The sequence below is a fragment of the Ranitomeya imitator genome, chromosome 1 (genome assembly GCF_032444005.1).
Source record: "Ranitomeya imitator isolate aRanImi1 chromosome 1, aRanImi1.pri, whole genome shotgun sequence".
Classification (NCBI taxonomy): Eukaryota; Metazoa; Chordata; class Amphibia; order Anura; family Dendrobatidae; genus Ranitomeya; species Ranitomeya imitator.
Window position 1 is genome coordinate 822641749 of NC_091282.1, and position 144179 is coordinate 822785927.

Consider the following 144179-nt stretch of genomic DNA (forward strand, 5'->3'; position numbering starts at 1 on the left):
TGTGTGTCCACCATTCTGTCCCACTGTGTCCAGCATTTCTGCCCCTGTGTGTGTCCAGCATTTCTGTCCCACTGTGTCCAGCATTTCTGCCCCTGTGTGTCCATCATCCTGCCCCCCGGGCCCCCCTAGATCGCAGCTCTCAAAGAAAAAAAAAAAACACAACTTCTTACCTGGCCATGCTCCTGCGCCGGGCAAAGATCCCCCCAGGCTCCACACAGACGCACTCACCGGGCCCGCCGGCGGCTGACAATGACGTCAGACGCCGGCGAGTGCGCACTGCGGCCCTATTCAGCTGCCAGCCTCAGACTGGCTGGCGGCTGTTAACTATTGACGTGCGGGCGCGGGCCCGCACGTCAATAGTGTGCCGCTGCCGCAGCGCCTGCAGGGGGGGCCCGGTGAGCAGATGAGATGGGGCCCTATGCGGGCCCCCTCTGCTCACCGGGCCCCATACGCCAGTCACGGCTGTCATGCCCTGATGGCGGCCCTGTGCTTAGGTGACAAACCGCACAATGCTGAAGAGTTGTGGACAGCTCTGAAAGAGAAGCAAATCTGTGGCTGACACCGCTGAACCTACAGTCAGGCATGGTTGTGTGTGGCAATTGCCAGAACCTGGTGGTGGCTCTGAGGCAAGACGAGCTCACACATGTGCCATGCCTGATCCATGTGCTTAACCTCGTTGTTCAACGGTTTCTCAAAGGCTATAAGGAGCTGCCGGATCTGCTTGTGAAAGTACGCCACCTTTGTGCCCATTTTAGAAAGTCAGCTACAGCTTCAGCCGCCCTTGCTGTATTTCAGCAGCGTTTGCAGCTTCCAGCTCACAAACTGGTTTGTGATGTCCCCACGCATTGGAACTTTACACTGCATATGTTGCAAGGATTTGTGAGCAGAAGAGGACAGTTGTTGACAACCAGCATCAACAAGGCTGTCGTTATTCAGTTCAGGCGCTACACATAAGACCTCAGGAGTGGACATGGATGTCAGACATATGTACCATCCTCCAAAACTTTAAGTACTCCACCATTATGGTGAGCGGCGATGATGCCATAATTGGTCAGTCGTCCTTTTGGCGAGGATACGGAAGTCTTGCCTTTTAGGCTATGTGCACACTTTGCAGATTCCACTGCGGATTTTTCCGCAGAATTCCTAAATCCGCAGTGAAAACCCGTCGCGGTTTTTACTGCGGATTTATCGCGGTTTTTACTGCGGTTTCTTCTGCGGATTTTCATCTGCAGTTTTCTATTGGAGCAGGTGAAAATCCACAGAAAAGAAGTGACATGCTGCGGAATGTAATCCGCAGCGTTTCCGCGCGTTTTTTTCCGCAGCATGTGCACTGCGTTTTTTGTTTCCCGTAGGTTTACATTGTTCTGTAAACTCATGGGAAACTGCTGCGGATCCGCAGCGGTCAAATCCGCTGCGGATCCGCAGCAAAATCCGCAAAGTGTGAATATAGCCTTAGCAGTCTGGCACGCATGGTTGACTTTATGTTGCGCTGCCTTTCTCGTGACCCTCGCATTATCAAAATTTTGGGTGACAGTCATTACTGGTTGGTGACACTTCTAGACCTACGCTACAAGGAGAACTTTCAATCTCTTCTTCCAGAGGCAGATAGGTGTACTAAAATGTTTCAGTACCAGAGGGCACAGTTCGTTGGACAACCAAGGAATACAGGCGAGAGAGACTCAACTCCAATCCAGCAGAGGAACACTGGCAAAGTTCTGGGAGAGTTTTCTCAGACCCTCCCATCGCCCTGGCCCAAAGGCGCAGGGTACTCTCACAAGGAGTGTAAAGTTTGGGAAGATGCTGAGGGAGTACCTTGCTGACCGTACCAACCACCTCCGTGATTCCTCTGTGCCTTTTAATTATTGGGTATCCAAGTTGGACACGTGGCATGAACTGACCTGCCCTGCCGCTAGCGTTTTGTCAGAGCGGGTTTTTAGTGCCGCTGGAGGAATTATAACTCATAAGGGCATCCGCTTGGCAACTGAAAATGCCGACAGGCAGACTCTTATAAAAATGAACAAGGGCTGGATTGGGCTAGACTTCTCTACACCACTGAATGATAACAGTGAAACGTAACCTCCAATACAGTGTCTTTTTGGAATGTGTATTCCCATGCACCTCTTCACAGTCACATGGGTATACACTTCCTGATTTTGGTTATTTGGTGTTATCCTCATCATCGATCACCATGGTGACCGTGGTCCGCGATGCAACAGCCAACTTATTGTGTAAAAGGATGCTTTTGATGCCCTTTAAAAAAAAAAAAAGTTTATACAGTATGTTGAGGTGTATCCCTCCCAGAGGGAAATGTTTGGCAGCCCATATACTTAATGTATGGGCTTTGCAAGTATAGGAGACCCACTCCTCTAAACTGGGAAAACTTTTTTCAGAGGCAATCCTCCACATTTCTTCAGGCCTTGTATTCACTTCATGGGCAAACTTTAGGTGACAAAAAAAAAAAAAAATCAAAATAATGGGAACTTTGGTTTCATGTGGCCATGTAGTACGTGTGTTCAAAAGCTTATTGGGGTGCGTACAACTTTGGGGAAGGGCAGGCCGTGCATTCAATGCATAAGCAAACAGTATGGGAGTACCAAATGAATACTAGGAACTGGTGGCATGTGGTCATCCATGACGTCTGTTGAATGGGTTGTTGGGGTGCGTCCAAATTTTGGGCAGCCCTGCCACTCTCTGCATACGCAATAACCGTATAAGGGACCCACTGTTTAATAATGGGAACAACAAAGCATAGCCGGCTGATGTCTCTCTAAGAAAAATGAGGGCCAACGGCTGGCCCTATAAAAATAGACTTTCAGAGTCCCTCCTTCATAAATGAAACAGGATGTGTCTGATGTGTCACACACTACATGGCCAAATAAGGTTGTAAAATGTTAAAATTATATTTCCCAGTGAATGCATTTGTCTTGGTTGAAAGCAATGAAAAGTTGAAAAACGCATCAAAAACGCTACATGTGAACATAGCCCAAGTGGTGGAGGAACATTTTTGTTTTAGGTTATTTATTTTGCCTTACATACAAATCATTAAAAAAAAAAGTCACTGACTGTGGTGGATAAAACAAGTTTAAATAAATCGTGATTAAATAATTATTAATTATCATGCTTGTGTGCAGTCTGTCCGATAAGACTCCTATTAAAGGACACTAATATAAATAATTGACACTATTTACAGATTCCTAAAAATCCCAAATATCATTTCTCTAAATGATTACCCGAAAGCTGATTCACTAAATCCTTGTGGTAAAATTGTAACACCACATCATTCCTATTCACTAATCAGTCTATTGGCAAACAGACTGTCAGTAGACTAAAGTGCCTATGCATTGCACATTACCCCAGCGAAAGTACCCTTCTCACTCTTACAGTCAAATTATCTACACAAAGGCTCCATTAGATATAATTAAGTGGCATCAAATGTCCAAATTAAATGCACTCATATACCCAGCTCATTGATGTCACTTCTCATATGTTCATATTGTCCCTTCATTTAAAGGGAACCTGTCACCCCGTTTTTTGAGATTGAGATATAAATACTGTTAAATAGGGCCTGCGCTGTGCGTTACTATAGTGTATGTAGTGTACCCTGATTCCCCATGTATGCCGAGAAATACATTACCAAAGTCGGCGTTTTCGCCTGTCAATCAGGCTGGTCTGGTCAGGTGGGCGTGTTCACAGCGTTCTTTTCTTCCCCAGGTTTCCGTTGGTGGCGTAGTGGTGTGCGCATGTCCAAGGTCCGGATTCCCTGTGCCCACGTGAAGACACAGCGCGCGATCTGCGCTGTCATTCCTTTCATCGGTGCGGGCGGCCATCTTCCTGGGGCCGCGCGTGCGCAGATGTAGTGCTCTGCTGCACGGGGCTTCAGGAAAATGGCCGCGGGATGCCGCGCGTGCGCAGAAGAGATCGCGGCGGCCATTTTCCCAAAGCCGAGTTTGCATCTCGGCTTTGGGAAAATGGCCGCCGCGATCTCTTCTGCGCACGCGCGGCATCCCGCGGCCATTTTCCTGAAGCCCCGTGCAGCAGAGCACTACATCTGCGCACGCGCGGCCCCAGGAAGATGGCCGCCCGCACCGATGAAAGGAATGACAGCGCAGATCGCGCGCTGTGTCTTCACGTGGGCACAGGGAATCCGGACCTTGGACATGCGCACACCACTACGCCACCAACGGAAAGCTGGGGAAGAAAAGAGCGCTGTGAACACGCCCACCTGACCAGACCAGCCTGATTGACAGGCGAAAACGCCGACTTTGGTAATGTATTTCTCGGCATACATGGGGAATCAGGGTACACTACATACACCATAGTAACGCACAGCACAGGCCCTATTTAACAGTATTTATATCTCAATCTCAAAAAACGGGGTGACAGGTTCCCTTTAAATGGGAATAGTACTCACAATCTGCTCGAAGTGCTGAGCCGTATTATCAAGGCTCTAACACTACTGCAGCCTAGCTCTATCCCTATATATATTATTACTGAGCTAGCACATTCGTATATTAAGTGAGATGCCAAGCCGTGATATCCAGCTCTGACACCCCTATATTCTCGCCTCAACGCATTTCGCCCTACACTTTTATATTAAGGTACATCAGGAGGCTTAACCCCCATTATTTTATGATCATATGTTTACATCGGAGCTTATTACTCCCGGCCACGATGAGAGCCTCAATCGGCGGCACAAACGCAGAGCTTAAATAACTTTGCACTGCCTCCCAGCGCTGATGCACACTAGCCAACCTAAAACTCTCTAACAGAGAGCCAATAAGAAATGGCCACATGTATTGACGGTACCACTACATCAGCCAGAAGGCCACCGTCGCTTGGTAACATATACAAAAAGAATGATGGAAAAGCTACAAAATGGTAACGCTATATAATCTCATAACAGTGCTACAACCAATATCTTTACCAGAAAGTTAAAAAAAAAAAGTATATACAGCAAAACGGGGAATAATATGCAATATTTATAGCAAGCCAATGATTATTTTCAATTATATACAAATGAGAGATGAGGAAGAGGGTGGCACCTCACTTTATCACGCATACCAACAGTTTATTAAATCCAATCTCCTAACCAAAATTCAATAAATCTATTCTGCAGGTATTGCCAACGGGACCAGCATTAAAGAACTCACACAGGAGATATCCTAATATTACTACACAATCCCTAACTCGCTTTCCCTAATTCTTTTATAATAGCACTCTTAAATCCCCTAACTCACTCTCACCCCAAATAGGACACATAAGCCCTTATATTTATAAATCACCACCTCTATATTGCCACAGATTGCTAATACCCAACTACCCTTTTTGTTTTACTGATCACACAACCACAGTGTCTAGCAGACTAGCTCTATCCCTATATGTCTGATAGGTAGTTTTGATGAGAAGGCCAATGCTGTAATGGATATCTTGAAGACGTACTGGGACATTCTGAAACTTGATCCTGATATTGCACAAAGCATTACGTCGAGACCGTCAGTAACATAGAAGGAGACGGAATCTAAAGGACCGTTCGGTTCATAGTCACCTTGAAGTAGATCGCCCGGATGATATATGGCTGGATAAAACAAACTTTAAAAGGCACATTTACATGTAGATCATGTAAGGCTTGCGACCATGCTGCCAGAGGTACTAGCTTTAGAAGTGATACTACAGGAAAAGTTTATTACAACAGGGAATTTATTAACTGTCGTACTGATGGACATATGTAGGAAAGACCATACGGGAATTTCGGAAGAGAATTTTAGAGCATATAGGAGATATTAGGAGGAAAGAGGATACTCCTATATTGAGACATATATGGGAATTCCATGATGGTTAGGCCGGCGTCACACTAGCAGTATTTTGTCAGTATTTTACATCAGTATTTGTAAGCCAAAACCAGGAGTGGAACAATTAGAGGAAAAGTATAATAGAAACATATGCACCACTTCTGTATTTATCACCCACTCCTGGTTTTGGCTTACAAATACTGATGTAAAATACTGACCAAATACTGATAGTGTGACACCGGCCTAATGCTAAGGAGATTAAATTCATGGTGTGGAAAAAAAAAAAAAAAAAAAAATCAAAGCATCCCAAGAGGGGGTTATTTTGATAAGAGTTTTGAGAAAAGAGGCCCAGTGGATATTTAGGCTAAAGACGGTGAATCCACTTGGTCTACATGAATGTATTTCCTACACCCCTTTTATTTAAATTGACAGCCCTTTATAGACACTGTGGTTGTGTGATCAGTAAAACAAAAAGGGGAGTTGGGTATTAGCAATCTGTGGCAATATAGAGGTGGTGATTTATAAATATAAGGGCTTATGTGTCCTATTTGGGGTGAGAGTGAGTTAGGGGATTTAAGAGTGCTATTATAAAAGAATTAGGGAAAGCGAGTTAGGGATTGTGTAGTAATATTAGAATATCTCCTGTGTGAGTTCTTTAATGCTGGTCCCGTTGGCAATACCTGCAGAATAGATTTATTGAATTTTGGTTAGGAGATTGGATTTAATAAACTGTTGGTATGCGTGATAAAGTGAGGTGCCACCCTCTTCCTCATCTCTCATTTGTATATAATTGAAAATAATCATTGGCTTGCTATAAATATTGCATATTATTCCCCGTTTTGCTGCATATACTTTTTTTTAACTTTCTGGTAAAGATATTGGTTGTAGCACTGCTATGAGATTATATAGCGTTACCATTTTGTAGCTTTTCCATCATTCTTTTTGTATATGTTACCAAGCGACGGTGGCCTTCCGGCTGATGTAGTGGTACCGTCAATACATGTGGCCATTTCTTATTGGCTCTCTGTTAGAGAGTTTTAGGTTGGCTAGTGTGCATCAGCGCTGGGAGGCGGTGCAAAGTTATTTAAGCTCTGCGTTTGTGCCGCCGATTGAGGCTCTCATCGTGGCCGGGAGTAATAAGCTCCGATGTAAACATATGATCATAAAATAATGGGGGTTAAGCCTCCTGATGTACCTTAATATAAAAGTGTAGGGCGAAATGCGTTGAGGCGAGAATATAGGGGTGTCAGAGCTGGATATCACGGCTTGGCATCTCACTTAATATACGAATGTGCTAGCTCAGTAATAATATATATAGGGATAGAGCTAGGCTGCAGTAGTGTGTTAGAGCCTTGATAATACGGCTCAGCACTTCGAGCAGATTGTGAGTACTATTCCCATTTAAATGAAGGGACAATATGAACATATCAATGAGCTGAGTATATGAGTGTATTTAATTTGGACAATTGATGCCACTTGATTATATCTAATGGAGCATTTGTGTAGATAATTTGACACTAAGAGTGAGAAGGGTACTTTCGCTTGGATAATGTGCAATGCATTAGGCACTTGCCTATTGACAGTGTTTCCCAATAGATTAGTGAATCGGAATGATGTGGTGTTACAATTTTACCACAAGGATTTAGTGAATCAGCTTTCGGGTAATCCTTTAGAGAAATGATATTTTGGGATTTTTAGGAATCTGTAAATATAGTGGCAATTATTTATATTAGTGTCCTTTGTGACGTCTTTTAATAGGAGTCTTATATGACAGACTGCACACAAGCATGATGGATTAATAATTCATTATTTAATCACGATTTATGAAAAGTTAAAACTTATGTTTTATCCACCAGAGTCATTGAATTTTTCGTAATTTTGGTGGGATACATATCTGGTCGAGCACCCGAGCATTCCATTTTGCGCGACCCGAGCATTTTAGTACTGGCCCATCACTACTCACTAGTAAATGAGTATGCCACTTATGTCCAGAGATGTTATTTCCCCTATGTGCGGCCAGTGTAGCGTAGTCATGTGGTATTACAACACAGTTTAGTTGCCCTGAATGACAAACCTTACTGACTTTATTCTGTATTTACATTTGACCCCATCCAGTTAAATATTTAGTTCTTTCATAACCAAAAACATTAGAATTGACACTTTGTCTAATTGTATTTTATTGACGACATTTAACAACTCCTACATTTTTTTTTTTTTTTATACAGACATTGTGGCCATGTAACAAAAACATAAGACAAACACTGAACATAATGTGACTATTCTAGCTATAAATGTACATGGGACCTTTAATATATATAAAAAGAAAAAAGAAAAAAAAAAGTACAATGCACCAACTTATCAGCTTTTAAGCTCATCATAGTGAACGGTTTCTGTATAAAATAAAATATTTGGTCGCAGTCATTGCAGTTTTCCCTTGGAATGTTAAGAATGAGAAGTGAAATTGTAAGACTTTAAGGAAGGAATCAAGTGTGCACAACTGTCTTAACTTTGCATTATAAATTGTTGAGTTCTAGTAGTGTTTGGTCCAGAACTTGGTGCATTCCCAGGTTTTCTTCTTTGGCATTTGCCAGTTTGTCTGAAAGAAAAACCATAACAATAAAGCATCTGCGTACTTAAAACAGTTAAAGAGGAATTCGGTTTTCAGCTACGAGTAGGTTCACACAGGGTGGATATATTGCAGATTTTCCTCGCAGATTTGCAGTTGGATAATGCATAGTAGATTGCAAAAGCAGCAAAAAATGGAGAAGATTTCAACAAATCTCATCCATGTGCTGCAAGAAGCTAAATCTATGAAAACATTATCCCAACAGTGTGTGAATTTTTTTCTGGGAACTTTAACCTTTTCTTATGAATTGAATTAAAGAAGTTGTCCCACTACTTGGACAACTACTTCTCATACCCTAAGCTTGTCCCCGATAAAATAAAACCTATACTCTCCTCCCGTGCTGGCGCCATTCCAGCAGTGTTAGCAATCGCTCTTCCTGGGTTTCTCATGTGGTTGTTGCGATACGTGAGCCCAGCATCCAATCAGGGCTGGCACCACGGTTTCAGCCTTCTGACGAATTGAACATGAAGAGGAAGTGAGGGCTGACTTCTTTAATGTTCAATTCGTGTGAAGGTGGACAGGGACGCCAGGTTCATGTGTCACAACAACCGCATGGGAGAACCGGGAACACAAGTGCAGACACCACTGGAATAGCGCCGGCATGGGAGGCGAGTATAAGCTTTTTTATTTTACCGGCACCAAACATTTACATCAAGATGGGGGTTGTCCTAGTAGATACAAGGCAAATTCGCAACAAATTATCTGGTGCAAATGTGCCACATATTCATATTCCAATTGACTGCAAGAGATGAACACTCACAACATAAAAAGAGCCAAGAGAAAAAAAGTATCTGTGCAAGTAACAAGATGGAAAGTCTGTACAAGTCTGTACTCATGGACACTAAACAAAAAGCTTTAATATTTGTGCATTTGGTATCTCAATAGAAGACTACAAGTACTAGAGGAAGCAGATCTTATGTATGGAAAGTAACCTTTTTCATACATGCACCACACACACACAGTAAATACAGAAAGGAAAGTACGAAAAAAATGAAAGGGTGCAGATAGATTTTTATTTCAAGAGAAGGAGAGCAGAAAGTCAGACAAAGAATAGTAGCCAACAGAAAACTTGAGAGCCATGTAACATGGAACCCATAAGTAGTCTACAAGGAGGTCATGTCATTGAGAGCATGGTCTAATTCCTCACTGATAGCCTTGTATTTCAGCTTCTGGGCATACAATTCGTCTATCATAGAGAAGAAGAAGCAGAGATCATTCAGAAGGGCAGGAGGAGAGCCGAGCACAGATGTAGAGTAGTATGAAGGAAGCATGGAAGAGAAAAATCTTGTTACTACACAAATACATTGAAATATAAATGTCCTGTCTATAAAGCAATAACACATTACTCTTAATGCCAAGCAAGAACTTTTATAGGGCTAGAGAAATGTAAATTCAGATGAAAAGGTATTAGTAATTCTACCATACCCTTTCTAATTTTTGGAAAATTTCAGTGCTAAAATATACCCACTTAACACCATTTTGAAAAAACATGGCTGCTTTCCACCAGAATAATAACAAACATGTTCAATTTTGATCCTAGTCATGTATCTAAATAATCCATTCAAGTCTATGGGTCAGTGAAAAACTGCACCAAAGGTTGCATTCTAGTTGCATGGTTTGATAGAAGAAGCTTGTTAAATCTGTATTTTGTTGGCATACTACAGAAAAAAAAAAAAAAGAAAAAAAAACACTTGTGAAAAAACACTAAGGGCTCATACTCCCCTGAGTTTCAAAAATCGGTCCAATGTTGGTCCCAAAATGCTGAACAAGTATCATGTGATTACAATGCGATTTTTCTCACCTAGCATCTGTATGACATGCATATGCATTGCATTTTTAACGTCAACTTTTTACATACAGAAATTGTCATTTCAATCTAGTTTACCATCTAATAAAAATATATTAGACATATATCCATCAGTGCAGGGCTTGTGTAGTTTAATGTACATGTAATTATCTAACAATTCAATAATTTGAAGAAATAAAAATGGCACAGGGTCTCCCTACTTTTCTTAACCAGCTAAGGGAAAGTCGACAGCTGGAATCTGCCGTTTATATAGTCTTGGAAGGGGGTAATAAACATGGAGCTTCCCAGGCTATTAATATCAGCTCACAGCTGTCTACTTAGCCTTTACTGGTTACTAAAATGGGGTGGGGGTGGGGGGACAAAAATAAAGTAATTATGACATGGGGTTTCCCTTACAACCACCAACAAAGCAAAGACCGATAACTGCAGGCTGATTTTAATAGGCTAGAAAGGGGCCATGGATATTGGCTCCCTCCCCAACTAAGATCAGCCACACCAAAAATGATGCATCCATAAGAGCCCGCAGCTGTCTGCCTAGCCTTTGCTGGATATTATTATAGGGAGGACCATGTCATAATTATTGTTTTTTCCCCTCTGGGCTTCTCCATTTTAATAAGCAGTAAAGGCTAAGTAGACAGCTGTGAGCTAATAGCAGCCTGGGAAGCTCCAGGTTTGTTTCCCCCTTCACAGACTATAAACATCAGTCCACAGCTGTCAGCTTTCCCTCAGCTGGTCAATTTATCTTTAATGTTCATGTATTTATCTAATAAGTTAATAAATTAACCTACTCACACTGCATCATTTATCACTGAAATCGTTCTTTCTTTCTATGTATATATTGTGACAGTCACTGGTGAAGTGATGGAGGGGAGATATGCGTCACTGTGCATGATGGTGTCCGTGATGTAAAACTAGTATAGTTACCTCCAGCACACTACGTGCTGAGAGGATTAAATGAGAGTTATGTTTTGGGCTGGTTTTAGTGGACCTCCATAGAACAGGTAGGAGTGGGTACACTGTATCTCCACCTGCAGAGTCCTGACAGGACCTGTTGTGATGTCAGAATCATGTCATCAGTCACATGATGGAGGAGTCACAAGGTCTGGGCTTAAATGGCTGAAGGCCAGAGGGAGCACTCCAGGAAAGGGTGGCTGGGACTTAAACCTGATCAGTGCGTGTTCTGCCAGCCGTGAACTTAATTGTGCATTCGTACTACTGAAATCTATTCTTAGGCCTCAAACAGAAGTCCATTTTTCACAGACAGAAAATACCCATTATAGAACAGTTTCCATCTATTTTTGCAGACCAAAAATAAGTCCCTGAAACAAAATCACCCATAAAAAAAAAAGTGTATTGCTTCATGAAAAGCTTGAAGATATCAGTGTACTCAATGGATAGAAGTAGGGTTGAGCGACCTTGACTTTTTTAGGGTCGAGCCGGGTTTCGCGAAACCCGACTATCTCAAAAGTCGAGTCGAGTGAAATCGGCCGATTATGGCGAAAAGTCGAGGATCGACCGAAACACGAAACCCAATGCAAAGCCAATGGGATCTCTCTCTCTCAAGTGAAAAGCTGGTGTTACACAGTGCAAATCGCTACAGCGCACAAGCGACAACATGGCGATAGGCGTCCACGCCCCTAAGACCTATGTCATCACTCTGCCCACGCCCCTTCATTGGCTGAAAAAAAAATGGCGCCAAGCGCGTCATACGAAACGCGACTTTGGCGCGAAAGTCGCGTACCGCATGGCCGACCCCACACAGGGATCGGGTCGGGTTTCATGAAACCCGACTTTGCCAAAAGTCGGCGACTTTTGAAAATGAACGATCCGTTTCGCTCAACCCTAGATAGAAGCTTTTTTCTATTCCAACCACTTCATGACATTGGGATTTTTAGTTTTTGCGCTCCCCTTCTTCCCAGAGCCATAACTATTTTTCCGTCAATATGGCAGTGTGAGGGCTTGTTTTTTTTGAAGGATGAGTTGTACTTTTGAACACCATTGATGTTACCATGTAGTGTATCGGGGGGGGGGGGGGGGAATAAAATATTTGGTGAAACTGCAAAAAGTACAAATTCCACAATTGTTTTTTGGCGTTTTACCATGTTCACCAAATGTTAAACTGACCGGCCATTATGACTCCCCAGGTCATTACAATTTTGCAGATACTAAACAAGTATAGGTTTTTTTTATTATTATTATTTATTTTTTTTATAAAAAATATTTTCCAAGGCCCGTAGCATCTACATTTTTCAGGAACTGTAGCCGGGCGAGTGCTTATTTTTTTTTTTGTTGCACACAGAGCAGACGTTAATAATATTTTGGGGTAGATACGATGTTCTGATAGCTAGTTATTGCAGTGTGGCAAACCAGTAATTCGCATTTTGATTTTTTTCTCATTACACTGTTTACCGTTTGGATTAATTCTTTTTATGCTTTCATAGATCGGGAGTTTCTGAACCTGGCAAAAGCAAATATGTATTATTTATTGTTTTATTTTGAATAGGGCCAAAGGGAGTTGATTTCTACTTGCATATTTAAAAACATTTTTTTTTAAATTTATAAAAAAAAAGGTTTCAACTTTTCACTTATTTCAATAGTCTCCTTAGGTGACTTGAAGCTCTGATCACTTGTGCTACACGTAGCAGGGCTTCAGCTCTGCTATGTGTAGCAGAATTGATCTGATATGAACGCTGGCCACGGGTTGGCGCTCCTAGCAGATCAGCAGTGACAACCACAGGGATCTCCCGCAGACCTCGGGTTATGCCAACCCATTGGCACCCCACGATCATGTGATAGGCCATCGATAGGCGGAGCTAGTGACACATCCGGTTTGCTGAGTTAAATGCTGCTGTCAAGAGACTGACAGCGGCATTTAACATATTAAGGCCGGTTTCCCACGTCAGTGGCTCCGGTACGTGAGGTGACAGTTTCCTCACGTACCGGAGCCACTGACACACGTAGATACATTCAAATCAATGCATCTGTGCAGATGTCATTTATTTTTTGCGGACCGTGTCTCCGTGTGCCAAACACGGAGACATGTCAGTGTTCGTGGGAGCGCACGTATTACACGGACCCATTAAAGTCAATGGGTCCGTGTAAAGCACGTACCGCACACGGTCGTTGTCCGTGTGCCGTGCAGGAGACAGCGCTACATTAAGCGCTGTCCCGACCACTGGTGCTGAAGCCGCGATTCATTTCTTCCCTGCAGCAGCGTTTGCTGTAGAGAAGATATGAATAAGTGTGTTTAAAATAAAGATCTATGTGAACCCCCCCCCTCCCACCCCCCGTGCGCGAGCCCCCCCCCCCGCTGTTCTGAAAATACTCACCCGGCTCGCTCCCTCGCCGGCGTCGCTTCCTCTCCTGGCCGCATCTTCTCCTGTATGCGGTCACGTGGGGCCGCCGATTACAATTATGAATATGCGGCTCCACCTCCCAAAGGGGTGGAGCCGCATATTCATTACTGTAAATGAGCGGCCCCACGTGACCGCTCATACAGTACAAGGTGCGGCCAGGACAGGGCGCTGCGAGGGATCCAGAAGCTAGGTGAGTATTTTAATCACAGCGGTGGGGGCGCACGGGGGTTGAAGGGGGGTGGGGACCTGGATATTGATTTTACACACTAATATTCATGTCTTCTCTACAGCAAACGCTGCTGCAGGGAAGATATGAATGGGGCTTCAGCACGATGCCGGGGACAGCGCTAAACTTTAGCGCCGTCTCCGGCATGGTGCGTGTGGTACCCAGTGGGCACACGGGCGGCACACGTGTGCCACAGAAACGCACCAGCACACGGACACGGATAATTCCGGTACCGGAAATATCTGGACGTGTGAGACTGCCCTAAGAGCCGCAGGAAGATCGCAATTCCACCTGCAGCAGTTAGAGGCACATGACAGCTGATCGCATCAGCTGTCATGTACCTGGAAACATGCGGCTCAGCGCTGAAGCCAGCATCTAGTGGCAGGACACAGCCTATGACGTATATATGCACGTCGTAAGTAGTGAAGGGGTTAAATCACCAACACATGAATAAGGCCTTGAAGGGTTATTCCCAGAATCACATTATTTTTAACAAAGTACGTTAAAGGGAACCAGTCACCCCAAAAATGGAAGGCGAGCTAAGCCCACCAGCATCAGGGGCATTCTGGAATGCTGTAGATAAGCCCCCGATGTATCCTAAGAGAAGAGAAAAAGAGGTTAGATTATACTCACCTGGGCGGGCGGTCCAATCCGATGGGCGTTCACGATCTGAGGCCTCCCCTCTTCTTACGATGGCAGGCGTACTTTGTCTGTCCTGTTGAGCCCAGAGCAAAGTACTGCAGTGTGCAGACGCTGGGAAAGGTCAGAGAGGCCCCGTGCCTGCGCACTGCAGTACTTTGCTCAGTAGAATAAGTACGCCTGCGCCGGAGCCCCAGCGTGAAGACAAGAAGAGGACGTCATCTGATAAAGATAGGAGGCCCCGGACCGGAACACCCATCGGACCGCACCGGGACCGCCCCTGGGTGAGTATAATCTAACCTCTTTTTCTCATCTTTCAGGATGCATTGGGGGCTTATCTACAGCATTCCAGAATGCTGTAGATAAGCCCCTGATGCTGGTGGGCTTAGCGCACCTTCCATTTTGGGGGTGACAGGTTCCCTTTAAATGCATAACAGTCTAAACCCAATAAAGTTTATTTTACCTTTGTGTCTTCATCTGTCTGCCCCTCTGCATCTAGTTTCACATAGCTATTCTTAACTGCTTAAACTATATTTCCCAGCAGCAATTCCATCTCCCCAGTCTTCTTGACCAGCCCACCACTCGAGTCATCAAGCTAATCTACGTGTAAAATTCAACTTGTACACTCTCTGCTGCTGTACAGTACTTTGCCAGGCCAATTTTGTCTTCTGCCATCTACGTCAGGAAAGCTGCCTGTATTTACATTGTTAGCCAGTTCTAGCAGAGCTCAACTCTCCTGCACCATCTCACAAAAAGCAGTGCTTCTTGCCTGCTGCTGAGATAGGAGTTTAAATGAACCTGCAAATCAATCTGTTGATATATATAGCAGAGGATTATCTTTTGACATATGCATCATTTTTACTTTCTGATTACTGGTCTTCACACCAGGTAAAACACATATCAACTAATCTTAGCCACTATAGACAGCCTCGTCCTGCAGTACGCGCCTCCTTTCAGCCCCTCTACATATAGCTCCATCCAGCAGTACATTTCTCCTCTCTTACCAGCACACCACTACTTTCTAGTATGAGCCCTCTACAGTAATTGAGGATCTGCCCCTTTCCATTACATCTCGTACAGTAGAAGCACTGCGCATGATTGGCCATAAGCACTAAGTACTACAAACTACACGATGGTTCCAATGGCACCTGAATGGTCTGGTGATATAGGATTGTTCAGGTTAGTAGAAACACATACATAATATCAGGATCTGGCCAATGTGACTGCTTATCTTCTCTGTGCAAACTGCATGACCACCATTTTCTTTTTAATACATAGAATACAAAAACGTGATTTAAGTAAGGGGACAATTTCTGATGATCACTTCCCTTTAAGGGGAAACTGGACCAACGATGCCATTTCTAATACGTATATTGCATTTGAAAAAAAAAAATATATATATATATATATATATATCTATATTTTTTTTTTTTTTTAAACCACCTTTACAAAGTTACAAGATATAAAAAAAATGGGCAATTTTTATAATTACAGCTTACCTTCAAGATCATCAATAGTTTTTTCTAATTTGGCAACTGTTCTTTCTGCAAACTCAGCCCGGGTTTCTGCCTGTTAAGGAAGGAGAGGAAAAAAATAGGTGCATATATATATATATAAGCAATTTACTGGCCCAATACAGATTACCGTCATACCCACACATTTTCCAAATCACTACATTGCATTTCTATGTTGCCTCCCATTACAGCCTTGTTACCTCTTTCAGTTTGTCTGTTAAGATCTTTATTTCCTCTTCATATTTATCTTCTTTTTCAGAATACTAGAAGGGAGAAAAAAAAAAAAAAAAAATCATTATCTAATTATTCATTTTCAGGTGTGTACCAGTTAAATTTTAACTTTTCTAGCTTGGATTTCAGTGTTACTCCAAAAGCATGCCCCTTCAACCTCGTGAAGAGTGATAAGCCTGTGGCTCCAGTTCACAGTAAAGTTAGAATAAAATGATTGTTTTTTTTGGTCTAGAAGATTCAGAACTTTTGCCTATACAGCAGTGTACAGCATATAGCACTCTATACAGTGGCATCTGTTAAAAAAAAAAAAAAAACAACTATATGAAGTCTATATATAGTGAAGGCAATAATGGTTTGACCCCTTGTTGATTTTCTAAGTTTGTCCACTGACAGACATGAACAGTCTATAATTTTAAGAGAAGGTTCATTTTAAAACACAGAGATAGAATAGCAAAACTAACATCCAGAAAATTCACATTGTATAAGTTATATAAATGTATTTTGTAGTGAGAAGTAAGTATTTGATCCCCTACTAACCATTAAGAGTTCTGGCTCCTACAGACCAGTTAGACGCTCCTAATCAACTTATTACCTGCACTAAAAAGACAGTTGTCTCACATAGTCACCTTTATAAAAGACTCCTGTCCACAGACTCAATTAGCCAGACTTTAACCTCTACAACATGGGCAAGACCAAAGAGCTTTCTAAGGATGTCCGAGACAAGATCATAGACCTGCACAAAGCTGGAATGGGCTACAAACCCATAAGTAAGATGCTGGGTGAGAAGGAGACAACTGTTGGTGGAATAGTAAGAACATGGAAGAAATACAAAATGACTGTCAATCGACATCGATCTGGGGCACCATGTAAAATCTCACCTCGTGGGGTATCCTTGATCATGAGGAAGGTGAGAGATCAGCCTCAAACTACATGGGGGGGGGGAAATGGGAAGCCTTTTTAGTGATCCCATGGCAGCTGGGACCACAGTCACCAAGAAAACAATTGCTACCAGAACGCCGTTAGGCTGTGCGCACACGTTGCTAATTTTTCGCTACAAAACCGCAAAAAAAAAAAAAAAAAGCATACATTATGCATCCCATCATTTAGAATGAATTCCGCAATTTTTGTGCACATGATGCGTTTTTTTCGCAGCATGTTCATTAATTTTGCGGATTTCCCACTATATAATGCATTGGGAAATGTCCGGAAAAAAAAATGCCAAAAAACGCACCAAAAACGCGGTAAAAACACATGCAGATTTCTTGCAGAAAATTTCAGGTTTTTCCTCAGGAAATCCTGAACGTGTGCACATAGCCTAAAGGTTTCAAATCCTTCAATGTCCGCAAGGTCCCCCTGCTCAAGAAGGCACATGTACAGGTCCATCTGAAGTTTGCCAATGAACACCTGGATGATTCTGTGAGTGATTGGGAGAAGGTGCTGTGGTCAGAGGAGACAAAAATTTAGCTCTTTGGCATTAACTCAACTCGCCGTGTTTGGAGGAAGCAAAATGCTACCTATGACCCAAAGAACACTGCCCCCACTTTCAAGCATGGAGGTGGAAACATTATGTTTTGGCGGTGTTTCTCTGCTAAGGGCACAGGACTGCTTCAGCGCATCAGTGGGAGAATTGATGGAGCCATGCACCGTAAAATCCTGAGTGACAACCACCTTCCCTCTGCCAGGACATTAAAAATGTGTCATGGCTGGGTCTTCCAGCAAGACAATGACCCAAAACATACCACCAAGGCAACAAAAGGAGTGGCACAAAAAGAAGCACATTAAGGCCATGGAGGGGTCTAGCCAGTCTCCAGACCTTAATCCCATAGAAAACTTATGATTAATGATTTAGAGATGATCTGCAAAGAGGAGTGGACCAAAAGTCCTCCTAACATGTACGCAAACCTCATCATCAACTAAAAAAAAAAAAAAAAAAAAAAAAAGAAAAGAAGAAAAAGTCTGACTGCTGTGCTTGCCAACAATGGTTTTGCCACCAAGTATTAAGTCTTGTTTGCCAGAGGGATCAAATACTTATTTCTCACTACAAAATGCAAATATATTAATATAATTTATAGTGTGTGATTTTCTGGATTTTATTTTTAATATTCTATCTCTCAATGTTAAAATAAACCTACCCTTAATATTATAGACTGTTCATGTCTGGGCAAACTTACAAGATCAGCAAGGGTTCAAGTAATTATTTCCTTCACTGTATCACACACTTAACCCCTTCATGACCCAGCCTATTCTGACCTTAAAGACCTTGCCGTTTTTTGCAATTCTGACCAGTGTCCCTTTATGAGGTAATAACTCAGGAACGCTTCAACGGATCCTAGCGGTTCTGAGATTGTTTTTTCGTGACATATTGGGCTTCATGTTAGTGGAAAATTTAGGTCAATAAATTCTGCGTTTATTTGTGATAAAAACGGAAATTTGGCGAAAATTTCACAATTTTCACATTTTGAATTTTTATTCTGTTAAACCAGAGAGTTATGTGACACAAAATAGTTAATAAATAACATTTCCCACATGTTTACTTTACATCAGAACAATTTTGGAAACAAAATTTTTTTTGCTAGGAAGTTATAAGGGTTAAAATTTGACCAGCGATTTCTCATTTTTACAACGAAATTTACAAAACCATTTTTTTTAGGGACCACCTCACATTTGAAGTCACTTTGAGGGGTCTATATGGCTGAAAATACCCAAAAGTGACACCATTCTAAAAACTGCACCCCTCAAGGTACTCAAAACCACATTCAAGAAGTTTATTAACCCTTCAGGTACTTCACAGCAGCAGAAGCAACATGGAAGGAAAAAATGAACATTTAACTTTTTAGTCACAAAAATTATCTTTTAGCAACAATTTTTTTATTTTCCCAATGGTAAAAGGAGAAACTGAACAACGAAGGTTGTTGTCCAATTTGTCCTGAGTACACTGATACCTCATATGTGGGGGTAAACCACTGTTTGGGCGCATGGCAGGGCTTGGAAGGGAAGGAGCGCCATTTGACTTTTTGAATGAAAAATTGGCTCTACTCTTTAGCGGACACCATGTCACATTTGGAGAGCCCCCGTGTGCCTAAAAATTGGAGCTCCCCCACAAGTGACCCCATTTTGGAAACTAGACGCCCCAAGGAACGTATCTAGATGCATAGTGAGCACTTTGAACCCCCAGGTGCTTCACAAATTGATCTGTAAAAATGAAAAAGTACTTTTTTTTTTTCACAAAAAAAATTCTTTTAGCATCAATTTTTTCATTTTCACATGGACAACAGGATAAAATGGATCCTAAAATTTGTTGGGCAATTTCTCCTGAGTACACCAATACCTCACATGTGGGGGTAAACCACTGTTTGGGCACATGGTAAGGCTCGGAAGGGAAGGAGCGCCATTTGACTTTTTGAATGAAAAATTATCTCCATCGTTAGCGGACACCATGTCGCGTTTGGAGAGCCCCTGTGTGCCTAAACATTGGAGCTCCCCGACAAGTGACCCCATTTTGGAAACTAGACCCCCCCAAGGAACTTATCTAGATGCATATTGAGCACTTTAAACCCCCAGGTGCTTCACAGAAGTTTATAACGCAGAGCCATGAAAATAAAAAATAATTTTTCTTTCCTCAAAAATGATTTTTTAGCCTGGAATTTCCTATTTTGCCAAGGGTAATAGGAGAAATTGGACCCCAAATGTTGCAGTCCAGTTTGTCCCGAGTACGCTGATACCCCATATCTGGGGGTAAACCACTGTTTGGGCGCACCGCAGGGCTCGGAAGGGAAGGAACGCCATTTGGCTTTTTAAATGGAAAATTAGCTCCAATCATTAGCGGACACCATGTCACGTTTGGAGAGCCCCTGTATGCCTAAACATTGGAGATCCCCCACAAATGACCCCATTTTGGAAACTAGACCCCCAAAGGAACTAATCTATATGTGTGGTGAGGACTTTGAACCCCCAAGTGCTTCACAGAAGTTTATAACGCAGAGCCATGAAAATAAAATTAAAAAATTATTTTCTCAAAAATGATCTTGTAGCCTGCAATTTTTTATTTTCCCAAGGGTAACAGGAGAAATTTCACCCCAAAAGTTGTTGTCCAGTTTCTCCTGAGTAAGCTGATACCCCATGTGTGGGGGTAAACCACTGTTTGGGCACACGTCGGGGCTCAGAAGGGAAGTAGTGACTTTTGAAATGCAGACTTTGATGGAATGGTCTGCGGGCGTCACGTTGCGTTTGCAGAGCCCCTGGTGTGCCTAAACAGTAGAAACCCCCCACAAGTGACCCCATTTTAGAAACTAGACCCCCCAAGGAACTTATCTAGATGTGTGGTGAGCACTTTGAACCCCCAAGTGCTTCACAGACGTTTACAACGCAGAGCCGTGAAAATAAAACATAATTTTTCTTTCCTCAAAAATGATGTTTTAGCAAGCATTTTTTTATTTTCACAAGGGTAACAGGAGAAATTGGACCTCAGTAATTGTTGCGCAGTTTGTCCTGAGTATGCTGGTACCCCATATGTGGGGGTAAACCACTGTTTGGGCACACGTCGGGGCTCGGAAGTGAGGGAGCACCATTTGACTTTATGAATACAAGATTGGCTGGAATCAATGGTGGCGCCATGTTGCGTTTGGAGACCCCCTGATGTGCCTAAACAGTGGAAACCCCTCAATTCTAACTCCAACACTAATCCCCCACACCCCTAACCCCAATCCCAACTGTAGCCATAACCCTAATTCCAACCCTAACCCTAAGGCTATGTGCCCACGTTGCGGATTCGTGTGAGATTTTTCAGCATCATTTTTGAAAAATCCGCGGGTAAAGGGCACTGCGTTTTACCTGCGGATTTACCGTGGATTTCCAGTGTTTTTTGTGCGGATTTCACCTGCGGATTCCTATTGAGGAACAGGTGTAAAACGCTGCGGAATCCGCACAAAGAATTGACATGCTGCAGAAAATACAACGCAGCATTTCCGCGTGGTATTTTCCGCACCATGGGCACAGCGGATTTGGTTTTCCATAGGTTTACATGGTACTGTAAACCTGATGGAACACTGCTGAGGATCCGCAACGGCCAATCCGCTGCGGATCCGCAACCAAATCCGCACCGTGTGCACATGGCCTAATTCTAAAGGTATGTGCACACGCTGCGGAAAATGCTGCGGATCCGCAGCAGTTTCCCATGAGTTTACAGTTCAATGTAAACCTATGGGAAACAAAAATCGCTGTACACATGCTGCGGAAAAACTGCACGGAAACGCAGCGGTTTACATTCCGCAGCATGTCACTTCTTTCTGCGGATTCCGCAGCGGTTTTACAACTGCTCCAATAGTAAACTGCAGTTGTAAAACCGCAGCGAAATGCGCAGAAAAACCGCGGTAAATCCGTGATAAATCCACAGCGGTTTAGCACTGCGGATTTATCAAATCCGCAGCGGAAAAATCCGCAGAGGAACAGAATACGTGTGCACATACCGAAACCCTAACCCTACCCCTAACCCTACCCCTAGTTCTTACCCCAACCTTAGTGGAAACAAAAATTATTTTTTTTTTTATTGTCCCTACCTATATGGGTGACAAAGGGGGGGGGGCATTTACTATTTTTTTTATTTTGATCACTGAGATATAACCTATCTCAGTGATCAAAACTCACTCTGGAACGAATCTGCCGGCCGGCAGATTCGGCGGGCGCACTGCACATGCGCCCGCCATTTTGGAAGATGGCGGCGCCCAGGAAAGAAGACGGACGGATCCCGGGAGGCCAGGTAAGTATAAGGGGGCGGGGGGGGGCGGGGGCGTCGGAGCACGGGGGGGTGGATCGGAGCATGGGGGGGTGGATTGGAGCACGGGGTGGGGGATCGCTGTGCAGGGGGGGTGGATCGGAGCACGGGGAGGGGGATCGGAGTGCGGGGGGGTTTAACTAGAGCACGGGGGGGTGTGATTGGAGCACGGGGGGGAGCGGACAGGAGGACGGGGGAGCGGAGCACAGGACGGAGGGGAGCGGACCACAGATCGGGGGGCGATCGGTGGGGTGGGGGCACATAAGTGTTTCCAGCCATGGCCGATGATATTGCAGCATCGGCCATGGCTGGATTGTAATATTTCACCAGTTTCACTTTCAACAGCCAATCAGAGCGATCGTAGCCCCCCTGGGCTAAACTACCACTCCCCCTGTCCCTGCAGGCCGGGTGAAATTGGAGTTAACCCTTTCACCCGGCCTGCAGGGACGCGATCTTTCTGTGACACAGCATATGCGTCACAGGTCGGATTGGCACCGACTTTCATGACGCATACGCTGTGTCACAGGTCGGGAAGGGGTTAAAGGGTTATTTAAAGGGTTATTCTCAAATGTCTCGAGCAGCTCAGTGCCATGTAGTCTCCTTACTTGCAGGTTTCTAGCAGGGAGGCACTCCTCCTTGATTGTCAGTTCTTGTGAGACATAGAACTACAAAGCTCAGCACAAGTTCTTCTATAACACTTTCAGCTATCAATGGTTTGTTCGCAAGTCTGTACGGTCATCACTGTACTTCTATAAATAACTGCATTTTAACAAAGCTCCAGACAAAGAGCAACCCCGAGCTGCGCTTAGGAGAGTCGCCCTTAATGCAGACAATTGTGGAGTATAGTGATATTGCAAAACTTAAAACAGCATCTTTTCAGGAGCTGGGACGGAGGAAAGAAGGTCACCGCAGTATAGAAACAATGGGCCAGAGAGTGCTGACTGGTATGTTAGGTGTTAACCAGTTTCCTGGAATGTAACTACTGTGCAGATTCAGGCAGGGTCTGAGCAGGCACTTGTGGCAGATCTCCATGGAAGCCAGCTGTACACTATGAAAGATAAAGCTCTCATTGCAGAAGAATGACAGCAGATAGAAAAAGTCAATTGCCAACTTGCTTTATTTTCATGAGGTCTAATTTAAGGATGTGAAAATACCCCTTTAACATGTACACAATTATAATCCCCTCACCTTTTCAGATTGAGCTTCCAAGGATTTTAAGTTGTTAGTCACATTTTTCAATTCTTCTTCCAGATCACCACATTTTCTTTAAAAAAAAAAAAAGTTAAATAAGCAAAATTAGGGTAACAGCCATGGGAATACTCGGCTATAATCAGAAAACGAACTAATGTATAAAGTGAACCCGTCACCTCAAAACGCCATTTATCTGCAGATATAGGGTTAATACGCAAGTAAATAGAAGCACGATGCTACCCAGCTGCCTATTTCCTTTTGAGAGCCACCGGCTTTCAGTCATGGGGCCGTGCACTGAGCGACTACAGTCACCGCACACTTTAAGCATGTCCTGGCACTTTGTCAGCCTGCAGCGCATCTGTGCAGAATGAGGCGTAAAAATGTCAGACAGGCTTACAGCAGCCTCACATTATAGAGTGGTGCTATGATCATCCAGCAGCTTTCGGGAAGAAATAGGTTCATTTTCTTTCTGTAGCTGCACTTTCAGTAAGGTGGCCGAGCACCATTGCATTGGCATTAACCTACAGATTAACACCATAACTAAAAAGGAAACTGTCAACACAGAAAATGACATTTACCTACAATGAGGACCTTCCACCAAGTCTATAGCAGCCAAATTTTGCTTTATTTTATTTCTGCTGTTCAGAGTTTGTTTTTTGCTCTCCAAATCCAATATACGGTTGCAGAGATTTTTCTTTTGTCTTTGAAGGGAACCTGTCACCCCAAAAATCTTGTTTGAGCTAATCCCACCGGCATCAGGGGCTATCTACAGCATTCTGGTTAGATTATACTCACCCAGGGGCGGTCCAGCTGCGGTCTGGGTCCAATGGGTGTCGCGGCCCGGTCCAGCGCCTCCTAGCCTCATTCGTTGACGTCTTCTTGCAGCGGCTCCGGCGTAGGCGTAATTTGTCTGCCTTGATGAGGGCAAAGCAAAGTACTGCAGTGCGCAGGGAAAGGTCAGAGAGCACTGACGCCTGTGCACAGGGCAGACAAAGTACGCCTGCGCCGGAGCCTGAAGACAAGAAGAGGAGGTCATCGAATGAAGCTAGGAGGCGCTGGACTGTGCCGCAACGCCCATCGGACCGGACCAGCAGTGAGACCGCCCAGGTGAGTATAATCTAACCTTTATTTCTCATCTTTCAGGATACATCGGGGGCTTATCTACAGCATTACAGAATGCTGTAGATAAGCCCGACGGTGGTGTGCTTAGTTAAAGGTACCTTCACACATAACGATATTGTTAACGATATCGTTGCTATTTGTGACGTAGCAACGATATCGTTAATGAAATCGTTATGTGTGACAGCGACCAACGATCAGGCCCCTGCTGGGAGATCGTTGGTCGCTGAATAAAGTCCAGAACTTTATTTCGTCGCTGGACTCCCTGGAGACATCGCTGGATCGGCGTGTGTGACACCGATCCAGCGATGTCTTCACTGGTAACCAGGGTAAACATCGGGTAACTAAGCGCAGGACCGCGCTTAGTAACCCGATGTTTACCCTGGTTACCATGCTAAAAGTGAAAAAAAACCAAACACTAGGTACTTACCTACAGCCGTCCGTCCTCCAGCGCTGTGCTCTGCACTCCTCCTGTACTGGCTGTGAGCCGGAAAGCAGAGCGGTGACGTCACCGCTCTGCTTTCCGGCTCACAGCCAGTACAGGAGGAGTGCAGAGAAGCAGAGCGCAGCGCTGGAGGACAGACGGCTGTAGGTAAGTATCTAGTGTGTTTTTTTTCACTTTTAGCATGGTAACCAGGGTAAACATCGGGTTACTAAGCGCGGCCCTGCGCTTAGTTACCCGATATTTACCCTGGTTACCGGCATCGTTGGTCGCTGGAGAGCGGTCTGTGTGACAGCTCTCCAGCGACCAAACAGCGACGCTGCAGCGATCCGGATCGTTGTCGGTATCGCTGCAGCGTCGCTTAATGTGAAGGGGCCTTTAGATACGATTTTTGGGGTGACAGATTCCCTTTAATCAAAGAGGCATGACAAAGGGCGATTATGTAGAACAGCCTAAAGATATGCCCTAAGGAAATCCCGTTAGCGACATCTCCTTGATAATGACCATAACATTTAGCATAAGCATCAACTGCTCAGGGAAACAGAAGGAATAAGAAAATCCGACCACTTGACAGGCCCTTTTTAAAATCAGGTTTGTGTGCGTGCTAAGTTTTTTTTTCTTCTCCAAATTGGGCATTTTAGGATACAGAAAAAAAAAGCAATCCTGCAGTTTTCACACTTTTTGTGGTTGTTCTTTTGTTTTAATAGACCCATACTTTTCTGCTACCAGTCATTGTGTAACCCTGATTCTGATAAGAAGCCTAGCTGAAAATTCTTCCTGTCCTTTCATGAAGAATTTTCAGATAGGCTTATCAGAAGCAGGATTATAATGTCAGGTAACACCTATGCACAGCTAATAACACAAGATCCACCATTCACAATAAGCGATATCACATCTGACACTGCTCCTCCCCTCACAATGACCTTTGCACAGGCTCACTACATACTTCAATAGAAAAGATAAGGTCGGCGTCTGACCATTGTGGCATGTACATGCATTGTTTCCTGAAACAGGTAAGTTAGTTTGTAAAAAAGCTGCATTGGCCAGTGTGAAAATTGCTATTTATTTTTTCTTTTTTTTCCTTATAAATATTGAAATAGAGAGAGAGACATTTTTTTATTTTTAAACAGTGGGTCATATTTTGATTGCTTATTGCCCTTAACATGAAAAAGATTGTACAACTATGGTGTTGAGGGTAGAACCTAGTCTATGATCAGCAGCAACCTCAGCATTTGGAGCACAAAAATACATATGTGCACAGAAACAGTAGCCACATTGTAAAGCAGTAGTACTGTTCAGTCACTTGTTTTTCCAATATCTATATAAAGCTCTACATTAAGTAATCAAAGTTATGGGCCAACACCTGGGGACAAATTTTAATTTATGTGAAGCACCTGTTGAAGTCACAAGTCAGATCATGAATGGTATCATGACTACCCAGGAATTGTAAATGGGTCATGGATAGTACACTTCGCAAATGTCCTTTTCTTGCCTCCAAACCAGTGAGATGTGGAGTAAAGAAAACATTTTTTTCAGTTTTAAAAACAGAAGCGCCTTCCTGCATTCCATTCACCTATACCCAGTTAACCCAATATAAATGTAGGAAAGTGTGACAATTGCAATAAAACATGGTCCATAAAAAAAAAAAAAAAAAAAAAAGTTAATTCTTACAGTTCAGATACTTCTGCGCGCTCCTCTGCCCTCTCCAACTCCCCTTCAAGGATGACCAATTTACGGGCAACCTAAACAAATCAGAATTAATAAGATACACGTCTCAAAACATAGTGACAATTTGTTTAAAGCTAGTGACATACAATATAGATTTTAAAATAATAAATATTTGCACTGCTATAGTCATGTTGACCTGAGAATCATATTGCATTTTTTTTTTTCATTCATTTAATCATTTCAACTTGTCTGGATTTTTTTCCCCCCTCGAGTCTTTCCCATTTCAGAACACTATATAGTAAATTGAATGTCATCATTAAAAAACTACAACCTGGTCCAAAACGAGCTTTTATATGACTGTCAGTGCAAAAAAAAAAAAAAAAATAGAAGTTATGGCTCTTGAAAGAGAAAAAAAAAAAAAAAAAGATACAATTATCAGGTCTCCAAAGGGTTAGGGAGCATGATTTCTATTTGTTAACGCGCCTTATTGGAATCTGACTGGCAGAGCTGAAAAATAGCGAGACAGGAATTTGCTTTAATATGCGAGGTGACGGTGAGCGAGCTTGTTCCTTACCTCTTCATATTTACGGTCGGCTTCTTCTGCAATGTGTTTGGCTTCCTTAAGCTGCATTTCTTGGATCTCCATTTTTTCCTCATCCTTCATGGCCCTGTTTTCAATTACTTTCATACCTCTGTAAACATAAAATGAAGGTAAATTTTACATGCATATTACATAAAATGTCCAGTTTTGGTTGTGCCACACCAATTAAGATTTCTAATGTGTGCAAGTTGTGACAGAACTATGGAAGAAAATGTCAAGTGCGGTAAAATCGTAACACTCCCCACCACCCCTGCAATGTCAAGTTTTGATTGCATTTTTTTTGTGGGGAGTGAAGAGAGAATACAAATACCTGGTCTTTCGTTTCGACTTGCTTTGCTGTATTTAAAAGAATAGTTTAAATAAATTTACATTCTTGATAGACTGGATTAGATTATTCCTACAAAAATAGGGGTAGGGGAACTTTTATATTTAAAGCTTGGTTTAATCTAGGTTATCCTTCGGGGACGTGAACCAGTGATCACTTGATTGCTTATTACACAGTATATAAATTATGGGTCTCATAGGAAGATCAACATGTCAGCTATGAGGGACTTTAGCAGACCTCTGCCTGCTATGGTAACTCAGCTCACCACGATTGTGTCACAGACAGAAGAGGTGTGGGATGGGAGCTGGTGCAAGCCAACTAAGGCTACTTTCACACTAGCGTCGTACTCGGCCCGTCGCAGTGCGTCGGGCCGACGTACCGACGCATACTGTGGAAGCGCCGCACAACGGGGGCAGTGGATGCATTATTGCAACGCATCCGCTGCCTCATTGTGAGTTGCGGGGCGGAGTTCCAGCCACGCATGCGCGGTCGGAAATGGTGGACAACGCACCAAAAAAACGTTACAAGCAATGTTTTTTGGTGCAGACAGTCCACCACAACACAATTGTCGCACGACGGTTGCGACGTGTGGCAATGCGTTGCTAATGTTAGTCTATGGGGAAAAAACGCATCCTGCAGCCAACTTTGCAGGATGCGTTTTTTCACAAAAACGACGCATTGCAACGTATGCAAAACGACGCTAGTGTGAAAGTAGCCTTAGTCATTTCATTGCAACCATTTGACTGACCGAGGCATTCAAATGTTTAAACTGCAGCAATCAGAGCAATCCCTGGCCACTTCCCCTTGAGGCAGGTACTGCCTGGTGTATGGCTTTGTGTACCGTAGCAATCACATTTTTCATGATATGTCATGAAGTTGTTAAGCTCTGGTTATAACAAAAAAAATAAATAAATGGAGCAAAAAACAATAGCAGCAAATCTGGCAATCTGTGTACTGAAGTGGCAACCGGGAATACAGCTCCTATGGAGACTCTTGCTGTAACTTTGGCAAAATACAAACAGCTGCACAGCAGCCATCTGACCCGACTCTTCAATCTACTTGATCAGTCATGTGTGCCATATCCATAGAGCAAGGCAGAAGAGTCGCTGCTCTGTACCTCAGACGTCGTTTTAACAAAAGAAAGTGTGATAGTACTTCTCCAAAAGGCATCTAAAGGTACCGTCACACTAAGCGACGCTGCAGCGATACCGACAACGATCCGGATCGCTGCAGCGTCGCTGTTTGGTCGCTGGAGAGCTGTCACACAGACCGCTCTCCAGCGACCAACGATGTCGGTAATCAGGGTAAACATCGGGTTACTAAGCGCAGGGCCGCGCTTAGTAACCCGATGTTTACCCTGGTTACCATCGTTAAAGTAAAAAAACAAACACTACATACTTACCTTCCGCTGTCTGTCCTCGGCGCTCTGCTTCTCTGGTCTGGCTGTGAGCGCTGGGCAGCCGGAAAGCACAGTGGTGACGTCACCGCTCTGCTTTCCGGCCGCTGTGCTCACAGCCAGACCAGAGAAGCAGAGCGCCGGGGACAGACAGCGGTAGGTAAGTATGTAGTGGTTGTTTTTTTACTTTAACGATGGTAACCAGGGTAAACATCGGGTTACTAAGCGCGGCCCTGCGCTTAGTAACCCGATGTTTACCCTGGTTACCAGCGAAGACATCGCTGAATCGGTGTCACACACACCGATTCAGCGATGTCAGCGGGAGAGCCAGCGACGAAAAAGTTCTGGACTTTCTTCCCCGACCAGCGACATCACAGCAGGGGCCTGATCGCTGCTGCGTGTCACACTGGACGATATCGCTAGCCAGGACGCTGCAATGTCACGGATCGCTAGCGATATCGTCTAGTGTGACGGTACCTTTAGAAGCCCCAGGTTACATGCAGACCGCAAATTCAAATCCACTCAACTTTAGGAGCTGGATAAATTGTCTCTATTTAGAATAAATTCTGCTAGTTGGATTGGGGCAGATATGATAAGGAAGGAAAGAAGGAAAGAAGGAAAGAAGGAAAGAAGGAAAGAAGGAAAGAAGGAAAGAAGGAAAGAAGGAAAGAAGGAAAGAAGGAAAGAAGGAAAGAAGGAAAGAAGGAAAGAAGGAAAGAAGGAAAGAAGGAAAGAAGGAAAGAAGGAAAGAAGGAAAGAAGGAAAGAAGGAAAGAAGGAAAGAAGGAAAGAAGGAAAGAAGGAAAGAAGGAAAGAAGGAAAGAAGGAAAGAAGGAAAGAAGGAAAGAAGGAAAGAAGGAAAGAAGGAAAGAAGGAAAGAAGGAAAGAAGGAAAGAAGGAAAGAAGGAAAGAAGGAAAGAAGGAAAGAAGGAAAGAAGGAAAGAAGGAAAGAAGGAAAGAAGGAAAGAAGGAAAGAAGGAAAGAAGGAAAGAAGGAAAGAAGGAAAGAAGGAAAGAAGGAAAGAAGGAAAGAAGGAAAGAAGGAAAGAAGGAAAGAAGGAAAGAAGGAAAGAAGGAAAGAAGGAAAGAAGGAAAGAAGGAAAGAAGGAAAGAAGGAAAGAAGGAAAGAAGGAAAGAAGGAAAGAAGGAAAGAAGGAAAGAAGGAAAGAAGGAAAGAAGGAAAGAAGGAAAGAAGGAAAGAAGGAAAGAAGGAAAGAAGGAAAGAAGGAAAGAAGGAAAGAAGGAAAGAAGGAAAGAAGGAAAGAAGGAAAGAAGGAAAGAAGGAAAGAAGGAAAGAAGGAAAGAAGGAAAGAAGGAAAGAAGGAAAGAAGGAAAGAAGGAAAGAAGGAAAGAAGGAAAGAAGGAAAGAAGGAAAGAAGGAAAGAAGGAAAGAAGGAAAGAAGGAAAGAAGGAAAGAAGGAAAGAAGGAAAGAAGGAAAGAAGGAAAGAAGGAAAGAAGGAAAGAAGGAAAGAAGGAAAGAAGGAAAGAAGGAAAGAAGGAAAGAAGGAAAGAAGGAAAGAAGGAAAGAAGGAAAGAAGGAAAGAAGGAAAGAAGGAAAGAAGGAAAGAAGGAAAGAAGGAAAGAAGGAAAGAAGGAAAGAAGGAAAGAAGGAAAGAAGGAAAGAAGGAAAGAAGGAAAGAAGGAAAGAAGGAAAGAAGGAAAGAAGGAAAGAAGGAAAGAAGGAAAGAAGGAAAGAAGGAAAGAAGGAAAGAAGGAAAGAAGGAAAGAAGGAAAGAAGGAAAGAAGGAAAGAAGGAAAGAAGGAAAGAAGGAAAGAAGGAAAGAAGGAAAGAAGGAAAGAAGGAAAGAAGGAAAGAAGGAAAGAAGGAAAGAAGGAAAGAAGGAAAGAAGGAAAGAAGGAAAGAAGGAAAGAAGGAAAGAAGGAAAGAAGGAAAGAAGGAAAGAAGGAAAGAAGGAAAGAAGGAAAGAAGGAAAGAAGGAAAGAAGGAAAGAAGGAAAGAAGGAAAGAAGGAAAGAAGGAAAGAAGGAAAGAAGGAAAGAAGGAAAGAAGGAAAGAAGGAAAGAAGGAAAGAAGGAAAGAAGGAAAGAAGGAAAGAAGGAAAGAAGGAAAGAAGGAAAGAAGGAAAGAAGGAAAGAAGGAAAGAAGGAAAGAAGGAAAGAAGGAAAGAAGGAAAGAAGGAAAGAAGGAAAGAAGGAAAGAAGGAAAGAAGGAAAGAAGGAAAGAAGGAAAGAAGGAAAGAAGGAAAGAAGGAAAGAAGGAAAGAAGGAAAGAAGGAAAGAAGGAAAGAAGGAAAGAAGGAAAGAAGGAAAGAAGGAAAGAAGGAAAGAAGGAAAGAAGGAAAGAAGGAAAGAAGGAAAGAAGGAAAGAAGGAAAGAAGGAAAGAAGGAAAGAAGGAAAGAAGGAAAGAAGGAAAGAAGGAAAGAAGGAAAGAAGGAAAGAAGGAAAGAAGGAAAGAAGGAAAGAAGGAAAGAAGGAAAGAAGGAAAGAAGGAAAGAAGGAAAGAAGGAAAGAAGGAAAGAAGGAAAGAAGGAAAGAAGGAAAGAAGGAAAGAAGGAAAGAAGGAAAGAAGGAAAGAAGGAAAGAAGGAAAGAAGGAAAGAAGGAAAGAAGGAAAGAAGGAAAGAAGGAAAGAAGGAAAGAAGGAAAGAAGGAAAGAAGGAAAGAAGGAAAGAAGGAAAGAAGGAAAGAAGGAAAGAAGGAAAGAAAGAAAGAAAGAAAGAAAGAATATATATATATATATATATATATATATATATATATATACACACACATCTATCTATACATCTATCTATACATCTCTCAACATAATGGTAACACCTGGAGACGTCAACAAAAGTTAGTTTAATATGGTGCAGGTCCACCTTTTGCGGCGATTACAGTCTGAATTCTCCGAGGTATGAATTCATACAAGGTGTGAATGGTTTCCAAAGGAATTTTAGCCAATTCGATGATGGTGGCGGAGATCGACATCCAACTTGAATCTCTAAAATCGACCATAAATGCTCAATAATGTTGAGGTCTGGGGATTGTGGGGGCCAGATTAGATGCTCAACTTCATTAGAATGTTCCTCGTGCCATGCTTTAACGATTCTAGCTGTATGAATTGGTGCATTATCATCCTGAAAGATGGTGTTCCCCTTCGGGAACAGTGCTTGAACCATTGGAAGCACTTGGTCGCCCAAAATACCTAAATAATCTCAGCTGTTAATTCTTCCATGAAGGGATATCATTGGCCCAGCGGATCTCCACGAAATAGCACCCCAGATCATCACAGAACCTCCACCATGTTTTACGGTTTGGAGAAGGCAGTCTGGATGGAATGCTTCTTTCGGCTGTCTCCAAACATACACTCGGCTGGAAGTCAGAAATAGGGTAAACGAGGATTCGTCTGAGAATATCACGTTACCACTGCTCGAGGAACCAACTCTGGAGGTTTCTACATCACTCTAAACGCTTGGAAACATTTGCCATTGAGAGCAGCGGTTTTCTAATTGCAGCTCTTCTGTGAAATCCAGATTTGTGCAGCTCCCGACGAACAGTTTTCGTCGAAACTGGGTTCTGTAGGTGTTCATTGAGCTCAGCAGTGATTTTCAGAGCCGTGGTCTTGCGATCCTCTCTCACAATTCGCTTTAGAGTCAGACAGTCTCTCTCAGTCAACTTTGACTTTCGGCCCGACCTGTGCTTTGTTGCGGACGTTTTTCCTTCGCTTTCAAACGCAGTCATTACTTTGGAGACAGTACATCTTGGCACGCCAAGCATTCAGGCACTTTCTGTTACACTAGCGCCTGCCATACGAGCACCAACAATTTGGCCTCTTTGAAAATCCGAGAGGTCTGCCATTGGTATCAGGTTCTAATCAATGTTCTTACAATTATGCAAAACAAGCAGTTAATTTACATACACATCACACAAATAATCAACTACAAAACATTACGATATGTCATGTTTGCATATTTACCACATGTTCGAAGATTATGATGCCAAAACGTTAGGTGTTTCCATTATTTTGTCCAACCCGTGCGTGTGTACATATCTCTCCCTCTCATGGGTTCAAACAAGGGTTATATATATGAATATTCATAGGTTGAATAACCATATACCTATTATAATGGGGTGTATCCTATAGAATAGAACACAAAGGTCTGATAATTTTTTTTTTTTTTTTTATATAACCTTGCATAGGTGAATACTATGGCTAGGGATATTGTACAAATAACAGCTCATTAAAGCAATTATTCTTGGACTTCTAACCTAAGCAAGTAGGTATATAAATCATCCCATATTCAATCTGCGCCTGAATACACATCAATAGGCTATAACAGGACCCCACTGTAAGTGAATAATTATAGGAAACGTACGTCGGGGTGAGGGGGGACACCCTATCCGTCCACACCATCTGGCTCAGCAACCTATGTGCTCAGGTATTGTGCCCTATATAATAATTATTCATTTACAGTGGGGTCCTGTTATAGCTTATTGATGTGGATTCAGGCACAGATTGAATATAGGATGATTTATAGACCCACTTGTTTAGCTCATTAAAGCCATTATTCCTGGACTTCTAACCTGTTATTTGCACAATATCCCAAGCCATAGTTGTCAGATTTTTTTATTTTCATATATGGTTCTCTTCTTTCAGCTAGTTGCACATAAGTCAGAATCTGGTTAACGCTTGTTGGAAGTGCCATAGTCTGCTTTAAATGGACACCATTAGATAAACATAACTAGACATGAACAATTGCAAAGAACATGCATGACAGAATGTATGTGAGTGACTGAGAAGAGAAAGCACAGAGGACATCTGTATTCTCAATGACAGTCAGCTGAGTATCTGTTAGATCACACACACCATATAAAGGTTTCACAGGAACATATAGAAAGGATTGAGAAAAATGGCCTTGGCTGCCCACAGCTACAGCTTTCAGATTACATTCTGTTAAAATATTTCTTTGATCAATTACTATGAGCAGCAGAGGCAGTTTTTCTTTTGGATCTTCTACATAAGACCGCCTTTCCACTGATATGAGGGCTAGGGTATGTTTCCACGTGCTGGATTACATCAGGATTTGCTGCGGATTGGATGCTGCGTACAGCCGCAGCATCAAGATGTTACAGTATTGTGGAGAGGATTTTATGAAATTCCGCCTCCACTATGTGCGCACGGCCGCATCCGGTGGCCCTGCGTAACCGGACATGCGGCGCGTCTTTCCAGACCGTAGGATGTCTATTTATCTTGCGGTGACGCTCCGTCTCTGCAAGATAAATACCACAGTCAATGAATACAACGCGGTGATTCCGAATGTGCTCAATGAACACATCCGGAATCATCGCGCGTACAATAGGTGTGGCGCTTTGGGAGGAGCAGGGTATCCGCTGCATCCAAAGCGCTGGATTTCCTCAACGTGGAGACATCGCCTTAGGGTATGTATCCACGGGGTATATTGGCAGCTATTTGGACGCAGCGGATACCCCGCTTCGCCCAAAGCGCCGCCCCCTGTTGTACGCACGATGATTCTGGATGTGTTCATTGAACATGTGGAATCACCGCATCTTATAGATAAATAACAGTCTATCTTGTTGAGACGGAGCGTCTCCGCAAGATAAAATAGACATGCTGCAGTCTATAAAGACGCGCTGCATGTCTGGAAACGTAGGGCCGCTGGATGTGGCCATGCGTACATAGTGAAGATGAGATCATAAAATCCCCTCTATGTTGTAAAATCTGGACGCTGCGGATGTATGCAGCATCCAATCCGCAGCAAATCCTGAACGTTTCCTGACCGTGGAAACATAGCCTTACAGTGGCGTGCTCACACTAGCAGATTTGTGACCTGCAGATTAGCATAACGTAACCTGACCTGCTTTAGATTCAAAGTCTGCACCTCATGTCCGTTTACATGTGGTTATTTCTCTGCACTGCTAATAAGATGTGTTGAAATGTCATTCATGCAATTACTAAAATGATGTGAAGATTTTCTGGACACAAATCTGCAACCTGTCCTCCCCATGTGAACACTGCCTGAGGCCGGTTTCACACGTCAGTGGCCCCGGTACGTGTGGTGACAGTTTCCTCACGTACCAGAGACACTGACTCACGTAGACACATTAAAGTAAATGCGTCTCTGCACATGTCAGCGTGTTTTCACGGACAGTGTGTCCGTTTGCAAAGCACGGAGACATGTCAGTGTTCGAGGGAGTGCACGGACCCATTAAAGTCAATGGGTCCGTGTCAACACGTACCGCACATGGATGCTGTCCGTGTGCTTTTTTCCTGTCATAGGGTTAAAATTGAAAAAAAATTGTTGCAATACACGGACCCTAAAAACGTACTCCCGGACATCACACGGATCCCACATGGATGGCCTATGTGAGCACACGGACAACTCCGGTACCGGAATTATCTGGACGTGTGAGACTGGCCTGAGTAAAAGTGCTCAATTCTCTCAATATTCTAATATCAGGAAAGGTGCAATGTTCAGATGAAACCCTACAGCCATAAACCAGGAGCATATTACTTTGTCACGTCACTCCATAAATACCTTTCACTCTCATCAGCCGCCTTTTCGGCTTCTTCCAGTTTCTGTAACGCTGTAGCTAGACGCTCCTGAGCACGATCCAACTCCTCCTCTACAAGCTGGATACGACGGTTTAGTGCAGCGACCTCCCCTTCTGCCTGAAATAAAAAGAAACCTGTATGGATATGGGACATCCTACAGATATTACATACATGCCCTGCAAAGTACGGAGAAATGGGTTCCTATCCAGCACCATGATAGAAAGACTTAGAAGAAAAAAAAAAAAAAAAAAAATCAAGTTTGTGTTAAGACTATGGTTACACTCTACAACATCTTATTGGAGCCTAAAGAAAAAGAATGGATACTGACTGACCCCACCGCCATATTCATCTCCGCGCTCCCATCAGTCTCCTGGCTTCCCCATCTAACACGACGTTACATGACTGCGGCAGTTGGCTGGCAGTAGCTGACCACTTGCACCCATCACACTGCATCCAACAGTGCTTATTCCTGCTCAGTTGGAAAGTAAAACTGCAGGCTGTCAAGTAACGTCCCAGGACAGAAGAAGCCAGCAGTCCACTATTAGACACAGTGCTGAGTATAGAGGTACAGGCCAGTCCGATAATGGAGAACAGGGGGGGGAAGCTAGTGAAGAGTTAGTCTGGCAAAGCGATCTTGAAATTCTGAAACACCCTTCAAGCATCTGAACCAGAATAAGGAATTCTGTCCTTTGAACAATGTGCGTTATGCAATAGGTTAGGTTTCCATTAAATTGTCATCCAGGGAAAAAAAAAATAGAAAATGATCAGAACATAAAGTGCTCCATCATTGCACAAGAGTAGGTTGCTGGAGAAAAGTGAAACCATTCATGGTGGAAACTCCACCTTTCCCTTTATAAAATGGGAAGATTTTCCTTATACGGTAAGGGCCGTTCGGGACGGCCATCTGACAGGAAACCGCCGGCAGGATGCTATCTGTGGGAATAGCTGGAAAATGCTGATCCCTGGAAAGATTGCTAATACTTTACAGATTGGCCAACGTCACGTTCTGGCTCACTTACACTTCCTCCTGGAGCCAAAGCCAGGCAGCAGAGAAGAGGCAACATGTCTAATAAAGAGAAGTCTAGAGTGAGAGTCATAAATAACCTTTTGCTTCATCTCCATATGCCAAACACAATTATTACTGTTCAGTATCATCACTTGGCAGCCGGAAAAACACCCAGGAGATAAACAAGGTACCAGTGGAAACTAATCACATGGAGGTCCCAAAAATCAGCTCTAGAAGAATATTGTTAGAGGCATCTGGTCATCAATGTTTGGTAGCGTTAGGGTCCATTCACACACGTGCATTATGGATCCATGTTACTTACAGTTTTCTTTAATATATTTCATACAGACTGTTGCCAATACTTGTAAAGGGAACCGGATGGTAAGATTTACCCGATTAATAGGCGACAGCGCTGCGTTCATCATAATACCGATTTCTAGCAATCCCACTGATCCCTCTCCAAGGATCTGTTTATACCAAGGAAGGTGACGGGCACAAGGGGGCATTCTCTGCGTCTGGAGGAGAGAAGGTTTTTCCACCAACATAGAAGAGGATTCTTTACTGTTAGGGCAGTGAGAATCTGGAATTCCTTGTCTGAGGAGGTGGTGATGGCGAACTCACTGGAGGGGTTCAAGAGAGGCCTGGATGTCTTCCTGGAGCAAAACAATATTGTATCATACAATTATTAGGTTCTGTAGAAGGACGTAGATCTGGGGATTTATTCTGACGGAATATAGCCTGAACTGGATGGACAAATGTCTTTTTTCGGCCTTGCTACCTATGTTAATGTTAAGGGAAAGTTGCGCGCATAATTGTAAAAATCAGCGTTTTAACCTTGAGGTGCCCCATATTCTTATTAGTCTGAGTGGCATATACATTGGGCTGAGAAGTCCACGTAGGCATGGTTGTAATGGCTGTAGTACCCCAAGTCACTAATGCACAGCGGCACCGTGACCTGCTGTGTCACAGGACAGGAAAGGCAGGACTAGGAGATGAACATTGGAAGTAGGATCTTCTACCAGCACTTCACAGAATCCACATAGGAGAAACTCAAGGTAGAAGATGCTAATGAATATTTTATGAGGATCTTTGCTTAACACAAACTGATCTTGTGGAGGTATGACTGGTACTGTATTATTGCTGATAATGTTATTTATACAGGCCAATTCTATACGAAGAACACATATGGTATATTGCTGAGTCCTATCATTCTGTGTGTTCAGCACACACAAAAGACTAATAGTGGATTGCATTTTGCAGTGTGGTTGTCAAATAACACACATGCAATAAAAATGACATCCTATGGCTTTTTATACCAGTCTGGGACAATTTGTAGTGGCCAGCTGGTAGACATCTAGGGCACCGGGTGTGGAAGGAATGCGAGGTGGAGACAGCACTGTACACAAAACGCACAGCCAGCCTTACAGTCTATACTCCATACAGTAAGGAAAACTGGTCACAGATGACCTACTATATACAGTTACACCAGGAAAGGGTGTGTCTGCAGGATACGGTGTGCTCGGGCGGCTAACAACTCCGCTGATCTCCTTCAGACACTCAAAAGCCTGAAGAAACTCCGGTCAAGAATTGTAGCTAAATACGCAAAACTTAGGAGGTTACCAAAAATTAGAAGCAACAATTTCAAGCATCGTACGCATTTCCATGAACTTTTGTACAATACTAGCAAATTGTGTGCAAGGGGGCTCACTCAGACTGGCCTATAACTTGCACAAGTGATAGCACTTGCTCCAATGTTATACTATGGCCAACTAGTGATTATTTGCTCATGCAGAGGAGTTTTGGGGTGGGGTGACCACACTGCATGCTGTCATCCAGGTGCAGTGCCAACAGCCCAGACACCAGCAATGGCGGAGATTGAGAGATCAGCAGCTCCGTGATCATCTCATGTGAGGATCAGAGCACCGACACTGGGCTCCGAGTGTCATCAGCATCTCACATCGGATACTATACGCTACTGTGACCCCGCTGCAGAGCACCATTGTGGAAATGTGGATGCCAAGCCACACGTCACGCTTTGCATATCAGAAGTGACATTTTACGCTGCAAATAGTCACTGCAGGTGAAAGGGTTATTGTAACAAAAAAAATCCTGCTTTTTTACATTGTTATGAAAATGCCAGAATTTTTCAATGTACACGTTATTTTATATTTTGGTAAATCGGATGTTTACAAAATGTGGCAATACCAAATACTTTTGGGAGCCAATTCCTTAGAGAGGAACATGTGATTGTTCTAGCTACTGTAAAAAGGCTTTGCTCAGAGGAAGTCTGATATACAGCGATGGCAGCCTTTACAGGCCTTCCAGCTGCCAAGACAAGCCACTGGAACCCACTATCACATCACTTGGGGTGGAGCGGCGACTGGGGTGGGGTGGGGAGTGTTGCAGTGGGACAGGATTTACCATAAATTCTGCTGCCAATGATTTAAATGCAGCAATCGGAGCAAGCTCTGGTTGGTCACCATAGGCCTGAACTACCTACTACATGCCAGAATCCCCAGCACCTCTTCTATTATGAACCCTTGGCGCACACATCATAGAACTGCAAATCAGAAGAGGGTCCCAAACTACTGATGTGGCCACCGGACCAGGCTTCTTCGAACCGATTGGCTTATCTGCAAACGCTTTGCAGTAAGGGTTTGTATGTCAATTATTTCTTCCAATCTTCAGTGTGGAGAGGGTGAGGTGGGAGAGGACTATTAACATCTAGCAGGGGTCCATCCAGGGGTGCCTATTAACAGACAACTGACCTTCCCGCCAAGAGTCAGTTAGGACTTCATATTAGCTAATCAGCATGTGCGCTTAAAAGGGATTGTCCTGTTTAACTACTTTTTTCTCCCCAACTTCAAAGCACTTGGAATTTTTTTTCTCCCACTTCTCAATACATCACATGATATGGTGTCATTCAAAAGTACAACTTGTCTCAAAGAAAATCCCTCATACGGTTACCGTATGTGGATGGAAAAATAAACTAATTGCTCTTTGAATAAGAGGAGGAAAAACAACAAAAAAAGGTTTCATCTAAAAAGTACATGCACGAAAGGGAACCTGTCACCCCCAAAATCAAAGGTGAGCTAAGCCCACCAGCATCAAGGACTTATCTACAGCATTCTGGAATGCTGTAGATAAGCCTCCGATGTATCCTGAAAGATGAGAAAAAGAGGTTAGATTATACTCACCCAGGGGCAGTCCGGTACGATGGGCGTCGCGGTCTGGTCCCTCCCATCTTCTTACGATGACGTCCTCTTCTTGTATTCACACTGCGGCTCCGGCACAGGCATACTTTATCTCCCTGTTGAGGGCAGAGCAAAGTACTGCAGTGCGCAGGCACCAGGCCTCTCTAACCTTTCCCGAAGCCTGCGCACTGCAGTACTTTGCTCTGCCCTCAACAGGGTAGACAAAGTACGCCTGCACTGGAGCCGCAGCGTGAATACAAGAAGAGGACATGATCGTAAGAAGATAGGAGGCGCCGGACCGCGACGCCTATCAGACCGGACCGCAGCGGGACCGCCCCTGGGTGAGTATAATCTAACCTGTTTTTCTCATCTTTCAGGATACGTCGGGGGCTTATCTACAGCATTCCAGAATGCTGTAGATAAGCCCGATGCTGGTGGGCTTAGCTCACCTATGATTTTGGGGGGTGATAGGTTCTCTTAAAAAATAAATAATGACAAGTAGATAACCCCCCCTTCCTTTAATAAAGGTTTTGATTGAAGACCCCATCCACTTTTTTAGGCTGTAAACTGCATTAGATTTGCAGTGTGAAGTTAGCACATTTGCAACATCTTTGAATCCGCACCGGATTGTCCAACTTTAGTCTAAATATTCCAAATTGATAAGTCTACATTCATAAAGGCACTTGCTACCACCAAAGGGAGATGTGAATGGTAGATGTGTCTGTGTGATGCAACACAGCCCTGTCCTAAAATGGCATGGAGTAAATGAATCACTTTGTCTGGCTGAGGTCACTCGCCCTAGATTCTCACCTGGCACAGGACGCTGAATCATGTCTGTTAGGAAATCATCAAGAGCTCAGGAATGATTGCACCACTTCTGAATGAGCTCATGGTGATTTATGGAAAGGAATGCACCCCTAAAGCAGGTATGGCCTATCTGCATGGGCAGCAGGGCAGATGTTGGAACATGCCACGTCGATGTTATATCTTGTGCATTTATAGGAGTCATTTCTCGTTGAACAGTGAAGTCATGCATGCACTCACCGGGATGTTAGGATTTGGCTTTTGGCCACACTTTTTTTCCAGGTGAAGCAAATGTTTTCCATCTGTTAAGTGCGGGCAAATTGCATCGCGAACCCATGACTATTCTCATGCAGTGTTTGACTGTGTGGTCAAAAGACTTTAAATACTCCCTTAAAGGGGTTGGCAACATGATCCTGTGTAAGCATTCCAGGTTCTCCTCTGCACTTCTGTTGGAGAATGTGACCAGACCTGTTCATCAGCTTCCTCCAATAGGAAAGCAGCTTTCCCAAGTGCAGTGTTTTTGGAAGTATTGAAAAAAAAAGAAAAAAAAAAGACACTTATTGGAGCTGATGGTCGACTTCTATGTACGGTGTCAGCTGATGTCACCTGCAGATACTAATGTGCACTAGTGGCATCCAGGATGTCAAAGTATTAAGGTACCGTCATACTCAGCAACTTTCCAACGATCACGACCAGCGATACGACCTGGCCGTGATCGTTGGAAAGTCCTTGTGTGGTCGCTGGAGAGTTGTCACACAGACAGCTCTCCAGCGACCAACGATGCCGAGGTCCCCGGGTAACCAGGATAAACATCGGGTTACTAAGCGCAGGGCCGCGCTTAGTAACCCGATGTTTACCCTGGTTACCATTGTAAATGTAAAAAAAAAAAACAAAAAAAACAAAACACATACTCACATTCCGGTGCCTGTCACGTCCCCGGCGTCCGCTTCCCTGCACTCCTCCTGCATCCTGGGTGAGCGCCGGCCGTAAAGCAGAGCGGTGACGTCACCGCTGTGCTCTGCTTTACGGCCGGCCGGCACTGACACAGGATGCAGGAGGAGTGCAGGGAAGCGGACGCCGGGGGACGTGACAGGCACCGGAATGTGAGTATGTGTTTTTTTTTTACATTTACAATGGTAACCAGGGTAAACATTGGGTTACTAAGCGCGGCCCTGCGCTTAGTAACCCGATATTTACCCTGGTTACCAGTGAACACATCGCTGGATCGGCGTCACACACGCTGATTCAGCGATGTCAGCGGGTGATCCAGCGACTAAATAAAGTTCTGCCCTTCTAGCTCCGACCAGCGATGTCACAGCAGGATCCAGATCGCTGCTGCGTGTCAAACACAACAAGATCGCTATCCAGGATGCTGCAACATCACGGATCGCTATCGTTGTAATGTTGTTCAGTGTGATGGTACCCTTACTGAGGCAAGGGGATATTCCCATGGAAGGCTCTGTTCCTATCCATACTGGGGGGAGGAATCTGTTGCAGATGGAGTAAAAAAAAAAAAATGCCAGAAAAGACGCTCCAGATGATGAGCTATTTTGTGCAAAGACTGTAAAGGCAGGCTGTGGGTCGCAGGCCATGATGTGTGGCTGTCTACTAGCTTGGTGCATACAGCTATGGAGAGAAAGTTCCCAAATGATGACATGCTCTGGGTTTTTCTCGGATATGTGATTTTCACAGATGTGTGAATGGACAAGTGACACTAGGGGGTCCAAGTGCCACCTAATCGTAAAAATAATATTGGACAGCAGTCAGATATGTCAATGCACCCCATAACAGAGGAGAACAATGGAAATAAAGAACACAGATTGTGAGCAGGGACTAATAATTGCCTGGAAATGCCACGACACTAATCAGCAGGGGTCCGATCTCAAAAGGTGAGGACAGACTTTCCGTTAAGGCCTTATATAGACCGATATTCATCAGTATTTGGTCAGCATGTCTGTTCTACCATCAGTGATTTTATCCCCAATTCGCAAATCTGTGAATCATTACAATGGCAAATCTGCATGCCATCAGTGACGTTCACAGTTCTATTTGTAATTTTGATCCATGCCTCGGACAAAAGATGGACAGGTCTCAATTTTTTTTGTTGCAAACATATGGTCTGCAAAATAACACAGACTTGTGAATAGCACCACAGGCAATAATGGGTATGGCTTCTATCCATGAGAAAGCAAAGTTCTCCTGCACGGTGGCACTCCAGCAGATGCCATCGGACAACTATGCCAGTCCAGACTACACATTTGTGAATGATAACAGCTACTCACCACAATTGCCAGGGAGCGACTGTGCGGGGGAAAATCCCTTTCGTTCTGAGGTTTCGTTAGAAAGTAGTGGCAAACTGAAATATTGTTGGGTTATTACTGTGCTCTGCCACATTACGGTCTGTGGTCGCAGCAAGGTCGGCTCAGACAGCCATATTTCAGAGGTGTCCTACACAGAACAAGCCACTAGAAGCACAGTGTACAAGAGATTGCTACAAAGGTCAGTCTGGATTCATTTCTACAATGGACCATAATGAACTAGTGTGTGTCATATCTCATGCTGTGAGCAGCTAATTCTTCAGCCTGTGGCCAACGCACCCTGTATTTGGTGCAACATCTTGGAGGGGGTTTATATCAAACCTAGTAGAAACTCAGGTTTCCCAGTCCAAGCTACATACAATAAGTTAGAGCTTGGACACGATAAGGCCGACGTACTTACTTTGAAACAAAATCTTAAACTACTTATAAAATTATTTGAATATTAGTCAGTCTGACAGATTTAAAAGGAAGTACACCAGCCTCATCAGGTCTACGAGATCTACTTAATATGAGCATCTTCTCAGTGATGAATATTGCTAACGCAGTTGTCCAGAATGGATGAAAACCCCCCAGAATAGACCATCAGTACAGATTAGTGGCAGTGCACCCATCAGCAGTCCCTGTGCTGCGCAGTCAGCCGTGTAGTGACCGCAGCGGAGTACGGATACACGCCACCCATTCATATGGGGCAGACGGGCGTTACCCGGTCACTACATGGGTATGCTCTGCACTGGGAACAGCTGATCCGGGTGGTGCCAGGTGATGCGCCCCCACCAATCTGCTACTGATGGACAATACCGCATCAATATACAGCACCGGACAATCTACACAGTGAGATGTCCGATTATAACAAGGTCTTCGATAAAGGGGCTGCCCACTTTGGCTAAGTCTTGGATATGAGCAGGCCCTGGCACCAGGGAAATAAGTCACTAACATGGCCTGCTATGAAAGGAACGGTCCATCCATGTAATAACTGGACCAACATGGCTACTTTGGAAAAGCCTCACCTGTCCACATGTATTACCACTCAGCTCACAAAGCTGCAATACCAGGAACAACCAGCAGGCAGGAGAGGTGCTGTCTCTGGAAAGTAGCAGCTACCTCCCTCCCTCCAACCCTGCAGCAGCTGATAAGCAGGCTCCTCACCTCCACATAGGCAGGCAGGCGAGGAGCAGCAGTGCACTCGCTTTACGGCTCATCCTAGGCAGGCGCCCGGCCGTCTCCATGGTAACCAGGCAGCGTACCATCAGCCACGAGGGTGGGAACAGTCACCATGAGTGACAACCCGTCCACACAATCCCCATTAGCCACACATCTAATCACAGCACCCAGGTGGCACAGGACAAGTGGGCGGAGCAGAAGAGAGCAGTGTGGAGGGAGAGAATGGCCGCCAGGAGGGGCAGCAGAGAGTCAGCAGTGAGAGCAGAGAGGAGACAGGAAGCAGAGGCCGTATAGCTTGGAGTAGCGGCGCCTCACTTTCTCACGCATCTCCCGCTCAGTGTCCAGTTCCCTCTGCAGCCCCTGCGCTCTGTCTTCAGCATCGTCGGCCTGCTGCTGGAGAGCCTGGATCTTCCTCTTCACCGCTTCCAGGGAGTTGAGTCCAGCCATTGTGTCTGCAGGGAGTGGGACCGTGTGGTGACTGGAGTGCGGGCTACAGTTCATAGACCAGGTCTGCAGCCACTCCCGGCACAGCAGCAGCAGCCTGAGGGACTGTGACTGAGGCGAATGTGGCAGCCAGGAATTCTAGGGTGAGGTCATAGCACGGGTGGGCGTGGCTACCTATGGGCGGTGACGTCAGCACGCGCAGGGCGTTTCCCGCCTTAAAAAGGAGCTCGGCTTTTTCGACTTATTTGGGAAAGAAACTGTGGATTTTTCTCGCATTCCCGCCCCTCGCTGAGTGACTAAGGCCTCTGTCTGCTGGAAAGTTCCGGCAGCTCCCAGGACTCGCCTGTCTCCCTGCTGGCACTGAGAGTAATGGCTGGGGGAACTTGGCCTTTGTGCTGGCAGCTGATGCTGCAGGGGTGGGCTTCCGAATGGGGGTGTCCTCCCGCTGGGGCTCAGGTAACCGGAAGGTGTGCTGCATTTGTAATGTGGCGCTAGTAAGCCGCCACACGGTGACAACGCTGTACTATGGAGCCCTATATAGCGGGTCACAGAGGGGACCACATGAGCTAGGGCTGTGCCCACACAGTAACTATGAAGACAACCTGGCACTCGGGTATGAACAGCTCAACATTTATTTGTAGTACCAGTAAACGGTTTGGTCATAAGAGACTTTCTTCAGTGACGTACTGACAGACTTGTAGAGAAATAATGGTGGTTGGTCAGACTCTAGCGTGACCACCTACTCTTCTAAGGCTACTTTCACACTTCTGTCGGTACGGGACCGTAGGCCCGACGGACGTTGTGCTAAATGTAGTACAGCGTGGGCAGCGGATGCAGTTTTACAACGCATCCGCTGCCCGTTGTGATGAGTGGGGAGGAGGGGTGGACTGCCGTGCAGTCGAAAATGGCGGACGTCGCACAAAAAAAGTTACATTGAACTTTTTTTTGTGCGCCGCGTCGGCCAAAACACGACGCATCCATCGCATGACGGATGTGATGTGTGCCCCTTTGTCGCTAATACAAGTCTATGGGCAAAAAACGCATCCTGCAAGCACATTTGCAGGATCCGTTTTTTGCCCATTGCGACGGAGGAAAAAAGACGGAAGTGTGAAAGTAGCCTTACTCATGTTAGGTCATCCATCAAGTGGAGAGGTATATGCTTAGCTCACTGTGGATCATTAAGTGCACTTAATTGACAAGCGGTGGACTCCGTGTCGTATCCAGGATCCACAGTGAGCTAAGCATATACCTCTTCGCTTGATTGATGACCTAACATGGGTAAGAAGAGTAGGTGATCACGGTAGTCTGATCAACCACCATTATTTCTCTACAAGTCTGTCAGTATGTAACTGAAGAAGGTCTCTTATAACCAAAACATTTACTGGTACTACAAATAAATGTTGAGCTGTTTATACTTAAGTTGAGTGCCAGGTTCTCTTTATATTTACGTCACATGGTGTGGGAACCTACCTGTGCACACTTTCAGTAGTGCTCACGTCTTATTTTTTCATGTGCCGACACAGTGACATCGCTGTAATATGGAGCCTGGTACAGAGAGGGAACCACGTGAGCTAGGTCTGTGTCGGCACTGTGACATCGCTGTAATATTGAGCCCTGTGCAGCGGGGCGCAGAGGCCACGTGAGCTAGGTCTGTGTACACGGTGACAACATTGTAGTATTGAACTCTGTAATATGGAGCCCTGTGGAGAGGGGATTACGTGAGCTAGGTCTGACACGGTGACATCACTGTAATATGGAGCCCTGTACAGCTGGGTGCAGAGGCCACGTGAGCTAGGTCTGTGCGGACACGGTGATGACGCTGTAATATAGAGCCCTGTACAGCGGGGGCACAGAGTGGACCACGTAAGCTAGGTCTGTGCTGTCACTATGACAATGCTGTAATATGGAGCCCTGTACAGTGGGGCACATAGAGGCCACATGAGCTAGGTCTGTGCCAACACGGTGACAACTATGGAATATGGAGCCCTGTACAACGGGGAGCAGAGAGGCCACGTGTGCTACGGTGACAACCCTGTAATATGTAGCTCTGTACAGCGAGACACAGAGAGACCACGTGAGCTAGGCCTGTCCCGACACTGTGACAATGCTGTAATTTGGAGCCCTGTACAGTGGGACGTAGAGAGACCACATGAGCTAGGCCTGTCTTAACACGATGACAACGCTGTAATATGGAGCCCGGTACAGAGAGAGGACCACGTGAGCGAAGTCTGTGCCTACACGTTGACAACGCTGTAATGTGGATCCCTGTACAGTGGGGCGCATAGAGGGGACTATGTGAGCTAGGTCTGTGCCAACATGATGACGATGCTGTAATATGGAGCCCTGTACAGTGGGGCGTAGAGGGGACTACGTGAGCTAGGTCTGTGCCACTGTATATGTCATAAAGATGCCCACACATAATATATGAGGAGTAAGCGGGCACTATAATCCTTATGGCATCAGACAGGCAGGGGTCTCTTGCACAAGGTGGTCAGCCATCTTGAACAGCCGAAGGGTCATCCAAGATATGTGAAGTGCTGCACACAGGCACAAAGTAGCGTTAAATCGGTCCTAAGCAAGTCCAGCACTGCATCCCATTTCCTGCTATAAGGTTGGCCACTAAGGCAACGTGGGTGCTTGTAGAAGATATGGGGTAGACAGGCTCACACCTCTGCAGCCAATGTTTAAACTAGACAAGTGGGGACACAGCAATAGGTGTTTTTCATTGCTCTAGCTCTACTGCTACCTGTGAGCAGCATTGCACATATCGGGCAACTAGACCCAGTCCACAGGTCACAACAGTAATCTGTGGCTGCAGGGGAGAACCAATGGGTGCTTCTCGTCTCCTGTCTGATGACTGTAGATTACTGGCATGGCCAATGGACCAGCTTCTCTCAATCGACTCACTCCAACTATATAAGCAACCTCATTAATGTAAGAACCTTAAAGCTGTGGCTACTTGGAAACAGAAATGTGTCCCAATTTTACCACGGATCTGAATTAAGACTGCATCTGCTATGTGCACAGAGGTTATTCAGGTGTTTCTTTGCAGCTGGTCCTCTTTAGAATCCATATTCAAAATTGTACACCAATGAGTTGCAAGTGCAGTGGGTAGGAATTGCACCTCCATCTCTCCTGCTTCTCTCTGTATTCCCTGCCCAGTGGCTGCCTCTTCTTTCTGACTGACAGTTCACTGAAACACAAGTCAGGTAGGGAAAAGGCAGAGAAGCTATAAGTGCAGTCCCTGCCTACTGCACTCACAGCTCATTAACATACAATATCAACTATGGATTTTTCTAAAACAGCAAAATGGATTTCTACGAGGAAGTTAAGGATTCGGCATCAAAGCACCTTTACATACATGCTATTAGGGGTATAAAATCCTGATGACACTTTCTCTTTAACGGGAATCTGTCACCCCAAAAATCGTATATGAGCTAAGGCCACCGGCATCAGGTGCTTATCTACAGTATTCTGTATTGCTGTAGATAAGCCCCCGATGTAACCTGAAAGATAAGAAAAACAGGTTATATTATATTCACCCAGGGGCGGTTCTGGTCCAGCTCCTCCCATCTTCATACGATGACGTCCTCTTCTTTTCTTCCTGCTGCGGCTCCGATGCAGGCGCAGAGCAAAGTACTGCAGTGCGTAGTTGCCGGGAAAGGTCAGAGAGGCCCGGTGCCTGCGCACTGCAGTATTTTGCTCTGCCCTCAACAGGGCAGACAAAGTACGGCAGCGCCGGAGCAGGAAGAGGAGGCGCCAGACACTGACCGCAACGCCCATCAGACACGGACCGCAGCGGGACCACCACAGGGTGAGTATAATATAACCTGTTTTTCTTACCTTTCAGGATACATCGGGGGCTTGTCTACAGCATTACAGAATGCTGTAGATAAGCCCCTGATACCGGTGGCCTTAGCTGATATACAATTTTTGGGGTGACAGATTCCCTTTAAGCCTATAGCATTACATTGTAAAGTCTACATATTCAGCATTTTTTTATGTTTTTGTAACTTTTTGTCAATTTTGGCATTTTATTGTTTTTTTCTAAAAGACTTCAAAATGGTTCAGAAAAAATAACCCACACAATAATGCATGTCTTAAAATGCACAGAAATGGGGGCCTAAACGGCTTCGAGAGAAGGATATAGTTGTCTCACAACAGTATGACACAAAAGCTTCCAGGAGCTCTCAGCTGAGCAGATCAACACTTGCACTGCTAAAATAAACTTGCACCATTTAATATGAAGGTGAAGTGCTTCTAATCAGTGCAGGAGTGTGAGAAATCAAACCCTGTGGTCTTCTGGCTCCGGTCTGTCTCAGTAAACCCATGACAGTACCTCCTCTTCTACAAGGGACCTCCATAACCTCAAGTCTGGCTCCGGTCTGTCTCAGTAAACCCATGACAGTACCTCCTCTTCTACAAGGGACCTCCATAACCTCAAGTCCGGGTTTATCAGGGTGTGCCACATGAAAAGACTGGATCAGCCTGGCCACATGGACGTCAGATGCTTGTTCCCACATACTATCTTCAGGACCATATCCCTTCCAGTGTACCAGATACTGATGTATCAACAATCTTAGTTATTTGAAATTCCAAATATCTCAAGGGTGCAGAGTTGATGGTGATTATAGGTATAGATAAAAAAGGGGAGAAGCCAGCACTGCTTATGGTCAGAACGCAATACATAAAGTTCACATGCACAGATTGATTTCTAACTGTATTTCAAAATGAGACATTTAGCAAAAAGTGATCAATTCTTTGAGCCGCCACGCCAAGGCATTCTCATACCGGGGCAGTCCCACTCTATGTTTTTTATATTCGCTGTGCCATTATGGCTTCCTAAATGTATTAAAAGCAAGACCACATTAATTGCAAACTGTACCTGAAGTGTTGTGAATTCTGTTGTCGAACTCCCTCCTGTGGTCGTGAATGGTACTTCGGCGAGTCCTGTCCATGGACTCCCTCTGGTGGCTATGAGTGAAGCTGCTGCTTCTGAGGTTCCTTACACAGGTGACGTGGTTTATCCTTTGGTTGGCTTCTCTATTTAACTCCACTCAGATCGTTACTCCATGCCAGCTGTCAATGTTTTAGCATTGGTTCAGTTCGCTCCTAGATCTGCCTGGTGACCTGTCTTCTCCTGCAGAAGCTAAGTTCCTTATTGTTATTTTTGCTCATTGTTTCTTTGTCCAGCTGGTTATCCTGATTTTGTCTTGCTAGCTGGAAGCTCTGGGATGCAGAGTGGGCCCCCTCCCCCCTCCCCCCCCCCGCACCGTGAGTCGGTGCGGAGGTCTTTTTTGCACACTCTGCGTGGTCTTTTGTAGGTTTTTGTGCTGACCGCAAAGATTCCTTTCCTATGCTCTGTCTATTTAGTAAGTCTGGCCTCCCTTTGCTGAAGCCTATTTCATTTCTGCGTTTGTGACTTTCATCTTTTCTCACAGTCATATGTGGGGGGCTGCCTATTCCTTTGGGGAATTTCTCTGAGGCAAGGTAGGCTTTATTTTCTATCTCTAGGGCTAGCTAGCTCTGAGGCTGTGACGAGGCGCCTAGGGAGCGTCAGGAGCGCTCCACGGCTATTTTTAGTGTGTGTGATAGGATTAGGGCTTGCGGTCAGCAGAGCTCCCACATCCCAGAGCTCGTCCTGTATGAGTTTAACTATCAGGTCGGGTGCTCCTAACCACCAGGTCATAACAGTACAGCTGGCCCAAAGTATTAATGCATCTCAATAGAGGGATAAGAGGACTTCTGAGACCTTTTTTTTTTTCTTTGCACTGTGTTTTGTCTTTCTTTTCCCCTAGACCTTTGGGTGGTTCAGGACACAGGTGTAGAGATGGACATTCAGGGTCTATCCTCTTGTGTGGATCATCTCACTGCAAGGGTACAAAACATTCAAGATTTTGTGGTTCAGAATCCTATGTTAGAGCCTAGAATTCCTATTCCTGATTTATTTTCTGGGGATAGATCTAGATTCTTGAATTTCAAAAATAATTGTAAACTGTTTCTAGCTTTGAAACCCCGTTCCTCTGGTGACCCCGCTCAACAAGTAAAAATCATTATTTCTTTGTTGCGTGGTGACCCTCAAGACTGGGCATTTTCCCTTGCGCCAGGAGATCCTGCATTGCGTGATGTAGATGCGTTTTTTCTGGCGCTTGGATTGCTTTATGATGAACCAAATTCAGTGGATCAGGCAGAGAAAATCTTGCTGGCTTTGTCAGGGTCAGGATGAAGCAAAGGTGTACTGTCAGAAGTTTAGAAAGTGGTCTGTGCTTACTCAGTGGAATGAATGTGCCCTGGCGGCAATTTTCAGAAAGGGTCTTTCTGAAGCCCTTAAGGATGTCATGGTGGGATTTCCCACGCCTGCTGGTCTGAATGAGTCTGTCCTTGGCCATTCAGATCGATCGGTGCATGCGTGAGCGCAAAGCTGTGCACCATCTGGCGGTATTCTCTGAGCATAGGCCTGAGCCTATGCAATGTGATAGGACTTTGACTAGAGCTGAACGGCAAGAACACAGACATCGGAATGGGCTGTGTTTTTACTGTGGTGAATCCACTCATGCTATCTCCGATTGTCCTAAGCGCACTAAGCAGTTCGCTAGGTCTGCCACCATTGGTACGGTACAGTCTAAATTTCTTTTGTCCGTTACTCTGATTTGCTCTCTGTCGTCCTATTCTGTAATGGCATTTGTGGATTCAGGCGCTGCCCTGAATTTGATGGTCTTGGAGTTTGCCAGGCGCTGTGGTTTTTTTCTTGGAGCCCTTGCAGTATCCTATTCCATTGAGAGGAATTGATGCTACGCCTTTGGCCAAGAATAAGCCTCAGTACTGGACTCAATTGACCATGTGCATGGCTCCTGCACATCAGGAGGATATTCGCTTTTTGGTGTTGCATAATCTGCATGATGTGGTCGTTTTGGGGTTGCCATGGCTACAGGTCCATATAATCCAGTGTTGGATTGGAAATCTATGTCTGTGTCCAGCTGGGGTTGTCAGGGGGTACATGGTGATGTTCCATTGCTGTCAATTTCGCCTTCCACTCCTTCTGAAGTCCCTGAGTTTTTATCAGATTACCAGGATGTATTTGAAGAGCCCAAATCTGGTGCCCTACATCCTCATAGGGATTGCGACTGTGCTATTAATTTGATTCCTGGTAGTAAGTTTCCTAAGGGTCGTCTGTTTAATTTATCTGTGCCAGAGCACGCCGCTATGCGGAGTTATATAAAGGAATCCTTGGAGAAGGGTCATATTCGTCCGTCGTCGTCACCATTGGGAGCAGGGTTCTTTTTTGTGGCCAAGAAGGATGGTTCTTTGAGACCTTGTATTGATTACCGCCTTCTTAATAAGATCACAGTCAAATTTCAGTATCCTTTGCCGCTGCTGTCTGATTTATTTGCTCGGATTAAGGGGGCTAGTTGGTTCACCAAGATAGATCTTCGAGGGGCGTATAATCTTGTGCGAATTAAACAGGGTGATGAATGGAAAACAGCATTTAATACGCCCGAGGGCCATTTTGAGTACCTGGTTATGCCATTCGGGCTTTCTAATGCTCCATCTGTGTTTCAGTCCTTTATGCATGACATCTTCCGAGAGTACCTGGATAGATTTATGATTGTACATTTGGATGACATTTTGGTCTTTTCGGATGATTGGGAGTCTCATGTGAAGCAGGTCAGAATGATGTTCCAGGTCCTTCGTGCGAATTCCTTGTTTGTGAAGGGGTCAAAGTGTCTCTTTGGAGTTCAGAAGGTTTCATTTTTGGGTTTCATTTTTTCCCCTTCTACTATCGAGATGGACCCTGTTAAAGTTCAGGCCATTTACGATTGGACTCAGCCGACATCTGTGAAGAGCTTGCAGAAGTTCCTGGGCTTTGCTAATTTTTATCGTCGCTTCATCGCTAACTTTTCCAGTATTGCTAAACCGTTGACTGATTTGACCAAGAAAGGTGCTGATGTGGTCAATTGGTCCTCTGCGGCTGTAGCGGCTTTTCAGGAGTTGAAGCGTCGTTTTGCTTCTGCCCCTGTGTTGTGTCAGCCAGATGTTTCGCTCCCTTTTCAGGTGGAGGTTGATGCTTCTGAAATTGGAGCAGGGGCTGTTTTGTCGCAAAGAAGTTCTGATGGCTCGGTGATGGAACCCTGTGCCTTCTTTTCTAGAAAATTCTCGCCTGCTGAGCGCAATTATGATGTGGGCAATTGGGAGTTGTTGGCCATGAAGTGGGCATTCGAGGAGTGGCGACATTGGCTTGAAGGAGCTAAACATCGCGTGGTGGTCTTGACGGATCACAAGAATTTGACTTATCTCGAGTCTGCCAAACGGTTGAATCCTAGACAGGCTCAATGGTCGCTCTTTTTCTCCCGTTTTGACTTTGTGGTTTCATACCTTCCGGGATCTAAGAATGTGAAGGCTGATGCCCTGTCAAGGAGTTTTGTGCCTGACTCTCCGGGTGTTCCAGAGCCGGCGGGTATTCTTAAAGAAGGGGTAATTTTGTCTGCCATTTCCCCTGATTTGCGGCATGTGCTGCAAAAGTTTCAGGCTGATAGACCTGAGCGTTGTCCTACGGAGAAACTGTTTGTCCCTGATAGATGGACTGGTAGTTATCTCGGAGATTCATTGTTCAGTATTGGCTGGTCATCCTGGAATCTTTGGTACCAGAGATTTGGTGGCTAGATCTTTTTGGTGGCCTTCTTTGTCACGGGATGTGCGTTCTTTTGTGCAGTCCTGTGGGATTTGTGCTCGGGCTAAGCCCTGCTGTTCTCGTGCCAGTGGGTTGCTTTTGCCCTTGCCGATTCCGAAGAGGCCCTGGACGCATATGTCCATGGATTTTATTTCTGATCTCCCTGTTTCTCAAAAGATGTCGGTCATTTGGGTGGTTTGTGATCGCTTCTCTAAGATGGTCCATTTGGTACCCTTATCTCAACTGCCTTCCTCCTCTGATTTGGTGCCATTGTTTTTCCAGCATGTGGTTCGTTTGCATGGCATTCCGGAGAACATCGTCTCGGACAGAGGTTCCCAGTTTGTTTCGAGGTTTTGGCGGTCCTTTTGCGCTAAGATGGGCATTGATTTGTCTTTTTCTTCGGCTTTCCATCCTCAGACTAATGGCCAAACCGAACGAACTAATCAGACTTTGGAGACATATCTGAGATGCTTTGTGTCTGCTGATCAGGATGATTGGGTGTCCTTCTTGCCTTTGGCTGAGTTCGCCCTTAATAATCGGGCCAGCTCGGCTACTTTAGTTTCTCCTTTTTTCTGCAATTCTGGTTTCCATCCTCGTTTTTCTTCAGGGCAGGTTGAGCCTTCGGACTGTCCTGGTGTGGATGCGGTGGTGGACAGGTTGCAGCAGATTTGGACTCATGTGGTGGACAATTTGACATTGTCCCAGGAGAAGGCTCAACGTTTCGCTAACCGCCGGCGTTGTGTTGGTCCCCGACTTCGTGTTGGGGATTTGGTTTGGTTGTCATCTCGTCACGTTCCTATGAAGGTTTCCTCTCCTAAGTTTAAGCCTTGTTTCATTGGACCATATAAGATTTCTGAGGTTCTTAATCCTGTGTCATTTCGTTTGGACCTTCCAGCTTCTTTTGCCATCCATAATGTGTTCCATAGGTCGTTGTTGCGGAGATACGTGGCGCCTATGGTTCCCTCCGTTGATCCTCCTGCCCCGGTGTTGGTCGAGGGGGAGTTGGAGTATGTGGTGGAGAAGATTTTGGATTCTCGTGTTTCGAGACAGAAACTCCAGTACCTGGTCAAGTGGAAGGGTTATGGTCAAGAAGATAATTCCTGGGTTTTTGCCTCTGATGTTCATGCTGCCGATCTTGTTCGTGCCTTTCATTTGGCTCATCCTGATCGGCCTGGGGGCTCTGGTGAGGTTTCGGTGACCCCTCCTCAAGGGGGGGGTACTGTTGTGAATTCTGTTGTCGAACTCCCTCCTGTGGTCGTGAATGGTACTTCGGCGAGTCCTGTCCATGGACTCCCTCTGGTGGCTATGAGTGAAGCTGCTGCTTCTGAGGTTCCTTACACAGGTGACGTGGTTTATCCTTTGGTTGGCTTCTCTATTTAACTCCACTCAGATCGTTACTCCATGCCAGCTGTCAATGTTTTAGCATTGGTTCAGTTCGCTCCTGGATCTGCCTGGTGACCTGTCTTCTCCTGCAGAAGCTAAGTTCCTTATTGTTATTTTTGCTCATTGTTTCTTTGTCCAGCTGGTTATGCTGATTTTGTCTTGCTAGCTGGAAGCTCTGGGATGCAGAGTGAGTCGGTGCGGAGGTCTTTTTTGCACACTCTGCGTGGTCTTTTGTAGGTTTTTGTGCTGACCGCAAAGATTCCTTTCCTATCCTCTGTCTATTTAGTAAGTCTGGCCTCCCTTTGCTGAAACCTATTTCATTTCTGCGTTTGTGACTTTCATCTTTTCTCACAGGCATATGTGGGGGGCTGCCTATTCCTTTGGGGAATTTCTCTGAGGCAAGGTAGGCTTTATTTTCTATCTCTAGGGCTAGCTAGCTCTGAGGCTGTTACGAGGCGCCTAGGGAGCGTCAGGAGGCTATTTTTAGTGTGTGTGATAGGATTAGGGCTTGCGGTCAGCAGAGCTCCCACATCCCAGAGCTCGTCCTGTATGAGTTTAACTATCAGGTCGGGTGCTCCTAACCACCAGGTCATAACACTGAAGCGTTTCTGAATCACTCCCATGACACCAGAAAGGGCAACTGCAGATAAAGGTTGAACAGGTCCAGACATAGACATTTCAGGTCCAACCTCCACACTGCCTAAACAGGACCACAGATGAAGGGTGAGACCGGATTAGACACAGGTGTACAATCAAACAGAACCCTGCTGTATGTGTGTACAGCAGCCTAGATCAATCACAATGAACACAGAAAGAATGGCGTGCATAACCCAGCGCGCACGGCAACAGTGGTGGTCAGCCACAAACCAATGTCTCACCCTTCATCTGTGGTGCTGGTTTAGGCAGTGTGGAGGTTTATGTCCAGACCTGGTCAACCTTTATCTGCGCTTGCCCTTTCTGGCGCCATGGGAGTGATTCAGAAAAGCTTCAGGTACAGTTTGCATTTAATGTGGCCTTGCTTTTAATACATTTAGGAGGGCGTAATGGCACAGCGAATATTAAAAACGTACATTAGGACTGCCCCATTATGAGAATGCGTGGCGGGGTTGCTCAAAGAATTGATCTATTGTTTGCTAAATGTCTCATTTTGAAATACAGTTAGAAATCAATATGTGCATGTGCACTTTATGTATTGCGTTCTGACCATAAGCAGCGCTGGCTTCTCCCCACCCTGTGGTTGGCGCACATAGCAATGCAGGAACTCGGCTACATAAGAGCGATCTGAGCATCACTTCTGTGTAGCAGAGCCGATCGAGTTGTGCCAGCTTCTAGCCTCCCATGGAGGCTATTGAAGCATGGCAAAAGTTAAAAAAAAAAAAGTTTTAAAAAATATGAAAAAAATATATAAAAGTTTAAAACGCCCCCCTTCTGCCCCATTCAAAATAAAACAAGAAAAAAGATCAAACATATACATCTTTGGTATTGCCGCGTTCAGAATCTCTCGATCTATCAATAAAAAAGAGATTAACCTGATCGCTAAACGGCGTAGCGAGAAAAAAATTCAAAACGCCAGAATTAATTTTTTTTGGTCGCTGCGACATTGCATTAAAATGCAATAACGGGCGATCAAAAGAACGTATCTGCACTAAAATGGAATCATTAAAAACGTCAGCTCGGTGTGCAAAAAATAAGCCCTCACCCGCCCAGAGATCCCAAAAATTGGAGACGCTACGGGTATCGGAAAATTGTGCCCCCTTTTTTTTTTTTTGCAAAGTTTGGAATTTTTTTTCACCACTTAGATAAAAAATAACCTACACATGTGTGGTGTCTATGAACTCGTAATAACCTGGAGAATCACAATGGCAGTTTCAGCATTTAGTGAACCTAGCAAAAAAGCTAAACAAAAAACAAATGTGGGATTGCACTTTTTTGCAATTTCACCACACTTGGAATTTTTTTCCCGTTTTCTAGTACAAGACATGGTAAAACAAATGGTGTCGTTCAAAATTACAACTAGTCCCGCAAAAAACAAGCCCTCACATGGCCATGTTTATGGTAAAATTTAAAAAGTTATGGCTCTGGGAAGGAGGGGAGCAAAAAACGAAAACGCAAAAACGAAAAGGGCTCCATCATGAAGGGGTTAACTCAGAAAGGGTTCAGAAATCAATATTTTGTGGAATAACCATAATTTTCAATCACAGCTTTCTTGCGTCTTGGCATGCTTTTCCACCATTCTTTCACACTGCTTCTGGCACAAAAATTTAAGCAGTTCTTGATTACATTCTAGAGGTTTTCAATGGGGTTCAGGTCTGGAGATTGGGCTGCCCATGGCAGGGTTTTGATGTGGTGGTCTCTTAATTTTTGCCAGAGCTGTACGTCTCAATATTCTGGTTGACCTGTTCAGTTTGCCCATTAGACTGCAGGTGAAATGCTGAAGAGAACAGATGGATCCCCAAACGAGTGCAAAATACCTTTCAAAATTTGGAAATAAACAGCACCCCCCAGTCAGAAACAGTATCTGTAGGGATCCCATGTAATTTTACAATCTGTTGATGAAAATTTGCACCAAGGTCTTGGTATAAGGTTAAGCAGGTAGTGCAATAAAATGTGACATTTTACTGAATCTGTCCATCACCATAAAAATTACAGTAGGGTAATTCCATGTCAAGTGGACCAGTGGTCCCCACTCAACCTTCTCCGATTTTGCAGAAAATTTATAAGGATGTACATGTACGTTTAAAAAGAGGTTCTGTAAATTTTTAGGGCCAGATGTCAAATATATTGGGCAGTGTTTACCTTTCACTGGAGATTCCACCAAGCCTGCAGCTTCAGCTAAGTGGATTTTGCAAACTTTGGCACATAGCCAGTATAGAACTCTAATGGCTATGATGCTGAAATTTGGCATACTAGCTCAACTTTTGGTGCTAAATACGATAAAATTATTACCGGTTATGACAAAACAATATTTCGGCCGCAATTTTGTGTCAAAGTAGCTTGAAAAACGCGTTGCATAAAATTTATGCCGAACTTTGCCCATATATAACTCAAGACCAAAAACCAATAGTAACTGGTGCTTTGCTCTGTACACCAAACATGTACATGACTTTGCATTGCTGCAATATCACGGTCAAAGCATATGTATTTGTGGAAATATTCACACCCACATATGATGAAAAACTTAAAAACCCCCAATTTTACCTATTTTTAGGTCAAATTTCTCAGAAAGGGTACCCATAAAATATATTAATGCTGATATCATTAGAAAGAGCACATTTTTCTCTACAAGGATCATTGTTTGTTTTTTTGGAGTCTCTCAGTTTAGGAAATGAAATGCCACTGAACATGGTGTTATTTATTAATACGCAATGAATGGTAACTGCACTATTCAAACCCTTGCGTTGGTCCATGGTGGTTATACCACAACCAATTCCCTAAGAATTGGTATTATAATCTTATTAAGAATTGTAATAATGCTGTCTTTCGAGAATTGGCAGCCCCATTGCCCAGGAGCCATGGCTGATAGCCGTGCAAGGTGAGCCTCGGGCGGTCTCTTTATCGCAGGTTCCGAAGCCTGGGGGTGGGTGTCTTTGCCTAGGATCCCAAGCCTAATATTGGGTATCTTTTGTTGGTTCCCAAGCCATAATGTTCAGTCTAAGTGGTCTGGAATTGTTGCTGAATTTGCAACATAATCGGTTCAGAGAAGCTGTATTGTCGGCCCATTGCTGTTGCAGCTGGTGCTGGAATTATTGCAATGATTGACTGCTCGGGAATCCAGCATGTATCATTTCTCACAGGCCAGTGAAAGAAGCTAGCTGGTCCATGAGGATGCATAAAATTTATTAATGCATCATGCTCGTCGACTGAAATTTCAGAAATATTTTCAATCCACCAGTTCCTATCGTAAATGCAGGCAATGTATTGCCCTGGCTGGAGGTTTGCAATGGGCACAAAAGGCATTTCTGATCTGACAGATCTATCTACATGGGCAATGAAAGATGATGGGTCATTTGACATCCTTGAAATGCGAATCTTTTTGTCATCAATTGGCACAAACTGGTGATTTTCTCTTGTTCCAGCAATTGTATGTCCATCTTTGAACCTTTCCTCTTGAACTACCCGTATTTCGTCAATTTTTTCTTTTGGAACAAAATAAAACTTGATTCCTTGCATTTGCTCGTTGCAAAAGTTGAATAAATCCACCGGGATCAGTATTTGGTTTTCAGTTGGGCGTTGAAGACTGGCACGAGCTGCCAACCTCTTTGCTGTCCCTCCAATCCCATCACAGGGCGACTTTCCATGACTGGTACCAAAAAAATTCCATTCAGCGCTGATATTGAAATCAGCATTGTGGTGGCACGAGTTGAGAGAATTTTTGAAATTTTTGTACTGGGCTGCAGATCAATTGCTGAAGTAGTGGATATGACGAATCCCATAGATGAGTCTTGAGATACTCCACAAAGTGTGGACTGCAACTGTCATGTCGTGAGCAATCACTGATTATGCACAAGCTGATGTTCTGCGCAGCTTCACCATTTAACTCCTTGAAGTAAATTACAAATGGGTGTACTGTAGCTTGACTATTTTCCCAGTGGAAACCTTGAATGGCATCTTCAACAATAAATGAGTAATTTTCAGCAAAGTCCATAAGGATCACAAGCTCTCCAGGTCTCAGATTTTCCTTCAACGATTTCAGATAGCAACTTTGATGCTTGGCGATGTAGTGATGGCTACAAAGTTTAGAAATATCAAAACCAATTCTTCAATGAAATCTTCTATAGTCAGTTGTTTGGTATCAAGCGTGTCTCGATCAGTGTGAATCCATTGTTTGAACTCAATAATATCTTCAGGGTCACTGTTGACAAACACATTGACTAGAAATTCTTTTAAAACTTCAGGACCCGGGCATTTATCACAACGGCCAAGCATACAGTCCTTAGATTCAATTCCACAGACCATTTTGCATATGAGCTCTTTGTAGTCATCATTGATTTGACATTAGCATTAGTTTGACATTTTGTTGAATGGTACACACACACACAAACGGAATGTGTTCCAGCAGATCCAACGGTTACGCATCACTTTGGCCGAATCTCACAAAACTTGGAAAATCCAATTTCAGGGCCATTCCGATCCCGATAGGCAACAAACATTTCCCTCATATTGAAAATAGTCACGCTACAGTACACCCATTTGTAATTTACTTCAAGGAGTTAAATGGTGAAGCTGCGCAGAACATCAGCTTGTGCATAATCAGTAATTGCTCACGACATGACACAGTTGCAGTCCACACTTTCTTAACAGTAATTGTGGAGTATTTCAAGACTCATCTATGGGATTCGTCATATCCACTACTTCAGCGATGGATCTGCAGCCCAGTACAAAAATTTCAAAAATTTTCTCAACTTGTGCCACCACAATGCTGATTTCAATATCAGCTCTGAATGGAATTTTTTTGGTACCAGTCATGGAAAGTCGCCCTGTGATGGGATTGGAGGGACAGCAAAGAGGTTGGCAGCTCGTGCCAGTCTTCAACGCCCAACTGAAAACCAAATACTGACCCCGGTGGATTTATTCAACTTTTGCAACGAGCAAATGCAAGGAATCAAGTTTTTTTTTTTTTTTTTTTTTGTTCCAAAAGAAAAAATTGACGAAATACGGGTAGTTCAAGAGGAAAGGTTCAAAGATGGACATACAATTGCTGGAACAAGAGAAAATCACCAGTTTGTGCCAATTGATGACAAAAAGATTCGCATGTCAAATGACCCATCATCTTTCATTGCCCAAGAGACCGCCCGAGGCTCGCCTTGCACGGCCATGGCTCCTAGGCGATGGGGCTGCCAATTCTCGAAAGACAGCATTATTACAATTCTTAATAAGATTAGAATACCAATTCTTAGGGAATTGGTTGTGGTATAACCACCATGGACCAACGCAAGGGTTTGAATAGTGCAGTTACCATTCATTGCGTATTAATAAATAACACCATGTTCAGTGGCATTTTTCATTTCTTAAACTGAGAGACTCCAAAAAAACAAACAATGATCCTTGTAGAGAAAAATGTGCTCTTTCTAATGATATCAGAATTAATATATTTTATCGGTACCCTTTTTGAGAAATTTGACCTAAAAATAGGTAAAATTCGGGTTTTTTAAGTTTTTCATCATATGTGGGTGTGAATATTTCCACAAATACATATGCTTTGACCGTGATATTGCAGCAATGCAAAGTCATGTACATGTTTGGTGTACAGGGCAAAGCACCAGTTACTATTGGTTTTTGGTCTTGAGTTATATATGGGCAAAGTTCGGCATAAATTTTATGCAACGCGTTTTTCAAGCTACTTTGACACAAAATTGCGGCCGAAATATTGTTTTGTCATAACCGGTAATTTTATCGTATTTAGCACCAAAAGTTGAGCTAGTATGCCAAATTTCAGCATCATAGCCATTAGAGTTCTATACTGGCTATGTGCCAAAGTTTGCAAAATCCACTTAGCTGAAGCCGCAGGCTTGGTGGAACCTCCAGTGAAAGGTCAACCGTGCCCAATGTATTTGAAATCTGGCCCTAAAAATTTACAGAACCTCTTTTTAAACGTACATGTACATCCTTATAAATTTTCAGCAAAATCGGAGAAGGTCGATTGAGGACGATTTTTAAAACTGGTCCACTTGATGTGGAATGACCCAGTATTACCTGCTGACAGTGATAAATCAGTGATCAAATCGACTGTTAAATGAGTCCAAGGTCTACTGGGAATTGTCAATGGATGGAGAGACACAGATGAACGAGTATGAGAGGTTTTAGAAAGCCCACAGACAGTGCAGGTGGCTACATACTCCCCGACATCCCGATGTACCCCTGACCACCAAAAACGCACAGTAAGAATATCTGTGATGGCGTTATTATCGAGATGTCCAGCCATGACGGAATCATGATGTTCACTAAGACCTCTCAGATTGAGATTCATAGGCACAAACAGCTTACCTAACGGACAGGCGGCAGGGGTGTCCCCCTAAGCATCAACAACCTCTTTTTCAAGAACAGAGCATCTTGACACAATAATCACCCCTTTTTGTAGTATAGGAACCATTTCACAATTATTTCCACCCCCAGGAAAACGAGATAAGGCATCCACCTTAATGTTCTTGTTCCCCAGCCTATATGTAACAAAAAAAGTTAAACCTGGTGATGAACAATGCCCATCTTGCCTGTCGAGGTGTTAGATGTTTCACAGACTATAGATATATGAGATTCTTATGATCCGTGATTACCATAACCTGATGAACTCCTGCCTCCAGAAAATGACTCTACACTTCAAAGACCTACTTGATTGCCAAGAGTACCCCGTTGCCTGCATCGTTCTGGAGTTGCTGTGTTTGACGTCTCTACAGCGACCTAAACAGCGACGCTCCAGTGATCTAGTTTAGGTCGGCTCGTTGTCTATATCGCTGCAGCGTCGCTGAGTGAGACGGTACCTTTAGCCAATAAAGGTATCACTCCTAGAATACTTCTGTCATCATTGGGCAGAAAAATATTCACATCAACATATTAAGGCTACGTTCACATTTGCGTTCTGCCGGGCTGCGTCGGGTGCAGCTGCGGCGACGCATGCGTCATGCGCCCCCATATTTAACATGGGGCGCATGGACATGCGTTGCATTGCGTTTTTTGGCGCACGCGTCAGCGCAGAGGACGCAGCAAGTTGCATTTTTTTTTTTGCATCCAAAATCATGGCAAAAAAGGACGCATGCGTCACAAAACAATGCGTTTTGCATGCGTTTTGGTTTGCGTTGTGCGTTGCGTCGCCGACGCAGCACCGCACAACGCAAATGTGAACGTAGCCTAACAAACAGTCAAACATTGTGCCTTTCTTCCCAAAGATAGTAGAACAATACTAGGACTGCAATACAAGGACACATACAATAGCTAATCAGCAGTCACTCAACAAATGGCAGACATTGAACATTAACCCGCTCCCGACCTTTGACGCATACGCTGCGTCATGAAAGTCGGTGCCATTCCGACCCATGACGCAGCATATGCGTCATGGAAAGATCGCGTCCCTGCAGATCGGGTGAAAGGGTTAACTCCCATTTCACCCGATCTGCAGGGACAGGGGGAGTGGTAGTTTAGCCCAGGGGGGGTGGCTTCACCCCCCCCCCCCCCCCCCCCGTGGCTACGATCGCTCTGATTGGCAGTTTCACTTTCAACAGCCAATCAGAGCGATTTGTAATATTTCACCTAAAAAAATGGTGAAATATTACAATCCAGCCATGGCCGATGCTGCAATATCATCGGCCATGGCTGGAAACACTAATGTGCTCCCACCCCACCCCTCCGATCGCCCCCCCCAGCCCCCCGATCTGTGGTCCGCTCCCCTCGGTCCTGTGCTCCGCTCCCCCGTCCTCCTGTCCGCTCCCCCCGTGCTCCAATCACACTCCCCGTGCTCCAATCAAACCCCACCCGCACTCTGATCCTCCCCCCGCACAGCGATCTCTCTTCCCCTCCCAACCCCCCCCCCCCCCCCCCCCGCACAGCGATTTTTTTTTTTTTTTTTTTTTTTTTTTTTTTTTTTTTTTTTCCCCCCCCGTGCTCCGATCCACCCGCCCGCACAGCGATCCCCCACTCCGTGCTCCAATCCACCCCCCCGTGTTCCGATCCATCCCCCCCGTGCTCCGACCCCCCCCCCCCGTGCCCTGATCTCCCCCCCCTTATACTTACCTGGCCTCCCGGGGACCGTCCGTCTTCTTTCCTGGGCGCCGCCATCTTCCAAAATGGTGGGCGCATGTGCAGTGCACCCGCCGAATCTGCCGGCCGGCAGATTTGTTCCAGAGTGAATTTTGATCACTGAGATAGGTTATATCTCAGTGATCAAAATAAAAAAAAAGTAAATGACCCCCCCCCCCCTTTGTCACCCCCATAGGTAGGGACAATAAAAAAAATAAAAAAAAATTTTCCACTAAGGCTGGGGTAAGAATTAGGGGTAGGGTTAGGGTTCGGGATGTGCACACGTATTCTGGTCCTATGCGGATTTTTCCGCAGAGGATTTGATAAATCCGCAGAGCTAAACCGCTGCGGATTTATGGCGGATTTACCATGTTTTTTCTGCGCATTTCAATGCGGTTTTACAACTGCGATTTTCTATTTGAGCAGTTGTAAAACCGCTGCGGAATCCGCAGAAAGAAGTGACATGCTGCGGAATGTAAACCGCTGCGTTTCCGTGCAGTTTTTCCGCAGCATGTGTACAGCGATTTTTGTTTCCCATAGGTTTACATTGAACTGTAAGCTCATGGGAAACTGCTGCGGATCCGCAGCGTTTTCAGCAGCGTGTGCACATACCTTTAGAATTAGGCTATGTGCACACGGTGCGGATTGGCCGCTGCGGATTCGCAGCAGTGTTCCATCAGGTTTACAGTACCATGTAAACATATGGAAAGCCAAATCCGCTGTGCCCATGGTGCGGAAAATACCGCGCGGGAACGCTGCGTTGTATTTTCCGCAGCATGTCAATTCTTTGTGCGGATTCCGCAGCGTTTTACACCTGTTCCTCAATAGGAATCCGCAGGTGAAATCCGGACAAAAAACACTGGAAATCCGTGGTAAATCCGCAGGTAAAACACAGTGCCTTTTACCCGCGGATTTTTCAAAAATGGTGCTGAAAAATCTCATACGAATCCGCAACGTTGGCACATAGCCTTAGGGTTGGGTTGGAATTAGGGTTGTGGTTAGGGTTAGGGGTGTGTTGGGGTTACGGGTGTGTTGGGGTTAGGGTTGTGATTAGGGTTACGGCTACAGTTGGGATAAGGTTTAGGGGTGTGTTGGAGTTAGAATTGAGGGGTTTCCACTGTTTAGGCACATCAGGGGGTCTCCAAACGCAACATGGCGCCACCATTGATTCCAGCCAATCTTGTATTCAAAAAGTCAAATGGTGCTCCCTCACTTCCGAGCCCCGACGTGTGCCCAAACAGTGGTTTACCCCCACATATGGGGTGCCAGCATACTCAGGACAAACTGCGCAAAAATTACTGGGGTCCAATTTCTCCTGTTACCCTTGAGAAAATAAAAAATTGCTTGCTAAAACATCATTTTTGAGGAAAGAAAAATGATTTTTTATTTTCACGGCTCTGCGTTGTAAACGTCTGTGAAGCACTTGGGGGTTAAAAGTGCTCACCACATATCTAGATAAGTTCCTTGGGGGGTCTAGTTTCCAAAATGGGGTCACTTGTGGGGGGTTTCTACTGTTTAGGCACACCAGGGGCTCTGCAAACGCAACATGATGTCCGCAGACCATTCCATCAAAGTCTGCATTTCAAAAGTCACTACTTCCCTTCTGAGCCCCGACGTGTGCCCAAACAGTGGTTTACCCCCACACATGGGGTATCAGCGTACTCAGGAGAAACTGGACAACAACTTTTGGGGTCCAATTTCTCCTGTAACCCTTGGGAAAATAAAAAATCATTTTTGAGAAAAGAATTTTTTATTTTCATGGCTCTGCGTTATAAACTTCTGTGAAGCACTTGAGGGTTCAAAGTGCTCAACACACATCTAGATTAGTTCCTTTGGGGGTCTAGTTTCCAAAATGGGGTCATTTGTGGGGGATCTCCAATGTTTAGGCACACAGGGGCTCTCCAAACGCGACATGGTGTCCGCTAATGATTGGAGCTAATTTTCCATTTAAAAAGCCAAATGGCGTGCCTTCCCTTCTGAGCCCTGCCGTGCTCCCAAACAGTGGTTTACCCCCACATATGGGGTATCTGCGTACTCAGGACAAACTGGACAACAACATTTATGGTCCAATTTCTCCTATTACCATTGGCAAAATAGGAAATTCCAGGCTAAAAAATCATTTTTGAGAAAAGAAAAATTATTTTTTATTTTCATGGCCCTGCATTATAAACTTCTGTGAAGCACCTGGGGGTTTAAAGTGCTCAGTATGCATCTAGATAAGTTCCTTGGGGGGTCTAGTTTCCAAAATGGGGTCACTTGTGGGGGAGTTCCATTGCATAGGCACACAGGGGCTCTCCAAATGCGACATGGTGTCCGCTAACAATTGGAGCTAATTTTCCATTCAAAAAGTCAAAAGGCGCGCCTTCCCTTCCGAGCCCTGCCGTGTGCCCAAACAGTGGTTTTCCGCCCACATATGAGGTATCGGCGTACTCGGGAGAAATTGCTGAACAAATTTTAGGATCCATTTTATCCTATTGCCCATGTGAAAATGAAAAAATTGAGGCGAAAATAAATTTTTTGTGAAAAAAAAGTACTTTTTCATTTTTACGGATCAATTTGTGAAGCACTTGAGGGTTTAAAGTGCTCACTAGGCATCTAGATAAGTTCCTTGGGGGGTCCAGTTTCCAAAATGGGGTCACTTGTGGGGGAGCTCCAATTTTTAGGCACATGGGGGCTCTCCAAACTTGACATGGTGTCCGCTAAAGAGTGCAGCCAATTTTTCATTCAAAAAGTCAAATGGCGCTCCTTCCCTTCCAAGCCCTGCCGTGCGCCCAAACAGTGGTTTACCCCCACATATGAGGTATCGCGTACTCAGGACAAATTGGACAACAACTTTCGTTGTTCAGTTTCACCTTTTACCATTGGGAAAATACAAAAATTGTTGCTGAAAAATCATTTTTGTGACTAAAAAGTTAAATGTTCATTTTTTCCTTCCATGTTGCTTCTGCTGCTGTGAAGCACCTGAAGGGTTAATAAACTTCTGGAATGTGGTTTTGTGCACCTTGAGGGGTGCAGTTTTTAGAATGGTGTCACTTTTGGGTATTTTCAGCCATATAGACCCCTCAAACTGACTTCAAATGTGAGGTGGTCCCTAAAAAAAAATGGTTTTGTAAATTTTGTTGTAAAAATGAGAAATCGCTGGTCAAATTTTAACCCTTATAACTTCCTAGCAAAAAAAAATTTTGTTTCCAAAATTGTGCTGATGTAAAGTAGACGTGTGGGAAATGTTATTTATTAACTATTTTGTGTCACATACCTCTCTGGTTTAACAGAATAAAAATTCAAAATGTGAAAATTGCGAAATTTTCAAAATTTTCGCCAAATTTCCGTTTTTATCACAAATAAACACAGAATTTATTGACCTAAATTTACCACTAACATGAAGCCCAATATGTCACGAAAAAACAATCTCAGAACCGCTAGGATCCGTTGAAGCGTTCCTGAGTTATTACCTCATAAAGGGACACTGGTCAGAATTGCAAAAAACGGCAAGGTCTTTAAGGTCAAAATAGGCTGGGTCATGAAGGGGTTAAATAAATGTCAATAAGGGTCAACAGTCATTCCTCTATGAACTCTAGCTCATGTCTCTGGGCCTACTGAAATAATAGTCGTCTGGTTAATTAAGATACAAAGCTGTGTCTTCACACCTTCTGAGTGCATGGCCCCCTTATGTAGATGTAACCCTTGGATGATTTGAGTGAAATACCCCTATCTCAAGGGTGCAGAGTTGATGGTGATTATGGGTATAGGTCTGGATCGTGTATGTGGTTTGAGGCACTGGACTTGGAAGAACCTAGCGTCAATCAAGTGAAACCCTGCGCCACCGTCCAGAAATGCAGAAATAACTACCTTATTTTTGCCCAGATGGATTTCAGCTGGCAGAAAAAATCGTGTCCTATCCACAGAGGCGATATGTACACCCGGGTTGCTAACCTCCCTGCAACCCAGGCACCTTAATTTTCAGGCGGCTGTTTACAATGAGATAGCGAAGAACATGTGCCCACGAAATGGCCCTTTCTTCCACAGTAAAAACATACTCCCCCTTTGCGCCGAACAACAGACTGCTTTCCAGAATAAGTTGTCCCACCCAACTGGATGGGTTCCTTGGATGACTCAGCAGGTTTCCCTTGGCCCCGGACCTCCCGCACATTGGGGTGTCTCTTTATGTCTCTGGCGAAGACGGAGATCCACCCAGATAGCAAGAGACATTGCCGGCTCAAGGAAAACTGAAGTCTCATATAGGACTAAAGCATCCTTCACCCTTACTGATAGCCCTTCACAGAAATTTGTATGGAGTGCTGGGTCATTCCACTTAGTGCCAGTGGACCACCTACAAAACACGGAGCAATACTCTGCTGCCATCCGGTCTTCCTGCTGAAGCTGACTTAGTGTGGACTCAGCAAAGGGAGATTTGGTCAGGGTCATTGTATATATTTACCCAGCACCAGAAAAAAATCCTCCACCGTCTGGAACAACTGGATGTCTGGAGTGAGAATGTCCATGCTTGGGGGTCACCCTGAAGGAACAAGATTATCCCCACCCTTTGCTCCTCGTTTCTTGAGGAACAAAGATGTAACCTGAAGTATGGTTTACAGGCCACCATGAAAACAACAAACTTGTCACACCTCCTAGGGAACCTGTCAGGCAAAGTGATCTTGGGCTCCACTAAGGGTTGCCTGGAAGTCATAGTGTCCAAGCCTGATGTGTTAGGGTACTGCAAAATGACAATGTGTTGATCTTCCACCTCCAGGCTGAGCTGCTGCAGTTACCCTGTGAGAGCAGTGATAGGATCCATAATGGATCAAAAAACGATTCGGTTAGAGCTTATGTCACAATTCTGTTGTCGGGTATTCCGGGACCAGGGACTCCTTTCCTGTCCCTAATGCTAGAGGTGCCTAGCTTGCCCTGTTCCCCGGATTACTTATGGTGAAGACGCCGGTGCCACCTAGCTTGCCTTAGCTCCTGAATCTGCCCTTAGTCTGTTCCCACCCAGGGAAGAGGGGAGTAGTAGTGTAACGTAATACACCAACCAGACTAACAAGATAATGTAAACAGGGCTAACAAAAAAATCCAAAGATAGAAATACATTCACAGATACAACAGAGGTATGCACCAGGAAGTGGAGGATGGGGTTAAACCAAAGTAGGAGAAGAAAGAGAATTATCACACACTCAAAACCTAGCAATAATCGCAGATAAATTCACCAAATGCTTTCTCAAATAACCACCGACAACCTCCAGTCATGCAGCACAAGCTTTCTCTGACAATGAGTGCTAGCCAGGGTCCAGATTATATTGGAGATGGGATTGGCTAACCGTGCACAGCTGAGTCTTAGCTCTAGAAGCTTTCAACAGAGCAGATTAACCCCTGCATTGCCAAAATAAATGTATACTGTTTAATAGAATAGAATAAATCAGACACTGCGGTCTTCTGGCTCCTCTCTGTCATGGTAACCTGTGATAATAAGTTCATGGTGCCTCATTCTGAGGTTCTGAAATCTTATATCCATGAAAGTGTCAGCCCGCAAAAATGATGAGCAATCATATGACCCAGAAGAGGACTGGCGCGGTGCTGGAATTCGGGAATACGGCAATCGGTATGTATATAACTACACTAAATTACAAATATATTTAGAAAGATTTAGGGGATAACATTTTGGTCTGCAGTATTTTTTTAACCGCACAATTTATTTTTACAAAACTATTGTGCAATGTCTTTGTAGCAGAAAGATTAATCAAATCTATAACTGATGCCAACAATAGTACCTTGCAGTCTAGTTTTGGAGATTTAATATACTTTTCTTGATTAACTAGTCCTATACATGTGTCTTGTACATGTAAAATTTCTTGTGCCAATCGTTTACAAATACCGTAGTTATCAATAAAACATTAAGAGGACCTGTCACCAGGTCAAATGTGGCTAGATTTTTCTCTTATTATATTTCTGGTGCTCGATTGAGTATTCCATTTTTGTTTTATAGTTCTGGGCCTTTATATTTAGCGCTAATTTTTATAGTCTTTACCAAGGGGATGGTTCTTTAACCCCTTCACCCCAAAGCCTGTTTTCACCTAAGTGACAGGGCCAATTTTTACAATTCTGACCACTGTCACTTTATGAGGTCATAACTCTGAAACGCTTCAACGGATCCTGGTGATTCTGAAATTGTTTTCTCGTGACATATTGTACTTCATGAAAGTGGTAAAACTTCTTCGATATGACTTGCATTTATTTGTGAAAAAAACAAAAATTTGTCGGAAATTATGAAATATTAGCAATTTTCAAACTTTTAGTTTTTATGCCCTTAAATTAGAGAGTTATATCACACAATATAGTTAATAAACAACATTTCCCACATGTCTTCTGTATATCAGCACAATTTTGGAAACCTAAATTTTTTTTGTTAGGGAGTTATAAGGGTTAAAAGTTGACCAGCGATTTCTCATTTTTGCAACAAAATTTGCAAAACCATTTTTTTTTTACTGACCACCTCACACTTGAAGTGACTTTGAGGGGTCTATATGACAGAAAATGCCCAAAAGTGACACCATTCTAAAAACTGCACCCCTCAAGGTACTCAAAACCACATTCAAAAAGTTTATTAACCCTTCAGGTGCTTCACAGGAATTTTTTGAATGTTTAAAAAAAAATTAACATTTAACTTTTTTTTTCACAAACTTTTTACTTCAGGTCCAATTTGTTTCATTTTACCAAGGGTAACAGGAGAAATTGGACCACAAAAGTCGTTGTACTATTTGTCCTGAGTACGCCGATACCCCATATGTGGGGGTAAACCACTGTTTGGGCACATGGCAGAGCTCGGAAGGGAAGGAGCGCCATTTGACTTTCCAATGCAAGATTTGCTGGAATTGAGATCGGAGCCCCTGACGTGCCTAAACAGTGGAAACCCCCACAAGTGACACCATTTTGGAAAGTAGACCCTCTAAGGAACTAATCTAGATGTGTGGTGAGCACTTTGAACCTCCACGTGCTTCACAGAAGTTTATAATGTAGAGCTGTAAAAAAAAATTCTTATTAATTTTCACAAAAAATGATTTTTGCCCCCAATTTTTTTTCCCAAGGGTAACAGGATAAATTGGACCCCGAAAGTTGTTGTGCAATTTGTCCTGAGTACGCCGATACTTCATATGTGGGGATAAACCACTGTTTGAGCGCATGGCAGAGCTCGGAAGGGAAGGAGCGCCATTTGACTTTTCAATGCAAAATTGGCTGGAATTGAGATCGGAACCCATGTCGCATTTGGAGAGCCCCTGACGTGCCTTAACAGTGGAAACCCCCCACAAGTGACCCCATTTTGGAAAGAAGACCCCCTAAGGAACTTATCTAGATGTGTGGTGAGCACTTTTAACCCCCAATTGTTTCACTAAAGTTTAGAATGTAGCGGTGTGAAAATTAAAAAATCATTTTTTCTTTCCACAAAATGATGTTTTAGCCCGCAATTTTTTTTTCCGCCAAGGGTAACGGGAGAAATTGGACCACAAAAGTTATTGTCCAATTTGTCCTGAGTACGCTGATACCCCATATGTTGGGGGGAACCACCGTTTGAGTGCATGGCAGAGCTCGGAAGGGAAGGAGCGCCGTTTGAAATGCAGACTTAGATGGAATGGTCTGCAGGTGTCATGTTGCATTTGCAGAGCCCCTGATGTACCTAAACAGTAGAAACCCCCCACAAGTGACCCCATATTGGAAACTAGACCCCCCAAGGAACTTATCTAGATGTGTTGTGAGAGCTTTGAACCAACAACTGTTTTACTACAGTTTAGAACGCAGAGCCGTGAAAATAAAAAATATTTTTTTTCCACGAAAATGATATTTTAGCCCCCAGGTTTTTTTTTCCCAAGGGTAACAGGACAAATTGGACCCCAAAAGTTGTTGTCCAACTTGTCCTGAGAACGCTGATACCCCATATGTGGGGGGGGACCACTGTTTGGGCACACGGGAGAGCTCGGAAGGGAAGGAGCACTGTTTTAGTTTTTCAAAGCAGAATTGGCTGGAATTGAGATCAAACGCCATGTCGCGTTTGGAGAGCCCCTGATGTGCCGAAACAGTGGAAACCCCCCAATTCTAACTGAAACCCTAATCCAAACACACCCCAAACCCTAATCCCAATGGTAACCCTAACCACACCCCTAACCCTGACACACCCCTAACCCTAGCGCCAACCCTAGCCCTAACCCTAGTCCTAACCCTAATGGGAAAATGGAAATAAATACATTTTTATTCGGACTCCCATGACAGCACTACGAGAGAGGGGATCCGCCCTTAAGGAACAGGAAACCTACAGATACAAAAGGGCGGCACCTCTCCCATGCATCAGTTGGTTTCCTGTTCCTGAAGGGACTGGATCCTACGGAAGATACTAGGATTCCAGGCCGGCCGGGCCGAATTAGGTAGCGAGAGGGTCTCCTACCTCGGCCGGTGCGGGGTACCTGAAGGAGACACGGTGGCTCTGGGGGGCTGCACGGCAGTGTCTCATCAGCGTGGAGCGGTCGCCAGGGGGTGTCCGATCTCCGAAGCCGGCGCTTGGTGAGTGTACTGTTTCCCTCCCTTGAGCGGCTTAGGGGAGGCTCTGAGGGGTCGGCGACATTGAGGGGGCGCCACCCGGAGTCTCGTGGCAAGTCTCGGCGTCCCACGTTGTTCACAGCGCTAACAGGAAGCGCTGTGGGCCGGGGGTGACGTCGGAAGGCGGAGCCAGCTGTGACTTCCGGGTCACGGAGCTTCTGCGCATGCGCAGGAGCTCCAAGATGGCGGCGCCCACCGGAAAATGTGCGCTCATCACCCTCAGGTGTCGGCTGATCCCCTGCAGCTGCATGGGGGGAAGGGGAGCAACTGGAAGCACGGTGCAATTACGCTGGCCGAAGGAGGGGCTATATATCGGCTCCAGGTGCGCGTTCCTTGCTCCTGGTCTCCAAACTGCTTCAGATGGAGTCTGATCAGGATCAGCAGCCTCTGCTGCTGGATGAAGAACCCCAGAAGCTTATGGAGAAGGAACGTGAGAAAAGGAGCGATGGATCTGGCCGCAGAAGCTCCTCCAGACAGGGGTCTGGAGCATCAGCCAAAAAAGATCCCCCTCGTGCTTCGGTATCTCTATGGGTGTGGGCAGCCTCTGGTAAGTGATCTTCGAGAAAGTTCACTTAGTGACTAGTTTCCCCTCATATGTTTTATGCAGGGAAAGAAAAGCGTCAGTAAGGCGAAGCATAGGGAGTGTGCCATCTGCGGGGTCCCCTTGCCTGACTCGCACCCTAAAAAACTATGTGACCCCTGTATCCAGCAGACGGTGAGGTCCTGGAAAGTAGGGAGGGGATATAGCATGTAGATCTTACACTCTAGTCTACCTTACTTATCCCTGTAGGTGGCAGAAGAATCCTCTTCTATGGTGGCCAGTCTGAAGGAAATGGTTAGAAGGGAGGTCAAGCAATCCATTAAGGATCTTTCACAGTCAGGCTCTAAAGGTACCGTCACACATAGCGACGCTGCAGCGATACCGACAACCATCCGTATCGCTGCAGCATCGCTGTTTGGTCGCTGGAGAGCTGTCACACAGACGGCTCTCCAGCGACCAACGATGCCGGTAACCAGGGTAAACATCGGGTAACTAAGCGCAGGGCCGCGCTTAGTAACCCGATGTTTACCCTGGTTACCATCCTAAAAAGTAAAAAAACAAACGCTACATACTTACCTTCTGCTGTCTGTCCTCGGCGCTCTGCTTCTCTGGTCTGGCTGTGAGCGCCGGGCAGCCAGAAAGCAGAGCGGTGACGTCACCGCTCTGCTTTCCGGCTGACCGACGCTCACAGCCAGAGCAGGAGGAGAGCAGAGCACAGCGCTGGAGGACAGACGGCTGTAGGTAAGTATGTAGTGTTTTTTTTTACTTTTAGGATGGTAACCAGGGTAAACATCGGGTTACTAAGCGCGGCCCTGCGCTTAGTTACCCGATGTTTACCCTGGTTACCAGCAAAGACATCGCTGAATCGGTGTCACACACGCCGATTCAGCGATGTCTACGGGGAGTCCAGCGACGAAATAAAGTTCTGGACTTTCTTCCCCGACCAGCGATCTCCCAGCAGGGGCCTGATCGCTGCTGCCTGTCACACTGGACGATATCGCTAGCGAGGACGCTGCAACGTCACGGATCGCTAGCGATATCGTCTAGTGTGACAGTACCTTAAGCAGAGAACTCAGTGGGCATCTGATTCATCTGTGAGCACTCCAGCACTCCATGGCTCCAGCACTCCATGGCTCAGCACCACCCTACATCTCCTCCCTGGTATCAGTCTACCACCCTACCCGTGCCCTCCGCTCCGCTAATGACCTCAGGTTAGCATCCTCAATAATCAGAACCTCCCACTCCCGTCTCCAAGACTTTACACGTGCTGCGCCGATTCTTTGGAATGCACTACCTAGGTTAATACGATTAATCCCCAATCCCCACAGTTTTAAGCGTGCCCTAAAAACTCATTTGTTCAGACTGGCCTACCGCCTCAATGCATTAACCTAACGATCCCTGTGTGGCCTATTTATAATAAAAAAAAAAAAAAAAAAAGGTTCCTCGCATCATGTTCTCATACACTTTATGCAGTATTAGCCCTCTGTGTCTGTACTGCTACATACTTAGGCAGGTAACTGGTTCATGCAGCTTTACATGAACACCTGAGCCTTACACTATAGCTGGTCCGAATAACTAAAGCAATTGTTACCATCCACCTCTCGTGTCTCCCCTTTTCCCCATAGTTTGTAAGCTTGCGAGCAGGGCCCTCACTCCTCCTGGTATCTGTTTTGAACTGTATTTCTGTTATGCTGTAATGTCTATTGTCTGTACAAGTCCCCTCTATAATTTGTAAAGCGCTGCGGAATATGTTGGCGCTATATAAATAAAATTATTATTATATTATTATTATCTGTGGATAAAGACAAGAGTGAAGAATCGGATGATTCAGCAGCATCATCTTCCTCGTCGGGGGAAGACGCTGCCTGGTTTTGTTTACCCATAGAGAGGATAGACAAATTAATAAAAGCGGTCAGAGGCACAATGGGTATAACAGAACCCAAGCCTCAGCTATCTAAGGAACAAATGATGTTCAGCGGCCTAGAACAGAGGAAGCGCAGAGTCTTTCCCCTGAATGAAAAGATACAGGAACTTATCAACAGGGAGTGGAGAAAACCGGAGAGGAAAGACTCCTTACCACCTGCGCAGAAGCGTCGGTATCCCTTTGATGACCCAGCATCAAATTGGTAATTGGGAAAAGGCCCCAAAGCTGGACGCGGCAATTGCCAAGGTGGCAAAGCGATCCTCTCTCCCGTTTGAGGATATGGGTACGCTTAAAGACCCCCTGGATAGGAAAGTGGATACCTTCCTAAAAGGAACCTGGGAGATGGCAGCCGGCTCCTTAAAACCTGCGGTGGCGTCAACCTGCACGGCAAGGTCAATAATGGTCTGGCTGGACCAGTTAGAAACCCAATTAAAACAGGGGGCCTCTAGAGATTCCATACTTGCAGCGTTACCAGTAATCCAGGAGGGGGCAGCTTTTTTTATCGGATGCCTCAATTGACTCTGTTAAATTGGCGGCTAGGGCAGCAGGTCTTTCTAATGCTGCGAGAAGAGCCCTATGGTTGAAATGCTGGCCGGGGGATATGCAGGCAAAAACAAAACTCTGCGCTATCCCTTGTAAGGGCGAGTATCTATTCGGACCTACCCTGGACGAACTCCTGGAGAAGGCAGGAGATCATAAGAAAAAATTTCCTAACCTTTTCAATCCATATCGTCGTCCCTTCAACAAAAGAAGGTTCAATCGGGGAGGAAGGCTGACCTCACCGGGTAGGGATCGTTCCAGATGGGATGATAAGCGAAAAAGAGGCACAGGTCTCATGTTTCGCTGTAACCCGACGGAAAACAAAAAACAAGACCAATGACTGGCAATCCCGGTGGGAGGGAGACTGTCGCATTTCTCGGCAGAGTGGTCAAAAATCACAAACAGTGTTTGGATAAAAGACACTGTTTCCCATGGTCTCAGACTTGAGTTTGTCCATACCCCACGGGACAAATTCCAGTTAACACCCTGGCGCTCATCTCCCACTGAACAATTTGCCTTAGAAGAGGAAGTGAGGACTCTTTGCTCCAAAAATGTTTTGATTGAAGTGCCGTATTCTCAGGCAGGGAAAGGGTTCTACTCTCCCCTTTTTCCTAATTCAAAAGCCGGATATGTCTTATAGGACCATTATAAACCTTAAGGGTCTCAATAAGTTTTTGGTGAAACATACCTTCAAAATGGAGTCCATCAATTCAACAATAAAAATGCTTTTCAACAATTGTTTTATGGTAGTAGTGGATTTGAAAGATGCCTACTATCATGTACCCATTCACGCTGATTTCCAACGATACCTAAGGGTAGCAGTACTAATGGGGGGTAGGATTCAACATTTTCAGTTCAGGGCACTCCCCTTCGGGATAACTTCTGCTCCTAGAGTGTTCACTAAAATAATCGCTGAAGTCATGGCACACTTAAGAGAATCAAACGTCCTTATAATTCCTTACTTGGATGATTTCCTCATTGTAGGGAACTCGATAGATCACTGTCTGTCACAATGGGAGGTTACTAAAGCCAAGCTAGAACACCTGGGTTGGATCATAAACTTCGAAAAATCTAAGTTACAGCCCCTAAATATTCAAAAGTTCCTGGGTCTAATGTTGGATTCAGTGACACAACAGTGTCTCCTCCCCATAGAAAAAATAGATCTAATTCAAATTTATGTGTTAAATGCAATTAATACACCTTCCATGACACTTAGGCAAGCAATGTCCCTACTTGGGTCACTCACATCTTGCATTCCAGCAGTTAAGTGGGCTCAGTTCCACACCAGATCCCTACAAAGAGAAGTCTTGTTCCATGACAGAGCCTTGGGAGGCGCGTTAAATGGGAAAATAACGTTAGAGCCAACCACGCTAGATTCCCTTAGGTGGTGGTCAGATAAAAAGAATTTATCAGCAGGGGTCCCCTGGATAGTAAATGTGTCCCGGGTGATAACCACGGATGCCAGCTCTTCAGGGTGGGGAGCCTACATGGGGGACATGGTGGTCCAGGGACAATGGGAACCCTTCACAACATTCTCATCCAACCAGAGGGAGTTGTTGGCGGTTGAATTGGCTGTTAAAAAATTCCTCATATATCTGCAGGGCCAGCACGTCCGAATTCTGTCGGACAACAGAGTTGCAGTCGCTTACATAAACCGGCAAGGGGGAACTCGTTCCGAGACATTGATGCAAATCACGGATCGATTGTTCCAGATGGCAGAGCTCAATTTTCTATCTTTGACGGCTCTCCACATCAAAGGAAAGGAAAATGTGGCAGATTTCCTCAGCCGAAACATGTTAAGGCAAGGAGAGTGGTCTCTCAACGAAGACATTTTCAATCTGATCGTCTGCAGATGGGGTCAACCAGTGGTAGACCTGTTCGCCACCAGAAACAACAGAAAAGTAAAACTTTTTTGCTCGCTAAATCCCAGGGAAAATCCCTTGGCGGTGGACGTGTTTCTGATAAAATGGGATTTTCCACTGGCCTATGCTTTCCCACCACTGAACCTGATACCTCTAGTGGTGAGGAAAATCAGGGAGGATCGAGCGAAAGTCATACTTATCGCCCCCTTTTGGCCCAGAAGAACCTGGTTTGCCTGGCTCAAGACAATGTCTGTATCGGTTCCCTGGGTACTACCAGAGATCCCGAACCTGCTTTCTCAGGGACCGATCTCCCATCCACAAGTGGCAGCACTCCATTTAACGGCGTGGAGTTTGAACGGTCACTATTAGTGGGGAAAGGCTTCTCTCCAAATTTAGTCGAGACACTCCTAAAGAGTAGAAATCAAGTAACTACAAAAATCTACTCTAGAACTTGGAGGAAGTTCTTGTCTTGTTCAAGATTTGACATCCAAGACGGGATACCAATACAACAAATCTTAAGAGTTCCTACAGAGGGGTTTCGAGTTAAAACTCTCTACTAGTACCCTTAGAGTACAGGTCTCAGCTCTGGGTGCCCTGTTTTCATGCAATATAGCAAACAATTATTGGATAGCGAGGTTTATGAAGGCAGTTAGTAGATCTAGACCGGTATATAAGGATAGGACAGTTCCATGGGATTTAAATTTAGTTCTGTCCTCTCTAACAAAACCCCCCTTTGAACCTCTGCAAGAGGCCTCAATCAAAATGTTGACACTTAAGACCGCCTTCCTGATTGCCATAACCTCAGCTCGCAGGATAGGGGATATCCAGGCGCTTTCCAGAGCTCCTCCATACACAGAAATCTTATCAGACAGAGTAGTCCTTAGACCAGACCCGGCATATCTGCCGAAGGTAGCGTCACGTTTCCATAGATCACAGGAGATAGTTTTGCCATCCTTTATTCCTAAGCCCTCTAATCCTAAAGAGCAGGAGCTTCATACGTTAGACGTTAGGAGATCTCTCCTTCAGTATATCTCAGCTACTGATAATTGGAAGAAAGATGGAGCACTGTTTCTTTCATTCCAAGGTCCAAGGAAAGGATTTAGAGTGTCAAAATATTCACTAGCCAAATGGATTAGGGAAACTATATCTCTAGCTTACACAGCAGGTGGGGGGCCAGCTCCGCAGAATCTAAAGGCACATTCCACCCGGGCCATGGCGTCATCCTGGGCAGAGAGATCTGGAGTGTCAGTGGAGCAAATATGTAAGGCGGCCACTTGGTCATCTCCTTCCACTTTCTTTAAACACTATCGGTTGGATTTGGGGTCCTCCTTTGGGTTAAGGGTGCTACAGACTATAGTCCCTCCCTAAGGTAGCTTACATCTCTGTAAATCTCTCGTAGTGCTGTCATGGGAGTCCGAATAAAGCATTAAGCTACTTACTGGTAGCGGCATTTTTCGGAGGCCCATGACAGCACCCTTAGTTCCCTCCCTATTCACGTGGGGGTAGCACTTCCTGATATGTAAATAGTGTAGTATGTAAATCTCACATATGGTGTCTGGTTACAATATAGTAGATTATTTTTTGGTTTCCACATGTATATAATGTATGTTTGTGTACCACTAACCGCGGTAGTCCTCTCAGGCTCTGAAATACAACTGATGCATGGGAGAGGTGCCGCCCTTTTGTATCTGTAGGTTTCCTGTTCCTTAAGGGCGGATCCCCTCTCTCGTAGTGCTGTCATGGGCCTCCGAAAAATGCCGCTACCAGTAAGCAGCTTAATGCTTTTTACATTTTATTATTTTTCCCTAACTAAGGGGGTGATGAAGGGGGGTTTGATTTTCTTTTATAGCGTTTTTTTGGCGGATTTTTAGGGTTGGCAGCTGTCACACACTAAAAGACGCTTTTTATTGCAAAAAATAGTTTTTGCATCACCACATTTTGAGAGCTATAATTTATCCATATTTTGGCCCACAGAGTTATGCGAGATCTTGTTTTTTGCTGGACGAGTTGACGTTTTTATTCGTACCATTTTCGGGCAGATGACCTTTTTTGATCGCTTTTTATTCCGATTTTTATGAGGCGGAATGAACAAAAAACAAGCAATTCCTGAAATTCTTTTAGGGGGGGCGTTTATACCGTTCCACATGTGGTAAAATTGATAAAGCAGCTTTATTCTTCAGGTCAGTACGATTACAGCGATACCTCATTTATATCATTTTTTTTATGTTTTGGCGCTTTTACACAATAAAAACTATTTTATATAAAAAAATAATTGTTTTTGCATCGCTTTATTCTGAGAGCTATAACTTTTTTATTTTTCTGCTGATGATGCTGTATGGCGGCTTTTTTTTGCGGGACAAGATGACGTTTTCAGCGGTACCATGGCTATTTATATCCGTCGTTTTGATCGCGTGTTATTCCACTTTTTGTTCGCCTGTATGATAATAAAGCAATGTTTTTTGCCTTGGTTTTTTTTTTTTGCGGTGTTCACTGAAGGGGTTAACTAGTGGGATAGTTTTATAGAGCGGGTCGTTACAGACGCGGCGATACCAAATATGTGTACTTTTATTGTTTTTTTTAATTTACATAAATAAATGGATTTACTGGGAAATTTTTTTTTTCTTTATTTGGGGATTTTTTAGATTTTTTTTTTTTATATACATTCTATTTTTTTTTTTTTTTTTACTTTCTACCATTGTCCCAGGGTGGGACATCACTGTATTAGATCAGAATGTTGATCTGGCAGTGTGCATAGCACTCTGTCAGATCAACGATCTGACAGGCAAGTTCAGGAGGCTTTCCGACCCGGAAGGAGTCCCGCGGCCATCTTGGATCCGGGGACTCCTTCCGGGTCACCGGAGCAACGCGATCTCATCGCGTTTCTCCGGTGGGAGAGCGCAGGGAGCCCCCGTCCCTGCGCGATCCCCCTCTATGCCGCTGACCCTACTGACAGCGGCATCAGAGGGGTTAAATGCCCGCGATCGGCGCTATCGCCGATCGTGGGCATTGCTGCGGGGTGTCAGCTGTCATATACAGCTGACACCCGCACCCGATCACCGCGGCGCGAGACCGCGGTGATCGGTGCGCCGTACTAGTACTGCTGCTGGCACAAATGCAGTGCCGGCAGCGCAGTACTAGTACGGCGCATGTCACGAAGGGGTTAAGGATATATTGTGAAGCAGCCAAAACACATGCCCCCCTAAAGAATCCTATGAGCAACGCCCATACAAATTAGCACCAAACAAAAAAGGCCATATTTCTGGAAGCGTATTGCGGATTTATGGAAAGATAAATACAAATCCAAACACAGATTTCTCAGAGAAGCAGCAGGAAAACTATAATGTGACCTAAATACTATACACGGTTTATCTTTCACAATATGGAGTTAATAGACATGCCTACATTTTGTAAAGTTATGTGACAAGTTTACAATTTAGTGATTTGCACAAGTTTTCCAGCAGAACAAATGTGTAAATTTGGCACAAATGCTTTGCAGAGAAAAAACAACTTTTACCAGTTTTCCCAAAAAGTAAATAGTTGGGGAAGGGACCTCCTGGGCCCAACAAATTTACTATATTGTCACCAGTATGTAGCGTAGATTAGAATACAAATTCTAATCTCCGGTCCCATAAGATTCAGCAGTACACTACGCTATGTAACAATGATATTGGAACAGATAAGTTGCTGCTGTAGACTATAACTTTGGTATGTCATTAACATCCTATGGGTATTATTGAATTTCTGACATTATATATCCCCTGAGTCACTTCTTCAGGTAGTATCCAGCTCCCATAATCCATTTCTGAAGGCATTCCTTTATGGTTATGCAGCACTTGGCACTTAAATATCGGGCGTATCTTTGTACATCTTGGCACCTTGCACTATCTTTGGTAGAGGTAAAGCTATTTGGTGTGCTGCCGTATAGTTCTTCATTAGGACTACTAGAACAGATTGTTGTATAATTCATGTGACAAAAAACCTCTGTGTGTCTACGTAATAATGTTAGTTACATTGAGATACAGTAGCGACTAGTGATGAGCGAGTGTGCTTGTTACTCAAGATTTCCGAGCATGCTCGGGTGTTCGCCGAATATTTTGGGTGTGCTCAGATATGTATGTTTGAGTCGCCGCAGCTGCATGATTTGCGGCTGCTAGACAGCCTGAATACATGTGGGGATTCCCTAACAAACAGGCACACTCGCTGATCACTAGTAGCGACCAAAATGTTAGCATTTTTTTTAAAAGTGTAATTACTTCTGTCTGCTTGTTGTGATGCCATTTTCCTGGTGATTTTAGAAAATAGTTGTCTGCTATAAGGATGAAAATTGTGTTTATTATTAATAATAATAATAGTAATTTTATTTCTATAGCGCAAACATATTCCACAGCACTTTACATTGTACAGACAATAAAAGACATTACAGAATAGCAATAATCACATAAAGAACAGATGCCAAGAGGAATGAGGGCCATTCTCACAAACGTACAATCTATGAGGAAATAGGGGAGACACGAAAGATGGATGGTAACAATTGCTTTCATTGTTCTGACCAGCCATAATGTAAGAAATCGGGGTTCAAATGCTGCATGAATCAGTTATCAGCCAGAATATGTAAAAGTGCAGACACAGAGGGCAATTAAATGCATAAAGTGTGTGAGAACATGATATGAGGAACCTGGTTATGAAGAAAACTTTGAATGGGCAACACGGGGATGGTTAGGTTAATGTGTTGAGGCGATAGGCCAGTCTGTGGGTATTGGGATTAATCGAATTATCCTGGGTAGTGCATTCCAAAGAATTGGTGCAGCACGTAAGAAGTCTTGGAGATGGGAGTGGGAGGTTCTGATTATTGAGGATGTTAATCTTAGGTCATTAACAGAACGGAGAGCACGGGTAGGGTGGTAGACTGAGACAAGGGAAGAGATGTAGGGTGGTGCTGAGCCATGGAGTGCCTTGTGGGTGAGAGTGATAAGTTTATATTGGATTCTGGAGTGGATGGCTAACTAGTGTAATGACTGGCACAAGGTAGAGGCATCGGTGTAACGGTTGGTGAGGAATATGATCCTGGCTGCAACGTTCAGGACAGATTAGAGAGGGAAGAGTTTGGTAAGATGGAGACCGATTAGTAGAGAGTTACAATAGTCCAGACGAGAATGAATAAGAGCAACAGTAAGAGTTTTAGCAGAATCGAAAGTAAGAAAAGGGCGAATTCTAGAAATGTTTTTGAGGTGCAGATAACGAGTGAGCCAGTGATCGGATGTGGGGGGGGGGTGAATGAAAGCTCTGAATAAAGTATGACCCCAAGGCAGCGGGCATGTTGCTGAGGAGTAATGGTAGAACCACACATGGAAATGGCAATGTTGGGCATAGGTAGGTTAGTAGAGGTATGAGACACCAGGAGTTCAGTTTTTGACAGGTTCAGTTTCAGATAGAGGGAGGACATGATGTTGGAGACAGCGGTACGACAATCACTGGTGTTTTGTATTAAAAAAAATTGTAATGTGTTTGACATTGTTTTATCACTTTATGTGTTAATTTTTAACATTTGCGGGGGCAAATGTTTTGCATATTTTGTCATGGGTAGTCAATTTTTATTTTTTTGGTTGTGTTTTTTGGTTAAAACATGGCAAAGACAAATTTGTCACCAGATGTCATGAAGCTTATGAGAGTCAAATCAGGCAAAAGCCTGAAAGAGGTAGCAATGGAGTTCAACTGCTCTCGGAGTCCAGTGTCACATATGATAAAGGAAGAGAAAGAAGATTATGAAACTGCCGACAAACCTTGAAGTGGACGACCATGGAAAACTTACTCCAAAGTATTTGATGTCCATAAAAGTGCTGCACTGATTTTGCACGAAATTAATGAAGAATATGGGGTCAAAGTGAGTTGCCAAACTGGTGCAACAGCTATGAGCAGTAGGGTTGAATGCATGAGTTCCAGTCAAAAAGCCTTTCATTTCATCAAAGAACTAAGATCTAAGGTGTTGTGATTGGATTAATCCAAGTTCAATCTCTTTGGTAGTGATGGCAAGCACTATATATACCGCCCAATTGGAAAATGGTGGTAGCAATGTCATGGTTCAGGGCTGCTTTTCTGCATCTTTCATTGGCCCTCTACACAGAATTGATGGAAATATGAATGCTACCATGGACAAGGATATACTGGAGAATGTAATGCTGCCACATGGTAAAACCAAATTAGGCAGGGGCAGGAAATTCCCGCAAGACAATGATCCTAAGCACACATCCAATTTAATCAAACATTGGCTAGCAAAGAAAAATAGAAAAATGTTCCTGTGTTTTTTTTTTTTTTGTTTTGTTTGTTTTTTAAACTAAACTTTTGGTTGCCACTGTACATCGTCGATATTAAGCTTTATATTACATACTAGATGGTGGCCCGATTCTAACGCATCGGGTATTATAGTATATTGCCCAGCCACGTAGTATAATGCGCAGCCACATAGTATATTGCCCAGTGACGTAGTATATTGGCCAGCCACGTAATATGTATTGCCCAGTCACGTAGTATATTGGCCAGCAACGTAATATATTGCCCAGCTACGTAGTATATTGCCCAGTGACGTAGTTTATTGCACAGAGACATAGTATACAGCACAGAACCACGTAGTATATTGCCCAGCCACGTAATATGTTGCCCAGTGACGTAGTATATTGGCCAGCCACGTAATATATTGCCCAGCCACATAGTATATTGCCCAGCCACGTAGTATATTGCCCAGCTACGTAGTATGTTGCGCAGCCATGTAGTATATTGCCAAGTGACGTAGTATATTGCCCAGCTACGTAGTATATTGCCCAGTGACGTATATTGCCCAGTCACTTAGTATATTGCCCAGTGACGTAGTATATTGCCCAGTCACGTAGTATATTGCCCAGTCACGTAGTATATTGCCCAGCCACGTAGTATATTGCCCAGCCACGTAGTATATTGCCCAGTCACATAGTATATTGGCCAGCCACATAGTATATTGCCCAGCTACGTAGTATATTGCCAAGCTACGTAGTATACAGCACAGAGCAACGTAGTATATTGCCCAGTCACATAGTATATTGCCCAGTCACGTAGTATATTGCCCAGTGACGTAGTATATTGCCCTGCCACGTAGTATATGTCCTCCGTAGTACACACCTGCGCAAGGCAATCTGCGCAGGCGTGTACTACGGAGGACAGAGAATGAACTTCAATCCAATATTGCGGCCAGCAGGTAAGGAAAGGGTGAAACAAACACCTGAAAACTCCGCCAATATGACCGAAAACCTGTCCCGCCAAATTCATGTGACAGGTTCCCTTTAAATTGCATTAGTTTTGTCTTCAAATTTAACCATGTTTGTTCGCTTAATTGTTTTATGATTCTTTGGCCGGCAAAAAAAAAAGTCACGTCACAGACGTAAGCAATAATGTCTTAGTGTGTTCACATGAAGATCAATCTCTTACACTGCATTTAACCTGTACATTAGCTGCACCAGGATTTCAGATGCCCATCAATGCTGATCACTAAATTTGGCTCTGAGGAACATTTTTGAGCAGTGCGCTTTTTTTCTGACCTGTCCTATATCTGTACTTTGCTCCCTAACGTACTGACTTTAGCTGCATGCTTTTTGACTTACTAACACTTTCCTCTATCCATAATGGAACAGTTCCGCTCTGGCCATCACATCCTGTTTATACATTCTGTCATTTCATAAAATAAATCTAGTAGATCTTCCTAGAGCTCTCAGTAAGAAACCTTTAGAGAAAACTTTTCTTAGGCTATGTTCACATGTTGCGCTTTTACAGAAATCTCATGCACGCGCAGCTTTTCTTGTAATCTGTCTGAAAAATCCGGCAAAAAAGCAGCTATTTGCTGTGGTTTAGGGCTTGTGCACACTACCAATTTTCTCGGACGAGTGCTATCTGTTGTTTTTATTGATGCCACGAATACCCATGATATGCTATGGTGCTGTGCACATGTCCGATTTTTTTCGCCGGACCCTGTGGGCCACATGAAAAATCGTAGACATGTGCGATTTTGATCCAAAGGTCGGCTCAAAATCGTCAATGGGTCCATGGAAAAATCATATAGCGCTCAGATGACATCTGAGTGTGGTCTGATTTTCATGGACTGACAGAATGGATAAGGTGAGGAAATTTTTTTTTTCTACATCCAATAAAAACTGAAATCAAATTCTGATCATATTAATTGGACCCTTTTTCTGGATTGCGGATATATCGGTTGTGTGAACTCATACGCAGCATTTTTACTGCGAAGAGTTAACGTTTTGGCTGAAAAAAAAAAAAGAAAAATGCTAGAAAAACACCATGTGTGGACATAGTCTAAGAAGATAGTAAGTCACAAAGTAAGATTACAGTCAGACGACCATAGATGCTCTCATCCGAGATAATCCAGTCGATTATGCAAATGACACTTTGATTAGACTCTGATCAGCTTGTGATTACACTGTGATCAGATTCGCTCGGATGAGAACATGGAGAAAACATTTTCTCCATCTTCTCCATTGTGTCAGTTCACGGAAATCAGACTGCACTCAGTTGTCATCTGAGCGCAGTCCGATGATTTCCAGGCGTCGATTGATTTGCATGACGGAGAGTGATCCGAATATCAGATCAAATTCCTTTCTACTTTCTCTATTCAGCTCGGTCCGAGGAGAAAAACGGACATGTGCACTGCGCTATAGACTAAAATTGGTCCGAGTGTGATTTGATAATTCTTTTTGGATCACACTCAGATGGAAATTACAGTAGTGTGAGCGACCCCTAAACCACTGAACTATGTTCTGGAGATCCTCTCACCTGCCCATCTTGCTCCATACCGTATTTATTGTAAAAACAAAAAAATATGCCATGAACAACACTCGTGAAACATACAAGGAATTCATGGCTTTTTCGTGAGACAAAAACTGGCCACATTTTCAGATTTGAAGAATAAGCAACATGGCTCAGTGACTTGTATTAAGCTTAGCTCCAGCTTAGGTCATTAAATGCTACTGAGAAAGGTCTCCTCTTAATAGCTTCAAGATTGCCAGGCTTCTTATTGAGGACTGGAAGACAAAACCGCTTGTTTGCATAACTGGCATTCTTTACATTCTCCAGCTTCTATGGGATGGAGCAGTTCATATACACCCTGCTGTGCATACTGCTGCTGATATCTAAGCTGGGAAGGCATATGTTGGCAATCAGGCATAGCCTGCCCCTGGCTGTACATAATGGTTGGGAAAACACAAGCAAAGGAGTAATACTGTACCTGAAAATAGAGCATTGCTGTGTAGGGTCAGGCTTCCCTTACACAAATGGGAAAATAGTAGGTGGCCACGGATAACTTCGGATTTGTGGGAAAACTTCTAACCTATTTTGTCTCAAGTATCTGCTTTTCTGTTAGTACGAATAATTTTTTTTTTCAGTGATGTGCTTACCCTTATCATGAGGTCAAATTCCGAAGATTAAATCACAAAGAAGAAATATTGTGTAATCTTAGGCCTTTCCCAATTGTTTTTTATTCGGACTCCCATGACAGCACTACGAGAGAGGGGATCCGCCCTTCAGGAACAGGAAACCTACAGATACAAAAGGGCGGCACCTCTCCCCCTGCATCAGTTGGTTTCCTGTTCCTGGAGGGACAGGATCCTACAGATTTCATCTCGTAAGGAGCCCAGGCCGGCCGGTCGAATCTGGTAGCGGGGGGGTCTCCTACCTCGACCGGTGCGGAAAGTCCTGGAGATGCCACGGTGGTCCAGGCTGGACTGCACGTCAGTGGCGTTGGCAGCAGGGAGCAGGGTCCGGAGGATTCCTTGTCTCCGGAAGCCGGCGTTGGTAAGTTTCATTCCCCCCCCTGAGCAGACGGCGGCAGTGAGGTGCGGTGGTGTGGTTGCGGCGTCGGAAGTGGGCGCCGTCCGGAGCACTGCTGGGCATTCCCGGCGTCCTGCATCGCTCACTGAGCGTTTCCGGAACGCTGGGGCGCCGGGGGTGGAGCCGGCAGGCGCTTCCGGTTTGCGGGTTGACTGCGCATGCGCGGTCTTTCCAAGATGGCGGCGCCCATGGTCCGGTCGCCGGTTCTTCTGTACTACCACCGCTAACCTCCCAGCTGCAGCCTGATCATCAGGAACCAATGGGGACACGCCAGATGGCCTGCTGACCGGAATACAGGGGGATATAAGCAGGTGTTGGCGATAGAACCCTGCTTTTGGCCACAGCTTCATCATGGCAGATGATGGTGAGCAGCAGCCTCAACTTCTGGATAAAGTACGGCAGGAAGCCGTGGGAAAGGATATCAGAAGTGACCAGTCCAGCCGTAAAAGCTCGTCCAGGCAAGGATCTAGAGCTTCGACTGGCAAGGAGCCCCCTCGTGTTCCGGTACCTTTCTCTTTCACGTACACTGGTAAGTGATCTACGTGAATGTTCACTCAGTGACGCGGGCCCCTTATACTTTGTCATTCTAGGGGAAGAGAAGTGCAAAGTCGAAACATAAGGAGTGTGCCCTATGTGAAGTTCCCTTACCAGATTCCTACCCTAAAAAATTGTGTGCCTCCTGTATACAACAGACGGTGAGGTTTACAGGAGTGGAAGGGTTGAGTGACATCAGGCTAGATAGATGGTATCTCCCTTATTGTCCTCCCCTAGGTAGCGGAAGAATCTGCTTCTACGGCTAATCTGCGTGAGATGATCCGTACAGAAGTAAGGGAATCCCTGCGGTCTATGTCCCAGGCGGGAAGTTCAAAACAGAGAGCCTCGGTGATCTCTGATTCGTCAGAGGAAGATAAAGAGGAAGGTTCTTATCGCTCAAATCTCTCTTCCTCGTCATCAGAAGAGGAATCTGGCCGATTCTGTCTGCCTCTGGACCGGGTGGATAAGTTAGTCAAGTCGGTCAGAGGTACGATGGGCCTAGAAGAGCCTAAGACTCAGCTTTCCCGTCAGGAGCTAATGTTCAGCGGCTTGGAACACAAGAAACGCAGATCCTTCCCGGTGATTGATAAGATTCAAGACCTGATTCTCCGGGAATGGAAAAAACCGGAGAAGAAAGGTTCTTTGCCACCGGCTTTAAAGCGCAGGTATCCCTTTGAAGATACGGATGTGGATACCTGGGACAAGGCCCCTAAATTAGATGCGGCGGTGGCGAAGGCATCTAAGAAAGCAGCTTTACCTTTCGAGGACATGGGGTCCCTTAAAGACCCTCTTGACAGGAAGGCGGAGATCTTCCTTAAGGGTACGTGGGAGATGGCAGCCGGATCCTTGAGGCCAGCAGTGGCTGCGACTTGTACAGCCAGATCCCTAATGGTCTGGTTGGAACAGTTGGAATCCCAGCTTAAAGAAGGCGCCTCCAGGAATTCTATTCTAGGTGCGCTTCCAGTGATTCAGGATGCTGCGGCTTTCTTGTCGGACGCGTCTGTGGACTCGGTCAGAATGGCGGCCAGAGCAGCAGGACTCTCCAACGCGGCTCGTAGAGCCTTATGGTTGAAGTGTTGGTTGGGGGATATCCAGTCAAGATCCAAATTATGCGCTATCCCATGTAAAGGGGAATATCTCTTTGGGCCAACCTTGGATGAGCTGCTCGAAAAGGCTGGAGATGATAAGAAGAAATTTCCTAATTTGTCATCAGCTTCTTACCGGCGTCCATTTAACAGAAGGAGATTTGGTCGTGGAAGGAAGCGCGCATCCTCACCCTCTAGAGAAAATTTTAGATGGGAGGATAGACGCAGGAGAGGTACGGGTTACATGTTTCGCCGTTCCTCAAAAGAACGTAAGAAACCAGACCAATGACTAGCAATCCCTGTGGGAGGGAGATTGTCAACCTTCTCTTCCGCTTGGACTAACATCACGAATAGTGTCTGGGTCCGAGGTATTGTATCGGAAGGCCTAAAATTGGAATTTGTTCATTGGCCTCGTGATAAGTTTATGTTAACCCCCTTGCGTTCCTCCACTATTGAGCAGACGGCCTTAGAGTCAGAGGTCATGACTTTATGCCGTAAAAATGTACTGATTGAGGTTCCGGAGTCAGAGAGAGGAAGAGGATTCTACTCTCCTCTTTTTTTGATTCAAAAACCAGACAAGTCGTTCAGGACTATTATCAATCTTAAATCCCTTAATGAATACCTGGTTAATAACACGTTTAAAATGGAGTCAATCAGTTCTGCAATAAAGATGTTGTTTAAACACTGCTTCATGGTAGTTGTGGACTTAAAGGATGCATACTATCATGTTCCTATCCACGAAAACTTCCAGAAGTTTCTACGTGTGGCGGTGTCTATGGGAGGTATTGTTCGCCATTTTCAATTTAGAGCCCTTCCCTTCGGCCTCTCAACGTCTCCCCGGGTATTTACTAAAGTAGTTGCGGAGGTTATGGCGCACTTACGTGAATCCGATATTCTCATTGTTCCTTATCTGGATGATTTCCTAATAGTGGGGAACTCAGTAGACCATTGCCTGGCTCAGGTTAAAACAGCTATATTTAAACTGGAAAATCTGGGCTGGATCATAAATTATGATAAATCCCGATTGCAACCCCTAAAGACCCAGAGGTTCCTAGGGCTGCTGTTAAATTCCGAGTCCCAACAATGCTGTCTTCCACCTGATAAATTGCTTCATATCCAACAACAGGTGTTAAAAGCAATTAATAAACCATCCATGACCCTTAGACAGGCTATGTCTTTGTTAGGTTCCCTAACTTCCTGTATCCCCGCCGTCCGTTGGGCCCAGTTCCACTCCAGGCCTTTACAGTTTGACGTACTACATTATGATAGGATCTTACAGGGTTCCTTGCAGGGTCAGATGACATTGAGTCCAGGGGTTCTTACATCTCTTAGATGGTGGCTAGAGGAAGACAATCTGTCAGCAGGAGTTCCCTGGGTGATTCAGGTGACTCGGGTAATCACAACAGACGCCAGCCCCACGGGGTGGGGGGCACACATGGGTGACGTGGTAGTCCAGGGTCTATGGGACCCCCAAATGTCAGCCTCTTCCAATCAGAAGGAGTTGATGGCAATTGAATTCTCAATTAAGGAACTCCTCGTGTATCTACAGGGTCACCATGTCAAAATCCTCTCCGACAACCAGGTGGCAGTGGCCTACGTGAATCACCAAGGTGGAACACGCTCCGAGTTCCTGATGGAAATAGCGGACCGCCTGCTCCGGATAGCGGAAGACCATTTTCTATCTTTAACAGCAGTGCATATAAAAGGGAAGGAAAATATAAGGGCGGACTTTCTAAGTCGAAACACCTTAAGACAAGGAGAATGGTCTCTGAACTCAAAAATCTTCAACCAAATTGTCCGCAGGTGGGGTCATCCAGAGGTGGACTTATTTGCCAGCAAGGACAACAGAAAAACGAAAATATTCTGTTCCTTGAATCCCAGGGAATATCCGCTGGCAGTGGATGCCTTCCTGATCAGATGGGATTTCCGATTGGCATATGCGTTCCCCCCGCTAAACCTGTTGCCTCTGGTGGTCAGAAAGATAAGGGAGGATCAAGCGAGAATCATACTGATCGCTCCGTTCTGGCCCCGAAGAGCTTGGTTCTCCTGGCTCAGGACCATGTCGGTGGAAGACCCCTGGGTACTGCCGGACATCCCGGACCTACTTCATCAAGGTCCGATCAACCATCCACAAGTGAAGGGTCTCCATTTGACGGCATGGTCTTTGAGAGGTCACTGTTAAAAAACAGAGGATTTTCTCCAAATCTCATTGATACCCTTATGAAGAGTAGAAAACTCATAACAACTAAGATCTACTCTAGAACTTGGAGGAAGTTTCTGGCCTCTTCAAATTTTAATATCGAAGAGGGTTTACCAATTAACCAGATTCTAGAATTCCTGCAGAGAGGGCTAGAGCTAAATCTATCCACGAGTACGCTAAAAGTACAAGTCTCAGCCCTAGGGGCCCTATTTTCTTGTAACATTGCTGGTAATTATTGGGTATCAAGGTTCATCAAAGCAGCTAGTAGGTCCAGACCTATACACAGGAATAGGTCAATGCCTTGGGATCTCAATCTAGTCCTCTCTGCTTTGACTAAAGAACCGTTTGAGCCTTTACATTCAGCCTCACTTAAATTACTATCCCTCAAAACAGCATTTTTGGTGGCAATTACATCTGCTCGTAGGGTAGGAGACATACAGGCTCTTTCTAGGCTGTCCCCCTATACAGAGTTTCTACAGGACAGAGTAGTCCTCAGACCAGATCCAGCTTATTTACCTAAAGTGGTCTCAGATTTTCATAGATCTCAGGAGATAGTTCTACCATCATTTCTCCCTAATCCTTCTAATTCCAAAGAACAGTTACTCCATACGTTAGATGTTAGGAGATGTCTCTTAGAATATATTTCAGTCACTGATGCTTGGAAGAGAGAGGAGGCGTTGTTTCTATCCTTCCAAGGTCCCAGGAAAGGTCTTAGAGTGTCAAAGTGCACGTTAGCGAAGTGGATTAGGGAGGCTATCTCTCTGGCTTATACTGCAGGTGGAGGTCCTGTTCCGCAGAATCTGAGGGCACATTCCACCCGGGCCATGGCTACATCCTGGGCTGAAAGATCTGGAGTTTCCATCGACCAGATATGTAAGGCGGCTACGTGGTCATCCCCTTCCACCTTTTTCAAGCACTATAGGTTGGACTTGGGGTTCTCTTCTGATCTCACCTTCGGGTTAAGGGTGCTACAGGCTATAGTCCCTCCCTAAGGTAGTTTACATCTCTGTAATTCTCTCGTAGTGCTGTCATGGGAGTCCGAATAAAGCATTAAGCTACTTACTGGTAGCAGCATTTTTCGGAGGCCCATGACAGCACCCTTAGTTCCCTCCCTATTCACGTGGGGGTTGCACTTCCTATAATGTATATAATGAGATAGATAGATCTCACGTGTGGTATATAGTTCAATATGATGGATTATTCTTGTACATAAACTGTATATAATGTATGTTTGTGTGCTACTAACCGCGGTAGTCCTCTCAGGCTCTAATATACAACTGATGCAGGGGGAGAGGTGCCGCCCTTTTGTATCTGTAGGTTTCCTGTTCCTGAAGGGCGGATCCCCTCTCTCGTAGTGCTGTCATGGGCCTCCGAAAAATGCTGCTACCAGTAAGTAGCTTAATGCTTTCCTCTCGTTCTTCCAAAGAGACATAACTTTTTTATTTCTTTTTTTCCCATCAATATATTTGTGTGAGGGCTTGTTCTTTGTGGGACGTCCAAAAATTCAAAATAGCAGAAAAAGTGCAATTCTGTAAATTGTTTTTGTAGTTTATAGTTAGTGTTAATTTTATGGTAAAAATGACCTAGCACCTTGATTCTCCAGATCAGCCTGCATTCCAGAAATACCAGTATGTGATAGGCCGGTAAGGGATCAAAGTGTACATTTTTGTGAAAAATGTCCAGTATATAGAGTGGCATGCCTAGATTTAACCCCTTAGTGACCGAGCCAAATTTTTGAAATCTGACCAGTGTCACTTTATGTGGTAATAACTCTGCAACGCTTCAACAAATCCCAGTGATTTTGAGATTGTTTTTTCGTGACACATTATACTTTATCATAATGGTAAATTTAGTTCAATATTTTTTGTGTTTATTTATAAAAAATATAAAAAAATTGAGAAAAAATGTAAAAAAATTAGCAATTGTCTAAATTTGAATGATTATCCCTTTAATCCAGATAGTCATACAGTATGTAAACCATGTCTCAAATCATGTCGGGTTTTAGGAAGGAGAAAGAAAAAGCCGGTAATTGAATTACCGGCTTTCAAGCTGTATAGCGCTGGAATAAATATTAATATATATACATATATGTGTCTCACAGATATATATATATATATATATATATATATATATATATATATATATATATATATATATATATATATATATATATATATATATATATATATATATATATATATATACAGTGGGGCAAAAAAGTATTTAGTCAGTCAGCAATAGTGCAAGTTCCACCACTTAAAAAGATGAGAGGCGTCTGTAATTTACATCATAGGTAGACCTCAACTATGGGAGACAAACTGAGAAAAAAAAATCCAGAAAATCACATTGTCTGTTTTTTTATCATTTTATTTGCATATTATGATGGAAAATAAGTATTTGGTCAGAAACAAAATTTCATCTCAATACTTTGTAATATATCCTTTGTTGGCAATGACAAAGGTCAAACGTTTTCTGTAAGTCTTCACAAGGTTGCCACACACTGTTGTTGGTATGTTGGCCCATTCCTCCATGCAGATCTCCTCTAGAGCAGTGATGTTTTTGGCTTTTCGCTTGGCAACACGGACTTTCAACTCCCTCCAAAGGTTTTCTATAGGGTTGAGATCTGGAGACTGGCTAGGCCACTCCAGGACCTTGAAATGCTTCTTACGAAGCCACTCCTTCGTTGCCCTGGCGGTGTGCTTTGGATCATTGTCATGTTGAAAGACCCAGCCACGTTTCATCTTTAATGCCCTTGCTGATGGAAGGAGGTTTGCACTCAAAATCTCATGATACATGGCCCCATTCATTCTTTCATGTACCCGGATCAGTCGTCCTGGCCCCTTTGCAGAGAAACAGCCCCAAAGCATGATGTTTCCACCACCATGCTTTACAGTAGGTATGGTGTTTGATGGATGCAACTCAGTATTCTTTTTCCTCCAAACACGACAAGTTGTGTTTCTACCAAACACTTCCAGTTTGGTTTCATCAGACCATAGGACATTCTCCCAAAACTCCTCTGGATCATCCAAATGCTCTCTAGCAAACTTCAGACGGGCCCGGACATGTACTGGCTTAAGCAGTGGGACACGTCTGGCACTGCAGGATCTGAGTCCATGGTGGCGTAGTGTGTTACTTATGGTAGGCCTTGTTACATTGGTCCCAGCTCTCTGCAGTTCATTCACTAGGTCCCCCCGCGTGGTTCTGGGATTTTTGCTAACCGTTCTTGTGATCATTCTGACCCCACGGGGTGGGATTTTGCGTGGAGCCCCAGATCGAGGGAGATTATCAGTGGTCTTGTATGTCTTCCATTTCTAATTATTGCTCCCACTGTTGATTTCTTCACTCCAAGCTGGTTGGCTATTGCAGATTCAGTCTTCCCAGCCTGGTGCAGGGCTACAATTTTGTTTCTGGTGTCCTTTGACAGCTCTTTGGTCTTCACCATAGTGGAGTTTGGAGTCAGACTGTTTGAGGGTGTGCACAGGTGTCTTTTTATACTGATAACAAGTTTAAACAGGTGCCATTACTACAGGTAATGAGTGGAGGAAAGAGGAGACTCTTAAAGAAGAAGTTACAGGTCTGTGAGAGCCAGAAATCTTGATTGTTTGTTTCTGACCAAATACTTATTTTCCACCATAATATGCAAATAAAATGATAAAAAAACAGACAATGTGATTTTCTGGATTTTTTTTTCTCAGTTTGTCTCCCATAGTTGAGGTCTACCTATGATGTAAATTACAGACGCCTCTCATCTTTTTAAGTGGTGGAACTTGCACTATTGCTGACTGACTAAATACTTTTTTGCCCCACTGTATATATATATATATATATATATATATATATATATATATATATATATATATATATATATATATATATATACCCATATATATATATATATATATATATATATATATATATATATACCCATATATATATATATATATACCCATATATATATATATATATATATATATATATATATATATATCCATATATATATGTATATACCCATATATATATACCCATATATATATATATATATACCCATATATATATATGCCCATATATATATATATATATATATATATATATATATATATATATATATATATGCCCATATATATATATATATATATATATATATATATATATATATATATATATATATATATATATATATATATGCCCATATATATATATACATATATATATATATATATATATATATATATATATATATGCCCATATATATATATATATATATATATATATATATGCCTATATATATATATATATATATATATATATATATATATATATATATATATATATATATATATATATATGCCCATATATATACATATATATATGCCCATATATATATGCCCATATATATATATATATATATATATATATATATATATATATATATATATATATGCCCATATATATATATATATGCCCATATATATATATATATATATGCCCATATATATATATATATATATGCCCATATATATATATATATATATATATATATATATATATATATATATATATATATATATATACCCATATATATACCCATATATATATATATATATACCCATATATATATATATATATATATATATATATATATATATACCTATGTATATATATATATATATATATATATATATACCTCTCTATATATATATATATATATATATATATATATATATATATATATATATATATACCTATTCTACTGTAAGCTGTCAGTGTGATTTTACTGTACACCGCACTGAATTACCGGCTTTTCTCTCTAACAGCGCTGCGTATTTCTCGCAAGTCACACTGCTTGTCCGTGTGTAATCCGTATTTTTCACGCTTCCATAGACTTTCATTGACGTATTTCTTGCGCAGTACGGTGACAAACGCAGCATGCTGCGATTTTGTACGGCCGTAGAAAGCCGTATAATACTGATCAGTAAAATACGGCAGATAGGAGCAGGGGCATAGAGAATAATTGTGCCGTATTTTTTGCGAGTTTTACGGACGTAGTTTCTGCGCTCTTACGTCCGTAAAACTCGCAAGTGTGAAGCCGGCCTAAATGTTGCTAACTTCTAAACAGATTACTACAGCCATCAGACTCTAAGGCCGCTATTTGGTCATGAATTGCCATCGCAAACATCAGGACAACAAAATCATGATCTGAGGGCACCAATTGGGATAAAGAAGAAGCCCCCACACTCTATTAACCATTTATAATGATGTAGTCACTATTGACAGCAGCATCTAAGGGGTTAAACAGATTTAGAAGGTGCAAATACTGATCGTGGCTGATACAGCAAGTTGTCAGCTATACAACCAACAGATGCTGGATTGTCATCTGTATGGGGAGGCTATTCTCTTATATCTCAGGTCAGTTAAAAGACGTATTGGCGGTCATTAAGGGGTTAAATTAACTCCTGATTTAAATCAATCAGGGATACCAACTGTTAGAAAATTCTGGCTTATTATTAAGTTTCATCATTTATTGTAGTGTTGCGTATTTCTTCATCGAGAATGGATTGGTTGGTAAATTTGGAGAAGGGATCGCCATGACATTGCACCCTGTAGGTGTATTACTATGCTGTTCCATTGTTTCACTTCTATAAAATATGCAATACGGTAACAAGGATGTATAGGGAATTGCTCATTGAACTAACATTATCACAGTTGACTAACAAAGAAAGGATGTTGCATAATTGCACAATGTATTGTAGATGAAATACAAGACAAAAAAAAGGCCCACACAAATATATAAGAACCCCGGACACCGTACATATGAAACAGTCCTATCCTCATGCATAATATGTAACTACTGTATGTAGCCAGGAGAAAGTATATCAAGAAAGTTATTGTACACATATATCGTGATAGTATTTCTCTGCGCTTACACTTTTGCGATCTATCAATCAAATTAACTAACCAGTGAGTTCAAGTATTTTACATAAAAGCAGCAGGAGAAACATACATAGGGGTACAGGCAGGTGGTTCCCCTGGTCCCTCTCTCTATATGGGTAAACAATGGCTATTTTTCTTGAAGTGACTTATGCGCCTTTCCATATCAGTCTTTTGAATCATGGACAACCACCTATGTACTCATGTTGCCAAATAGCCATTTATCTAACCTTTTGAATTATAGATAATGTACGATACTTATAGGTAAAATTCTTGAACTCACTGATTAGTTCATTTGTTTGATAGATAGTATTTCATTGCACTTGCACTTTTGCTATCACCTTATTTGTATGTAATAACTTTCTTGATATACTTCTTTCCAGCTGTATACCTACATTTTATGCATAAGTATAGCACTGTTTGTCTGTTTCAGATATACAGTGTCCTTGTTTCTTATATATTTCTGTGTGTATCACCCAGCCCTTTTTCTGTCTTGTATTTCATTTGATTGACCTCATGATGTATTAAAAAAATAACATATATAAGAAGGCGGTCTTTTCTTTTGCCGACTCTGTAAGAGGCACCTGCCAATAACCCTTGGTCAGAGCGTGGTAAAGTGCTGGGCCTGACCCAGTCGCTCGATCAGCTCGTCCACCCTGGGCATGGTACAAAGGTCGAACTTCGACACCTCATTCCATTTACAGAAGCCATTACAGAACCGCAATGATCCTTCTGGCTTCACACACTAATACCACTTGGCCATAAGCTTTCGGCGGTGGGTACCAAGACTAAAACCCAATCTTGGCTTTAAAGGAGCGTACCGTGGCCTTCCTGTTATATGCGCGGCTCTGCGCTGCCTGAGCATCCACCAAATGCTCCTTTATGATAGGCATGACCGCTGCAATCTGGTCCATCATATTGGCCACGTCTACTATTATGCTTTTATGAAGGCGCAGTTTCCTGCTCCCTTGTCTCTTTGGCTATATCCAGCAGACCCCTAGGATGCTTGCCATACAGTAGCTCAAAGGGTGAAAATCCTTTGGAAGTCTGCAGAACCTCGCAAATGGCGAACATCAAGTATGCCAACAACATGTCCCAATAATAATCTTTATTTTTATATAGCGGTAACATATTCCGCAGCGTTTTACACCCAAGCCCTCCCATCCGTGGATACTACCTTCCTCAAAATGGATTTGAGGGTTCTGATTCCATCGGTCTGAGGGTGAAATACCGACGTGCACAACTGTTTTATTTTGAGAAGTTTGCACAATTCCTTTGTCACCTTGGACATGAAAGGAGTCCCCGGTCAGTGAGGATCTCCTTCGGTAGCCTCAAGGCGACAGAACATGGCAAGCAACTCCCGGGCAATAAGCTTAGCCGAGGTGTGCCGAAGCAGAACGGACTCCGGTAGTTTGCAGTGGGTGAGGCTAGCTGGCACTCAGGACACGTTTCGCAGAACCTCTGCACCTCAGCGTAGACCCTAAGCCAACAAAACTGCAATATGCGCTTCTGCATCTTTTTGGCCTCCAAGTGTTTTCCCAACATATGGATGTGAGTCATTTCGAGCACGGCCCGAGGTAGGATTGGGGCACTACCAGTTCTACCACATCGTCCCAGATTTTATCAACTCTATATAGTAATTCTTGGTTGATCGGCATATGCGGGAACACAGTCTCCGTACCTGGTTGCTTAACCACCCCATTTACCTCGATTACTCTTTCCCGCACCCGGGTCAGAGTGGGATTCTGGAGCTGAGCTGTCCCAAACGTACCAGAGGACACTTCCAGCTGGGGGATCGATGAGGTCTCCTTGACCTCTCCTGCCAATACATCTAGGGGAAACCTATCGGGGTTACACTCTGTCCCTAGGTTGGCGATCCCTACAGCAGGTGTCCCTGACTCGTTATCTTCAAGTACCATGCCCAGAATAACAGTTACCCTGGGAGGACTAATTTTATTTTTCCAAAGAGACCAGAAGAGGGGCAAATCCCTTCCCAGGAAAGCACCATAAGGAAGGGTCTTCACTACTCCCTCCACATGTTTAATTTCCCCGCAGGGCATAATAAATGAGACCTCCACTGTCAAGTACTTGCGGACTTCACCATGAATTCATACAACACCCACATTTTTTCCCAGTGGGTTCTAAGCCCGAGATTAATGACCCAAGCACAAGTGTCACCAGGCTCCCTGAGTCCAGGAGAGCCTTGGCCTGGTGTCCGTTGACACGCATCTGGCACAGATGCGGTTCACCCGCTGGTACGAACAGATCCGCAGTGAAAACGGCCTGTGTATACATCGACATACGAGTATACCCGCAGTCCATGGGTTTAGCTGTTGGGGCAGTTGGCAGCCACATGTCCTGGCTCTTGGCACCACCAGCACTTAATAGCTGCGGTATGACTGGACCTTGGGGCCGATTTAGGGTAACCGGGTCTCTTGTTACTCTTATTTCGGGGTACCCCCTCAGTACGGGCTCGGTCCTGATTGGCCCCAGGAGAGGGTCATGAACCTTTTTTCAGGCTCCTTGGCTGGCGGGGCCAGATGTGCTAACCATAGTGGAGCAGAGTCCTATAGAAAGTCCTGAGTGGCCGTGTACTGCTCAATCAAGCTGACCACCTGGACTAGAGTGCCGGGATACCCTTGGCCCACCCAACGCTGAATAGCGGCTGGCAGAGTTCTTATTATCCTGTCGACCACCACCTCTCCACCATCTGATAACGGGTTAAGGTCTCAGGCTGATCGCTTTTTTTACCAGCTGTAACAAGTCATATGCCTGAGATCTGGCAGGCCCGCACATATGTATTAATGCCCAGTTTGGCAAGGATCTCACCTCTCAGTTTCTCATAGTCCAAGGCATCATCCCAACAAAGGTCCAAGTAGGCCTTCTGGGCATCTCTTGCTACTTAAGCCCACTGGGACATCGGCAAGCTCTCCCACTCTGCGGTGCTCTTGGACACTGTAAAGAAAGTATACAAATCGTCCTCAGGATTTATTTTCCAATCAGATCTTGTACCGGGCCTCCAAATGGATCGTGATCGCTGGTGAGGACGTCTCTCGCAGAGCTGCAATCTGTTGTAGGATCAGCTCATTAGTGTTTTGCTGCTGATACAGTAGCTGCTGATGATGATTGTGCTGCTGCTGCTGTTGCTGATTGAGGACCAATTGCTTCAAAAGCTCCTCCATTTTTGTCAGCAGACTTGGGCTGCAGTGTTGCAGGCCCAAGAACCGACATGCAGTGGGCTTTGGGTATGCCTCAGTTCACATTCTCCAACCATATGTAGTGCAGCGGGGTTGGTGACGTGTGACAAACAGGTAGTGACCCAGGAAAGTTCAAAGCAAATGTCTTTTTAATGTTCAAAAAAACTCACAAAAGGAACAGCATGTGGTATCCTCCAGATTGTAGCCGAGGCGTCACAACAGTCCGTATCCAAGACCAGTTGCGGAGGACGACTGCACTACCGTGTCAGGCTGAGGGGTGCCAGGCATTCGCTGCTCTTGGCTCTGTGTTACTGCACACCTAAACATGCTGTTGCAGAGCCACCTGTTCTGCAGTTTGCAAACAAAACTCTGACACACCCAACCCCTTTCCTGCAGGGTTTTTAAATGGAATCTGTGGCCATGGGCCACTTGTAAGACCCCAGTCTTGTGTTTTCCTTGGCTGTAAGCCATAATCATCAACATTAACAGAAATATACACTTGAAGTAGATCACTCTGTTTGACTCTATATAATATGAGTTTCACTTTTCGTTTTGAAGGACTGAAAGAAATTAATTTTTTGATGATATTCTAATTTTCTGAGAAGCACCTGTATATCTTGCTAGTATGTAATTGAGTTTCTCACTTTTCTCTCTATAGATATTCTAGCATTAACACTTATTTACATGAGTCATTCGTGTGGCTGTTTCTGATACATTTTTTTTATTTGGTTTTAGTGATTTGTTTTTTTTTCTATTTTACTACATTTTGTGCATGTTATTCCTAGCAATTATCAATTCCCACCAAAAAACCTACCCAATTCAACCCAAAAATCCCACAGATCAAGCACTTTTTATGTACAGTGCATATTGCACTGTAGACTTTAACATTTAGCTGCAAGCAAAACAATTAAAAACACCACAAAAAAAAACAAGAAGTCATGCCACCCTTCACTCCAGAAAGGGACGAGAAAGGATGAGGGCAAACAATTGCTGGATGAGGGAGAGTGGTGGTTCCTCGCGTCCTGTGTTAATCTCTGGTATTACAGTGAATAATCCTTTGTCATTTGACATAAGACGGACAATAATGAACTTTCAATAACTTGCTCATTAAATAAATGACTTCCTGTGTTCTGACTTTCATGAGTTTTTTTCCTATGAAAATTGTGCTTTCATGTAAAAACTGAACTAGTTTCTGGGTGGCAGATGAAGTCAAACAGAACCGAATCCTTATTTTGCTGACAGTGTATAAAATAATTACAATGCAGATGGTACATTTTATTATTTTTCTCCTAGTCATAGTATGTGGGACTGCAGGATGTATGATGTCTTCATGATAGATTTTGCCTCTTACAATCATCCAGGAAGCAGCAACAACTTTGCCTGAGGGAAATATGCTACCACAGACATCAAAGTGAGCTGTCTGATAAATCTGGCTGACAATGAATTCCTGACCTAAATGTCTAAAGTGAACATCTTGTCAGAAAGATAAAGGATGTGTTTCCTGCTACATTACAACCGTCAACCCTATGTAAAAAGATTTAAGCTGGGTTTACACTGCACGATCTTGGCCATCAGACGACCGTAGATCGGCCACATGTAAGCTGATCAGTGGTCGTGTATTAGTCTCTTTAGGCAGGCTGACCAAGCTTCCATGCGAATAGCATTAATGTTAATATGACTGTTATATGCATATAGAACATTGCATTCTCCGCAGCTGATGTCCTTGTTTACACGGGAGGATGTGCTGCTGATAATGATGATTTCTTAGCTCTTTGATCAGATGATTGCTGGCCTGATAATCATGAACAAGCGTTAGCGTCCTTTATAAATGGACTATTGTGAATGAGCAGAAATATTTGCAATTTTAATTTTAGAAGTCATGTGGCTTTGTTACATATGTCTTACCAGTTGGCACTGGACTTTAAATCTGTGCATGGCAGCATCTGAATGTGGTTTTGAATGTTTTTTACAAGTGTAAGCTAAATACTCCAGCGTGTGTACGGTCCGTGGCCGCAATCTCAACCACCTCATAAACATATTTGAGTTTGTGTTGTAACCAATGGCTCAGAAATCGCTGTCCATATTGTATCGTGAACGTCAGCCATGTGAAACCAGCCTAAGGTTCACCCATTCTGTAATTATTGTTAATTTCACACCATTTTAACATCTTGCTAGCATCGAAACTTTGGAAACCATTACTGAATACTTGTGAGGGTTTGCTTCAAATCTATTCAGTCTAAGCAATAATCTGTCAGAAATAGCCTGGACTCCTTACTGGGGCCTAAATAGAAAATACTGGATACAGTAGCAAATCTTAAATTACTCTTCAACAGAATTCTTCAGTCAAGATAATGTTTGTCATGTATAGCACCCAAATAATACAGGAATGTGTTATGAATGTAACACACACTCACGGGTAACGGAAAAACGAAGACCTGCTACAAGGAGACGTTGCACCCACACCCAAAAGGTCCCTGTATAGACTAAAAAACCCTAGCCACACAACTCAAAAACACCACCTCAGACTTGGCTCCCTAAAAGGCCATCAAACGGTTTCTTATACCTCCTGAGGAACCAAAGGGGAGGCTGCAACATCCTACCAACAGGAGGAGAGGAAAGTGCAGGAATATACAAAACCCAGGGTAATAAAAATACAAGTTTATATAAGGTAAAGAAGAGCTAAGGAGAACCAAAAGTAAACAGAACAAGTATAACCTCCCAGAAATGTACAGAGGTGAAAGGAAGAGGAACTGGGAAGGAAAACAAACAGACTCACTGTAAGAATTCAACTGGTGTTTACTATGCAAGGTAAAACCCTTTGCTGAAGGGCTTGAACTCCTAATTCCAAGTCCACCTAGAGGTATAGCCAGCAAGGAAGTGAAGTGAAAGGTGAACATATAAATCTCAGTCCAGAATGTGATGCGGCAGACCAAAATGGGAAAATGTAAAGCACCTGGAGAGGAGCAAGGGGAACGAAGACAATGGGAACTATCAGCATTGTGCCAGGGAAGAAAAGGCAAAAGCTCAGCATACAGGGGAACTCACCATGCAACAACAGGTCAGAGGATCGAATACCCAAACTGAGTCTCCAGGGATACCTGTAAGAAAAAATGGATGCTTGTACGAGAGACAGTCTCGGACTCTGTGAACATGCATCTTTATATTTTAGAAACAAAAACAAACTGATAGTCCAAGTTCTGTAACCCTTCTGGATCTCTGCAAGCACCAATTTGCATTGGTTCACAAGTTTCAACTAACAGCTAGGAAAAACACCTTTACATGTGTCTCTATCTCTCAGGCGTCTATCTGAACAAACAAGTGTCATAGATTCCTCCATGGACTGCAGACAAGGACTGTAGACCAGCATGTCCTTAATCTGACCTGAAAGTCCCTGGCAGAACTAACTCCACAGAGCGGAGCCGCTCCAGGAGGTCTCTACTACCCAGCATCTAAACTCTAAGCAGTAGTCCTCAGCTATTCAGCCACATTGACTTTGTCAGGGTCATTATAAATGAGGCCAAGAGCCAAGAAAAATGCCTCAACAGAGGAAAACACCAGGAAATCCTCAGGCAAAGAAAATGCCCAAGCCTGTGGATCTCCAAAGACAAAGCAATGCCCACTTGGTGACTCGGAACCAGAGGAGAAAGGATGTAAGACAGAAAAGATTGAGAGCTTACTTTTGTCCCTGTCAATGCACTCCGACAATTTTACCTTGGGTCCAACTGTCATGCTACGTTGGCACATCATTTGGAACAGCTGAACAGTTGTTGACAGTTTGCATCTGCAACCTCCAAGGATAAAATTTGTAATTGTGCTGTCAAGCGTTCACTTGATCCATGCTGATGTCCCAGAAAATCCTAAGGGCTGACTATAATGTTATGCATGTAACACACACACACTCACTGGTAATGGAAAAAGGGAAGACCTACTACAGGGAGACACTGCTCCCACACCCATCTGGTCTCTACATACTGGAAAGACCCAAGCCACGAAACTCAAAAACACAACCTCGAAACTGGCCAACAAGAAGAGAGGAAGGTGTGCAAGAAAATACAAAATCCACGGCGAGAAAATTAAAACGTGTTAATATAGCATAGAGAATGAATGGAGAGATAAAAGTAAATGGAGATGTATAACCTCCCAGAAACCTAAAGACGTAAAATGAAGAGGAACTAGGAAAGAAAACAAACAGACTCTCTGCAGAAATGTACCTGATGTTTAACATGTAAGGTAAACCACTTAGCTGAAGGGCTGGAACTCCTAAACCCAAGTCCACCTAGTGGTATAGCCAACAAGGAAGTGCAGTGAAGGGTGAACATATAAAACCCAACCCAGAATGTGATAGGGCAGACCAAATCGGGAAATGGAAAACACCTGGAGAGGAGCAATCCAAGAAGGGGGAACAAAGACAATTGGAACCATCAGCATTTGGATAGGAAAGAAAAGGCTATAGTTCAGCCGACAGGGGAACCAACCATGCAGCAATAGATCAGCTGATTGAATATCTAAACCGAACGATGACTGTGTGTTCTAAAACCTCTATTTAATGTTCAGCTGTGATAGCTCCTTCCAGGATGTGTAAGCTGCCCATGCCATAGACAGTAATGTAGCCCCATAAAATCAGAGATGAAGACTTTTGAACTGTGTGCTGCTAACAGTTCAAATTGTCCCTCTCTTCTAGAGTCCACAGGTCATGGGGTCCGTAGTTCCCTTGATAAAATTCAAATATTGACTCATCTGAACACAGAGCAGTTTCAAAGGTTTCCTTCTTTCACTTTAAATGAGCTTTGGCCAAGAAAAGAAGGCACAGTTTGTAGATTGTATTGATCCGGTATATGGGTTCTAACTTGTATTTGTGGAGTTTATGGTGAACTGTGTTCATAAACAATGATTTCTGGAAGTATTTCTGAACCCATGCAGTGATTTACACTGAATCATGTTTGTTTTTAGTGCAGTGTCATTTCAAGGACTGTATTGCCTGCCGAACTTGTCCCTTGTGCACATGGATTTCTCCAGAATCTGTGACTATGTTGGAGATATTATGTCCTGCAGATGGTGGGATATTCGAAGTTTTGCATTGAGGAACATTATTCTGAAATTTTCCAACAATATTTAAGAACAGTTTCCAGATTGGCCAACGTCTGACCATCTTTGCTTCTGAGAGACTCTGCTTCTCTAAGATGTTTTTTTAATGCACATGTGATGTAGTTGAAAATTGACACTCCAGTTGTTTTTCATTAGTACCACGAACTTCTGTGAGATGTTTTCCAATCATCAATTTCTAAGTTAGTTAATTTTTTCAAGTGAATTGGAAAGACGTCTATCTTTCCACTTCTGGTCCATGTTCTATGTTTAGAATAAAATATGGCTATAAGAGATTTCCAAATCATTGCCTTTTTGTCTTCTTTACATTTGACACAGTTCTAGAGTTTTTGTGTACATATACTTCAACATTACGTGCTGACTGGTCAGCTGGTACTTAGTAAATCCATTGTTTTACTATGTTCTAGCTGACTTATGTGGGTACTTTACCCTTTTATAAAGGATGATAAGGGTAATATGTTCCACCATGATCCAAACTGCTGCAGATTTTCTAAGTGTATTCTAAAATGTGAGTTAATTTTTATCAGAACACATTGATTGGGATTTTTCTTGCAAATTCTGTGCAGGTAATCTGCAAGAAATCTGTTCCTTGGAAACCTGCCCTAATGCAGAGGCCACCTCCTGATCCTTATCTGTTTCAGGGCATTTAAACAGGTCAAAGGTTGGTCTCTTCTTATGCCTCCACTTTTTTATCCAGCTGGTGCCATTTTTTTGCAGGTCTTTTTTTTATCACAATTTTCACTAAAAAGTAGTAATAACATCTTGGTGTCAGTAAATTTGCAGCATTTTTTGTGCGTAAATTACATACAGTAAAGAAACAGTGAACACTGAACAACACCATGGGCTACCTCAATTGGTAACATCTTTGCTGAAACATTGTAATGAGCTATCAAGACATGGGAGGAATGTGTGCTTGATTGCTTTTACTATTAGAATTGTAGGAGCCCATCTGCTTGATGATGTCTGTTTAAGATTTTCAACCTCTGGATGTTAGGAAGTAGGTGTCCATTTAGTGACAGTAACCAAATGTATTAAAAAGGCATAGTTCCATGCCTCAATGCTACTGCCTCAGTGTTTTACAGAAGCACTTCCATTTTATCCCCTTAATATATTGCAATCATCTTATTTTACAGTGGCATGTAAAAGTTTGGGCACCCCTAGTCAAAATTACTGTTATTGTGAACAGTTAAGCAAGTTGAAGATGAAATGATCTCTAAAAGGGCTCAAGTTAAAGATGACACATTTACTTTGTATTTTAGGCAAACAAAATTTTTCATATTTTACATTTTAAAAACTACTAAAAGGAAAATGGGCCAATGCAAAAGTTTGGGCACCTTGCATGATTAGTACCTAGTAGCACCCCCTTTTGAAAGTATCATGGCTTGTAAATGCTTTTTGTAGCCAACCAAGAGTCTTTAAATTTTTGCTTGAAGGATTTTTATGCAATCTTCCTTGGATAATTCTTCCAGTTCTGTGACATTCCCGGGTCATTTTGCATGCACTGCTATTTTGAGGTCTAACCACAGATATTAATGATGTTCAGATCAGGGGACTGTGAGGGCCATTGTAAAACCTTCAGCTCGCGCCTTTTGAGATAGACTATTGTGGATTTTGACGTGTGTTTTGGATCATTATCCATTTGTAGAAGCCATCCTCTTCTCAACTTCAGCTTTCTTACAGATGGTGTTATGTTTGCATCAAGAATTTAAATTTAATTGAATCTCTTTTTCCCTTTACCCGTGAAATGTTCCCTGTGCCATTGGCTGCAACACAACCCAAAAGCATGATTGATCCACCCCCATGCTTAATGGTTAGAGAGATGTTTTTTTTCCTGAAATTTTTTGCCCTTTTTTTCTCCACACATACCTTTGATCATTGTGGTCAAAGAGTTCAATTTTAACCTCATCGGTCCACAGAACTTGTTTCCAAAATGCATCTGGCATGTTTAGATGTACTTTTGCATACTTCTGACACTGAATTTTATGGCGAGGAAGCAGGAGAGGTTTTCTTCTGATGACTCTTCCATTAAGGCCATATTTGTGCAGGTGTCTCTGAACAGTCTAACAATGTACCACAACTCCAGAGTCCGCTAAATTTTTCTGAAGGTCTTTTGCAGTCAAGCGGGGGTTCTGATTAGTCTCTCTAGCAATCTTACAAGCATCTTTCACTGAGATTTTTCTTGGTCATTGACCGCTCCTGCCAGAGATTCACCTACTCCCTATAAACAGAGCAACAGTTTGTCTTCCTGTTCATATGGTGGGACTCCTGGCGTCATGCTGGATATCCCCTTTAAATCTTGTATAGCTCGCTTACTTGGCCAGCAGCTACAGGGAGAAAACAAAGTTTTATTTCCCTTGCAGCTGCTTTCTTCCAGTCATCAGGGTGGGAGAAGGAGTTATTCCAGTCACCCCTTACTACATAGTGAGTCAGTGTAATTACTCCTCTGCATTATAATCAGTGCACAAACCAGCAGTTTTACCCAAAAAACAACATATCAACAATCATTTTGAAAACTACCGTTTTGAAGTGGAAAGTGCATGTCAGTGCTGGTACCGGATGTATTGCAGTAGGGCAGTGGCTGCTACATGTGATCTTACCCTCAAGAACTGATTTTGTGTATTGCAATACGGTGATAAAACTACAATTCCCAACAGATCCTGAAAGTCTGCATTTACAATCCTCACTCCAAAAATGAATTAACTTTAGTTACCTAAAAGAATGGAGGCATACACTGTTTTAGTGTTCCCTAGTCCCACACCCTAGAGGTATAGCCCTCCACTGAGCACTATGACAAGGTTTCCCTGAAAATCAGGATTCTGACGCAAACCCTGACCGCGCCATTCACCACTGGACACTGTCTAGCCCCGATCCTGGCAGTATTCATCTTCTCCAGATCGACACTTTATCGTAGACTTGGCATACCATGATTTTGTGGTCTGACATACGGTGTGCAGATTAACAATAGCTGAGAGAATGCAGAGGCCTATTAATAATTGTTAATCAAGACCAGCGCTGACACGATAAGGAGCTGGCCGGGAGCTTGCTGTGAGGTTGTGATTTCACCCGGTGAGGAGACATTGCTGCTCCTCCCCCTCCGCGGCATTCCATTCCTCTGACATTAGCTTGTACCTACATCATATGCAGGCACTATTGTCTACAACCATGAGGTATTTTAACTGATTGCACCCCGGTCATAGAGGACAGGTATCTGTGAAGCGTGAGGGAATGTAACAGCGGAATCCGTTTCCTTGCCCCACCCAGTCTGGCCTTTTCCTTTCCCTTCAAATACTAACCAGAAACTGAACTTGGCTACAAGAAGTTGGGTTGGTTTGTATTTCAGAAATGTCCTGACACTGACTGCTACTATTCTGATATGCAGTTCCTCCTTGGGAATATCAGACTACAGATGTCTGCCAGATATGCACTAACTTTACTGAAAAGGAATCTCTCACTAGATTTTTGCTAACCTATCTGAGAGCAACATAATGTAGAGGCAGAGACCCTGACTTCAGCGATGTATCGTTTACATTACTAGGTGCTGCAGTTTTTTTTTCGTAAACCTGTTTTACCTGCCGCCTGCGTAGATCTCCCAGTTCTCTAAATGCTGATCTCTGTATAACCCCGCCCTCACCAATGATTGGCTGCTTTCTGTGTACACTGTGCGTCAGTTGAGGGGGCGTGGTTGGACTACCTGGAAGCAGGATTACTAGTCCTCTAGTGATCATCTCCTGATGATAAATCACTGATTTTATAAAAAGTAGATTATGCATCCTAGTAAGTGACACATCGCTGGAATCTGGGTCTCTGTCCCCACATTATCTTGCTCTTATATTAGGTAGCAAAAACCTGGTGCTAGTCACTTTAAAGGGAACATGACAACTTATTCTGCCCCCCTCCCCCAACAACCACCATGTATTTTTTGTGACAAGTATACCCTATTTATCAAACCCATTATATTGTCTCATTGATTTCTTCAGGTACAAACAATCTACTTGATAACTGTGAAGGAAATATGCTAATTAATGGGTGACTAGCCATGGGGGCCTTGTTTTCCCCAGACTAGTCTTCCCATAAATCATCCTCTCCTGATAATAGAGTACGGCACAAGTTGGAAAATCAAATTCCCTGCTCTTTCCTAAGGCATCCATTAGATAGAAGTTTTAGTTACAGTGTATGGTACAGGAGTTGCGTGTTATTAGACAATAAACTGTTCTAACCCTGACTTCCATCTAGCTGCTCTGTAATAGGACTGGTGGCGAGCAATTCCATAGATGGGTATTTATGTGTGCACACAGTGTGTTACTGCAGTCTGACACTACTGTGGTGTGTGCTAGTGTCCTCCATAGATTACATTGCTCTGCTATAAATGCTCTGCCAGCGCCCTCTGGTGAACAGATGAAGAACTTTCACAAGATCACAAATACATTTTTATTTAACAAAAATAAGTTATTTTCCAAATTATTTTTTAATGCTTGTGAATTTCTTTATTTCCCAATTGCAGTCTTGTTTCAGCACTGTTGCAAGCACAGGAATTTGTACCGGATCTTTCTTGTCCATGACTGCCGTTAGCGTGATATCGGAACTACAGTGAACACAGGTGCACGAGCAACATGGAATACTGTAACATTGCATAATAATGCACATTTATAAATATTCCGGGTTTTGAACGGCATGACAGTTTCACATGTAGACAAAAAAACTACTCTTAAACCTGCCAACAATTCCAAAATTAAATCCACGCATGATACACAGAAATTTTGGTGAAGATGTGGACGCAGATTTGACACATTTCATTGAACTGAATAAAATGTCATTTATGCAATAGATAGGGTATGCTGTGGATTTTCAACTGGTCTAGTTGCAGATGTATTTATTTTTTTATGCTGTAATTGAATATGATTTGTTATTCGTTGTTCACTTTTATTGTATTATGGTTTATTGTGGAATTCATGAAGAAGAAAGATGTGAGCTGTAAACTTAGCCTTTAGATGGTAGCAGCCAAGTGAGCAATAATAAAATCAGATGTATACGTATGTGCAATATGACACTTATAGACTTCTACAGTGCCCTACTGTAGATCTGTATGCCTCCAGTTTCCTACAGGAACAGGGAACCAGTCATGTCCCCAAATGTGTCAACACAACGTTTATTCTTAATTTGGCCAGACAAATTTCTCAGTTAGTCAGGAGACATAGGCCATTGTTCATATGAGCCTGATGGTTGACTCTTGAATTGATGTTTGTTGCAGCTTATTGTACTGCTATCCTTGGGGTTATAGGGACATATCTATTGAACAATCGATGTTTGCTAATATGTTGATTACCCATTGTATCAGTTCATGCAGCTTATTGACCTGCAAACATTGAAGGACAAACTATGGAGATTGATTGAATACTCCAACAATGAGAGTTGACCTCATCCCACCTTACCTCTGAACTGTGGATGATGACAGATGTTGGTATAAAAGGGACCTCTACCCATCTGCAAAGAGAATCTACAGTACAACAGCCAGGGAACCATGGCTCCACCTGGAGCAATACAGATTTGAGACACTCTACAGGATGCGAGCTTAAGGGATCAAGGCTCCAGCGGGAGGAATACAGATTTGCTCTATTGACCATCAGTAAATCTATAGAGAGGTCAGGTTGGGACAATCAGGTCACCTGGCCACATACCTCAATGGACTGTCAGTTTCCTAAGCTTGTCGTTATCACCTCACTGTGGGTGACCACCAAAATCGGGTTGCCACTGGTGGGGGGTAGTCAGTGCTGGAAGCCCTGAAGTTGCAGCTGCTCTAATCCCTGCAAGCCAGCGGAAGGGTGAGACTGTAATTTGCACCATCTTATGTACTTGCTGGGACTGTACTATATGTTATTGTCTGGTGGTGGTTCAATAAATCATTGCCACACTAGTTTACTCTCACCCTGTGTTGTCTGAGTACTATTCTGCCCACGGTAAAGGAGTGCGGTGACTCAGTGGGATGAGCCCTGGTCCATGCAGTCTTTCTAAAGACAGCTGAGCCAGTGGACAAGAGCAACTACTGACCCTCGTGTCTCCACACCAAATATTATTAACCTGTAGATATTGGGATAATCTGCAAGTTAATAGTGTTCTGAAGCTGCCCGGCTACTGGGAGAAAATGAACTTTCTTCCTCTGAGCAGCCTCATGCTTTCAGTCATAGAGGTTGTGCAGGGAGCAAATACTGTCACTGCAGAGTAGATAGTGAGTGGCAGCTGTAAACACTTCCAGTCACTGACTGACAGCCAGCTCAGCACTGACATATTGCAGAGCCGGCTGTTCGTCAGTGCTGGGGCGTGTTTACAGCTGCCGCTCACTATATACTGAGCAGTGACTGAAATCTCGCCTCCATGACTGAAAGCACGGGGCTGCTGGGAGTAATAAAATTAAATTTCCTAACAGTAGTCCAGCTTTTAGTTCAGCGGTCGTATGGCTTTAGAGTGCTATTAGCCTGCAGATTAACATTCTATCTCCAGGTTAATAGCTTTTGTGGATATGACAGGTTTCCTTTAAGATTTTTCTTTTGTTTCTGATTCTTTACAAATTGTGCCATTTTGCATTGGAGGTAGGCATGGTTTTACGTAAGACTTCTGCTTTCAGCAGAGGATATCTTTGATATGTGGCACCATATTATACCAATACACACAGTACCTACGACATCATAAAATGCAGCTATGGGAACTTCAAGTACGACCATAGACATATATCACATTTTTGTATTGTATTGCTTATACTTTGTATAATTGCATTTTTTTTGTGTTGGAAAGTAACATTCAGGAAATATCTCATTAGCAAGATGTTAGAGACATTTTTCTCAGATGACAGCAGGAAACCGAAAACTGTACTTACATCAGTTGCTTTTTTCTCAGCCTGCTCCAGTTTCTCCTGAGCGTCCTTTAGAGCTTCAGAGTATTTATCAAGCTCATCTTCTGTTCCTTTCAGCTTCTTCTGCAGTGCAACCAGTTCATCTTCCACCTGGCAACATTTAAAAAGGATTTATTATTGTTATTGACACCAGTAACTCAGAACTATGGTGTCCAAAGAGAACTCTTATACCCATTTATAATGGTCTGCCTGATTAATATTTTATTAAATAAGAAAGTACATAAATATATACATATAAACATATAGCAAAAAAAGCCCAAGCTGTGCACGTTCTGTAGTATTCACAACATTCCACTAGTCACAGTAGTGCAACTATCCTCATATATTTAAAGGGAAATTTTTATAATAAATGTTAGACAAATCTTCAAGGCCCACAACACAACTGTCTCCAGAACAGCGGTCCCCTTTCCGCTTGGTAAAGCAAGTATCAGCAGTGTCATCCAGGCAGGAAAATGGAGAGTAGGCTGCATTTCTTTGGGATTTTCTTATTTGTTTTGGTAAACTGCATGCTTAGCTGCTTCCAAAACTCATTTACCTATCCATTAATTCCCCTCCTGTGTGCACTAGATGAGAGACACCAGACCCAACAGTGCAGACAAGCTGAAGGCTGCTATCAAAGCAACCTGGGCTTCCATAACACCTCAGCAGTGCCACAGGCTGATCGCCTTCATGCCACGCAGCATTGATGCAGTAATTGATACAAAAGGAGCCCAGACCAAGTACTGAGTGCATTTACTGAACATACATTTCAGTAGGCCAACAATTTGGATTTTAAAATCATTTTTCAAGCTGGTGTTATAAAGTATTCTAATTTACTGAGATAATGACTTTTGGGTTTTCAATGGCTGTAAGCCATAATCATCAACATTAACAGAAATAAACACTCGAAATAGATCACTCTGTTTGGGATGTCCTTCCACAAGCTTCTCACAATAGTTGGTTGTAATTTGGGCTCATTCCTCCTGTCAAAACTGGTGTAACTGATCCAGGTTTGTAGGTCACCTGGCTCGCACCTGCCTTTTCAGCTTTGTCTATAAATTTTCAATAGGATTGAGATCAGGGCTTTGTGATGGTCACTCCAAAACAGTGTTATCCTTTGCTATCCTTAAGCCACCTTGTTACCATTTTGGCAGTATGCTTCAGGTCATTGTCCATTTGGAAGACCCATTTCTGCCCAAGCTTTAACTTCCTGGCTGATGTCTTGAGATGATGCTTCAGTGTTGCCACATAATCTTTTCTCATATGGCCATCTACTTTATGAAGTGCACCAGTCCCTCCTCCAGCAAAACAACCTCAGAACATGATGCTGCCACCACCATGTTTCACAATTGGGATGGTGTTCTTAGTCTTCCAAGCTTCTCCCATTTCCTCCAAACGTAATGATGGTCATTATGCCTAAAAAGTTCAATTTTGGTTTCATCAGACCACAGGACATGTCTCCAAAAATTAAAGTCTTTGTTCCTGTGTGCATTTCCAAACATTAATCTTGCTTTTTTATGTTTCTTTTGGAGTAAGGCCTTTCAGCCCATGTTGATACATTACTCGTTTCACTGTAGATATTGACACAATCTTACTAGCTTCCGCCATCATCTTCACTGCTTTTGTCCTTGGGTTGATATACACATGTCCAACCAAAGTCTGGCCACCTATCTGTCCGTGTTCCCCAAGGCTCAGTTCTAGGACCCCTACTCTTCTCCATCTACACCTTCAGCCTGGAACAGCTCATAGAATCCCACGGTTTACAATATCATCTCTACACTGATGACACACAGATCTACCTTTCTGGACCTGACCTCACTTCCTTACTGACCAAATCCCACAATGTCTGTCTGCTATTTCATCTTTCTTTTCTGCTCGCTTTCTAAAACTGAACATGGAAAAAACAGAATTCATCATCTTTCCCCCACCTCACTCTACCTCTCCACCTGACCTATCCATCAGTGTCAATGGCTGCTCACTTTCCCCAGTCCTGCACGCTCAGTGCCTTGGGGTGATCCTTGACTCTGCCCTCTTTTTCAAGCCACATATCCAAGCCCTTGCCTCCTCCTGCCGATTCCAACTCAAAAACACTTCCCAGGTCCGTGCATTCCTTGACCATGAAACCACAAAAACACTAGTGCATGCCCTTATCACCTCCCACCTCAACTACTGCAACCTCCTACCTCTGGCCTCCCCTCTAGCACTCTGGCATCACTCCAATCCATCCTAAACTCTGCTGCCCGACTAATACACCTGTCTCCCCATTATTCCCCAGCCTCTCCTCTCTGCCAGGCCCTTTATTGGCTTCCTATTGCCCAGAGGCTACAGTTCAAAACACTAACAATGACATGCAAAGCCATTCACCACTTGTCTCCTCCATAAATCTGTGACATGGTCTCCCGGTACCTACCTACACGCAACCTTCGATCCTCTCATGATCTCCTTCTCTACTCCACCCTCATCTCTTCCTCCCACAACTGCATACAAGACTTCTCCCGTGCTTCCCCTATACTCTGGAACTCTCTGCCCCAATATATCAGACTCTCGCCTACCACGGAAACCTACAAAAGGAACCTGAAGACCCACCTCTTCCATCAAGCCTACAACCTGCAGTGATCCTCTGTCTGCTGAACCGCCGCATGACCAACTCTACCCTCTCCTAGTGTATCCTCACCCATCCCCTGTAGACTGAGCCCTCGCAGGCAGGGTCCTCTCTACTCGAGTACTTGTGGGTGCCTTGTTTTACTCATGCTTATTGTACTTGTCTATATTTGCCCTGTTCACATGTAAAGCGCCATGAAATAAATGGCACTATAAAAATGTATAATAATAATCCTAATTTTCCTAAAATGGAAAATGTTTATTCCGATTTCATGTCAGATATTGAGAAAAACATGCATATTTGTCTTTTTATATAGTGTATGTAAAATTTTGTTTCAATTGTATAAGTAACCAAAAAAGCGTTAAAAAATGTGGCAGGGTTAAATTTGTCACCTATACGTTAATGCGTAGTCTGAGGAACATTTCCTGTGATCCATAAAACTTTTAAAAAGCGTTAAAAAAATGTGCAGGCTTAAATTTCTCAGCCATACAGTTTCATGTGTTCTGTAGAAGATTTCTGTGATATCTAACACTCCAAAAAGCGGTAAAAAAATGGCTGGATTACAGTTCTCATCCATACACTATTATATATTCTTTGGTACATTTCCTCTGATCTATAAAACTGAAAAAAAAGCGTTTAAAATGTTGAAGTCTTACATTACTCAACCACACTGTTTCACATGTTCTGTGGTACATTTCTGTGATATTTAACACTCCAAAAAAAAAGTGTTAAAAAATGTATGGATTACATTTCCCAAAAAATAGAAGGGAATCCAGCTCAACGAACTTTGTGAGAAAACTTCTTTCTTTATTCACCATAAAAAGCTCAGCAGAGGGTAAAGCAGCATCAGCATTGTAAGTTACCTGATGCAATATTGACGCGTTTCAGGTGGCTACGCACCCTTAATCATGCAGTTTTTCATGCATTTGTCAAACACGAGAATATACAAAAAGAAAGGAGAAGCATAAGTCTCTATATATTTTTCCTCCTATCTGGACTCACTACTAGCTTAGCCTTGAGTGTAACTTCTATGTAGTTCTATTATATGTGCAGCCTGGAAGACTTGCAGGGACCTTGAAAGAATATGATGATGATGAGGTATATAGACTCCAAATATTATAGGTAAATCACATTATTACTTTTGCCTCCTGATAGTAGTGCTCACGACAAATGGAGAAAATAGGGAAATTAGACTGTAAGACCCACTGCACCTTAGGTCCGAGTCTGACTACAGCACTGTGGGTTACGTTGACCACATACACTGGGTAATTAATACAAACTGTCATATATATGAAAACAAATGATCTTTCATCTTAGGGTTCATCGCCTATAATCTCCCCTTTTGTAGACTAAATATATTGCTGTAAAAATAGAGGCAACTGCTCAGTCTGTTTCACTTCAGCCCCAACATTAAACACTAATCCGGTAGATATTAAAATACGAAATGATCTCACGTTATATTGTTTCTAAATCTCCCACAGGCTGCCACATAATACCAACCAAATTCTGCTCAGAGGTCACATAATGCCCGCTATTGTTCGGGGCAGTGTGTGTGTCAGAAATTAGCTAGATGACTTAACTTGTTGGAGAATCCGGTGTAGTGATACCCAGTCCTACAGCACAGCTGCCATGATCCCTGGCTATCATAGGTGGGATTCTTGTGTGAGTGCACAGTATTTATGCCAGAAGACTTCTCGGGAAATATTCCCATTCTGTATACATTCAAAGCGTTGAAGAGAACCATGTCTAATAGTAAAACATCCTTAATGTCAAATACAAAGGCGACATCGATGGCATGGCCTATTAGAGCATTTGATAAGCCTTTAATCAAATTTGTACAAGCTTTAAGAAAATATATGTGTAAGATATGTTTAGAGGGAAAAAAGGCATTTTTTCTTTGACATATTAAAATACATAAATAAAAAGATGGAAATTCCAGACACAAAAACAAGAAAATGAAGGCAGTAAAGCTGACATGTATACTCAAGTAATGCACGGCTAAGGTGCCCATGTATTATCACATTATTGCAATTGCACAAGAAATATGCCATAAAATAAGTAACCTCCCGATCCTAAGGGTAAGAATATTTCGCTTACAGTTGCACTACAGAGTGGCACACAGGCACTTTTACCTTGAATTATTTGATTCATTTTGTTTATTCTTTACCTTGTTTCTACTTATATGTCAGCTTTATTGTCTTGATTTTCTTTTTCTGCTTGGTTCACCCACTGTCCTGTCTTTGTGCCCGTGTTATTGTTTTGCATATGTTTTATAACGCCAATGTATAAAATTGTCTTTAATGTCCTCTAAATTCTGTATGCCCTGCACATATATTTTCTTGGTGTTTATTGAGTATATTATGTAGGGAGACACGTTAACCTACCAGGGTTAACATTTTCTGTGGATGGCTTAAATATGCCCCAAATTTTGCACAACTGCACAATGTGCGGGCTAACATGTGCTACATTATTTTATTATATGTGGTTATGTCCACTAATTAATACATTCTGATTTGGCATGATCAGTCTTATCTTATGCCATACACCATCACTGTTCTTTTTTCTATAGAAGATAGAACAGGATGGCCGTTGGAAAATACCGTAACCCAATTGATTTTCTGTAGCAGCAAAAAAAAAAGTGGTAACAAAGTTTGGAGTTTCACCCCCTGTAGCTGAAAATTGCTTTAGGATATTCTGAAAAATCTTTTCCTGACTTAGTGGTCTACATTTTCTGTTATTAGTATTGCTCGTGTAAAAGTTTTTTGAGAAGCTGGGCCAGATTACAAAGGATTTATAACTCCCAAGACGTCACGTTTTTAATATATTCTTTTCAAGAGTTTTGCATACAGGTTATTCTTAGTGATGTAATGGTATCTTTTGATATCTTTAGATTACTTTCTTTATATAGTATGCACTGTATGATGACAAATAAGATTTCACGTATACATTTATGATCTCTATTTTATTATGTTACTGTAATATGTCATAAATGGGTTATAATGATGGGTTATAATTATCATAATTATCATAAATTATATTTTTTTAGGAAATGAAAAAAAAAGTCAACATAGGGGCTTGTATTGACAGCCAGTCATCAGGATGCCTAGAGACCAGTTCACACTTTAAATGCAGTTTTCTTTACACTATGCCATAGATGACTTGTATATAGGGTAGGCATGTTAACTAGTAAATGCATTGCATAAATTACATGCAAAAGATCCTTACTAGGGATTTATTCAGAAATACCTTTATGGCATTATTTCTGTGTAGTCTACCTTGAAAATGTCAGCCCCATAAAATATCCATGTAAATCAAGCTTGTAGATTTTATCTGTGCCAACCACAACACTGAATCAATTTGCAGCAACTCCATGTTGTTGTTTTTTTTTTACATATGGCCTTGGTAACATGCCAAGAACCGCAATGAAGAATCCTTACAGCTTGGATGTTGCAATGCACATACTACTAATGCTAGAGTTCCCATAGGATAAATGTGACATAAAAGAGAACTAGACAGTAGTTTTCAATTTCTAGTCTTGGGGATGCAGGCTGGATTCCTTACATGTCTGGTCTTCTTCTTTGAAGGAAATACATATATTATTTTCTATATGTACATAACATAAGTAGTTACTACTGCATATTTGAAATCAGTATAAGTTAGTTATAAAGCAGATTTTGCTCTACATATCTGGATGCTATAGGACAGGACACTGCTCCCATGTTTTATGATCTACAGTATATACCATAACATATAATAAATAATATATTAGTAACAAAAAGGGAAGATCTAATGCTCTCTATTAAGTCTACTGAGACTTATTTCCGTTACTTATGATGCGTGTACTTGTATTGTAAAATGGTTATATGATTTTGTGCGGACTAGAACTATTAGTGCAATATCCAGGATTATACACGAATATCTACCTGTTTACACTTGTCCTCTGCTGCCTTTTTATCTGCTTCAGCTTGTTCTGCCCTGTCTATGGCATTCTCCTTATCAAGCTTCAGCATCTGCATCTTCTTCTTAATTGCCTCCATCCTGGCTGGTGCTTGTAGCCTGGCTGAGGAGAAGAAAGGAGCAGGACCTGGCACAAAAGAAGACGGCTTGAACTGAACGGAGCACAAATAGAGGAGGATAACCTACAAGCAGCTCTAAACTCCTAAAGAACATCATTGGATGGTTTACTCCCCTGGGACACCACAAGACTTTCACTAACATCCTTTCCAAGGAGAGACTTGGACTCCTTTCAACATCAAAATCCACATCCCTCAACCAGTCACCTTATTTGGGATTGATTTTGCAGTAAAGGAAAAAAAAGAAAAGATTTGGTTTCCAATTTTAACCTTCTGACAACAGCAAGTGTGCTGACAAATGAACACATGCCACAGATAAGGCTTATTAGCATATCTGGATATATTTGTCCAGTGTGTTCAGCTGCCCTTTCAAATGGAAGTGGTGCATGTCATCAAGTCATAGGAGTAAAAGCTAACAGTTATGCCACTGCCATGGTAGTGCCAGGTAATACAATTCTTAAAACACTGCTCTGCTATAGGTACGCTAGAACCTATACCATGCATTCCGATAAATGTCCAATGGCATAACTGTAAGAAAAAATTCTCCAACCTTTTGTAACCTGTGAGAGTGATTTTACACTTGTCGCCTTGAAGCAGTTTTCTTTACTCATCATCATTACATTAGTGTGTAGGAAACTTGCTACAGAGCTGTATGTGGGCAGTGCTGTGTGTGACTACTGTGCAGGTATAAGGAGGTGGCGGAGACCCTCATTTGCCGCCCCCCTCTCTCCCATGTGCGGGACTCGTACATCTTATGTGGTACCCGGACAGTGTACCCGTTTAGTATGTTACTGTATTCTATGTATTAGTGTGCTGTGTCTGCAACGTTCCTATATGTGTTAGAGGCAGGGCCAGCACAGGTTAACTTTGTGGGCTGGACTTGCAACCTCTTGGGAGCAGGAAGCTCCTTCTTCCTGCTCAGAGTCCAGGCAGCATGGCCTGAGGCAAGATGCCTGTCCCCATCTTGGACAGCAAGGACCCCCAGCTGGGGGAAATCCAAGCTGGCAAAACCCCAGGATGGTGTAGAGACTGCTGCCCAGGACCACAGGCAGTGAAGCAGGCACCGGAACCATATGGTGCTCCGCCAAAGGGACTGTCTCCTCTTTCGGTCACCGTGGCTGAGGTGGGCACAGGACTATGCGAGTGACCTGCCGAAGGGACTAGAAGCATCCAGATTCCGGCGAGTGAAGTTTCACTACCTTTGCTTGTGAATGGTGACCGCTGCTGTGGCTGATGCTGAGACGGCAACGAATAAGAGTAGGCAAAGAGCAGGAAGTCTCTATCGTATTTTCTCCAATGACCTCTTTCTACCTAGTTTATCCTACAAAAATAAAAGTTATCCCTGTTGGATTACTCCTGTGACTCTGGAATGTGATTGCCTGGACTGCAGTGACTGGGTAACTCATGGGGGGAGCTGTGTCCGTCCTGTCTATTTCATGTACAAGGTTCCGAGATGTATACTGACTGTGGCTTAGTTGACTCAGCTGGGACTATCACCTCGGGCCACCTTGTTACACATGCAGCAGGTTATGTACGTTTGCAATGCAGATTGTTCATGTACATAATGTGTATGCTATATAAAACCTACAAGAGAAAAAATGAGCGAAAACCCTGCTGTAACTAAGTAAATAAAAAGCAAAAAGTGCATTTAAAAAAGACAGAGTTTTTAGTAAGACTTTTTTGATCAAAAATAGCATAAAAGCCATCCTACCCCATCAAGGTAACTCTGATCGGGACAGTCCTACACTGTCTAATATTAACCCCTTCATGACCTTGGGATTTTTCGTTTTTCTGTGTTCGTTTTTCACTCGTCTCCTTCCCAGAGCCATAACTTTTTTATTTTTCCGTCAATTTGGCCATGTGAGGGCTTATTTTTTGCGGGACGAGTTGTACTTTTGAACGACATCATTGGTTTTAGCATGTCGTGTACTAGAAAACGGGAAAAAAATTCCAAGTGCGGTGAAATTGCAAAAAAAGTGCAATCCCACACTTGTTTTTTGTTTGGCTTTTTTGCTAGGTTCACTAAATGCTAAAACTGACCTGCCATTATGATTCTCCAGGTCAGTACGAGTTCATAGACACCTAACATGACTAGGTTATTTTTTTACCTAATTGGTGAAAAAAAATTCCAAACTTTGCTAAAAAAAAAAAATTGCGCCATTTTCCGATACTCGTAGCGTCTCCATTTTTCATGATCTGGGGTCGGTTGAGGGCTTATTTTTTGCGTGCCGAGATGACGTTTTTAATGATAGCATTTTGGTGTTGATACGTTCTTTTGATCGCCTGTTATTGCATTTTAATGCAATGTCACGGCGACCAAAAAAACGTAATTCTGGCGTTTCGCATTTTTTTCTCGCTACGCTGTTTAGTGATCAGGTTAATGCTTTTTTTTAATTGATAGATCGGGCGATTCTGAGCGCGGCGATACCAAATATGTGTAGATTTGATTTTTTTTTTATTGATTTATTTTGATTGGGGCAAAAGGGGGGTGATTTAAACTTTTATATTTTTTTTATTTTTTTCACTTTTTTTTACTTTTTTTTTTTACTTTTGCCATGCTTCAATAGCCTCCATGGGAGGCTAGAAGCAGGCATAGCACGATCGGCTCTGCTACATAGCAGCGATCATCAGATCGCTGCTATGTAACAGAATTCCAGGTGTGCTGTGAGCGCCGACCACAAGGTGGCGCTCACAGCTGCCGAGGATCAGTAACCATAGAGGCCTCAAGGACCTCTATGGTTACTATTCTGAAGCATCGCCGACCCCCGATCATGTGACGGGGGTCGGCGATGACGTCTTTTCCGGCCGCCCGGCCGGAAATGGTGGTTAAATGCCGCTGTTTGCGATTGACAGCGGCATTTAACTAGTTAATAGGTGCGGGCAGATCGCGATTCTGCCCGCGCCTATTACGGGCACATGTCAGCTGTTCAAAACAGCTGACATGTCCCGGCTTTGACGCGGGCTCACCGCGGAGCCCTGCATCAAAGCAGGGGATCTGACCTCGGACGTACTATCCCGTCCAAGGTCAGAAAGGGGTTAAAGCCTTAGCTTGTGTACATGTTGACCTCAGTGTGAATAAGGGCAGACAAAAGAACCAGGCCCAACCAGTGAAACATCAGTCTGGGGAAGCCTTATATACAATCTCCAGCTCAGAAACAGGGAGGCCACACCCTGGATTGCACAGAATGCAATAATACAAAGAAAAAACACAAAAATTGAGCTTCACTTGAGTTGGTACACATGCAGTTCATAAGTGCATGTTCACATTGGCCATAAAACATATAAAACCTACAAAAGAAAAAATGAGCAAAAACCCTGCTGTAACTAAGTAAATAAAAAGCAAAAAGTGCATTTAAATAACACAGTTTTTAGTAATACTGTTTTTGATCAAAAATAGCATTAAAGCCATCCCACCACGACACGGTAACTCTGAACGGAATGGTCCTACACTGTCTAATATTAAAACCTTAAGACGTGTGCCACAGTCTCCGGCTTCTGCCTCCTGTCACCCGCTGCTGCTCCGCTGGCAGAGGGTGGGCTCCCCTGACTCACGGGCCCCATAGCAGCTACGTGGTGTGCTGCTATTAGCGACACGCCACTGGCTGGGGGACCCTGGAGCAGCGGGGGCCCTAGGCAGCTGCCAACCCTGTATGCCAGTATCCTCCTGTTCTCTGGTGGGCCAGTTCGACCCTGGCTGCACAGCTGCGTGAGTGTACAATGTGCTTTCTGTAGAGCGGTGTGTGGTGCAATTTCGCTTCTGAAGAACTGTGTGAGTTTAATCTATATGCAGAGAAGCAATGAAAGGTCAACAATGAAGAGGCTAATACTTAAAAATGAGGTGTGCTTTCAACAAACTTTTCATACATCAATACTACAGATGATTATAAGAAACTTTGTAATGAATCTTATCAGAGAAATCGGCTTTCTTCCCCACTTATTAGATACTTCTTGTTTTCCCCTCCCTTCCTTCCTTCTCAACTTGTCATCTGTGGCACCCTAGGAGTTCAGGTAGCACAGTGGTATTGCCTTCCTCTCGGGGAGGGTGATGCCATGCCTGGAGACAGGAGGGATCCCTTTGGCAGGCAATCTTACTTGTGACACTTTCTCACTCCAGGCCAGAAGGGGGAGCTCTAAACCCGGTTCAAGGGGAACTTCCCTATAAAAATCCTGGTCTGGAGGAGGAGTTAGTTGGTAGCAGACAGTGGAGGAGCACAGAAGGACCTAAGAGCTAGAGGAGGGCTGCGACTGGGCCCCTCTAAGCAGAGCGCAGAAACCGGGCACTGGGAGCCCGAGGCTGTGTGGAACTGCAAGTCCCACAGCAGAACCGGAGGGCAGGAAGCTAAAAGTGACTTGCCCACATAATACCTGAGGTACAGCAACAATTAGAGCCTGGAGTCACCGTGTACAGAGACCCCAAGAGAACGGCTCAAGTTGCCTACCATGCAGGGACTGTCCCAGGACAGAGAATAACCGAGTACCTTGTCAGGACACTACAGGCAGCAAGGGACTAGCAATCAGCGCAAAGTGGAAGGCTTCCAAATTGACCTGGAAAAGGGATTTCCTCTTGTCTTCAGGCTGCCTGGACTCCATCGACACCTGTTGCCGGTACCCTGGACTGAGGCTGACTACAACATCAGTAAACCAGGTAAAGACTGCAACCCTGTGTCCTCCATTTATTTGCCGGCATTCACCATCCTTGCCAAACACACCGGGAGCCTTGGGGACCCCGCTTCACCTGTGGGAAGCGTCACCATCTTTGCTGCAGTAACACCACCCCAGAGGACCCCTTTAAGCAGCGTCGGTCCCCTCTGTCCGAGAACCACAGGTGGCGTCACGAACACAAACTTTATTACAACTCCCTTAAAAGGCCTTTCCCTTTTACTTGGGTGCACGGGGCCACGGACCGGGTCGCTGCCACCGTGACCACCCCTTTAATTGTGCCCGGACCCGGTACTGAGTACCCCAGGCCCTGGTGGGCGATTCATCATCCACTGTGAAAAATCAGCTCAAGTCCATCTTGCTCAGAAGAGGCTCGACTTACATGACATGACACAGCCCATTATACTCTATGGAGATGGGAGAAGGGAGGAGGAATAGGGAAGAGGCAGACAGAAAGCCATTGTACAGAGCTCTCTAACAAGTGATTTACCTCATGTGAGAGCTTGATTCAGATTAACACAGCTCAGCTGTGCTGTACAATTTCCTCCATGTTGCTTTAGCTTGCTTCTATGAGCTAAGGCTACGTTCACATTGGCGTTCCGCCAATGTGCGTCGCTGTTGCGCCGGCGACGCAGCGGCGACGCAGCGGCGACGCGCCCCTATGTTTAACATAGGGGATGCGTGCGTTTTTAGGGTGGCGTTTTTCGACACTTGCGTCGTTTCCGACGCTAGCGTCGGACGCAAGAAAATGCAACAAGTTGCATTTTCTGTGCGTCCGATTTTGGTCAAAAAACGACGCACGAAAGTTTTTTCGTGCGTCGCGCGTTGCGTCGCCGACGCAGGGCGGCGCAACGCTAGTGTGAACGTAGCCTAACAAGGCAATAAAGAGCAGTCATTCCCTTTTGTGCTGTGCTGTCTGAGAGAGAAATCACTGTAAATCGTCTCCTCCCCCATCTCCCAGTGAATTTCAAGTTACAGATACACCATGCAGAGGTAAAAACTGGGGAGGATACAGGACATAAGTCACATAATGGCCCAACATAGTGTTACCTTCACGTACACACACAGGACACCTGTGACAACATAGCATTTAATATTAATTACCGTATCTATATGTCTATTTTCAGTAGGCCAGGAGACATAGACTATCATATTTATGTTGACTTTTGACTGTATGTGTTTTTCTTTCATTGGTCAAGAAACACAGACTATTGTTAGCATGACCCTTGAACATTGATTCTTGAGTAGACATGAGATTTGCCAATCTCAAACTCGGTATGAATGTAGCACATTTGGATTCGTGTTCGCTTTCACAAGCATTTTAATTCAAAGTCAGCAAAAGTCAGTCACAGTTCGGTAAATCATTGTGTTTCCACTAATGCTTTTGTTATTACATTGGCTAGGATAGCGCTGCTGTATGATGAGCACGGAGGACAGGGGGACATGTTTGATGAGGGGAGGGAGTGTAGAGAGGTTAGAGGAGCATCTGAAGAGATTATTGGAGCCGTGTGCGCCTTTTTTTCCCCTTAGCTTTGTGTGTGTTGATTCCGTCAACCAATCACGGCGCAGAAACCATCCACATTATCATGACATAAGGTCTTCTGTGATTGGCTGCCGAAGTCACATGCTCCCGGCCTTATAAAAAGCGGATATCTTTTTTTGCTGGCACCATTTGCTCAGTGTCACAGTGCAGAGAGGTCGATCCTGCGCTAGTGCTGGTGCTGAAAGTGAACTTGTCAGTGAAATAGATAGTATCCTGTCCTGTGTGAAATCGATCTTCCAGCATCGAAGTAAATTATGCAAAAACTGTGTGGCAGTCTCCAGAAGTCCCATTTGATACTCCAAATAGTTTGTGCTAAAACTGTGTTTCAGTGGCAAATCAGAAGGCCAGATTTCCACTTCAAAATTGTTGGGCCTGATATAGTGGTGCAGCCAAGAGGCCCAATTACCTACTCCAAATTGTTTGTGCTAAAACTGTTTTTCAGTGGCGAATCAGAAGGCCAGATTTCCGCTTAAAAATCGTTAGGCCTAATATAGTGGTGCAGCCAGAAGGCACAATTTCTTACTCTGAATCATTTGTGCTAAAACTGTGTTTCAGTGACAAATCGGAAGGCCAGATTTCCACTAAAAATCGTTAGGACTAATATTCGGATGCCGCTATGCGGCCCAATTAGCTAATCCAAATCGTTTGTGCTAAAACTGTGTTACAGTGACAAATTAGAAGTCCACATTTGAAATTATAAATTTCTTGTGCAAATTACGTTGTTCTGAAACAATGCCACATTTTGGCAAAATAATATCTTATGCTGGTAATATTTTGGCCTAGACAGGACTCCACATTTCAAAATATAAATGCTTTGTGGTAATACTGTGGTCTAGAACTAAGGCCACATTTCTTCAGAAAAATATTTTGTGCTGGTAATATTTTTTGCAATGCATGAGTCCACATTTGAAAATACAAATTGTTTGTGCCAACAGCATGGTCCTGAAACAAGGCCACATTTAAGTATATAAATATGCTACTAGTGCTACTAGTTCTTCTCCAGCCAGGAGGCCACATTTCTTAATGTAAATTGTTTTGACTACTAGCGTGCTACAGAAAGCAGGCTACATTTCAGTATATAAATCCTTTGTGTTAATTGTGTGGTCCAGCCAGCAGGCCATATTTCACATTTCAGCATGGGACAGGGCCTGGGACAGAGCTTGGAGCAGCATTTGTACCTTAACCCCTTTCTGACATTAGACGTACTATCCCGTCGAGGTCGGGTGGGCCTGTATGCCTACCGACGGGATAGTACGTCATAGCGATCGGCCGCGCTCACGGGCGTGGAGGATCACGGCCGGGTGTCAGCTGACTATCGCAGCTGACATCCGGCACTATGTGCCAGGAGCGGTCACGGACCGCCCCCGGCACATTGACCCCCGGCACACTGCGATGAAACATGATCGCAGTGTTCCGGTGGTATAGGGAAGCATCGCGCAGGGAGGGGGCTCCCTGCGTGCTTCCCTGAGACCCTCGGAGCAACGCGATGTGATCGCATTTCTCCGAGGGTCTCTTACCTCCTCCTCCCCGCAGGCTCGGATCCAAAATGGCCATGAGGCTGCATCCGGGTCCTGCAGGGAGGTGGCTTCACAGCGCCTGCTCAGAGCAGGTGCCGGGAAGCCTCCAGGAGTGCACGTCAGATCGCTGATCTGACACGGTGCACAGCAAAGTGTCAGATCAGCGATCTTACGATCTTACACTATAACATGATACTCCCCCCCCCAGGGCAATGTAATAGCCTAAAAAAAAATATTCAGATGTGTAAAAATAAATTTAAAAAAATGCCTAAAAAAAAAAAAAGAATATTGTTCCCATAAATACTTTTCTTTATCTAAATTTAAAAAAAAATAAAAGCACACATATTTTATTTTTCGTCCGTGACGACCCATCCTATAAAACTGTCCCACTAGTTAACCCCTTCAGTGAACACCGTAAAAAAAGAAACGAGGCAAGAAACAACGCTTTATTATCATACCGCCGAACAAAAAGTGGAATAACATGCGATCAAAAAGACGGATATAAATAACCATGATACCGCTGAAAACGTCATCATCAGCAAAAAAATAAAACAATTATAGTCTTTAGAATAAAGCGATGCAAAAATAATTATTTTTTCTATAAAATAGTTTTTATCGTATAAAAGCGCCAAAACATTAAAAAATGATATAAATGAGGTATCGCTGTAATCGTACTGACCCGAAGAATAAAACTGCTTTATCCATTTTACCAAACACGGAACGGCATAAACGCCCCCCAGAAGTAATTAATGAATAGCTGGTTTTGGGTCATTCTGCCTCACAAAAAGCGGAATAAAAAGCAATCAAAAAATGTCACATGCCCGAAAATGATACCAATAAGAACGTCAACTCGTCCTGCAAAAAACAAGACCTCACATGACTCTGTGGACCAAAATATGGAAAAATTATAGCTCTCAAAATGTGGTAACACAAAAATTTTTTTTTGCAATAAAAAGCATCTTTTAGTGTGTGACGGATGCCAATCATAAAAATCAGCTAGAAAACCCGCTATAAAAGTAAATCAAACCCCTCTTCATCACCCCCTTAGGGAAAAATAAAAAAATTAAAAAAATGTATTTATTTCCATTTTGACATTAGGTTTAGGGTTAGGGTTAGGGCTAGGGTTTGGGCTAGGGTTATGGTTGGGGCTAGGGTTAGGGCTACAGTTAGGGTTGGGGCTAAAGTTAGGGTTAGGGTTAGGGCTAGGGTTAGGGCTAGGGTTAGGGCTAGGGTTGGGGCTAGGGTTGGGGCTATAGTTAGGGTTAGGGCTAAAGTTACGGTTAGGGTTTGGATTACATTGACGGTTGGGAATAGGGTTGGGATTAGGGTTAGGGGTGTGTCAGGGTTAGGGGTGTGGTTAGAGTTACCGTTGGAATTAGGGTTAGGGGTGTGTTTGGATTAGGGTTTCAGTTACAATTGGGGGATTTCCACTGTTTAGGCACATTAGGGGCTCTCCAAACGCGACATGGCGTCCGATCTCAATTCCAGCCAATTCTGCGTTGAAAAAATAAAACAGTGCTCCTTCCCTTCCGAGCTCTCCCGTGCGCCCAAGCAGGGCTTTACCCTAACATATGGGGTATCGGAGTACCCAGGACACATTGGACAACAACTTTTGGGGTCCAATTTCTCCTGTTACCCTTGGGAAAATACAAAACTGGGGGCTAAAAAATAATTTGTGGAAAAAAAAGGATTTTGTATTTTCATGGCTCCGTGTTATAAACTGTAGTGAAACACTTGGGGGTTCAAAGTTTCTCACAACACATCTAGATAAGTTCCTTAGGGGGTCTAGTTTCCAATATGGAGTCACTTGTGGGGGATTTCTACTGTTTAGTTACATCAGGGGCTCTGCAAATGCAACGTGACGCCTGCAAACCAATCCATCTAAGTCTGCATTCCAAATGGCGCTCCTTCCCTTCCAAGCTCTGCCATGCGCCCAAACAGTGGGTTACCCCCACATATGGGGTATCAGCGTACTCAGGACAAATTGTACAACAACTTTTGGGGTCTAATTTCTTCTCTTTCCCTTGGGAAAATAAAAAGATGGGGGCAAAAAATTATTTTTGTGAAAAAATATGATTTTTTATTTTTACGGCTCTGCATTATAAACTTCTGTGAAGCACTTGGTGGGTCAAAGTGCTCACCACACATCTAGATAAGTTCCTTAGGGGGTCTAATTTCCAAAATGGTGTCACTTGTTGGGGGTTTCCATGTTTAGGCAGATGAGTGGCTCTCCAAACGCAACATGGCGTCCCATCTCAATTCCTGTCAATTTTGCATTGAATGTCAAACGGCACTCCTTCCCTTCCAAGCGCTCCCATGCGCCCAAACAGTGGTTTACCCCCACATATGGGTATCAGCGTACTCAGGACAAATTGTACAACAACTTTTGTGGTCCAATTTCTTCTCTTACACTTGGGAAAATAAAAAATTGGGGGCAAAAAGATAATTTTTGTGAAAAAATATGATTTTTTATTTTTACGGCTCTGCATTATAAACTTCTGTGAATCACTTAATGGGTCAAAGTGCTCACCACACATCTAGATAAGTTCCTTAGGGGGTCTACTTTCTAAAATGGTGTCACTTGTGGGGGGTTTCAATGTTTAGGCACATCAGGGGCTCTCCAAACGCAACATGGCGTCCCATCTCAATTCCAGTCAATTTTGCATTGAAAAGTCAAATGGTGCTCCTTCGCTTCCAAGCTCAGCCATGCGCCCAAACAGTGGTTTACTCCCACATATGGGGTATTGGTGTACTCAGGACAAATTGTACAACAACTTTTGGGGTCCATTTTCTCCTGTTACCCTTGGTAAAATAAAACAAATTGGAGCTGAAATATATTTTTTGTGAAAAAAAGTTAAATGTTCATTTTTATTTAAACATTCCAAAAATTCCTGTAAAACACCTGAAGGGTTAATAAACTTCTTGAATGTGGTTTTGAGCACCTTGAGGGGTGCAGTTTTTGAATGGTGTCACACTTGGGTATTTTCTATCATATAGACCCCTCAAAATGACTTGAAATGAGATGTGGTCCCTAAAAAAAATGGTGTTGTAAAAATGAGAAATTGCTGGTCAAATTTTAACCCTTATAACTCCCTAACAAGAAAAAATTCTGGTTCCAAAATTGTGCTGATGTAAAGTAGACATGTGGGAAATGTTACTTATTAAGTATTTTGTGTGACATATCTCTGTGATTTAATTGCATAAAAATTCAAAGTTGAAAAATTACAAATTTTCAAAATTTTCGCCAAATTTCCATTTTTTTCACAAATAAACACAGGTAATATCAAAGAAATGTTACCACTATCATGAAGCACAATATGTCACGAGAAAACATTGTCAGAATCACCGGGATCCGTTGAAGCATTCCAGAGTTATAACCTTATAAAGGGACAGTGGTCAGAATTGTAAAAATTGGCCTGGTCATTAACGTTCAAACTGTTATGATCAGGTGGCCTTGGAGCAGCATGAAATGACCTTCGCTGGAGCAGTGGTAACTTTACTGACCGCAAACCCTGATCCTATCACTGCAACTAGAAGTAGCCGTGGGGTGTGCCTAACCAGACCTAGACACCTCGACACAGCCTAAGGACTAAATATCCCTAAAGATGGAAATAGGAAAACTCTCTTGCCTCAGAGTAGATCCCCAAAGGATAGGTAGCCCCCCACAAATAATGACTGTGAGTAGGAGAGGAAAAGACACACGCAGACAGAAAACAGGGATAAGCAAAGGAGGCCACTTCTACCTAGATAGGAAAGCATAGTACAGGATACTATGCGGTCAGCATAAAAAACTACAAAATATCCACAGCAGAGAAATACAAAAACTCCACCACCTAACTAAAGATGTGGAGAGTATATCTGCGACTCCAGCGAGTCCAACTAGACTGAGAAAAACATCAGGCACAGTCTAGCAGGAACAAATTAGAAAAAAGATAAGCACAGAAAATAAACACACAGCAGTGTGTCTAAAAAAATGAAGCAAATACTTATCTTAGCTGAATTGGCAGCAAGCAGGAGAGGCCAGACAGAGGACCAACACTTCCAAAGGAACATTGACCACTGGCAAGGACTAATGAGTCCTGCACAGCTAAATACCCCAGTCAGAATTGCAATTAGCAGAAACGCCTGTCCAAAACTGCTGCTCAGGAATAACTGCATTACCATCAACAACCACCGGAGGGAGCCCAAGAGCAGAATTCACAACAGCAAACCACCCTTGGGGGTAAAGGGGTTAAACCATAGCTCTCAACTGTCCCTCATTGTGCGGGACTGTCCCGGTTTTGATGCTTTGCCCCGCTGTCCAGCTCGGGACATGGGAGAAGCAGCCGACACGCCCCCTTGTGTTAAGCCACGCCCCTTCCCCTGCAGTCTGTTTTTCTTCCAGTGTGCATGGTACAGCTCAGAGGGAGAGAGAGGGGACATTTTTGAAGTACATGTCACGCCCCCTTGTGTTAGTCCACACCCCTTCCGGTATGTTCTTGAGTGAGTCTCCAGTGTGCCTGCGGTACAGAACTTCAGAGAGGGAGACACTGAGAGGGGACACTTCTGTTCTTTGAGGTACATAAGTTACAACACAGTCAGTCACCACCTCCAGGGCTTATCTGCCGAACACAGCCCTGGGTGCCGCAATAAGCAGCAGACCAGTGGACTGCTGAGCTAATCATGCCTGGCTAGTAAACTAATCGTGCGTGGAATGAGGGGGCTGAGCAGGGTGGGATGGACACACTCACAGCCTCCTCTGTTACTGGCCTCTGCTGCTCTGATTGCAGATTGACGTATCAGGTATGGAGAAGTCTGTGCAGTTAGCCGTGTGTGTATGAGATGTAGGGAGTGGAGCCGTGTGTGTATGAGGTGTATGGAGCGGAGCCGTGTGTGTATGAGGTGTATGGAGCGAAGCCGTGTGTGTATGAGGTGTATTGAGCCGAGCCGTGTGTGTACGAGGTGTATGGAGCGGAGCCGTGTATACGAGGTGTATGGAGCAGAGCCGTGTGTGTATGAGGTGTATGGAGCGGAGCCGTGTTTGTATGAGGTGTATGGAGCGGAGCCGTGTGTGTACGAGGTGTAGGGAGCGGAGCTAATGTGTATGAGGTGTACAGAGCGGAGCCGTGTGTTTATCAGGTGTATGGAGCGGAGCCTTGTGTGTACGAGGTGTATGGAGCGGAGCCTTGTGTGTACAAGGTGTACGGAGCGGAGCCGTGTGTGTATGAGGTGTATGGAGCGGAGCCGTGTGTGTACGAGGTGTATGGAGCGGAGCTAAATGTGTATGAGGTGTACGGAGCGGAGCCGTGTGTGTACGAGGTGTACGGAGCGGAGCCATGTGTGTACGAGGTGTACAGAGCGGAGCCGTGTGTGTATGAGGTGTATGGAGCGGAGCTAAATGTGTATGAGGTGTACAGAACGGAGCCGTGTGTTTATGAGGTGTACGGAGCGGAGCCTTGTGTGTATGAGGTGTATGGAGCAGAGCTAAATGTGTACGAGGTGTATGGAGCGGAGCCGTGTGTGTATGAGGTGTATGGAGTGGAGCTGTGTGTGTACGAGGTGTATGGAGCGGAGCCGTGTGTGTATGAGGTGTATGGAGCGGAGCATCATGTGCGGTCATTATACAGTATGGAGCATCATGTGCGGTCATTATACAATATGGAGCATCATGTGCGGTCATTATACAGTATGGAGCATCATGTGCGGCCATTATACAGTATGGAGCATCATGTGCGGTCATTATACAATATGGAGCATCATGTGCGGTCATTATACAGTATGGAGCATCATGTGCGGCCATTATACAGTATGGAGCATCATGTGGGGTCATTATACAGTATGGAACATCATGTGCGGCCATTATACAGTATGGAGCATCATGTGCGGTCATTATACAGTATGGAGCATCATGTGTGGCCATCAGGGCTGCCACCAGGAATTTCAGAGCCCCATACTGGCAAAATTTTCGGGGCCCCCTTGAGACTCCGCCCAGGCTCCATCCCCAGCTCCGCCTCCACCCATCCATTTTTCCACAATCTCACTGCCCACCCTTGGAAAAACTCCACTTCTGCACAGCGTCCTCACCAATCAATCACACATTATCAGTTCCCATCAAATATCAGATCACATACATAGGCAACAGCTTTTGTTTTGGCCAAAAGATTTTTACATCCGCCACCACGGCAAGGTAGACTCTTTTGGGATGGTTATACTCTAAAGGTACCGTCACACTTAGCGACGCTGCAGCGATACCGACAACGATCCGGATCGCTGCAGCGTCGCTGTTTGGTCGCTGGAGAGCTGTCACACAGACAGCTCTCCAGCGACCAACGATGCCGGTAACCAGGGTAAACATCGGGTAACTAAGCGCGGGGCCGCGCTTAGTAACCCGATGTTTACCCTGGTTACCATCCTAAAAGTAAAAAAAACAAACACTACATACTTACCTACAGCCATCTGTCCTCCAGCGCTGTGCTCTGCACTCCTCCTGTACTGTCTGTGTGAGCACAGCGGCCGGAAAGCAGAGCGGTGACGTCACCGCTCTGCTTTCCGGCTGACCGACGCTCACAGCCAGTACAGGAGGAGTGCAGAGCACAGCGCTGGAGGACAGACGGCTGTAGGTAAGTATGTAGTGTTTGTTTTTTTTACTTTTAGGATGGTAACCAGGGTAAACATCGGGTTACTAAGCGCGGCCCTGCGCTTAGTTACCCGATGTTTACCCTGGTTACCAGTGAAGACATCGCTGAATCGGTGTCACACACGCCGATTCAGCGATGTCTGCGGGGAGTCCAGCGACCAAATAAAGTTCTGGACTTTCTTCCCCGACCAGCGACAGCACAGCAGGGGCCTGATCGCTGCTGCCTGTCACACTGGACGATATCGCTAGCGAGGACGCTGCAACGTCACGGATCGCTAGCGATATCGTCTAGTGTGACGGTACCTTAACCTAATAAAAATTTTGTTAAATATCCAATACTCTTTTTAGGTATATTTTTATTCATTTTTTTTTTCAAGGGAATGTGTTACCTACATTTTTTTAAATGAAAAATAATACCATATACAAGGGACAAATACTGTCATATCATGACATGTCCACATACAGTATTACCATTAGAGATGAGCGAATTTGCTCAGGTTCCCTCTTATTTGGCAAGCTGCAGAGGGAACCTGGATTCCTGGATCACGCTGGCCGATCAGCTGTTCGGCTCCACAGCTGTATGTGTCGCGGTTGTGTGACAGACATGACACATGCATGAAGAGCCCAACAAACAGGCTATCCATGCATGTGTCTTCACTGTGACACAGAAGCGACACATGCAGCTGCGGAGCCGATCAGCTGATTGGCCCGCTCGATCCAGGAAGCCGGGTTCTCTTTTGCAGCTTGTTGAATAAGAGGGAACCCGAGCAAATTCGCCTATCTCCAATTACCATCAGATAGTGAACAAATAATACCACATACAAGGAAAAAATACCACCACACCATGACCAGACCACATATTACCACCACAGTGATCTATAATACTAAATACAAGGGACAAATACCGCCACGCCAAAAGCAGACCACATATTACCATCACATAGTGAACAAATGATACCACATACAAGGGACAAACACCGCCACACCATGAACAGACAAAATATTACCACCATATTATATAGTGAACGGATGATAATGAAGAACTGAAAAGATCTGCCACATAGTCTATGTCAGATTAATGTTCTACTGTTGAACGGAAAAAATTGAGACCCAACGGTGTCTTTCAGAAAAGGAAGATGACAGCGCATGTGCCATTCTCTCTATTCATTTCTATAGGAACTGCGAAAATTTCTGAATGACCCTGGTGGGACATTTATGTATGTAAGATAGATTATACATCCCATCAATATGCCATAAATATCCTTGATGGGACAAACTTTCTAATTGCATGGTCAAGATATACAGACATACACCTGTACTTCAGTCAGAGATAAGTATACACTAAAGGTACCTTCACACTAAACGACAACGATCCGGATCGCTGCAGCGTCGCTGTTTGGTCGCTGGAGAGCTGTCACACAGACCGCTCACCAGCGACCAACGATGCCGGTAACCAGGGTAAACATTGGGTTACTAAGCGCAGGGCCGCGCTTAGTAACCCGATGTTTACCCTGGTTACCATCCTAAAAGTAAAAAAAACAAACGCTTCATACTTACCTTCCGCTGTCTGTCCCCCGCTGTGCTTCTCTGTACTGGCTGTGAGCACAGCGGCCGGAAAGCAGAGCGGTGACGTCACCGCTCTGCTTTCCGGCCACTGTGCTCACAGTGAGTGCAGGAAAGCACAGCGCCGGGGACAGACAGCGGAAGGTAAGTATGAAGCGTTTGTTTTTTTTACTTTTAGGATGGTAACCAGGGTAAACATCGGGTTACTAAGCGCGGCCCTGCGCTTAGTAACCCGATGTTTACCCTGGTTACCAGCGAAGACATCGCTGAATCGGCGTCACACACGCCGATTCAGCGATGTCAGCGGGAGAGCGAGCGACCAAATAAAGTTCTGGCCTTCTAGCCCCGACCAACGACATCACAGCAGGATTCTGATCGCTGCTGCGTGTCAAACTGAACGATATCGCTAGCCAGGACGCTGCAACGTCACGGATCGCTAGCGATATCGTTTAGTGTGAAGGTACCTTAATATCCTGAATGATCCTGAAGTTACTGAACCGCCGCGCAACCTGCCCTACCCTCTCCTAGTATTTCATCACCTATCCCCTGCAGACTGTGAGCCCTCGCGGGCAGGGTCCTCCCTCCTTATGTACCCGTGTGCCTGTTATCTGCTCATGTTTAATGTATTTGTCTATATTTGCCTCGTATTCACATGTAAAGCGCCATGGAATAAATGGCGCTATAAAAAATGTATAATAATAATAATATAACCAATTCTACCCCATAAAGTGGCCATATTGTGCTCAGATAGCAGGTCTTTGCAGGCAGTCATCAGAGGATTTTTACGCTCTGGACTTTACAAGAGTCTACAGCACTGATCGGCCTGTTATTGGGAGAGGTAATAAGGACCTTTCTGCCGTCTTCACTAAATATATGAATAAATTGACAAATAGCTCACACCATTCATCTGTGTGACCCTACCAGTCTAATCTTGGCTGTTCGCTGCCGACAGTATCAGACTGTATGGACGCATCTTATTTAGGAGGGGAATGGTGATCCCTAGTTGTCAGTTAGGCATGGGATACAGATTTTGCAAAACAATGCAACTGATTAATTTAACCCATTGAGTGAAAGCTGCAGTTCTAAGAATTGCACGGCACACCGTAAATTGCTTTGTACAGCAGATGTAGCCCTATAGGTAAGATCAGGTAGTCGTCTGCTTAGGCCAGGCGCTATTCACACATTTCCAGGAGTAACAACAGAGGAAGTGCACAACAAAGGGTGCACAGGCTTTATATATTAAAGGGGTTGTCCACTACTAGGACAACACCTTCTTGATGTTAAAGGGAACCTGTCACCCCCAAAATCGACGGTGAGCTAAGCCCACAGGCTTCAGGGGCTTATCCACAGCATTCTGTAATGCATTCTGGAATGCTGTAGATAAGCCCCCAATGTATCCTGAAAGATGAGAAAAAGAGGTTAGATTATACTCACCCAGGGGCGGTCCCGGTATGATGGGCGTCGCGGTCCGGTCCGGGGCCTCCCATCTTCGTAGGATGACGTCCTCTTCTTGTCTTCACGCTTCGGCTCTGGCGTACTTTATCTCCCTGCTGAGGGCAGAGCAAAGTACTGCAGTGCGCAGGTGCTGGGCCTCTCTGACCTTTCCCGGCGCCTGCGCACTGCAGTACTTTGCTCTGCCCTCAACAGGGAGACAATGTACTCCTGCACCGGAGCCGCAGCGTGAAGACAAGAAGAGGACATCATCGTAAGAAGATGGGAGGCCCCGGACCGCAGCGGGACCGCCCCTGGGTGAGTATAATATAACCTCTTTTTCTCATCTTTCAGGATACATCGGGGGCTTATCTACAGCATTCTGTAATGGTTTACATTGTACTGTAAACTCATGGGAAACTGCTGCGGATCCGCAGCTGCGGAAACGCTGCGGATCCGCAGCAAAATCTGCAGCGTGTGCACATACCCTTAAAGATGAGACTGTTTGAGTTCGATAATTCATGAACATACACGCGTTGTGTGCTGGCATTAGGGCACAGAGCGCAGATCTGCAAATGGCCGCTCTACAGTCGCTGTACACTGATAGCACCACATAAACCAGCACCCTGCAAGGGATCCTTTATCAGGGGGGTCGATTACACCAGGGGTCCAATGGTCCAATGGGAATCTGACAGGAAGGGTTAAATGTGACTTCAGGCTGGATCACACATACACTAGAACCATAGGCAGTATAGGCTCACACACTTATTTATCAACAGGAAAATACATATACTGTACACTATACATTACATACAACATATACTAAAGATACATTATTACATGTTCAAGGATCATATATATAGATATATGTATACACACACTATACATTACATATACTATATACTACAGATACACTATTACATATAGAGGATCTACTATATATACTGTACACTTGTTGTGAATTCTGCTCCTGGGCTCCCTCCGGTGGTTGTAAGTGGCACTTTTGTGAGTTCTGCTCTTGGGCTCCCTCTTGTGGTTTCAAGTGGTATGGCTGCTCCTTGGAGTTAGCTGTGGTCAGCTGCCTCCACTTATCATCTCCTCTCTCGCCTATTTAAGCCTGGCTGTTCCTTCAGCTAGTGCCACTTGTAAATGGTTCCTGGTTGGATTCACATCTCTTTGGATTTCCCTGTTATCCTGACCAGTTCTGCAAAGCTAAGTTTTTGCTTACTTTTTCTGTCCATAGTTTGTGGTCTTATCCATTCTGTGCTTTCTTTGTTTGTCCAGCATTATCAGTTTGAAGTATTTTCTGTCTTGCTGGAAGCTCTGGGAAGCAGAGTTACCCTCCACACCTTTAGTCAGGTGTGGAGATTTTTTTGTAAACTCTGCGTGGATTTTTGTAGTGTTTTATACTGACCGCACAGTATTCCATCCTGTCCTATCTATCAAGCTAGACTGGCCTCCTGTGCTCATCCTGGTTTCATTCTGTGTATGTCTTTTTCCTCTCCACTCACAGTCATTATTTGTGGGGGGCTAATCTATCCTTTGGGGATTTTCTCTGAGGCAAGATAGTTTTCCTGCTACTGTCTTCAGGGGTAGTTAGCTCTTAGGCTGTGACGAGATGCCTAGGGAGAGTTAGGAGCATTCCACGGCTGCTTCTAGTGTTGTGTTGAGCTTAGGGTCTGCGGTCAGTACAGTTACCACTTCCCTCAGAGCTCGTTCCATGTTGCTCCTAGACCACTGCATCATAACAGTACAAGTGGCCAAAAATGAATTACCGGTAATTGTATCTCAAAAGAAGGAAAAGAAAGTTCTGAACCATTTTTTTTTCTGTGTTCTAGTTTGTCTTTTTTTTTTCCTCTTGATATCTTGTTGGTTCAGGATATATGCTTTGGCATGGATGTTCAAGGTTTGTTTTCTCGTGTGGATCAACTTGCTGCATACAAGAGTACAGAGCATCCAGGACTATGTTGTCCAGACTCCGGCTTTAGAGCCTAGAATTCCTACTCCTGATTTGTTTTTTGGGGACAGATCCAAGTTTTTGAACTTTAAAAATAACTGCAGATTGTTTTTTGCTTTGAAACCCCGTTCTTCTGGTGATCCCATTCAACAGGTAAAAATCATCATATCCTTGCTGCGGGGTGATCCTCAAGACTGGGCTTTCTCTCTTGAAGCAGGGGATCCGGCATTATTGAATGTTGATGCATTTTTTCAAGCGCTCGGATTATTGTACGACGAACCTAATTCTGTGGATCATGCAGAAAAAACCCTGTTAGCCCTGTGTCAAGGTCAGGAAGAGGCAGAGTTATACTGCCAGAAATTTAGAAAATGGTCTGTGCTCACTAAATGGAATTAAGAGGCTCTGGCTGCTATTTTCAGAAAGGGTCTTTCTGAAGCCCTCAAAGATGTTATGGTGGGCTTTCCTACGCCTGCCGGTTTGAGCGAATCTATGTCTCTAGCCATTCAGATCGATCGGCGTCTGCGCGAGCGCAAAGCTGTGCACCATAATGCAGTATCCTCTGAGCAAAGTCCTGAACCTATGCAATGTGATAGGATTTTGACTAGAATAGAACGGCAGGAATTCAGACGTCAGAATAGGCTGTGTTTCTACTGTGGTGATTCTACTCATATTATCTCCTGATTGCCCTAAGCGTACTAAGAGAGTCGCCAGGTCTGTTACCATTAGTACCATGAAGCCTAAATTTCTCTTATCTGTAACCCTGATTTGCTCATTGTCGTCCTTTTCTGTCATGGCATTTGTGGATTCAGGCACTGCCCTGAACTTAATGGACTTAGAATTCGCCAGGCGCTGTGGTTTTTCCTTACAGCCTTTGCAAAGCCCTATTCCTTTGAGGGGTATTGATGCTACACCCCTGGCCAAGAATAAACCTCAGTACTGGACACAGATGACTATGTACATGGCTCCAGCACATCAGGAAGATTGCCGTTTTCTGGTGTTGCATAACCTGCATGATGTTGTTGTACTAGGTTTCCCATGGTTACAGGAACATAATCCGGTGCTGGATTGGAAAACTATGTCGGTGACTAGTTGGGGTTGTCAAGGGTACATAGTGACGTTCCTTTGATGTCAATTTCCTCTTCCCCCTCTCCTGAGGTTCCTGAGTTTTTGTCAGATTTCCTGGATGTATTTGATGAGCCCAAGTCCAGTTCCCTTCCTCCGCACAGGGACTGTGATTGTGCTATTAACTTGATTCCTGGTTGCAAGTTCCCTAAGGGCCGACTTTTCAATCTGTCTGTGCCGGAGCATGCCGCCATGCGGAGTTATGTTAAGGAGTCTTTGGAGAAGGGGCATATTCGGCCCTCTTCGTCACCTTTGGGAGCGGGTTTCTTTTTTGTTGCTAAGAAGGATGGCTCCTTGAGACCCTGTATTGATTATCGTCTTCTTAATAAAATCACGGTCAAATTCCAATACCCCTTGCCCTTGCTTACGGATTTGTTTGCTCAGATTAAGGGGGCTAGGTGGTTTACTAAGATTGACCTCCGAGGGGCATATAATCTTGTTCGTATTAAACAGGGTGACGAATGGAAAACTGCATTTAATACGCCCGAAGGCCATTTTGAATATCTTGTGATGCCATTTGGGCTTTCTAATGCTCCATCTGTGTTCCAGTCTTTCATGCATGATATTTTCCGCAATTATCTTGATAAATTCATGGTCGTATATTTGGATGATATTTTGATTTTTTCCGATGATTGGGAGTCTCATGTGAAGCAGGTCAGGATGGTGTTCCAGATCCTTCGTGATAATGCTTTATTTGTGAAGGGGTCTAAGTGCCTATTCGGAGTTCAGAAGGTCTCTTTTTTGGGTTTTATTTTTTCTCCCTCGTCTATAGAAATGGATCCTGTTAAGGTCCAAGCTATTCATGACTGGATCAAACCACATCTGTGAAGGGCCTTCAAAAATGTTTGGGCTTTGCTAATTTCTATCGCCGTTTCATTGCCAATTTTTCCAGTGTGGTTAAGCCCCTTACTGATTTGACGAAGAAAGGCGCTGATGTAACGAATTGGTCCTCAGAGGCTGTTGAGGCCTTTCAGGAGCTTAAGCGCCAATTTACTTCTGCCCCTGTGTTGCGTCAGCCGGATGTTTCTCTTCCTTTTCAGGTTGAGGTCGACGCTTCTGAGATTGGGGCAGGGGCTGTTTTGTCTCAGAGGGAATCTGATGGTTCTTTGATGAAACCGTGTGCTTTTTTTTCCAGAAAGTTTTCGCCTGCGGAACGCAATTATGATGTCGGCAATCGGGAGTTGTTGGCTATGAAGTGGGCGTTTGAGGAGTGGCGACATTGGCTTGAGGGTGCTAAACACCGCGTTGTGGTCCTGACCGATCATAAGAATCTGATTTACCTCGAGTCGGCCAAGCGGCTGAATCCTAGACAGGCTCGATGGTCCCTGTTTTTCTCCCGTTTTGATTTTGTGGTCTCGTATCTTCCGGGATCTAAGAATGTTAAGGCTGATGCCCTCTCTAGGAGTTTTTCGCCTGATTCTCCTGGAGTCCTTGAGCCGGTTGGCATTCTTAAGGAGGGGGTGATTCTTTCTGCTATCTCCCCTGATTTGCGGCGGGTGCTTCAGGAATTTCAGGCTGATAGGCCTGACCGCTGTCCAGTGGGGAAGCTGTTCGTTCCTGATAGATGGACAAGTAAGGTTATTTCTGAGGTTCATTGTTCTGTGTTGGCTGGTCATCCTGGGATTTTTGGTACCAGAGATTTGGTTGCTAGGTCCTTTTGGTGGCCTTCCTTGTCGCGCGATATGCGTGCTTTTGTGCAGTCCTGTGGGACTTGCGCCCGGGCCAAGCCTTGCTGTTCCCGTGCTAGTGGGTTGCTTTTGCCTTTGCCGGTCCCTGAGAGACCCTGGACGCATATTTCCATGGATTTTATTTCAGATCTTCCGGTTTCCCAGAAGATGTCTGTTATCTGGGTTGTTTGTGACCGGTTCTCTAAAATGGTCCATCTGGTACCTTTGCCTAAGTTCCATTATTTTTTCAGCATGTGGTTCGTTTGCATGGCATTCCGGAGAATATTGTCTCTGACAGAGGTTCTCAGTTTGTCTCTAGATTTTGGCGGGCCTTTTGTGCTAGGATGGGCATTGATTTGTCTTTTTCTTCGGCGTTTCATCCTCAGACTAATGGCCAAACTGAGCGAACTAATCAGACCTTGGAGACCTATTTGAGATGCTTTGTGTCTGCTGATCAGGATGACTGGGTGGCTTTCTTGCCGTTGGCCGAGTTTGCCCTTAATAATCAGGCTAGTTCGGCTACTTTGGTTTCACCTTTCTTTTGTAATTTTGGTTTTCATCCTCGTTTTTCTTCTGGGCAGGTTGAGCCTTCTGATTGTCCTGGTGTTGATTCTGTGGTGGACAGGCTGCAGCAGATTTGGACTCATGTGGTGGACAATTTGACGTTGTCTCAGGAAAGGGCTCAACGTTTTGCTAACCGCCGTCGGTGTGTTGGTCCCTGGCTTCGTGTGGGGGATTTGGTTTGGTTGTCTTCTCGTCATGTTCCTATGAAGGTTTCCTCCCCTAAGTTTAAGCCTCGGTTTATTGGTCCTTATAAAATTTCTGAAATTATTAATCCAGTGTCTTTTCGTTTGGCTCTTCCAGCCTCTTTTGCCATTCATAATGTTTTCCATAGATCTTTGTTACGGAGATATGTGGTGCCCGTTGTTCCCTCGGTTGACCCTCCTGCCCCGGTGTTGGTTGAGGGGGAGTTGGAATATGAGGTTGAGAAGATTTTGGATTCTCGTTTTTCGAGGCGGAGGCTTCAGTATCTTGTCAAGTGGAAGAGGTATGGCCAGGAGGATAATTCTTGGGTTGTTGCCTCCGATATCCATGCCGCCGATTTGGTTCGTGCTTTTCATTTGGCTCGTCCTGATCGGCCTGGGGGCTCTGGTGAGGGTTTGGTGACCCCTCCTCAAGGGGGGGTACTGTTGTGAATTCTGCTCCTGGGCTCCCTCCGGTGGTTGTAAGTGGCACTTTTGTGAGTTCTGCTCTTGGGCTCCCTCTTGTGGTTTCAAGTGGTATGGCTGCTCCTTGGAGTTAGCTGTGGTCAGCTGCCTCCACTTATCATCTCCTCTCTCGCCTATTTAAACCTGGCTGTTCCTTCAGCTAGTGCCACTTGTAAATGGTTCCTGGTTGGATTCACATCTCTTTGGATTTCCCTGTTATCCTGACCAGTTCTGCAAAGCTAAGTTTTTGCTTACTTTTTCTGTCCATAGTTTGTGGTCTTATCCATTCTGTGCTTTCTTTGTTTGTCCAGCATTATCAGTTTGAAGTATTTTCTGTCTTGCTGGAAGCTCTGGGAAGCAGAGTTACCCTCCACACCTTTAGTCAGGTGTGGAGATTTTTTTGTAAACTCTGCGTGGATTTTTGTAGTGTTTTATACTGACCGCACAGTATTCCATCCTGTCCTATCTATCAAGCTAGACTGGCCTCCTGTGCTCATCCTGGTTTCATTCTGTGTATGTCTTTTTCCTCTCCACTCACAGTCATTATTTGTGGGGGGCTAATCTATCCTTTGGGGATTTTCTCTGAGGCAAGATAGTTTTCCTGCTACTGTCTTCAGGGGTAGTTAGCTCTTAGGCTGTGACGAGATGCCTAGGGAGAGTTAGGAGCATTCCACGGCTGCTTCTAGTGTTGTGTTGAGCTTAGGGTCTGCGGTCAGTACAGTTACCACTTCCCTCAGAGCTCGTTCCATGTTGCTCCTAGACCACCGCATCATAACAACACTTACATACACTATATGCTACAGGTACAAGGATCATATATATACTGTACACTATACATTACATACACTATATACTACAGATACGCTATTACATATAGAGGATGTACTATATATATATACTGTACACTTACATACACTATATACTACAGATACACTTACATATAGAAAATTAATAAAATACACCAATGTTATCCGGGTAGCAATAAATAAATAATAGTAAAAACACTATAAAATTTATATATACAGGTCCTTCTCAAAAAATTAGCATATAGTGTTAAATTTCATTATGTACCATAATGTAATGATTACAATTAAACTTTCATATATTATAGATTCATTATCCACCAACTGAAATTTGTCAGGTCTTTTATTGTTTTAATACTGATGATTTTGGCATACAACTCCTGATAACCCAAAAAACCTGTCTCAATAAATTAGCATATCAAGAAAAGGTTCTCTAAACGACCTATTACCCTAATCTTCTGAATCAACTAATTAACTCTAAACACATGCAAAAGATACCTGAGGCTTTTATAAACTCCCTGCCTGGTTCATTACTCAAAACCCCCATCATGGGTAAGACTAGGGACCTGACAGATGTCAAGAAGGCCATCATTGACACCCTCAAGCAAGAGGGTAAGACCCAGAAAGAAATTTCTCAACAAGTAGGCTGTTCCCAGAGTGCTGTATCAAGGCACCTCAATGGTAAGTCTGTTGGAAGGAAACAATGTGGCAGAAAACGCTGTACAACGAGAAGAGGAGACCGGACCCTGAGGAAGATTGTGGAGAAGGACCGATTCCAGACCTTGGGGAACCTGAGGAAGCAGTGGACTGAGTCTGGTGTGGAAACATCCAGAGCCACCGTGCACAGGCGTGTGCAGGAAATGGGCTACAGGTGCCGCATTCCCCAGGGAAAGCCACTTTTGAGCTACAGAGAAGCAGCACTGGACTGTTGCTAAGTGGTCCCAAGTACTTTTTTCTGATGAAAGCAAATTTTGCATGTCATTCGGAAATCAAGGTGCCAGAGTCTGGAGGAAGACTGGGGAGAAAGAAATGCCAAAATGCCTGAAGTCCAGTGTCAAGTACCCACAGTCAGTGATGGTGTGGGGTGCCATGTCAGCTGCTGGTGTTGGTCCACTGTGTTTCATCAAGGGCAGGGTCAATGCAGCTAGCTTTCAGGAGATTTTGGAGCACTTCATGCTTCCATCGGCTGAAATGCTTTATGGAGATGAAGATTTCATTTTTCAGCACGACCTGGCACCTGCTCACAGTGCCAAAACCACTGGTAAATGGTTTACTGACCATGGTATTACTGTGCTCAATTGGCCTGCCAACTCTCCTGACCTGAACCCCATAGAGAATCTGTGGGATATTGTGAAGAGAAAGTTGAGAGACGCAAGACCCAACACTCTGGATGAGCTTAAGGCCGCTATTGAAGCATCCTGGGCCTCCATAACATCTCAGCAGTGTCACAGGCTGATTGCCTCCATGCCACGCCGCATTGAAGCAGTCATTTCTGCCAAAGGATTCCCGACCAAGTATTGAGTGCATAACTGAACATTATTATTTGTTGGTTTTTTTGTTTGTTATTAAAAAACACTTTTATTTGATTGGATGGGTAAGATATGCTAATTTATTGAGACAGGTTTTTTGGGTTATCAGGAGTTGTATGCCAAAATCATCAGTATTAAAACAATAAAAGACCTGACAAATTTCAGTTGGTGGATAATGAATCTATAATATATGAAAGTTTAATTGTAATCATTACATTATGGTAAATAATGAAATTTAACACTATATGCTAATTTTTTGAGAAGGACCTGTATTAATATATTAATAAAAAGGACCCAGAAGACACCCAGTGTATTAGTGGTGTAGTGAAACACTACAACGGAGTAAAAGGTCATGCTCTCCACATGGTAAAAAGATCCAAAAAATCAATCAAGACAAGAATATAATCGAATAAAATATTATTTTATTGAATACCACACATAAAAATACATAATAAAATCAATAAATCCCATATATATGTAACCAAATTGTTACTACGTGCCCCTATCAGACTGGCTAGTATAGTTTGGATCTCCACAAGGTCACTATTTAAACCCACTAATAAAGCTGAAAAAAATATTATATAAAAAATATACAAAAATATATGTGCAAAAGAATTTTAAAAAATTTGGTAGGGAATTAATATGAAAAAAAGTGCCGCAATGTGCATATAAAGTGCCGCGATGTGCATATAAAATGGCAAATATAGATGCAATATTTTGCATAGGAA

At 43.8% G+C, this 144179-nt stretch overlaps 1 protein-coding gene across 4 annotated transcripts; it reads right to left on the minus strand.

Moving 5' to 3' along the window:
• Positions 1 to 7948: 7948 nt before the first annotated feature.
• TPM4 (tropomyosin 4) lies at positions 7949 to 117979 on the minus strand. 4 transcript variants are annotated; one of them, XM_069740378.1, is made up of 9 exons: positions 117687 to 117979; positions 111147 to 111272; positions 35199 to 35332; positions 26953 to 27070; positions 26382 to 26452; positions 23147 to 23222; positions 16158 to 16220; positions 15943 to 16012; positions 7949 to 8385 (listed from the first exon to the last, which is right to left on the minus strand). In XM_069740378.1, exons 1-9 carry the CDS (start codon positions 117798 to 117800, stop codon positions 8303 to 8305), a joined length of 855 nt encoding a protein of 284 aa, XP_069596479.1. In that variant the 5' UTR covers positions 117801 to 117979; the 3' UTR covers positions 7949 to 8302. The 4 variants fall into 4 exon arrangements, with proteins under 4 accessions (XP_069596479.1, XP_069596488.1, XP_069596506.1 ...); XM_069740387.1 differs by having other exon boundaries at positions 7949 to 9601; XM_069740405.1 differs by lacking the exons at positions 111147 to 111272; positions 117687 to 117979 and adding an exon at positions 44014 to 44308.
• Positions 117980 to 144179: the final 26200 nt, after the last annotated feature.

Bases quoted from the DNA above. Each gene is read 5' to 3' on its own strand.
- TPM4 (XM_069740378.1), bottom strand. From the start codon at position 117,800: ATGGAGGCAATTAAGAAGAAGATGCAGATGCTGAAGCTTGATAAGGAG. The intron at 23,223-26,381 runs GTAAGAATTAAC...TTTTTTTTAAAG, and splicing joins CGCGCAGAAGTATCTGAACT to AAAATGTGGTGATCTGGAAG. The intron at 8,386-15,942 runs GTAAGCTGTAAT...TTTTTCTTTCAG, and splicing joins AACTATTGATGATCTTGAAG to ACAAACTGGCAAATGCCAAA.